Source organism: Pteropus medius, unplaced genomic scaffold, assembly GCF_902729225.1.
Source record: "Pteropus medius unplaced genomic scaffold, Ma_sr-lr_union100, whole genome shotgun sequence".
NCBI lineage: Eukaryota > Metazoa > Chordata > Mammalia > Chiroptera > Pteropodidae > Pteropus > Pteropus medius.
Window position 1 is genome coordinate 8,181,628 of NW_024355990.1, and position 144,179 is coordinate 8,325,806.

The following is a 144,179-nucleotide window of genomic DNA, read 5'->3' on the forward strand; positions in this document are numbered from 1 at the left end:
AGAATATGCATAGTATATATACTTTTTTGTACATAGACAAAACTAAAAGCATAGACTCTGAAACGTTCTGGACTAAACTACTCTGAAGTCTCCTCTTGCCAAAACTTTGAAATTCAACACATATATAAATATGTATGGTTATATACATGTGAAATTCAACATATATATTTGTCTTTAAGATATCATTGCTATTTTTATTCATAGATTAATTTTGAGACTCTAAAATTAGCCTATGCTAATGAGTGCTAATCCAACCGAATGAACAATTAAAAGTGCTTATGACTGAATTAAAATATATTTTTCTCTTATTGTTATTTCATGCTCAAAATATTCAATGCTTGGGTTTAGTTTTCTATAAATGGCACCCCAAAAAAAAGTCTTTATAGTAGATCCTAAAATGACTCTGTGGATTTCAAAGAATGTTTTCCAATGGAAAGAAAGTGTAAATCTTTTATGTAGCTGAGTGCTAAAACAGCTTATTGATCAATGTCAACAGGTGGAGCCAAGACAAATGGTCCTAATCGGTGTCTTTGTAAATACATTAACCACGAGGAGACAATTTTTCCAATGAGTCGAGAAAATCAATAATGAGTTTTTTATTCAACATTCAGAGTCCCAGCTTGTAAGCCAGCAAGCCTAAGGAGATATTCTATGGTATATTTGAAAAGTCTAGGTTATATATTTTGCCTGGAACTACTTATAGAGAACTATGATTGCCATTTTTAGAAAATAACTGTGGTTACTTGGGCCAGTGTCAAGGTAACACTTTCCAAAATACAATGACCACGAAGATTTGCACGTCTCAAAGATGTTTGAAGTTGATGGAGTGTGTGGTTACTTAAAGATCAGCTGCTCTTATTGGATTAAATAGAATTGGGTTATGATCTGGACACACTGATTGTGAATGTTCTGAATGCACTCATTTCTTTCACATGATCTAATACGTAATGATTTCTGACCTCTCCTCACCCCAGTCATTCTTCCTTGGGAAGTACGTTGTTTGGTCTTTTAAAACTGTCACCTTATTGCATATTATTCTCTGGATATTGATTAACAAGCACAAGATACAGTGATATTATTAATCTCTATTATTAATTGGATTGACAAGCACAGGATACAGTGATATTATTAATCTCTATTATTAATTGGATAATATATATACTTAATATGGACTACATCAAGCCCTTCTTAAGAGGTCAGTGAATGTTTGGGCCTTTATTATGACCATTATTATCACATGCTTCCCATTGCTTTTGTTTAGCTGTTGACTCATCCTTTAAACATAACGCTCATTTGTCAAACACAACCTCTACTTTAAGTTTTTAGTTTTATATTTGTTAGTTTGTTTTGTTTATTTGCTGGAGGGAGAGATTTTATCTTCTTGAGCTACTCTAAATTTATTTTTCTCTTAATCTTTATTTAAGCAATTGATTCTTTGTATACGAAATGTAGAATTTTCCATTTATCATTCCTAATTTGGAAAAACATAGACCAAGCAATCTGAAGTTTTTGAAGTTTACTATCTTGATTTATAAAGGACCACATAAGCTTTAAAGTAGAAATTCATGACATCTTCAAAATAAATAGGCATTTTTTGTGTATGTTTTCTTATGTATTCCTTCATAATATTTAGCAGAAATTTGAGAAAGTTATGTAGTATGTTTAAATGTTTACATGAGCACAGAAGTATTCGGTGGGATAGACAGAGATAGTGAAAAAATGAACCAAGAGAGTGAAGAGAATTCGCTACAATAAAGTCCTTTGGATAAGTAACAGATCGTCTGAATCCTGGATAACGTTTTGCTGAGCAGAGATTTACTGTGTAAGAAACTGAGATGGCCACATTTTAAAAACAGCTTTTTTTTTTCAAGATACAGGGAAAATTTTTCAGTTCTACTAAAATCAAAGTGAAAGTGTTCAAAACATTCCCCTGATTTCCCTATATGCTTCAAAATTCTTTTCTTCTTGCACTTTTTATATATTTATTATAGAATCCACTCTGTGGGTAAAGTGGATTATTAGGAGTTGTTTTCTCCCTATGACAGAGAGAATGGCTTGCAGTTAGAGCAAATATAAATGCTGATACTGACAAACAGAAAAATAACAAAACTTGTCATGGAGAGCATAGCAAGCCTTGTGCTATATATCAGAGATTACTTTCAGTTGATTGAAATGGGAAACTGAAAAACAGTAGCTTAAATAAAGCAGTTTAATTTTCTCTTGTGTACAAGACATCTAAAAGTAGGCTACCCAGGGCTAGAATGGCAAGCACATGTGCCATTAAAAACTGTCTCCTGGATTCAGCTGAACCTCTTCTTGTCCTTTCAAGTTTGCTTCTATATTCCCAAGAAGAAAAGGGCAAAAGGCAAAAGCAAAAAAAAAAAAAAAAAAAAGTTTGTCATCTGAGTCAGCCCTTTTACAGAGATTCTTAAGAAGCCCTCACGGAAAGGCCTGGCACTTAAATTTCGTTGACTGAAGCTCAATCACACGGTCACCTCCATCTTTAAGTGAGGTTGGTAAATATAGTTTTTAAGGTAGTCTATGATCACCTCCCACAAAATGAGGAAATGTTAACAAAAATGTCAGGGGAAAGTAGGAGAGAATGTGTCTCTCTTACATATTACCTTTCTTCAATATTTATATTAATCTGTCCCCTTATTTTTTCTGGAAACTGTAATTGTGCAAAATCATCACTTCTTGGAAATGACTTTTTCTCTTTCCTTCTCCCTTGAGTTAAACTTGTCTTGTACTCACTTCTTTTCTTTCCTTATCCTTCCACCTTTGTACATACTACATGACCACTCCCATCATCATTGAGGCCTTAGGACATCAGATTTTGTTGAGCATCAGACTCAGGAACAAAGCTTCAGATCTGTTGACCATGGAACAGGGTTTGGTCAAACTAAGGATAACATCTTGACCTCAGCTGTGTTTCAGCTCCAAACCCATGAAGGTGAAATGATCCTACTGGCCACATCCCCTCGAAACCAGACAGAACGATGCCATGACCGACATCAGGACTCGATGCAATGATCCACTGCCCCCTACCCTTACCTGGACCAGTCAGTAGAGCCCATGACCCCAACTCAGCTATCACAACTCATAAGATTTCCTCCGTATGACCTATCCCCTAGAGGCCATCAGGGAGCCAGGTTTGAGCACCTGTGTCTCCACGCTTGGCATCATTTTCTTAAATAAACCTTTACATTCTTTGCTGCAAATCCCTGTTTGCATCTCATTTGGCTTTGATGCACACCGGCAAATGAACTGTCTTTTATTTCGTAATGACTTCTGCAGAAACTGCCCTTTCCTAGAACATGACAGCTATAGGGAATCCGTTTTCCAAACTACTTAGCCCTATACCGCCCTAGAGGCTGACTCGCTGCTGAATCATGTCCTTTATAGGAGTGCCAAACATTCTGCTTTCACAAACTTACAATATAAAAAACACTCACAAGCACTATAAGGTTGTTCTATAATATATTGCTCACCTTTTCCAATCTCTTTCCTCCTGCTCTTGGTTACTCATTAAGATAGATAGATAGATAGATAGATAGATAGATAGATAGATAGATAGATAGATATCTGTGCCAACCAAACTTTTCTTTCATATATATATACACGCCATACACGATAGAATATTATTCATTCATAAAAAGAAGGAAATCCTGCCATTTGTGACAACATGGATGGACTCTGAGCACATTATGCTAAGTGAAATAAGTCAGACAAGGACAAATACTATATAATATCACTTATATGTGGAATCTTAAAAAACAAAATAAAAACAAATAAAAAATAAACTCATAGATACAGAGAACAGATTGGTGGTTCTCAGAGGCAGGTGAGAAGTTGGTAAAAAAACAAAATTACTTTCTCTGAGTGAGGGCTATAGCCTAAAATGTTTATATTGTTTATAAATAGTTTAAGGATTGTATATCCTACACAGAGTTTTAACTTCTTCTCTGCTAACCTTACACAAAACTAGAAGTCTTTGTTTTGTGGTAAAGTTTATTGAAATAACATTAAAAGTATTTCATTATCTGTCATAGCACAGGCCCAGACATATAGTGGAAAATAATAATTAAAAGTTCTGTTGAATATTTTCACTTAATAAAACACCTTCACATTTTCTCTTAATATTTCAGCCTTATCTACTTCATGACATTCATTATGTGTAAATTTCTCCCTTTATCTGAATTTTTAGATTTATAATGCTACTATATATGATGGAACTATGTCTCAAGAAAATAGAGAAATCAAAACAGTTTGACTTTCCTCATCCCCCATACCTCATTTCTATCAACGATGGAACGCAAGTCATAAACTGGGAAACAAGTTTATCTATGTATTTAAGTATATATTTGGGAAATATTTTTTGCACAGATGTTCAATACATTGTCCCTCCAGAGTCTCTGGATTATGTTTTTTTCCTGGGATACAGTGTCCTAACACTTTCCCCGATGGAACCCACCCTCTTTGCAATGAACTGCGGTCCGTTAATTTTCTAAAAAACGAACGGCTAGAACAGATGGTCCAGGCAAGGATGGAATCCAGCTGCCCAGCCCATAACAACCGCACCACTTTAAATGGTTAGGGGAATCTCAGTGGCCAGGAAACATTTATTGTTTTGGAAAGAGGGTGGGTTAGGATGGGATTTCACTTTCACTCTTTCCTAGAGGAAAATATTCATCCGACAGATTTTACGTGACATATCAGAACTGCAGTCGCCATTTGCCAGCTGTCAAGGCATTCGATGGTTAAGGCAACTGGGAAAGGTAGCAAGAAAATAAACTGACTCCCAGCCAAGCAAATGCCAATTATAGTTTGTTTTAAGTGTGCTAGAAAGGATGGCAGGAAGCCAGCAGCATGGTGGATGGACAGGGGTTGCATAAAGGGCACATAGCAAAGGCGATAGCCTGTGAAATTCCAAAGAGGCATGATTGGCATGGTGACACAGATGGAGCTGGGGGGCCAAGTTCTCTCAAAAATTACTTATATTCTGTGCCAACCAAACTTTCATTTATAGTTCAAAGTCTCTCTGTAGAATAGAAATTGAGTTACTCCCCAAAACGGCACAAGACAACACCTTAAAAATGGTCTCCAGCTAAAGACAAAGGATATCGGGTAGGAAAGAGCCAGGTTTTCAGACAAAGCACAGTAAACAGGGTTATTATGCAGATTTAAGTCTGTGCCTTCTCTCTTGATAAGAGTTTCTATAGATTTAGTCTCTTCCTCTTCCTGGTACAGAGAGGGAACACCCTTACAAGTAAATATTGCCCTTGTAAATATAAATTGCTCTTACAAAAGGGTAACATCTACTCACTTTTCAGAGTTTCTCTAGGGTCCGCTGTTCTTTAGAAAATAAACAGTCTAAAATAATTCTTATGCCAAAAAGGCATATTTGGGGTGACAAATTCTGCTACTCTTTGGTTAGTGTGCTGAAACTAAGTGGTTTAAATGGACTCATGGGTTTGCCTAGATGGACTCCATCAAGAAATTGTATTTCAATGAAAGATAGAATCCACTTACTTGAGGAGGCAGTTGCAATGTGGGCATGCTAGGTAGAGAATGCTGCGTTTATAAATATAAAATAGAAAAATTCTTTAAGTTGCTTTTTAAGTGAATTATTATATGGCCAATATTAGCAAGCTTTAAAAATGTAAGATTAGCATTAAAGTAGAGATCCAGTCATGGTAGCAGAAATGCACCTTATCAAGTACATTTTATCAAGTAAATGCTAATGAAATATCCTAGTATGTTTGTCCCCTAAAAAATGAATTTCACTTTCTGAAATACAGACATTCTTGAAAATTTGAATATATAATAATTTTTCTTATTAAGTCACTGCACATTAGTGCATTAGGAAAGTTTATCATTTAAAAGTGCACTACAATGCTTCCAAGAAAGCTGAAATCACAAGCATCAAGCTTGCTTAGAACAAAGCAGAACTTCACGTGGCATATACTTCAGATTTTATTTCTTTGGCTCAACAATGACATTCATGTCAATCCATGGATAAAACTGCTAAGTGATAGGACTACCTAGATGACTTTATATTAAATATTACTTTGTTCAGAAAATGCAATATTAATTACTTAATTTTGCCATTCAGGGCATAGATTAACTTTCTAGAGATGTGTGAGTTTTTACAAGAAAACAAGACGAAAGCAAACGATTATGACAAAGCCCGTTGTACAAAGGAAATTAAAAAGTTCCTTCCTTATTCCTTTCTGATGTTGTCAGAATGCTGTGGTTGTACAACAGAATGTCAGAGATGTAGGCGGTGGGTCTCTCAACTGTGACAAACATATCACAGAACAGACCAGTCGTTCTCATCCTTAGCCACTCAGAACAGATTGATGCCTGATGCCCATGTTCAGAGATTCTGACTTAATTGGTTTTAGGTGTGTCGTGAGCAGGGAGATTTTGTAAATTCTCTAAATGATTCCACTGTGCAATCACAGTTGAGAACCACTGGTCTAGATTGATCATGTGATTGATTCTTAATCGTCTCTGGTCATACAGGTCCCGAAGATGCTTATTAAAAATTATGTCTAATCAGGTATCCAGGTGATTTGCAGTTGGTCCTTGAGCTACATTCTGGGGGTGAGGGAGATAAAAAACAAAACTCTTGTCTTGACTCAGCTTATGTGTTTCAGCCCTGGGCTTGTCACTTGATGACACCAATTTCAGCTATGTGAAAGTTCACTCAGAGTACATAATTCTTAATTTTGGCAGTTCTCAACATTCATGGAAACAAAAACATTCACAGAAGCTTCTATACAATTGTGTTGCCACATGCAATGCCAAGGGCAATTCCAGATTCCCATAAGTCAGGCAAATCTCCAGCCAAGAAAAAAAATCTAAATAATGCAGGTTACACTCAGAAATAGACAACACTCAGGGAATCGAAGAAGAATATTTTCTTTTGTAGATTCTTTTTGCTTTCACATACATGGTTTAGTTAAATTTTTATTCTGTCTATTGCCAGCATTTCCACCCTCAGGTGTTGACCCTAGAAAAATGAAAACATGTATCCCCCCAAATCTTGTATAAGAATGTTGGCAGCAGTTTTATTCATAATAATCAAATGCTGAAAATAATCTGAATGTCTATCGGATGAATGGATAAATACGTTGAAGTAAATGCACACAGTGGAAGACCGCTCAGCCAAAAACTAAAATTAAAAAAAATGTACAAGCAACTGATAGATAAAACAACATGGATGAATCTCAAAAATGTGTTGAATGAGGGAAGCATACCTATTACATGAGTTTATATGAAATTCAGAAATAGATAAAATGATAGTGACAGAACTATGAGCAACAGTGCCTCAAGGTAGGAGGATTAACCAAAATGTGTGGCAAAAGGACAAGTTCTGGGAAGATGGGGACATTCTATATCTTGACGGGGGTGGTAACACACATATATAGAGTTGTCATGGAAACGCACTCAAAAAGCTACCGAAGTAACGTGATGTCTTTAAAACAGGTCTAACTTAAACCAAGTGTAACTTAACCCCAAAAGGTTGCAGTCAAGGTTTTCTTCATGAATGAGAAAGCAATGCATATCTCTTCCTGTAAGGAGTCAGTCGTGCTGAGAAAATAAAAGGGTCCCGTGACAACACATAAAACCACGTTGGCCTGAAGGACTTTCTCAGAATTTGGTTTTAGAGTTTCCTCATTTTCAAACCAGAAAATGGCAAGGCTTTTAAGTCACATTTCATATTTTAGAACATTAGTGTGATTCTACCAAGGTTCCACTAACTGTGTTTTAGAGAAGCAGTCGCCTGTATAGCGACCATTAAAATGAATACAATTCCTAGAATTTTCACGATGTAAATTTTCTTTTTAAAACATTTTGAAATACTTTTTAATTTGCTCTGAATCTGAATTTGGTCCAATTCGACAATAAGAAAAAAAATGAAAAACACAGGAGCATCATGTGGTTTGTCAGGAAGTTTTTTTTTCAGAAAAATCCAGGCACAAATTATAAGGCTTTTGGATTCTTCATTCTTTAACTCATTCATAAATATTTATTAAACATACATTACTTGTATTGTGTGGCTATAATATTATGTTATATCGAATTTACATATATGTATTGCTATATTTGATAAAATATTCTCGTAATATGATTGGAAGGTTTTCATTGAACAGATTCTTTGAAGACAAGGTTGGATATAAGAATTTTAATATTTTTTCCAAAAGAGAAATATGTTAGCCAATTTCTTCTCAGTACTATATCTTTGTTGGTTATATATATATATACACACAGATATACATTCTAATAAAAATTTATCTAAATGGAATTCTAATTCTATGGAATCTAAGTCCTTAAAATCTCTTGTTAAAAGAACATCTAATCTGAATTGAGTGTTCTTTTACTCCTAGACTCCTGGTCTTTATTTGCAGGTGTCAGTCACAACTATTTGCTCTTGACATAATTTAATGACAGTTTGCTATGATAATGGCCAGGCTCTTTTTCTCTCTCCCAGATACACCAAGAAGGAGAGAGAAATCCTGGCCAGGCATCATTGAATGCATTACTATCCTTTTAAAGTCATTGTGTAGTTTGGAGATTCTTTTACAAATTCCCCTCAAGTCACAAAAGGTTTCCTATCAAAATATTGAATGCAGCAGGACTTCACAGCCATCTCAAGTGAAGTCAGAATTTTAGGAATCTCTAAAATATCCTCATGATAGAAGCGTAGTGGAAAAGTTCCTAGAGAGCGCTGGAGAAAAACCGGGAGAAAGTAGACTTCCCAGAAATCGTTAAAACTCATGAGATGTTTTTCTTTCTCATTTAAGGGCTAACACTTTTAACCAAGGGTTAGGGCATCATGAATGTGACTCTGTCAGGTGATACTTTTGATCCCAGTTATTCCTGAATTTGGCATTCTGTGATTTCTTCGGTCCATTTTGTTACTTAAAATTGAAAAAAAAATACAACCACCAGAGGGCGGAAGGTATTACATTTCAAAGTGCTTAAAGTGATATTTCAGGCACTAATTAAATCTCCTCAAGCAAATTTGCAAGGTGGAAATGGGTGGTTATGCAATGTAGCCTTTTGATGTCCCCATGGCGCCCTTTTGTGTTGAACACAGTCCCTCTGTCATATCTCCTACCTTTCTAGAGCCTCCGAGCAGCAGTTTTTTGTTTTGTTTTGCTGCTTGCAAATAGATTACACCATTTTTTACCTTCTACTTCCATGGAATTAAATTATTCCTTATCCCTGGATTTGGGTCACTTGGAGTTCAAGAAATAGTAAATTAATCTGAAGATCATTAGGCCTTATCCCTATGCCTCAGGGCGTTTCTCTACCTAAAATGTAGGAGCAAACATTTAAAAAGACACTTGCATATTCTTCCTGGCTCACTGAATTTCTCTGTGCCTCCCTTTTCTGGCTCCTTTATTTACAAACATCTCCACTTTACTGTGATTTCATTCGCTCTTTTTCTTCTTTAGTTTTGCTTTGTTTTTGCTTTACATGGGCTCATTATTGCTGTATTAATCTTTAGACTTAGTGATCTAGTTCACGCTTACCAGCCCACAATGTGACCAGCTTGGAAATCCTTATCTAAGTTACCCTGCTGTTCATAAGTCCCTCTCAGCTCTCAGTTCCACATTACCTCCTCTAGAGCCTTAAACACCTGTGTCTAGGAGATCTATGTCTTATCTAACTCATGATGCCATCCTTAACTAAGTGCTGTACTCGCAACGAACTTGAATGTGGCATGCAGGGTGTCATTGGTGGACTAGCTAACTTGTAGCCCTTTGGGTCATGTACTTAGAGCAATTGTGCTTAAGCAAATGACAAGTCTGAGTGAACTAAAGGCGTTTTCCTGTCTTATTTTGAGGGTAATCTCCCTCTAAATGACATTTCTGATTTACTGTCACATGATCGTGATACTACGCAGATGGTAGTAGATATCACCCCATACATATCCTGTCATCATTATTAAGACTCACTGCTCTCATCCTCCCTCTCAAGACATGATGGCTTCTGCCTCTAATACTTCTATTTCTCAGCACATCAGTTCTTTGGAAGGAGATGGCAAATTGAGTATTTATGAGTTGTTGCTAAATGACACTTTACAGAGAGGTTGTTCTCAAATTTGAGTTGCATTACAATCACTTCGAGAGATTTGAAGATGTAGATACCTGAGCCTAATTCAATAATCCTGAGAATTTATTCAGGGCTTAGCATTTTCAGTAGACATCCAAAAGTTGTTCTGATTTGGTGTGCTAGACCAAACAGCTTCTACTGCTGTTACAACATCTGTACCTGCATTCTTCCCTGTTAACTGGTACTCAATTAATCTGTCAAGAACAAGGTAACACCTAGGACTCAAAAGAAAAAAAAGTTCCTGGTGCCTCCCACTTAGAGGATGATTGACCTGCATCAATGCATTAGTTGAGATAGAGCTAGCTTCTGTAACATATAGACACCCAAACCTTCATGAATTAACTAAATAAAAATTAATTTCTCGTTCGCATAGCAGCTGAAATAGGTGTTTTCTAGGCGATGTCCTATGTGGTAATTCATAGAGAGAACTTGCACTCTACCATCTTCCCTGGTCTTTGAGTACTTAGCTCCCATCCAGGAGAGACACACTCACACAGGTACACACAGAGTGAGAAATACAGAGGGAAAGTCAGAGAGAGATAGAGAAGGGACAGGGAGGAAAGGAACACTCTTTGCATTTCATCGTGGCAGAGACAAGATCAATAGTATGTACATTCTATTGCCAGGATCTAGTCACATGGCTCCACCTGGATTCAAGAGAGGCTTAGAAATATAGTCCTTATCTAGGAAACTCTTCCTCAGCAACCGTACTAGACTATGGAAGGAAAGCAAAATTCTTTGTTGGGCAGCTTTTCACCTTGGCTGTGACTGGTCACTGTACACTTATGCCCCATTTGCCAAGGATTAATTGATGGTAACAACTAGACAGTCCTGTCTAGTGAGATGTAAAAGGACATTTCTGGAATGGAATGCTTTTTTTTTCCTCTTACAGGGAACAGACTCAGTAAACATGACTTTTAACTTCTTCTTACTTCTTCTTTTCTCCTCTCGGGAAGGAAGACACAGTAATAGTGGCACAGAAGTCATCTAGTAACCATGAGGAAAATGGACAAGAGCCAACGTGCAAAGAATGTTTAGCAGGAAAAAGGGAAGAAACCAATCTTAAGCAGTCTTAAATGATTACCTCTAGACTTACTGTTCCTTGTGACACATAACTCTAATCTCTTCAAGTTTCTTTAGTTTTCTAGTCCTGGCAGACAGTGGTCTACAGATCATAATGGGAGAAACACCGGTCCAAAGCATGTCAAGCCACTCTGAGCCTCATTCTGGAGACACCATGTGAATAATGCTACCTGCCTGTTCTAATAAATACACAGCTCCTGTCTACGTATATTGCTTAAGTGACTTGAGTGATTTAAAAGACCATCATAGTGAGAATGGCTATAGATCTTACTTCCTCTTTTTGTGCTTTAACTTTCTCAACGAACCCGTCCTGTATGCCATCCTTTATTTCAGAAAACTACTCTGAAAATCTTAGATTGGGAAACTGAATACATTGTCAAGTAACTGCCAGACTCGTGGAAACAACATGAAGTACTTGGTTTGCTGGGAGGGATTCAGGCACAAAATGTTAGCAGTCATGGGAAAATATTTTCATCACAGAAGATGCTTGTCAGTGCTTCTGTCCACTGAGACAGCTCTGCCTGGGAGGAGAGCTCTGAGGGGAGAGATGATGCCCATCTGGTGTGATCACGTGTTCCAGTTTTCCCAGGATGGACCATATTTATACATATTCCTCAGCTTTGTTAATTGGACCCCTTTTCATTATCAAATTACATGCTCATCCTATTTATATCCTAGGATATGTCTTATGTGTGCAGGGAAGCCTCCATATATACTTATAGAAACATTATTCAAAGATTCCGCAATCACATGTTCCTTAGAACAGAGGATTCTTCCAGTTCCCTACTCTTTGGGTACTCACAGTTCCAGGTGCTCTAGACTAGGACTTCTCATAACATCATAGGGTACCAAGTAAATGACCCCAAGTTCACTGTACTCTTTACATCGAAGAAAGCAAATAAGATTGCACAGGTCCCTAGCTGCTCAAGCTCCATCCCAAAGGCTAAGTGAGCCAATATATCAGCCCCTCTGAAACCCAACACAATTAACCTTAGTACTAAGTGTACTGGATGGGAAGCCCTGCTGTAGGCTTTACACCTTGGCTCTCCTCCCTCTTCATAATTTCAGTTAGGCATCTTGTTCCTGACATCATTATTCCTAGTTAGGAACATCCTAGGATGGCATTATAGGATTATCTTACAGAGACTTCAGACTACTCAGAGTATCTTTTTATCTGTAACCCAAGGTGCCTCCAGCTGTGAAGATAAAATCTAAAAAGAAGGATTCACTCAATGATAGTTATTTCAGTTGCCTTAGGAAGTCTGGAAGTGTCTAACACCACTTACATGAAACTAATTAGAGATTTGTCTGTCTTCTTATCCACAGTGACAATTCTATAAACTCTCAGAAGGCCAGAATCCCATCGTTTAACTCGAAGGGGGCAAACTTTCCTGACCTTGTCTATTTTAGTAATCTCCAGGTCTCAGTTTCATCACCTATTGATTTCAGAATTGGAGTAAATGTTCCCCAAATTTGTGAGAGGAAGTAGAGTGAATTTGGACTGGAGGTCACCTTTGCCATTTAGTCAGACGCTATGTGACTGTGGACAGCCACTGAATTTATTTAAACCTCAATTTTCTCTCTTGTAAAATTGGGGTAATTCAAGGACTTATCCTGGAGTGTGTAAGGATTATGTAAGTTGAGTAAATTGACTGAACTCCATAGAACACGACGAAGAGCCTTTAACCCTGACCAGTGGATCTTTCTTATTTTTTTCTTTTATTTATTGTTACATTTATCTCTAATATATGTATATATATATATTATGTTTTCAGTTGGTAGAACTTTTCATCCAGTGTGAAAAAAATAACAAACAAGTAAACACATCAATAACTGCCCCTCCCCCAACACATACATACATACTGTCAGGCCTAGCCTGTGATTTGTAGTTATTAGGCAAAACTATAACCATTCTAAACCTATTTAACCTAGAGTGACATCATTTTTAGCTGTTTCACATATAAACTCCTAAGAAAGCTATCATTTTCATAAATGTTTCTACAGTTAGAAACATGTGGAATCTAAAGAATTATATAACATCATCATATAACACATCATCTAAGCTAGATACTTTTGAGAGTGATGAGAAGTAGTAGAAAAATTACAGTGAGACATTATTGTAACCTCAGACTGTCCCAGGCAAACTCAGAAGGTGGAATTCTGAGGCTTAAAAGGAGGCATTAGAATAACATTCAGCCACGAATGCTAGACACTCACCCGACATTGGCTTAAAAAAAAATAGAAGAAAATTTTGTTTGCTTCTTTTTATTAATTTTTAACACGCCCTCCCTTAACTTTTGCTGTCCATAGCTGATAATGTGCATACTTAATAGTAAGTTTCCAGGCAACTTCCTGGTCCAAAATGGTTGCTTATGTTCCAGCCATCATATCTATGTGAGAAAGGATAAAGCTCTTGTCCTCTCCCTTTAAAGATATGTCACAGGAATTGCACATAGTACTTCTGCTTACATCCCATTAGTCAGAACTAGTTATAATATCACATTAAGCTATAAGGGAGAGATTCTCTGGCTATAAAGGAAGAAAAGACAGTATCAGTGGAACCTAGCATTTTCTGCCATTGTGACATTTAGGTACATGAGTAGGCCAGATGTCTACTCAATATTACACACAAAAAAATTGTCAGGTAAGAAAGTTTAATTTGATTCTTTCATCACTTTTCAATTTGGGCTCCAACATTGTTTGCTGCTTTCATGTAGTGAGTACTCCTATTGAAATATGCTTTTCATCCAAGAAGCTTGAAATACTTGTGATGAGAGAAATTAGCACAAATGTGTAATGAAGGAGATATACACATACACATACGACACATACAGATTGTATCATGTATCCTAAATGCTCCACGGATAAGATTATATAATGCGTCCAAATGAGAAAAGCTTTTGGAAGCCTTTGGACTTTATTGGAGCTTCTACATGATATACTTTGGTTACAAGGAGAAGAAGGGGATAGGCGATTCAAAAAAGGGGAGATAACATGGGTAGAGGTAGAAGAGCAAAAGTGAGCCCAACGAGAGAACATAACCAATCCAAATCCAGAGCACAGGGTACTTGCTAAGGAGAAGTGGAGGTGGAGGGGAAAGGAATATGTGGAGGCAACAGACTTGGATTCGCCTACACGTACCTGTTGGCGGGGCTTTTGCATATATCTACATAAATCATGCATCCATTTGTGCTCGTTCTGGACGCCAAGATGAAGAAAACTAATTTATCAAACATCTAAATGCGTGAGAAGATCCCTAAAGTTTTTTTTTAACGGATGTAACTCTGTACCCATTATTATGCAAATGACCTTGTCTACGGTGATCTCGCACAAATTCTTCAAGTAAAACATTCCAACCTCCTATTTGGGGAGGCTTAAATGTCTTCAAAGAAGTGTTCTGAGGTGAAGGAAAAGGTCAACGGGGATTCCGAGATCAAATTCAGAATTTTCTGTATCTTTGCCAAGCAGTGTGTCAGATCAAACCCATTTTGTAAAGGAGAACTTCTCAAGTTGTGGTTGGAGCTACTGGTTTTGTAGAGGAAGCAGACAGGGATAACTCCCACATGGAATGATAAGAATAGTTACTTCAACCCTCTCAGTCCTCATCTTGCTCATCCTGCCAAAAGCAAGAAGCTCCACGAAATAAAGAAATTTTAAAAACACAAGTCTTTCTTTCTCTTTTTCTTCTCTCCCTCTTCTTTCTCTCTCTCTCTCTCTCTCTCTCTCTCTCTCTCTCTCTCTCTCTCTCCTCTTTACATTTGAACAGCAATTCCATCTTTTTCTTTACTAAGTATTTGAAATGTTATGCCCATACATGGATCAATTTAGCTTGATATTTTTGGTCACTAAAATTAGAAATAGGAGAACTGAACCCAAATTCTTACAAACTTTAAATACATGCTTTTGTCCTGAATGAATATTTATCTGTATTTGTTTTGTATTTCTTCAATCTACAAAAGGTGGTTAAGTCCCTTATCCAATGGTTCATATTTCTTTTCCCAGGAAAGACCTCCCAGTTATTACCACCAAGAAAGGCAATAGTGAAATTTCAATCTCAAGGAATCTCAAGTAAGAGGTTATATTTCTCTGCTGATCAAATGAAAATAGGTAATTTGACACATGGCATTCTATCTGCCATTTTGATAAGTATGAATTGTGGTTTATATCCTCTTCTTTCCCTGGTTTAATGAGAATTTTATTACGAGATATTACAATATTTTAATTTTTATTTACTTATTTTTTTATTCAAGAGAAAATCATAGCAATTTGCTTTTAAATGCAAAATAGGTAAAGGACGGACTAAGCACGTTATTTTAAAAACATTGTTTTGACTCTTCTTTACGAAGACAATTATTTTGCAATAAAGGTCCTTAATGTAGAGGGTTTTAGTGACAAAAATACTATGCACATAAAGGTAGTAAATCCTCAGAATTTTCTTTTATGTATTAGGTCAAGATATTTCACTTCCTCCTATTGAATTGTTACTTAAACCAGCGGTACAGTTTGTTTGTTAGTTAGTTAGTTTGTTTGTTTGTTTGTTTTAAAAACAAAAAAATACATGTTTTAAAAATATATTTAGATTCCATTTTCCATAAGGTATTCTGAGGCCTTTACTTTAAATAAGCAAAATGATATAAAAATAATTAACAAATATTAGTCTGCTTTCAAACACAATATATGTGAAATACTGGGATGTGATGACCTCCTGAATAGAGGTTGGTTAAATTCTCAAACTGGTAAGTTACAAGGTAGAGGTTCTTGAAAGGGCAACGCGCATCAGCTTTGCATATTATTTTGGCTCACCCCACCCCCCAACAAAGCAACTTCCACATCATTCTTTGGAGTAATTAAAATGCACTATTACAGCTGATATTTTCTATGAATTTTAAGGCACTTGCATTTTTGATTGAGAGACAGATAGAGAAAGTAGAGCTTTAAAAATAAAGAGATACAAGCAAGGGCAAGAAACAGGAATGGCAGCCTGTGTCTTCGGTCTCTAAATGAATATCCTTTACGCCTACTGAGAAGTTTGATTTGGAAAAGAGTTCTGCCAGCAAAAGAGAGAGGGGAAGCAGGGAGACATTGGTAGCCAAGCCCTCAAAAGAGGAAAATGTAGGTTGGGAGTGGCTTATGAACTTGACTTTTTTTTTTTTTTCCTTGAGTATAATTCCCAGAACACCTTCTTGACCATGGCAGTCTGCCAGTTCGACAGCTTTGTTTGCCATCTAGCATCTTTTGAATTTACCATAGTGTGTTCTGTCACAGCTAATACATAAGCTCATTTCCCCTCAATTCTCTTTTGTTTCACAGGAAACTACCATCAAATACAAATATACTTGGAGGATATTAAACATCGCTTTTATTTAGCTCAAGATTTCAGAGTCTTAGAGAAACATGGGAAAGGTTGTTTGACTCATTGATTCCAGTACAGTCAGAGAACCCTGTGATAAAGGGTTCAAAAACGATGCGTGTTGAGAATTCTGTTTTTACTTTTTTTCTCTAGCTGAGACTGTATCAATCTGCTGAGGCCAATATTTATTTGAGACGCGACTAGAAGCTACAAGCTGATTATGAAGCTGGGAGGAGGAGAACAGGAATACTTATTGGGCTAAGTACATTGGCGGCAACTCATTCCACAAGAGGAAGATAAAAAGGAGTGAAAATAAACAATTAGTAATGTGTGTCATTTAGCTCACAAATGCAATGTATATTTTCCTGAGCTGAAAATGAAACATTCTATAACTGACTATGCACGTAACAGCTCAGAAAGGCGATATAAGTTTTCTAGGGATGAATAGTATGAACACTAAAAATAATTGTAGAGCAGAAAAAAAAAGATCTTTCAAACATTCTTTGGGTAAAAGAACCTGCGATGTCTCCTAGGCATGAAATCCTATTCTTCTAAAAATGATGAGGCTGTTATCACTTTAGACATCTTTTAAAAAAATAACATTTCTTTCCATTGTTGGTGTGTTTTGTGGTTTACATTACTATAAGAGCCATTTAACGGAAGGTCCCAAAAGTGACATGGGACTCTGACTTTGCTGAAAGAAATGGATGGTGTCCTAAAGAAGGAGACAGAGGTGAAGAGTCAGCTGAGATGGACCTTATGTCTTTTGGGAAAATAGAAAGTCGTGAGTTTTCTGTACCTGGAAATGAAAATTGCTAGAAAAATTACTCTGTAAGAAATAACTTCTACCTTCCCTGGCATGTAGGTGTAGTAACCCTGATTATTACCCAGGAATAAGGTCTTCATCCAATTATGCAGGAAAGAAAAAAAATAGAGAAGCTAAAGCACTAGGCAGGATTTAGCAAAGCAGTGTTTACTTCAGAGCCTGTGATACCCAGTAGGAGAAAATATCTAACTCAGGGTACAGGGTACTTGTTAAGGAGAAGTGGAGGTGGAGGTGTAAAAAGTGGGTAGAGTCAGCAGGCTTTGATTCCACATGCAAAAAAATAAATTTAGACACAGACATTACACCCCTTACAAAATTTATCTTGAAGTGGGTCATAGACCTAAATGCGAAACAAAACATTATAAAACTCCTAGAAGGTAACAAAGGAGAAAAGCTAGATGACTTTGGGTAAGATGCCATTTTAGATACAACACGAAAGACACAATACACAAAAGAAATCATCGATAAGTTGGACTCCATTTAAACTAAAACATTCTGCTCTGTGAAAGACATTGTCAAAATAGTTGAAAGACAAGCCACAGAGGAAGTATTTGCAAAAGACGCATCTGGTAAAGGACCATTACTCAAAATATACAAAGAATGCTTAAAGCTCAACAATAGGAAAAAAAGAAAAAAAAAACTAATTACAAAATGGATGAGAAACCGGTTGAAATGCCATTCAAGGTAGAAGCTGTGCACGCCTCCTCTCGTGACCACACCAAAATTACAACGAAACTGTAGTGCAACCATCACTGGGAGTCACCTGAGGTCTAGCTGAACAGAAGACCATAGAGACAAACATAAGTGGTCACCTCCAACCTGTAAGAGGGGTGGACGCAAAATCATGCCTGGCGATCAAGAATCGGGAGGGCTATCTCAGCTGCTGAGCCACCTCTCGGACCTGAGGAATGAGGGGTCCCAGACCCACACTGGGCTCCCAGCCCAGGGTTCCAGCACTGGGAAGAGAAGTCCCCACAACTTCTGGCTGTGAAAACCAGCTGAGGTTGCAGCTGAGCAAGCGGAGGCTGTGGGAATCCCAGACATTCCTCTTAAAGAGCCCACGCGAATTTACCGCTGACAAACTCACTTGCTTTGAGCTCCAGTGCTGGGGCAGCTGCTCAATAGGCTCCATGGACAGATGAGGGGACACTGAGTTGTCGGGCTTTGCGGTGAAAGCCGGAGAGCTGGCTTTCTTCTGGACAGAAGTGCTGGCAGTATCCATTGTTCCTTTGTTGAGCCCTCCCCACTCTCAGCATGCAGACACAGGCACCACCATATCTGAGTCTCCACCAACTTGATAACGCACGTTGCTCCTCCCAGGTGATTCCAAGACCCCACCATCTCTCAACCTATGGGCCCACCCAAGCTTCTTCCAGTGGCTTTTCCATACAAATAGTCTGTCTTGACTCTTGCTTTGGACTTTCCTAAAATCTCTCAAAGGCTCACAAAACCCAGAGAAGCAGCATCTGGCCCCAGCATGCCTTCTATCTCTTGCTGAGCAGCCCCAAGCCCCTCACTAGCAGCAGCTGGCCTTGGTTCCTGGCTTGGCCTCTCAAAGCACCTATAAGCCCAGCACAGGCAGCAGCTACTTGTGGATTGATTGCACTCTAGTAAGACCAGGAGACTTAGGATCCCTACCTAATACACAGAAACAGACACAGGGCGGCAGCCAAAATGGGAGACAAAGAAACATGCCCCGCATAAAAGAACAGAACAAAGCCCAGGAAAAAGAATTAAACAAAGTGGAGACAAGCAATCTACCACTTGCAGAGTTCAAAACACTGGTTATAAGGAGCTCAGTGAACTTAGGGGAAGAGGAGATGTACTCAGGGGGAACTTTAACAAAGAGATAGAAAACAAAAATGGAGATGGAAAACATATAAGGCAACCTGTCAGAAATAGAGAATACAATATCTGAGCTGAAAAGCACATTAGAAGGAATCAACGGAGTGGGTGAAGTGGAAGATCGAATCAGTGAGGATGGGGTAGCAGAGGACACCCAATCAGAGCAACGGGAAAAAAAATACAAAAAAACAAATATCATTTAAGAAGCTTCTGGGACAACATCGAGTGTAACAACATTTGCATCATAGAGGTACCGGGAGGAGGAGAGAGAGAGCAAGGGATTGAAAAACCATTTGAAAAAATAATGAGAGAAAACTCCCCTAACCCGGTGAAGGAAATAGATAGACAATCTCAGGAAGTGCAGAGAGTCCCAAACAAGATGAACCCCAAGAGACCCACACTAACACATATCATAACTAAAATGCCAAAGGTTAAGAGAGACTCTTAAAAGCAACAAGAGAAAAGCAATTAGTTACGTGCAAAGGAACTTTCATAAGACTGTCAGCCAATTTCTCAACAGAAACTTTGCAGTCTGGAAGGGCCTGGCACAAAATATTCAAAGTGATGCAAAGCAAGGACCTACAACCAAGATTACTCTACCCAGCAAAGCTATCATTTAGAATCAAAGGGCAGCTAAAGAGCTTCCCAGACAAGAAAAAGCTAAAGGAGCTCATCACTGCCAAGCCAATATTACAGGATATGTTGGAGGGACTTCTCTAAGAAGAAGAAAAAAATGTATAAAAATATGAATAAAGGATGACAATAGCTACATATCTATCAATAACTAATTTAAATAAAAAAGAATTAAATGATCCAATCAAAAGATAGGGTAGCTAAATGGATAAAAAAACAAGACCCTCACAAAAACTGCCTACAAGAGACTCACTTCAGATTAAAAGACACACACAGATGGAAGGTAAAAGGATGGAAAAGATATTTCATGATGGACCTAGAGGGTAACGTGCTGAGTGAAGTAAGTCAGACAGAAAGACAAATGCCATATAATTTCACATACATGTGGAATCTAAAGAACAAAATACACAAAAACAGAAATAAACTGGTAGATACAGAGATCATTTTGAGGGTTACCAGATGGGAGAAGTGTTGAGCTGGGGGTGGGGGTGGTCAGTGAAAAGAGGAAAGGGTATAAGAAATACAAATTGAAAGTTACAAAATAGTCATGGAGATATAAGGTATAGCATAAGGAATATAGCCAATAATATTGTAATAACTATGTATGGTATCAGAGGAGTCCTAGATTTATTGGAGTCATCACTCCATGAGTTATATAGATGTCTAATCACTATGTTGTACACCTGAAACTAATATAATATTGTATGCCGACTATAACTGAAAAATAAAGAATATTTTTTTAAAAGACTAAAGGAATAGGAAAAACTGGGCAAAAGATCTGAAAAGACACCTCACCATAGAAGATATACAGATGGCAGTAAGCATATGAAAAGATGCTTCATATCATATGTTCTCAGGGAAATACTAATTAAAACGACAATGACATACCACACATACCTATTATAATGGTCAAAATCTGGAATACTGATAACATCAAAAATTCCTGTGGATGTGGAGGAACAAGAACTCTTATACATTGCTGACGGGAATGCAAAATGGTTCAAATACTTTAAAAACAGTTTATTGATTTCTTACGAAACCATCACGCTCTTACCATACGACCCAACAATCATGCCCCTTGGAATTTACCCCACGGAGCTAAAAACTAATATCTACACCAAAACCTACACATGGATGTTTATAGCAGCTATGTTTACAATTGCCAAATCTTGGAAGCAACCAAATAAAAAAAATAAAAAAAATAAAAAAATAAAAAAAACTGTGGTGCATTCAGACAATGAATGTACAATATTATTCATGCTAAAAAGAAAAGAGCTGTTAAGCCGTGAAAAGACATAGAGGAACTTTAAATACGTATTACGAGTGAAAGAAGACAATCTGAAAAGGCTATGTACATTATCATTTCAACTATACGACGTTCTGGAAAAAGCAAAGACTATGGAGACAATGAAAAGATTAGTGATTGTCACGGGTGGGGGTGGCATAGAAGGCAGAATAGGTGGAGCACAGAGAATTTTCAGGGCAGTGGAAATGCTCTGTATGATATTGTAATGATGGATAGATGTCATTATACATTTGTCCAAACCCATAGAAAGTACCAAGAGTAAACTCTAAGTTCAACTATGGACTTTGGGTGATTATTAAGTGTCAGTGTAGGTCATCCTTGGTTGCTTAAAAAAAAAAAAAAAAAAAAAAAGTGCCATTTTGGTAAATGATATTCATAGTGGAAGAAGCTATGTAAATATGTAAATGGCTGGGCAAGAAGTCTATGAGAAATGTGTGCCTTCCTCCTAATTTTGTTATAAACCTAAAACTACTCTAAAAAATAAAGTATTTTAAGAAACAAAGGAGAGCAAACATTTTCATTAGTTTTCATTTCAAATCTACAAAAATGATGACTATTCAAGATCTCCAACATAGCATATGTTTATACATCAATGTATAAATTAACTTCCTCACTTTCTGTCAGCTTAAAAATCTGGTTGAAAAAAAAAAGTCAACAAATTATGTTATAAGGATTCTAAACCGTAGATTACAAGTATTTTTCCTAATTGGGTGCCCTTTTCAAAAAACAAGTGATGAACTTTTATTTTCAGACAGGTTCCAAGGGAATAGTTCTGAGACGACTCTTGGGTTGGTTTATATTAAAATTCACTTTTTAAAACAATTCTTTCCTTACTGAGAAGGCAAGGAATAAATATAATCCCAGAGGCTTCCTTTTATTTCTTTTTTTCTGAATGGATTATATTTTTGTTGAACTTTTTAAACCCTCCAAGTTGACAAACCAATAATTGTACTTTTTTATTAAATAAATAACTTTAAAGAAATAGAATGGAATTAAAACTTATAAATATTCCATATCTATATATAATTTAACCCAAAATTATAATAACACTTTAGCTAATATTGGCACTTAAGTATCAATAGTGTTTCATAGAGATACCAAGCTCCTCCATATACAAATTTTCACCAAATAAAAACTTTCCTGAGTCCATTATCTTTTCTCCAATCAATTCACGAAGTCTGATATCTTAACTATTAAATATTTCAAGAAAAGCAATGGAAATGTATGAAGGGTAAAAGATATTTTGACCACCGTAGATCTTTCAGAAATCTTCATCTGCTATAATAGTCTGTCTCTCTAAATATAGTTATTTTATTCTGTTTTGCCAGCAATCTTTATCACATATACCTATTCTTTTTTGGTAATATCCTTTGCCATGTGAGTTTATTTCATATGTGGCAGCAGGTAACAAAAATATCAAGAATAACAACTCTTATAATAGCCTGTCTCTCTAAATGTATCTATTTTATTCTGTTTTACCGGTAATCCCTAACACATATACCTACTCTTTCCTGGGATCATCCTTTTCCATGTGAGTTAATTCTACATTTGGCAGCAGGAGAGAGAGAGAGAGAGAGAGAGAGAGAGAGAGAGAGAGAGAGAGAGAAGAGAGAGAGAAGAAAAAGAAAAGAAAGGAAAAGAAAATGTGTTTGCATTGTAGGTTTTATTTCCACTGTTTTATTTTTGAGGAAATTAAAGCTCAGAGTTTTAAAAAATGAAATGATTTTCCCAAGACTATGCAGCTAAAAAAGTGATGAAACCAAAATTCGAATCTACAGTTGTCAAAGTTTATTATTTTTCAGCCATATTAAACCATCTTTCACATTTGTAAAATAATTATAATAATGTTTCCCTTAGATAATTGTTAAGATCATTAATTAAGGTGTTTATAAAGTACTTCACTTGACACTGGAAGATGACAGCCATTCAACAAATGGTAGACAGACAGATTTGGTACCCAGAAGTGGGGTGTTCTGTACATAACAAATACCTAGAAATGCAGAACTGCCTTTCAAACTGGATAAGGGGCAGAGGCTGGAAAAATAAGGAAAAGCATGGTAAGCATATAAAAACCTGTATTAGCCTAGAAAATTCTGAGATCATCATAAATGGCCTATAGGTAAAAATATGGGGACTGAAGATACTGCTGGAGAAGACACCGAAGAAAATGAGCGCAACAGAGGAAAACGTATCATCTTACGCAATAAGCACATCATCACTAATAGAATTTTAGTAGAAATGTGAGTGTTAGATCACTGCTGTTAAGGGCTCAGAAGGAAGTGAGGGGAGCGTTATTGGAGGAAAGGAAACCCTTGTTATACAGCGACACAACCCTTAGTTGGATTTTGTCCTGAGGTGAAACAGAAAGCAAAATTCACACATGACGACTTTTGATATTTATCAGAAGAAATTTCCCAGCAGAGTGTGGAGGGTGCAACTCGATTCATTCTTGTTGCTTACAGTAAAATAAGAGAGAACATAGATAAAGTGTGGAAAGAACTGTGAAGCAGAAGAGAGCATGGACTTGATGATTTGGGAGATTCTCAACCTATCTAGATAGACTTCTCCAAAAACATGTTAAAATTAGGTGATTTGTGGTCAGAAAAGTGTGCTCTGGAGAGAAAACCAAGGATATGGCTGGACAACATTCTGCTCATGCCTCACAAGGACCAAACACTTAAAACGGTCGATCACATAATGGTTTGTTTGAAGAGATGAGACGGGTGACTTATGAGTCCCATCAGCCATCTCCATAGAAGGAGGAGTAGAAAATTGTTTTCCAGGGAAGATTGGTAAAGGAATCGAATGAAATGAATCCCCCCAGGCCCAAATGGGAGACTCACATAGCTTTTTTTTTTTAGGATATTATACAACAGAAACAGCTTGTACTGAAAGGGACAAAGAGAAGATAAAATGAAGGAAGGCAGACACCAAAACTCTATAGGAGGGAGAGTCTGATGAGAATATTTGACCTCGAATATATGCTAGCCTTCAAAAAAAAAAGTGGGGAGGGAAGGAAGCTCTGAGGGCAGAGCCACTGTGTCCAGAGGGTGGGTACAGAAGCCACAGAGGGTTATTTTTCTGGGCCTTGAACCCTAATGGTGTTTGCCCAGCCAGATTTTGGAAATTCCTTGGAACTGGTGACATTTTCTTCCATTTTATTCTTTTGAATCAAGAATATCTATAACCATTAACTGTTTTCCTATCCTTGCTCCACCATTGTATTTTGGGAGCAGATAACTTGTTTTCTAGTTTCACAGGCCCACAAATAGAGAATTTTGTCCCATAATGGATGATACCAAGAGCCTCGTCCATACCCAGTTTAGGTGATTTAGATGATGAGATTTGGGACTTTTGAGCTGATGAGATTTAGATGAGATTTTTGGATTTGAGACGACACTGTAGTGGGTTGAGACTTTGACAGATCTTGGGGTAAAATGAATATATTTTGCATATGAGATGGATATGAATGTTTGGGGGGCCAGAAGTTAAACTATGAAGTAGGCTGAATCATGACTCTTAAAGATGCCATATTCTAGTCCTAGAATCATTGAATATGTTATTTCACAAGGTAAAAAGGGCCTTTACAGCTGTGAAGTTAGAGTCTTGTGACAGGGAGTTTATTCCAGATCATCCAGGCGGCCCCAGTGTAAAAGGTCTAGGTTATGCAGTCAGCATGAGAGGAGGTGACATGATGACAGATGCAGAGGTTGGAGAGATTTGCTTGGACTACGGATCACAAACTAGTGACCTCAAGAAGTTGGAAGAGTTAAGGCAATGATTTTTTTCCCTTAGCGCCTCTAGAAAGAATGTAGCTCTGCAGATACCTTGATCTTAGCTCATAAAACCCATTTAGGACTTCTGACCTCCAGAAATATGAGATAATACATTTTAATTTTTAAAACATTAAGGTTTTGTTGATTTGTTATAGTAATAATAGGAAATTAATACAGTATCATAATAGTAACGGTTCTTATTGTGCCTTTTAATGTATACATTTAGCCATTGTGGTAGGTCTTTCTTATGTACAGAATTCAGATTATTTTTTTAAACAGAAAATATTGAGCAGAAGAGAGACATTTACTTCACCATGAAGAAGGGTCCTCATTTTGTTTATTGCTTGATGTTAGTATGTTACAGTGAAGTGAAATATATGTCAAATGGCCCCAATTGGACTATTTTAGAAAGCTGATGTTTGCTATTTATAACAGTTTTTTTTTAAATATCAATCTATATAAGTTCAAACTTCTAGATATTATCATTTTTCCTCTACAAGTCTCTTTTCCCTTTATAATTTACAACTCTAATCTAACAAGGATATAAATTTTTACAGTATTTTTACAAAAATTGTTCATTTTTCTAAACTGTGGAATGGTAATTGAATTTTGCAAGGAGATTTTTATTTGGCTTAACAAAATTGATAACAATGTCCTAAAAGTGAATTTTCGAAAGAAATTAGTGTATGGCTTTTTGGTTGGTCTGAATTTTGGGGCCATATGGCTTAATAGTTTAAGCATTCTTTCCCAAACATTTTAGATCACACATTCCTATCATTATATATTTTAAGCACAACCCACAGTATATGCAAATTTTTATATTTATAAACTACATGCACTTACTATATTATACATTTGTATATCATATACAAAAACAATTTTTAAAGAAAGAAGGACAAAAATTGAAATAAACCTCTTTCGTATTTTCTTCTCACATCCCAATAGGTCATATGACAGGTCATGTGCACAACCAGTTTGGAGACTGCTGATTTTAAAGCTTAAATGGTAATGGCAAGCAAACCTCGCTTGGAGCCTGGTTCTTCTCTACTAACCACTGTGATCTCTAACAAATCAGATTGGTTTGTTTGCAAATTAATTCACTTAAAGGACATCAAATACTCAGCACTGTTCCTGGAAATTACAAAGAGCTTAACCCACATTAAGATGGTTATTATTATAGTATTAGTCTAAAATACATATTAGACTTTTTTGCTTGTGTTTCTTTTGGGCTGCTCAGCCTCACTTAGGGAAAAAGAGTGACCTTTTGTTAAGTGAAGAGTCATCAGTCTTGAGAAATGAATATGTTTTTAAATTTCGCAGTCTCCACCTACAATGAAGAACAGAAAAAAAAAAAAACATTTTCTATTCTACATACCTTTACTCTCATTCCTTACACACAAACTAAAAAATAAATGCCTTCTTAACCGAATGTCTTATTATAAGAGCACTGGCTAAGTTGAGAAGATACCTTTGGTTCAGAGAGAAGCCCAGCTTCTCATTTCTGAGAAACGAGGCTTAAGTAAGGAAAAGGCATTTCTCAGTGCCTTTTTCTCCATCTCCCACAATTTCTAGGTTCTTCTCATGAAGCACGATAAATACGCTCACCCTTTATTTATTTATACATGTAATAGTTCTTTATTTTTGTTTAACTCACACTTCTATAATAGTTTCTAATTTATTAAGAGCTTTTCCATCTGTGGGAGGAGTTGCATAAGTCCACTTAATGGCAGCAGAATGATTGAATGGAGAGAGTGTTAGCTTCTTCCACTTAAGTCTGATTTTTAGTCCTTGGTATTTTGAAACTACCACTTCCTCCTTGAGCCCCCCACCCACTCACGTACATACACCCACTCAGGGCGGTCAGATGTAAAATTAGAAGAGAAAGAAACAACATAAGCATGGAAAATATGAGATAACAGTTCTAAAAATAATTCTCGTAACAGAAGCAATCCACTTTGAAACCAATAAGAGGGTGTTAAGTCCTCTCCAAACTGAATTTCTCAATTATTCTTCACGAGTGCTGCCGTTCATAGCACAGTAAGACCTCACATTTCTCAATAACTTTTCCATATCACTTACCTATGATTTTATGAGATTGCCCAACACGAGGCAAGCTTCTTTTTATATCTCAAATAAGTACATGTTCCCACTATACTTCCTTCATTGCTTATTTCTTCCTCTTACAGTCACTGTTTACTCCTGCCCACTGTATAGGGTCAGCCTTTGGTTAAGTTGTGAAATTTGTAGAATGTTCTTTAGGCTTCTCCAGTTTCTGGCCCCTCTCTGCAGCAAGCTGATGAGGTGTCATGTAGAAGAATTATTAAGCCCATCAAAACTAGGACAGGTTAGAGAGAAGTGATAAAAAAAAGAGGATTTAGATTAGAATGAGGAAACCTTTTTTAAAAACAAAAGGTGTCCTAGAATAAGAAGACTAGGGGAGGACACAACCCAGTTCCTACGTGACAACTTAAAAGTACGACTGGAGTCAGTTTATGCAGCACCCGTGAGTTAGAATCTAGGAAATTAAAAAAATATGTATATATGTATACATAGCATATACACATTATTATATATACATTACTCATATATATGACTATACTTATTACAAAAGTAATCCATTTGCACTGTAGTAAGTAAAACAAATCAGAGGTGTAGAAAGAAGAAAAATCATAAATTTCCTTTTTCTTGGCCTATAAAATACCGGTATAAAGAATTTAGTGCGTTTCATTCCATTTCCATTTTTTTTCTAGGTTCTTTTTCTTAGCTCTTTTGGGGCAGACTGTCATATTACAGCAGCCAGAGGGATTATATAAAAGGCAATTTACCACTTCTGTGTTTAGAAGCTTCCCATGAGTCCCCATTTCACACAGAGGAAAAGGCAGAGTTCAGGGATGAGGCGACCTCCCCACTCCAACCCCGACCTCTTCACTTCCTCTGCATTAGCCACAGTCTCCCATGACTTCCCTCAAACCCACAAAACTTCCTCCAGCCATGAGGACACCCGGATGGGTCTGCTCTCGCTGCCTATATCACCCTTTTCTCGGATATGCATATAACTAATTCCTTCATCTGCTTTATGCCCTTGCTCAGATATAGTTTTCTCAATATCTTTTTGGTTTTCCTACCTTTGCTGCTTCACCCATTTATATAAAGGGATTCAGGACGATTCAAAACCTACAGTACTGCTGTAGCATTCTTCCCAGAAATCAACCACGTTTGCTTTTAATTCATCACATGGGTAGGGGTTGTGCTAGTATGATTTATAATATCCTTTTAAACTTTGAGATTGTATCATTGTTTCTTTCACTTGAGAAATTGCCCCATCTCTCAGATGACCACTTTTTGCTGCCCAGCAGCCCCTAATGGTGTGCCTCTCCCTAGTCTGGCTTGTTCTGAATTTTATCTAACTGTACTCTCCTGCTTATCAAAAGGTTTGTGTGTGTGTGTGTGTGTGTGTGTGGGAACTTTTTCAAAAGGCAGATTCATTTGAAAAAAAAAATTTAAAGGCTGTAAAACTTAACGTATTTCCTTAATAATCCAAAGGAATGCATTTCCAATGGTGGGATTCAGACATCAAAAGTAAACATTTTGCTTGCTTCCCGTAAGATTTTTTTTTTTTTTTCTGTACCTTGCAGCCAAGGAATAGAGATCTAGTCATAGAGAATAATTTTTCTTTCATTACAGTCCAGGGAGAATCAAAAGAATTTGGAATCCACCATGATTTCTCAAGTAAAAATTTTTATCACTCGAAGTACATGTTGCATCTTGATATGAAAGGTCAACAAGAAAATGAGCTTTTCAAGTCCTACCTCTTTTAAAGCAGTTATTTTTTCATCCAGTTCCTGAAAGCAAGAGACCAGAGAATAAAAACAGTGTGTGCTCCTGACAGCTGCAATAGAGAGATAATCAGTTTTCCATTGAGAGCCATGCCATAAGAATTGGTACACTGATTGGAATTAAATGAGAAAATCCTGATACTGATGATATCTACCTAGAGTTACATATTGCTGGACTCATATTCTCTCTCACAGTTTTTAACTTTTAATTAATTTTGTTAATATTTCTTCTTTGCCCTTGCCAGCTCAAAAATAAAGACAGCGAATTTTTCTTTGGCTTCCGGCATCTTTTCACTATTCTTCCTGATAATGTTCATAGTTATGTTGGCCTCCCTCACACAAGTATAAATGGACAAATGAAAAAAAAAACGTCTACTAAGATTGGACGGTTATCAGTGGTGTTTCTAGGACAGGCAGAATTGTGGATGAGGATAGTTAGAGAACCTGGAATTTATAGATTTTTTAAATTCAGCCAGCAACATTTAAGATTCGCCCGCCGCCCCCCCCCCCCACAAACATAAAGCTAATACTCTGATTCCCCACAATCGACTCTCTATTTTTTATTTTAAAAATTCACCACCTGTCAAATAAAACTGCTAAATGTTCCTGGCGCGTTAGTTCAAAGTGAAGGCGCATTTGTTTCATTGTCACAGGATTCTCCAAACAGTCTCTCAGCATTTATTTCACTAATATAATGACGTCAGTACCTTTCCTCGCTTCCAACTTTATGCACTCCATGATGGTATCAAACGGTTTCCTGAATGAAAGAGAGAATCATAAATATTTTATTGTGGTCCAATCATTATGTCAAGTGCTTCCTGATCTTCTCTTTGAACTGGTTATTTTTTTGTTTTTTAATGGGACATGGTTTGGTCAGAGTGTGTGGAATGAATGACATTTTTGGATGTTGACATTAGCCATGCTGTTTTGGAATATTTAATCATGCTTTGCCCCATTTTTTTGTTTTTTTTTTTCCCCTTGCAGGTTGCGGTGGAGTACATGATTTCTAATACATAGCAAATATTTACTTGCATTTATACTTGTAAATTTCCATTTTACTCTATATTTATCCTAAAGTCTATGGAGCTGAAGATTATTTATTTTATAAGTATTGCATGCAAAGACCTTTGTAAATTTCCATTTTACTCTATATTTATCCTAAAGTCTATAGAGCTGAAGATTATTTATTTTATAAGTACTGCGTGTAAAGACCTGTGCTAGCTAGACTTCTAATTCCAGTTGCTTATCATTTAAACATGAAATCTCATTCTGAAAAATTGCAGATTTGGTTTTTAGGAGAAAAATGTCTTCCGACGTCTTGGACTCTTCTCAAGATATTGTTCAGTGTCATGAATATACTAACTTGAATTTTTTAAACATTAATTTGCAATGATTTATAGTGATACAGGATATACCACTTAAAATGCAAATATTAAGTACTAATTAGCATTTGTCCAAAATTCATGCTACCACTAGACATCGATATGAAAATCCAAGCAGACAAAGTGAATTAAAAATACTTGTCAAATATTCACGACAATATAGTTAAGAGCAAAAGTTTCAAATGGGTCATATTTATTTTGAACTAATATATTAAGCAAAATTGAGATCTTTAGTTGAAAAGTGGTATAATCTGGAGGTCATAGTAATGACTTCTATGGTAAACTTGTCCAAAAAATAAATCGGACTTCTGTGAATTTTCCAGTTATAACTTTATTGCTATAAACTTTCAAATCTGATAATTAAATTAACACATTGACGGAAACCCTAGCTGTTAGAAACTGTGTCTAAATTAGTGATGTCCCATTTGATAGGAAACTGGGTTTTTTACCATTCAAAAGCAAAACATAAGTACTTAGAAGTTCCCCTCCCAGGGATTCTGAGATACAAATAGAGTTGAAAGTCAGCTACGCTCGCTCCCATCCACAAAGCTCCAGGCCCCACAGAGAAACTTTAGAGGTTCTTTAAATAACAAGTGTTAAATCCTGCTTTTGAAATACTGGCAAGGATTGGAGTTCATAAAAAAATAAGTTGAATCTCTGGTGTGTTCGTCCATCAGGATTCTCTGGTTGTCCTTCCAGATTCATTCTCTGCCCACTTTCTACACAAGGAGTCTAACTATAAAAGCCTCTCGGGTCTTTCCCTTGGGCTTCTGGCTATGCTCCCAGTGAGTTATCTGCAGAAGACCAGAGAGTGATTATAGAGTCCCCTGCCATTTTCCTGCTGGGCTGCCATTCTTTAACCAAGCTTTTGCAGGGCGAGCTCTCCAACACTGACAATTCTCACTAGGTTCTATAACACAACTTTGTCCTCGCTCTTCTTCAGGCTTAGAGTGTTTATAGCTGAGCTCCCTACTGTCATGAGCCTCTGGGCACTTAACCATCCTTTTGTGATTCTGTTAATCCTTCCCTGGCATCAGCAAATATTCACTGAACTCTCTTCAATTAAACCTTTGAGTTAATGGCGCATGTTATATCTGTTCCCTGCCAGCACCTTGCCTGATACATTGGGCCTGGTCTCTCCCGTTGCTACCACTATAAAATTTGTCACCATTCCTTCTTATCTGTAGCATGTAACAACCATAACAACAGAAAATAATAATAGCTTACTACACGTGAATGCTTAATACACGCTAAAAAAATCTGTCAAGTATCTGTCTATATTATCACAATTACAGACTCAAAGCAATCTTATGAAGTAGCTACAATTATCATTTCCATTTTTCAGATGAAGTAGGTAACTTGCGAAATCTCTCAGTCAGCAAATTGCGAAACAAGCCTTCAATCCAGGAGCATTAATTGTGAAACTCGACTTTTAACTACTTGTTTTCTTCTCTAGGAAGCTGCCTAAATGGCAAGCTAGCATGGATGACATACAAGGAGCTTTTTATTTTAAACTATCTGGATCTAAACATTCCCTTTATCTTAGCCAAGTCTTAGTTTCCTACCTTGAAAATCTATATCTCAATCACTATAATAATATTACATATAAATACGAAAATTGAAGAAAGAAGCTCCCCTAACTATGCAAGAGGTATGTTACCTACAAGTAGTGCGTAACTTGGCAGCACGGAGTGACTGGTGTAAAGTCTGAAGGACAGACAGTATACCACAGAAAATGAGTATTTCTTACATAAACACTGGCAGCAGCAAGAACACTCAGACTTAGGGAATGTAGTTAAAGGCCCCCAGGCTCAGGTCATAGGAGACCAGCAGTAAAAGAGAAGCACCTAAGAGTCCTAGAAGAGACAACCAAAAAATCCACTACTTGGATTAGATTAGTATCATCTTTTTAAGGGGTGCCTTACAATTTTCTATGTTTCATGTACACTTTTTTAATTCACTTTTATTCTTTCAATTTTCATTTATTCTCCTATTTCTTTTCCTTCCTTAATTTACCATTCTCTCTTCCGTAAGATTTTCTTCCCCTGAACTTGATCTGGTATTGGCTTCAGGAATCAGCGCTGGTACCAGTTGAACTCTTCAGCTGTGACAGGAAGAGTCAGGCAGAGCATCTGGAAGTTCAAGGTGAGTAATGCTAGCCTTTATTGTACTCCCAACCTTTCATGGTCTCCTCTCTCATCAGAAAACAATGTCTCGCATTCAATTTTAAAAGTCAACAGATTAGAATGGAGTCACACAAAAGCAAAGCTGTGCAATTGTCTGATTCTAACTGAGCTTTTATGATGCCTTTGTGCCCCTTGGACAAGTGTGTATTTACAGTTTGGTGTATTTACAGTTTGTCTGTCCTAAAACAATTTCCATTAGAGGTAAACAAGGGTCGCTCCCTCAAACAGCACTGCCTTTAAAAATAAATAATCATAGCATAACACATTTGAGGATTTTTTTTTCTACTTTTACTATTAGAACAAAAAACAAATTGCTGCCAAGATAGTAAAAAACAAAACCAAAAACAGTGGGACATCTGTCCTTACCAGTTAAGCCATCTCTTCAATCGCTTGGAAAGAAAATCACTGATGATAATTTTCAAGACATGTTGTCAAAAGCATTCAGATGAATGAAAGTCTAGGAGTCTCCAGTGTTGAACAAAGTGCCGTGGGAGTGTAAACGAGAATGGGGAAATCTTAGGGAGACAATCTTGTCTTAGCATCACATTTTACCCTTGTGTTTCCACAAGTGTGTCACCCAAGGTGATTTTTGGTGGTTCGTAGATATAATCCTTTGATTTTAATAATTAGATGTTCATATTAATGAGTTTCAGAAAATATTTAAAAACGCATTAAACTTATGATTCCATTATTTTAAGGTTGCAATATATAACCATGAGACAAAGAAATGCATTTCTATTACATTAAAAGGTTCACTTTAGAGAAAATGTAATAAGATGTCATTAACCAGTAACAAAAGCAAACATTATTATATACACATGACTGAAATTTAGGAGTCATAGTTCTATCCTAAGCATTAAGTACTTTGTCACATAATTTTAAGCCAAAGCAAACTTACTATATTATGGGATCATATATTAAGATTCTCTCATTAAACACGTGCCTTAAAATCTGAAGCGCATTGTCTTACTTAGTGTTTACTTATACATGAATAGCGATTTATACACAAAAAGTGATTTACTCTAAGAGAAAACAGTGCTTTCTTTTACAAAATAAAACACAGGGTATAAACCAAGAGAAATTAAATAAGGATCTTGAAGAGACATCTGCACACCATGTTCACTGCTGCATTATTAACAATATCCAAGATATGGAAACAAGCTAAGTATCCATCAGTAGACAAATAAATGAATAAAGAAATTATGATATATATATATCATATATATGTCATAATATATGATATATATATCATAAAATATTATGATATATATGATATATATCATATATATGATATATCATAATATATCATATATATCATAATTTATATATATCATAATTTCTTTATGTGTGTATATATATATACATAAAAAAATATTATTCAGCCTTACGAAAAAAAGAATGTCACTTGAGACAACAGATGAACCCGAAGGACATTATGCTAAGTGGAATAAGCCAGACAGAAGTTTAGAGACCTAACATATATGATGATTATAGTGAATAATACTGTATTGAGAAAGTGGATTTCAGGTGCTCTCGACACCCGTGCACACACACACACACACGATAACTATTTGAGGAGATGGACATGCTAATTAGCTTGACAGTCATTATTTCATTATATATGTATATCAAAACACCATGTTATACACCTTAAACACATACATTTTTTTATTTTTAAAAAAACTAGGGTATCGAATCATTTTATTTTTTAAAAAATCAATGTAGTTTCATCAGTTGTAACAAATGTGGGTAACAATATTGCCGGTGGGCAATATCGATTGTGGGGAAAACTGTGCAGGTTTGCCATGAACTTAAAACTGCTCTAAAAGATAAAGTCTATTAAAAACAATTCTTGATGGAATGCCATACTTCTAGTCTTGCCATCACATTACCTTTGTGGAAGCAGCCTGCCCACCGTGCAAAGATGTGACCTGGTTTATTTCTAAAGCTCAGGCCTGATTTTTGAACACCAAAGTCTGTCCTTTTTCTCTTTCCACCAAAGCATTAGACTTCATTTTTCACTTGAATGAAATGAAAATAAATGTAGAGGAAACGCTGAAAGAGAGCATCTGTAAGTTGCTCTCACTTCATTCTTTGAAGAAACACAGACACCCTTTCACAATGGTCGATGAGGGCAAGGCAGGTGAAATACTAGGGTCCAGGTCACAGGGGATACTGGAAATTTTAGATGTTGATAAAATCCTGAGGGAAAGAAATAGTTGGCAGCTAATGAAGAGGAAAGGTAAAAGGAGATCCTGTCATTAGTCATTGTCCCAAATATTCCACTGGCCACCCTTTCCTCTCTCACCCTCATGTAGAAAAATGGAGGGGGAATGCAGACCAATGGGATGCTCATCTACGCTTCTTTGAGCTGGAAACCTATGGTGAAAATTTTATATAACAACATTTTACGATATTACCTGTCTTTTCATTTATTAAGGAGGCCAAACATTCTGCTAAATAGGCTTTTTTTGGAATCTTAGAGTTTAGAAAGTCATCCTAGAAGCAGGAAATGTGGAGACTGCTAAAAGAAAAAAAAAAATCTAAACAAACATTAACCAAACTTTGATTTTTACGTCTTACCCTAAAAGTTCCATTTTAGTTCCATTTTCATCCATTCTTTTCCAACTCTGAAGAGTTCTAAAAGATTTTTTATTATTGGTTGGCCCGAGGAAAGTCATTTTTATTGTCTATATTAGATGACATTAAAAAGAGTCCAAAGAAATAGAATGTGCTTACATTTATTTTTAAAAGGTACTTACACTTCCAGAATTACTTCAAAAAACATGTCAGGCTTTCCTCATTTTAGATTTTAAAAGATAGAATGTTATTTTATATATTCTAATTTGTGACCTGTTACTATCAGAGCCTTTTAAAAACAAACACAAGTCATGCCCTAGTTTTTATCAACATGTCTCTTCCGTTCAATAATCATTGATCCTTCTAACTTTAAAATTTTCCATAAAATACACACTCTCTGGCATGAATCATGTTACTACTGTGATTAAGGAAGTTTATTACAGGACTAGCTAAAGACATCCAATTTATAAAATGAAATGATCTGCTAGTTTAAACAATTGGAGTCAGGAAAAATGGACACAATAAATTTGTTTGTCATATGTAAACAGTAGTCTCAAAACATCAATGGCCAGTATTGGAGGAAAATAATCATTCTGAGAACTATAAAGATAGATAAGAGAACAAATCCTCTTTCCATCCATTGTTCAGACAAGCATTTTTCTAACTCCTTCAGAATATTAGATGTTGAATGCTGAGAGGAGTTTGGGGGCTTAATAGGAACCCATACATTGGATTTGGAAGTGATCTTAGACTTTTTTCACACTGAGTGTGTAAGTGTCCTGTGCTTTTAAAAAGAAGGGTGTGTGAAACTCAGCTACTAAAACCATGCCAGCTGCCAGGATTTCTTTTATATTCCCTGCTTATCTATCTAATTAACCCTCGCGAGCTTTTGTCTCCCTGATTCTCTCATTTCTACATCTTCTTCCACTTAAGATATTTTTACATCATGTCTCCATTTCATGAATTACTTATTGGTGTTCACCTTGCTACATCTGCCTTCAACTACAAGAGAGAGAGATGCAGCTACTACCTCTGCAGTATAAGCTTCCTTGGGGTCCTTAACTTGACATCTGTTTGGGGCAATGAATAAAAGAGGGGGTCATACTAGATCCTGAGATATAGCAACAGAGTATGGTTTGATGACCATGTGGCATGAGATTTCTAGCTGAGCACTCATCTCGAAAGGGTAGGGGGCACTACTGAGAGTATCTTTGTAAATGACACATTAGGAGAGCAACCTCCATTCCACCCTGAAGATTTCTGGGGAACACAGAGTGGGAAACTCATTTGGATTTTATTCTACAGATACAAAAAATGACTGTGACAAAAACCAAAGAATTACTACAAGAGTCTTTAATGGTTATAAGGATTAAATGCATGGTTTGCTAATTCCAACAATACTTTTCTATTTGTTTCTTCTCTGGTTTTATCACATTTCGCTGGGCTCTCAACCTCTGTACTCCACCATCAAGATTAGATGACCTCAGATAACGAACTTGAGAAGAATTAGACTACTGGTAAGTTTATATTCAAATACACTATCAGGGTCTTTGAGAATTTGAGTGTTGTAGGATCCTACTTCTATCTCATAAATATTTTGTAACTAATCAAATTTTTCACCAGTTGAGTACAGCAGGGACTGAATGGATTGTGGCATAAACAGACGGGAAACGATAACATTTTTTTCACAGGACCGCTCTCCCTTCTAACTTCTCAGACTCAGTGATCTTTTATCCATAAACAGTGAATATATCCAATGAAAGAATAACAGTAATATAGCAAACCTAGCTCCTCAGTGTGAATTTTAGGAAACATAGTTAGGTTCGATAGGTGGGACCATAAACTAATAGGTCCCTACTCTCTACTTTAAAGAACATCCTTCTCCATGGGTATTGTCTATTTTAACTCAATTTTGTTATTAACTAACTGGATGATTTGTATTACTATTACCTACCTACTATATGATTTGGTATTATTACTCTTAAAAAAGTATTAAAACTGGCAGAGAGCAGAATGCAAAGTAGAATATAGTCCCGATAGTTTGTGATAAATTTGGAAACATTGAGGAAATACATTGTCTTCATAAGTTAAGGCTGTTAGAACAAAAATACCATAGTCTGGGTGACTTAAACACCTGCCATTTATTTCTCACAGTTCTGGTGGCTAGGAAGCCCAAGGTCAAGGCACTGGCAGATTGAGTGTCCGATGAGAGCCCATTTCCTTGTTTATAGATGGCTATCTTTTTACTGTGTCCCACAAGGTGAAGGGAGAGAGTTCTCTGAGGTCTCTTTCATAAGGGCACAAATCTCATTCATGAGAGCTTTACCCTTGACTTAATCGCCTCTCAAAGACATCGCCTTGTCATACCATTACACTGGAGGTCGGGATTCAACGTATAAATTTTTTTTGGGGGGGCGGGGACACAAACATTCAGTCTATAAAAATAAAGCAGTGGCTCACAAGTGCCAATTCCTAGATCTATTTAAATCTATAACTTATCAAAAGGAACAATTCTGGCAGATTCTGACTCACAAGATCTAGAAATGTGTGGTCTAGGAATTTGTGTTATTTAGAAGCTTTCAGGTTTATTCTAATTACAGTCATGTTGAGGAACCACTGGCCTTGAGTAAAGGGCAATGCCCAGGTCCTACTTAGATAAAATACTAGTACATAAAATACCGGAAGTCCCAAAAAACTAACAAAATCAAGGAGAAGGTTGATATGACAAATGTCCTGTTTAAAATTTTCCTTTTGGCTGGTATCATTATTTTATATCAATTTCTTTGGTTTACATAATTTCACAGATAGAGGTGAATTTAAAGTTTAGCTAGTTAAACAACAATGCTATTCAATCCTTCTCACCAATCTGAGCACTTCATTTAAATTCAAACCGAACTATCAAATGATCCAATAAAATGGAATACGAGAAGAGGAGATTAGGACACAGGCACACACAGGGGAAAGGTCATGCGAAGATACAGGGAGAAGAAGACAGCCATCTACAAGCCAAGGAGAGAGAACTCGGGGGAAACAATCCTGACAACACCTTAACGTTGGCCTTCTGGCCCCCACAACTACGAAGAAATGAATTTATGTTGTTTAAGCCACCTAGCCTATGGCACTTTGTTCAGACAGAACTAGCAAACTGATATAGTTCTGTTTCTAAATCTAAGAATATTTGCTTTTCAATGTTACAGTCGTTTTCAAAACTGGACATTTAGTACCTTTTTGTTTATCATGGTCTTTTTTGAGATATAATTGACATATAATATTATATCAGTTTCAGATATAAAACATAATGATTAAATTTTAAAAATTACGTTGATGTACAATACTATATTAGTTTCAAGGGTACAACATAGTGTTTAGACAATCATATACCTTATGAAGTGATCGCCACAATAAGTCTAGTACTCATCTGTCACCATATATAGTTATTATGATATTGGTGACTATATACTCCCTGTGCTGTGTATTACGTACCCGTGACTTATTTTATAACTAGAAGTTTGTACTTCTTAATCCCCTTTACCTTTTTTAGAGTGACAGCAGTATGTTGTTTATGTTGCCAGAGCCCTGATATCATTCTCATAACAGTGCAATATCAAAAGAATGATTCACATGTTTATTTTCTCTGACACTCAAATACATATTTTATTATTCTTAGCTTATCGAAGAAAACAACATTCTGCGGACATTTGTATTGAGATTGCATTGAATCTATAGATCACACCAGGTAGTGTGAGCGTCATTAGGATACTGACATTTTCTTTCGATGAAGTTTTTTTGTTTGTTTGTTTAGGTCTATTTTAATATCTACTGATAAATTTTACAAATTTATCAAGATCTTTTGTAAGATCTATGCCCACATATTCGTTGCTTTGCTAATTTGTATTTTTTTGTTAAAATTACTATCTGTATATCTCTGGTGTTTAGAAAAATTGATTTCTCTATTTAATTTTATGTTCAATAAAACTGCTTAAGTCTCCTCTCATAATTTTCCTACACTTTCTTTTCTTTATGGGCAATGACAATGTGGCAGATTTACTTTACTCTTTCCATGTTTATACCATTTAGATCAGTTTTATTAGAGCCCCATCTGGAAAGTCACATAAAAATGGTAATGTTATATACATTCTTGTTTTGTTATATATTACAATGAAAATGATTAAAATATTTCATTAGTAAGTTTTTTAATCTTACAGATTTGTTATGGTCTTTAGCAAGTTTAAGACTCAACTTCTATTTCTAGTTTGAGACCATAGTTCAAAATATTTTTCTAATGGAAATCAGCCATTTATTATTGTGATAAACCCCACTTGGTTTTGATGTAGTATATTACATATACTAATTTTTTACTAATTTTTTAAATGTTGAACTTGTTTATATATGATTGACCTATCTGACATATATATGTATGTTTCTCTTTCTCTTTTCATTTTGTTCATTATACTATTTAATGCAAAAATAGTTTGTATTTCATGATTAAAATCTATTGATATATTTTTTTCATGGAATCTATTTTGACATAATGCTTAGAAAAGCCCTCAAATCCAAGATCGCATGTTCTAATACACTTCTTAAATACATTGATAGTAACATATTTCTTCTCATTATGTAACATATTTCTTACATTATGTCTGTAATTTAGTTTTTGATAAGATTATTGAATAGTCTCTCTATTCCCATCAAAGTACAATCCGTAAGATTATTTATTCCTTCATATAACTGGTTGCATTAGTTACCTACTTATAATATATTGCTTCCGAATACAGTGGCTTAAAACAACAATAAATCTTTGTTATTTGTTTCTATCATTAAGGAATTTGAGTGCAGATTAACTGAGTGGTGCTCTCTAATGAGGCCACCGTCAATATGTCACCAGAGCTACAGTCACCTGAAAGCTTGACCGAGGCCATGGGATGCACTTCTAAGATGGCTCACTAAGATGGTGGCAAGTTCTTCCAGACTCTTGCCAGGAAGGAAGCCTTAGTTCTTTGTCACAGGGACTTCTCTTGTACTGTTGCTATGCAGAAAAACTATTGCTTTTGCAATTGTTTTAGTGTTTGCCATAGTTTAACACTTAAACCTCTTGGGTTTTCAAGATAGACAACACTATCATCTGCAAATTATGATCATTTTATCACCATCATTTTATTTTTTAACCTTTGAGTAAAGGTTAAGTTCCAATAAATCGATCATCACTTTACAATGTATAAATGTTTACCATTAGCTTCTTCTTCGAGTTTTGTAATTAAGAGGGAATTACTATAGCAGCAAACATCAGGCACTTCCTTAAGTGCTTTACATATATTAACACATTATTCCTAATCCTAAATTTATGAGGTGAACACTCCCAATTTTATAATGAGAAAATGGAGACTCAGAGAAATGCGGTAAATTACTGAGGTCACAGAGCTAAAAGTAGCAGAAACAAGAATTCAAACCATAGTATTCTGATTTGTTACCTGATTTCCTTTAACTATTTAGCTATGTCACCTACCTAGGGCCTATATCTGTGGCACCAGAAATCTTAAGAAAGTCACACAATTCTGGGAGTAAAACTGAGTAGATGTGGTATAAAGAAATGAGAGCTCAACTGCTGCTTTTTTTACAAAGTTTATCTCTCTCTGTGAGATGATGTCTTAGATTAGAAACTAAAGTCAGAGGGAACCCAACCAGAGGAAGACTATCTAGTCCCACCCAGTAGGTCATAGTTGAAGAAAGGTAAGGAATCCATAGGAAAACTGTTTCTCTAAAGGTTATCCAAGGCGGAATTGTAACTCGTGTCTTTCTACTGATATGTAAATAAATTCCCTTCCCTTATTCACGGTGATAAATGACCAATGTGCATAGATGGCAGAAGTGGAAAAATCTGAATCTATGTTCCTTGAAAGATTAATGTTAGCCTGGGCAGCACAACACTCTTAAAAATCATGATATACTCTATTTGTGTAGAAAGGATTGGCTGTTTTCAAAGTCTGTCGATGTTTCTTTTTTGTAAGCAACATACAAAACAGAAACAAAACAAAAAACAAACATAAAACCTTAAATACGACTTAAAAAGGCCTGGATTTATTCAGATTTTTTAGATAGAACTAAGCCTGACATTCTAGTTTTCAATAAAGTTCATGACATTGATTGTTTTCTCTGCCTCTTTTCTTTTTTCTCTCCTTTTCTCTTCTTTTTTCTTTTCTTTTCTATTCTTTTCTTTCTGTCTTTCTTTCTTTCTTTCTTCTTTTTTCTTTCTTTTTCACTTTTTATCTTTTTTAAAATTGTTGTTTTGTTGTTTATGGGGCGGGGGGAAGTTTTGTCAGTCCTACTGGCCAGAACGTGTTCTTTCATATAAACACATGGAAATTCTTATTTTCACTAATTTCCTTTTTTTTTTCCATGAAGACTCTTTGGAAATACAACATCTCATTTGAAATGGCAGCAAGTGTTGAAAATTCATTTTTTAGCATTTTGTCCATCATTTCTGCAAGGCCAATATCATATTCTGGAAAGATGGCATTAGCCACATCCTCAACAAGCAGTTATCACTCCTTATGATGTTCTAGGTTACCAATCTCAAGTTACTATTTATTCTTACAAGGTAGAAAGGGTTAATGATTTGACGGTTTTCCTTGAGAGTCTTTCTAATTCAATTTCCAGGTGCCCAAAATCAGTCCTTAACAAATAAAATCCTGCACCAGCTACTAGTCTTCCATAATCTATTTTCTCTCTTTCCTCTAATTTGGATTATAAACTCAGTAAGAATCCTATCGCTAATCTCACTAGAAACAAACGGAAAATGGTCAAATGACGCAGTTTTGAACTCCTCGGTGCATAAATTAGATTGAGTGCGTCAATTGATTGGAATATTCTGACCTTTTCCCCTTTAAAAATATATTACGGAAAAATAGGTTTGGATGACATTCTATGTTTAAAATATTCTGCATTAACAATTTAGACAACTTCTTTGGTAAAGAGAATGGAAAGTTGGCATGGAGTGCCAACACATATACAGCAAACCATGGCAAAATATCCAAAGTCTATTTTACACATTGCTTACATATGGACGTGCAGTGTGTTACAGAGACAGTTTTATGAAATGCCCAACATTAGAGGAAGTGTGTGTTTTTTTAAGTGACAAGTAATAAGTCATTCTTTGCATATATTATAAGAAAGCACATTAGAAACTGGATACTGTTGTTCGTGTGTGTTTGTGAATGTCTGATTCGTATAGAACCGCAGTAAATATTCAGTACAGTTTTTAGTTAAAAAGTCACTCCCGATGAACAAAGTAAACCACAGAAAAAAATTAACTGGAAAATTTGAATCGTGTAGGCAGTTGATTCTGCCTTTTAAATGTAAATGTTTTCTATTGAATCACATTGTGTAGACTTTTTAAAAATATATGCGTAGTGTCTAGATGTGTGAGTAAAGTTTAACTAATATGTTCATATTTTCAGAAGAAGTAGAAACTTATATTTGGTTCAGAAAAAAATCTCTTAAACAACAAATAAAATTAGGCAATGTTTTCTCTTAAATTAATTAGTAATAGATGCACATGTCTGGCTGTGTGTTTGTATTTCTGTGTTTAATCCATTTGAAACTTAGTTTATTGGTGTATCAAATCCTTAGTAATAGTCACGTTGTTTTAACTACAGTCCACTAGTTATGAGTCAGTTATTATCTGAGTAAGAGAGCCTTTTTCTGTTTGTTTAATGCTCAGTTGAAGATATGATAAAGACTTCTTTTTTATAGACCAATGGTAGGCTCTTGGCATGAGGATTCCTTTTGCTAGACAGTGTGACAGAGCAAAACAAATACTTTTAGGATCTTATTCATATACATTTTTTTTTCATTTTTGAGTGAAATAATAATGATTCTATTATGTACTCATTAATATGCCTCACACGCAGGCCTGTAGCCATTATTCCTAGTTTGAAATAAAAAGTCTATTACACACCCTTGATGAAGTGAAAAGTACAAAAGAAATATGGAGGTATGTGAATGCAGGCATGATAAAAAACACTTCCCTTTCTCTATGCTCTGGAGAATGCATGGCAATAAAAAAGAATACTCTGTGTCCCTACTTTTGTAAACGTTGGCAGCAAGTAAAAGTGTGATCCTAATAAGTGGCACTATGTTTACACAGAATTGAAATGGAGGTATAGATTGATTACTAAAATTTGTATTGTCCATAAATAGAAAATCTTTTAACTTACTAACATCAATAAATCAGAAAATCAAGTAGTAAATTAAATATTCATTTTCTATACAATATTTTATTTTGAAGGTGTTTCACATATATCAGTCATTTTCTATCAGCCTTTTTAGATAAGTAAAATAGGTATTATCAACATCCCTGATTTGAGATACTGTAAGTGAATAAAAGCATAAAGTAAAGCAATATAACTATGGTTGCTGATTTTTCTAACAACATTGTGATATTGGCAGGATATGTATTATCTCTTGTCTGCAGAGAAGAAAATTGAGGTTGTGGACAGATTTAGATTGCATGACCATATGTGGCCGAGCTAGGACATAGTCTTCTAAGGACCAGCCTAATTTCCATTCTCCAAAAGCTTATGCAAATTCTATTCTATATTTCTCTAAATGTGTAGAATCTATGTTAATGAAAAATAAGCTGGATTTTTCCTGAGGATCTTTCAGATTCTCAATGTTCATAATACTTTCCAAGAGAAGTACTTATCATGAAGTGTTTTCCAAGTTTTTGGATCATGGAATCTTTCTTTTTTTCCTTTTTTTTTTTTTTATCATCCTATTAAAAGCTTCTAGAACTGCTATTTAGCAAAATATGGTTTGGGAAGCACAGCACTCTACCTTGTTAAGTATTTTGTTAAATTTTTGGAAAAATAGAACTGGATGTGCTGGAAGCAAAGAACAAAGACTTGAGGGTGCCATGTTCAATCTTCACAGCAGTTTCCTGAGATATTATAAGGGTCTTCTGGAAAAACTTTCAGCCTACCAGACCTCACTCTAGAGTCCAGAGCTGCTGTCTTCTGTAGAGTTGATAATGATGATACTGGTGACGATTCTCCTCCTGTTCCTCAGAGATGTCCTCACAAATCATCATAAACATGGCGTCTTAAAACAACAGAAAGGCATTCACTCATAGTTTCAGAGTCTAGAGGTCTGAAGTCAGGTCCTTGGTCCCTGTGGATGCTCCAGGGAAGCCTTCTGTCCTGCCTCTCCCTTGTTCCTGTAGCTCCTGGCCATGGTTGGTGTTCCTTGGCTTATAGTTACATCACTCCCTTCTCTGCCTCCATTTTCACTGGCCTTCTCTTCACATCTTCCTCTTCTAAGAAAACCAGTCACTGGATTTACGGCCCACTCTATTGTAGTATGAACTTTTCTTAACCTAATTACATCTGCAAAGATTTTATTTTCAAATAAAGTGTTGTTCTAAAGTTCCTAGCTGACATGAATTGGGGAGGGGAGGCCCTGTTTAACCCATGACAGTTTCCAAAAAGAGCTTTTTATTTAAAGTAAAGGTTTAGAAAGAGAAGTAGTGATAACTTCTTACATTATCCTGCAGCAAAATGAAAACAAGGAAGATTCGTTTAACAATATGAAAAAATGGAAGGGACATAGTTGAATATAATTTGTTGAATATAATGTTTTGCATAAAAGTATATAAAGAAATGTAAATGCTAATATTCACAGTATGCTCTAAAAAGATTCTCCACTGATGCCTTCAAATGACAAATTGACTGTGATTTTGCGTTTCTCCTGGTGCTTAAAAATTAATGGCTGTCTGTAGATATTAGTTGTGTTATTAGTCATCTCAATAAAAATAATTACTAATCCAAAACACTTATCAGGAGAGTATAATTTAATTCCAAATATATGTATAGATAATATACATATCTATAATATATTTACATGATATATAAAATTATATATTATATGGAAGAGGTTGTTGTGAAATGGTTATTTAGAATACAAAAAAAAATATCTAGATAAGCATTACAGAAATCTTAGTAGTAGGGGTTACCTGCATAGAAACAGAAAAGCATAACTCACAAATAAATGAAAATGTTATTGGCTAGAAACTATTATTTCTCTGTAAAAGGTCTCATGTAGAAAATAAGGAAGTGTAAATACATTATATGTCTTAGTCTTGATGAGTGGCTTTCAGTGAGTTTTGTTTATTATTTCCCTAGGGTGAGAGCTTTGTTTTCTCACCTTTTAGTCTGCCTCAGGTCTTAGTAAAATATCCGGCCCATACTACACGTACTCGGTAAATGTTTGCAAGTTGAATAGGTAGAGGAAAATGTAGATAAATGAACTACTAAACCAATAGGATATGAATAAATCTATTATTTATTGCCTGTGATATTTCCACCCTCTCTTTGATGGCTTGTTGGAGTTTCACCTGGTGAATGACAATAGCCTTGCTTATCATCCTAAAAATTACTCCAGGGTTAGAATCCAATCAATACCTTCTCTTTCTTTTTTTAATACTCCTCCTTCTCCTCCTTATTCTATTATTATCATTATTGTTGAATCGTTAATGTCTTGAGGGCTGGGACGATCTGGTACAATTCAGTATCTCTTTCAGTTCCTCACACGGTATTAGATTCTTGTAAGAAACTTAGTAAATTCAAGCTGAATAAAGTTGTTGCCAGTCTCCCTAGAAATTCATCGGAGGCAAGGAGCTTCACTGACATCGAGAAGGCAGGATCTGGAGAACATCCCAGGAGTTTGTGGTTGAATTAACCTATTCAGGCTACAGAACGGACCAACAAGTGGCCCATCAGTTCTATCGCCATTTTGAGTTTCCACGTTGTAAACAACAATAACTATAAACAACTAAATTCTTAGAAAAGACAAAGGAAGCAAGACAGGAAATCAATGCAGAAGTCAAAAAAGTTGGGACATACAGGCATTGAATGCAGACAAAAGCGAGCAGAAGATTCAAGAGTGTGTTCGCACTCTGCTGAAGGAGTAATGGGTAGAAGCAGATGTGTACAGAGTTGTACCGAATGAAAAAGAGAAAATGATGTTTTGGCTGTAGAAACATTTGTTCTGCAGGACTGATGCACTTTTGAGAGTCTTTGGTTATTATTAACAAATATACTTAAATGGCATAAAAACAAATGACACACTGTGATAAAGGCTGGCAGCAGTCTCACGTTCTGGTTTCTGGGCCCCTTCCTTGGGTTTGTAGTTTTTCTTTAAGAAAAAAGATAGAAAACAAAAGCAGGCAAGGTTTTGATTTTCTCAACAAAAGGTAGGATACCTCCTTTACTATTAATTGCAATATACTTTATTGCTTTTTTCTAGACAAGTGTTGGATTAGGAACTGAACAGCCTCATCAACCAAAGACAGAATGCTGGCTGCCATTTGGACCTCACAGGATATTTTTGGAAAAAAATCCTGGAAGGATGAATGGAAAAAGGACAATTTCAGAGCAAGGCCCACCATTGAAAAGCAATCCACATGCACGTTTGGTTCCGAAACCCCCTTGCAGGTCTATGAACTTGGAAAAATGTACTTTCTTTTTCTCTCATTCTGTGTCAATCATTTGTAAGACATCAGGAATTCATTGCCCTTTTTATTTTCAAATTTCTCTGAAATTATGAAAAGAGAACTGAGTAAAATAACAATAGTCCCGTGATCTGGCAGAGGATAAAACATGACTTGAAGAAACATAAGATCCTCAAAAAATGCCAACATTAAAACAATGCCTAGACGAGGACCAAGACACAACTGCGCGTAGATAAACAATTTCATAGATTTGAGCACCCTACCATTCATCATTTTCTTGGGTACTGCTTATAAAGTGATGACAAATATAGAATCATGGCAGCTTTGCAAGAAAAAATGATTTTTTTAGAAATAAGTTAAAAATATCATTGTTCAATGTTTTTGTACTTTACTTGGCATAAATGACGCCATGCGAGTCTTTTGAGTTTTACCTATTATTTTACATGTTTCGATATATTTATCATTGAGTACCTATTGGTTCTATTGTCATGTAATTGAAATAAATTTTTAAACATGTATTCCATCCAACCATCATAAGATTTCTTATCTATCAATGTGGATTCTAAAGGCTTTAATTGGTTTTGAATAAAAACGTCAAGTTTCAACATCATCAATATCAGGATTACAATTACTTTCTTTAAAAAGTTAGGAATAAGCCAACAGATAAGAACATCCATGAAATAATTCTGGGAAAGCCGTAGTCACTCCTATGTCCCACTTAGGATGTTTCTTCTTTAAGGTGGGGGCTCTAAAAGTATATTATTTGCTATGTTATTAATATGTTCACTTCATTTACATACACTTTAATAACCAGAGGGTCTGGTGACCTCTTCACCGACTCTTAAAATAGCATCTTTATATTGCTTTCAAAGTGAGAAGCAACAGGAATAATACAATGGGAAAAGGACGTGCTATGGTCAGACAGGTTCGAAGCCCAGTTCTGTCTTTTAATAGCTATGTAACCTCCCTGAAATCTGGATATTAAGATTGATCCAGTCTGTGATATTTCAAGCCTTTAAAATTGTGTAGGTAGGTCTTCAGGAAATATTAGCTACTATTAGGCAGCATCTGATTTGTTTTATCACAACGACTGGCTGATTAGGTAGAAACTACAGGCCCATATGTTTCTATCAAGATTAATTATGTCCACTCTAGGGCCCCCCAGAGAAAACAATATATGAGGTCATCAAACATTCTTTTCTTTCCCTGGAGAGTTTTGGATCTACTCCTCTTACACACTGGTCCCTTCAACTACTGGTAGAAGAAAGGTCAATCTCATTTTTTTAAAATAATATAATCTAGAAACAATTTCTGTTTTCCACATTTCATCATTCTCCAAGAAAGATGAAAACTGTCACCAAGCTGGTAGTATTTTTAACAAATCATGGCGGTGAAAGAAACTCAACACTCTGCAGAAGATATTTTCTAGACAGTGGAATTACTTTCATTGTTTTCAAAATGAAACAAAAGTTATGTGTTATTCTAGCACACATTTTTGGATAAAAATATTTAACTCATTTGTTAAATGGATAGTTTGCATGAGCTAACTGAAAAATGGTGTTGCATGCTCAATTTTCAAGTAGAAAGTCAGACAAAGGCAAAGAAACTATGTATATCTAAGATAATATAATTTAAAGCATTTTATAGCATATATTGCATGGGTCTTAAAAAAATATAAATATGGAAATTTGCCTAGCAACTATAAATACTTCTAGAATTATTACAAAGAAATATCAACTTCTTTTTCTCCAATCTGATAGATAATAAGAATTTCTCAGCATCAAATGTCACCTTCATTAAATATACTTACTTTGTCTTTCAATGCTTCATATGAGAATCAACTCTCATATACACTTGCTTCCTTAATTCATCCTTCTCTGAAGTTTTCATAGCCATGTATGTTGATGTTTTATAGCAATTAATTCATACCTAAGATACAGTTCTTGAGAGTTCTTAGAATTGATGTAGCCTATCAAAACCCCAAGAAACTAAGATTTTAGAGCTGGAGATGATAAGAAGCAGTCTAATTATAAGATGTCAGTGAATTATTTAAGTAAAATGTGTTCTCCCATAAACAAAAGAGGTGAATTATTTCATTGGGCAATGAAAATTTTCTCTGAAGCTCATGTTGCAAAAAAATAAAAAATAAAATAAAATAAATTGATTTATTTAGTCATCTTGCTTAACATACATGTTTTAAATGATGAGTAGTTTGACAGGCTGAAGCACACATTCTATTTAAGTACCTATCAAATGTGGGCCAGAAAAAGAGAAATCAAAGAATGATTGTACAACAGATAAATGAAAATTTATGCATAAGAGAATGGTAATGAAGGAGAAGAGTAAATTCGCTACAGTATAAAATTATTTAAACATGCCTTTTGGAGCTTATGAATTTATGAATGACATCTATGGGAAACGTTACCATCTGTAATATCCATTCTGGTTCTTGGTCTGAAGGGGTCTGTTCCTTATGGGATCCTTGCCACATATGCGGATTTAAAAGTTCGCTCTCATTAGGCCACATTGTGCTGTGTTTTATTATGACAAACATTCTTATCATATGCACAAGGTACAGAGGACAAAAATTCTAACCCCCATTTCGAACTTGTCTCTCTTATTGTCTTGGATTCAGCATTCAGGGGCTGTGACTTAACTCTCTCCTACGTTAACGTGGAAATAATTATCTATCCATAAGATCCAGGGACCACACAGAGAAAAGCTGATAACTTTCAATTCCAAAGACCAGGGCCATCACTGAGAAGGCAGTCTGCCCTCACTAATTTTAAAGATTTCTTTCTTTTATCCACTTATTTTTCCTTTCTAACGTTAGGATATGGTTCTCATTTTTCCCTATTGACATCGTTGTTTTATGATATTAAAAAAAAAGTCCCCTTCTAAATTTTGTACCGTTCCTTTCTTTCTACGAGATACAAATCACAATCCTTCTCCTTGACAACTGAGTCCTTGACAGATACAGACATTTCCCCCTAGATTCTTCATATAGACTGCACTCCACGATAATGCATTTTGGGCAATTGCATGGAAAAACTCTTCGATGTGCTATGAAAAGCAAATTCACCAGTAACAAAAAGCAAATTCACCAGTGACAGAAAAAAAAAATAAACTGCCAGAGACAAGATAAGTGGGTACGATAAATATAATATTGTATCTTAGAGGATGACAGAGTCACTTTATCCAATAGCTAGAGAATACAGTAAAGTCATAAAAATAACAAAATAAAATAATGTACTATTCCCAATAGCTACCCACCCAAACGACCACCACCAGATGAACAGACATTTCCATGATGTATGGACCACCAGTGAGACTCAGAGAGACCTATATAATGGTAGTTTTCTGATTTATCTTTTAAAAGCAGTTTACATAGGAATGTGATTGTGAAAGAAGTAGAAACTGATTTCAATTTTTAAAATAAACTTAAACTACACATAATTTATAAAGTCACATAAGAGGATATGTATACTAGTACGAAGACTCAAACTGGCTGTTTGGAATTATTGAGGAATTATTATGAAATGATTAAGGAATAATAATAAGGTTATTATTAAAGCTGTTATTAAGGAATAATACAATTCATGAGTCTTAAGGATAATTACCTTTTTTAAAGAAATTATAGTTTCCAAATATAATATGTATATATATATTTTTTTAAACTTTTAAAATTGTGAACCATAATAGATAAATAGCACATAAGACATAAAAGTGTCATATTCAGCTGAATGAATTGTGATAAAAAGAACACCAGTGTTACTTACACCCAAGTCAAGAAACAGAATGTCCCTACATCCCAGAAGCTCCCACCTGTATCCTACAACTCCCCAAGGAGCAAGCGCTTTACTGTTGATGAACAAATGCATTTTTGACAGTTTGGGATCATTACACGTAAAGGAGCATAAACCTGCTGTGAACACTTCTTTATATGTTTTTGTATGGACACATGCTTTCTCTTGGGAAAATACTGAGGCATAGAATGGTTTATTTTTAAATGTTTAAATACTGCCAAATGAATTTTCCAAAGTGGTAGTGTCTGTTTACATTCCCACCAGCAGTGTATGAGAGTTTCAGTAATTCCACATCTTTGTCAAAACCTCTTTGAATGTTAACGATTTCTATTAGATGTGGAGTCATAGCCCATTGTGTTTTTAAATTTCATTTTTCAAGTGGCTAATAATACTGAGCTAACTTCCATATGTTTATTTGCTATCTATTTATCTTCTTTGGTAAAGTGTTGAATGCATTCCTCATTTTAAAAAATCGATTGTTTGCTCTCTTATTTTTGAGTTTCAATCATTCTTCATATAGTATGGATACAATTCCTCAATCAAATATTTGACTTGCAAATATCTTCTGCTCATCTATGGTCATCTCATTTACTTAACAGTGTCTTATGAAGAACAGCTATTTTTAATGTTGATAAAGTAAAATTTATAAATTGTATTCTTTTTATGGTTCATGCTTTTAGTGTTGAGTCTAAGAAATTTGTACATAGACAAAAGTGACAAAGATTCTCTTCAAGGTATTCTGTAAGAAAAGTTATAGTTTATATTTCACATTTAGGCCTATGATCCATTTTCTGTTATTTTTTGTTAGGAGTAAGCATGGATGAAAGTTTCTCTTTTTTTCCCATATGGGCATCCGATTATTCCAACATCATTTGTGGGAATTTTAAATATCCCTCACTATATAATTTCTAAAACAAGTAGAGAGAAAAATCGATAAAATTCAGAGGATATGTAAATGACATATTTTGAATTGAAATAAAACAGTGTAATGTGATAGAGAATTGTTGTGTTTTTTAAACATTTTAGTAGTGAGGAATGAAGAGACTAGGAAACTTTATTCATTGCTTCCTTTCCAACAATTCTGGGCTCCATGGAAATCTCTCCAACTCCCTAGTGTAATACCTAGGAAATTATTCCATCTCAATATCCTCTGTATCCAATTGCCTATTATCAGCAAGATAATATGTATCCTTGGAAACAGTAAAATGTAATGTTTCACTGCGGAACTAACTTCTGGTGGGAGATTTCCATCAGATGGTGACAATATTTCTATCAATGCACTCAGAACATTTGAGGAAAATATAAAATTTTTCTCCCAATCAATAAAAGCAATTCTTTAACCACTTTAAACTAAACAGTTATTTTATTTTCCCCAGTTTGAAAATCACATGCTGTTTCATAACAGAAAACTATAGATTTATATCCGGTAACTTAGCTTTGCTGAGATATAAAACTGAAGCCAGTTGTCAAATACACATACACACGCACGCATGCACACACATATGCACACAGACAGACACGAACACAAGCTTACAGAAACCGATTATAACATAAACACTTTGAAGAGGTAAATCCCTGAGTTGTATCTTGTTCATTATGTAGGATATGCTTGCAAGACATTCACCTTGAAAACGGTAAGAATAAACACTGTAGTCTGTGTTGGATATTCTTTCCTATCTAACTAATACTTGCTCCATATCTTGTTAACATGAAAGCTTCATAGCTAATTCACAAAATGTACCCTTGGGACAACTTGATTTTAAAAGATTATTGTTAACTCCTGTGAAATACAACCCACTATTTGGGCCCTACCGATGTTCGTCTACAATTCACCTCAAATATAAATGGCTTGAATTTACCTAATCGGGGAAAATCAAAGTGCTTTCTCATACTTTTACCATTTATGATTGACTGTAAAAAATATCATCCACTAATAGACTCATTTCCTAAAAGCAAAAAAAGTAAAAGTTTTTCTCCAACACAGCCACCACTTAAATATTGTATTATTTGTTTGCGTGCATTGGCTTAAATATTTTATGATAATGAATAATACTCCACAAGAAAATATTTATAGAAATAATTAAATGTAGAGAAATTGCACCTTTCTAAACACAATATCAATGAGTAACAGTCAACTGTGATCTATTCTGCTTCAAAAAGACTGAAATAGAATATTAATCATTAAAAGAACTAGAGTTAGGATAAGAGGCTCATTGTTGAATGAGATGTTATTCTCAGTGCTCTGACCAAGATCCCAATTCCTCACTTTGGGGCCCAGCATTTTATTCCTGTCTGCTGACAAAGCTTAGTTCCTCCCCAGGATTGTCTTTGGCTGAAGAAAGTTTGTACCTCCTTCCTGGGGACAGCCCCTGTCCAGTCACTCGTCTATGCATTGAGTCTGACTGTCTTGCCTTGACTTGGGGCATCTTTGAAGTACCATTCCAGTTGCAGTTTCCCATGGGATTTTGACTGGCGCCCTTGTAGCCCTGTACCTCCATCCAAACTCTCCCTCTAGTCTTGCTCTCCTTGGTCTTTACAGATGATGGTCCCAAGAGCTCTCCCCCGGAAGTCTTTTGGACAGAGCTCTCCACCAAGGAGTCTGTGTCTTGGGCTGCCTGACCTTACAATATATGGGTTACAGAAAACAGATGGCACTTGTTTATGAATGAATTGACTCACTTTCCACTCCAAGGTTACCAAAAGCATTTTTGTCACTCATTTGTCTTAATTAGTACGTGAAAATTCTACTTGCAATTATTTTCCACATTACATTTTCATTCGATTCTGAGAATCATGAGGAGTTTCATGGTTACAAGAGAAACCAGGAGATTATTAGATCGCTATGAATATAGACAAATGAGAAGGTGGAAATATTAGAACTGACTGTTCCTAGTTAGGTTGCTTTGGTGTTTGTCTAGTCATAGAAGAATCGCTTCATAGTTAAGACACCTTCAAACCGCTTACTCTGACTTTTCATCTGTTTTCTAATCTTGTGATGTGGAAAGGCTACCAATTTCATGAGAGTAAAATTCTCTCTCTCATGATTTTCTAGAGATTTAAAAAAAGTATAAATTGATATACTTGAGTTAGTGAAACCATCAAGAAAAAAATGAAGCAAATTTTAATTTTCAAAGTTCAATTTAGTTGGTTTCCATTAGCACTACCACCAATAAATGTAACAACATTAAATCATCAGAGAATCCTGGTATTATTTTTCACAAAATCAATGCTATTTTAAACATTTCGACCCCATCTCTCCCTGCAAAAAAGTATTTCATCCACTGGTACAAATTTATGGAAAGTCATCCACATATACTCATGTTTAAATTAAAGTATTTGAGATTTGTAGGACCTGTAACATGAGATATACTAGTTAAATACAGTTTTTTACTAGAAGTGACTTGCACTGGCTCATGAGAACCAACAGAACATCTCATCTTCCATTCACCGATATTTTAAATTGACAGCTTAAAATTGACCATTGCGGCAGTATTTACACCAAGAAAATCTGTAAACACTATGAATCCAGTGCGAAATTCTTACCAGAACACCACAATCTATATCAGATGATGGGATCGAAATCCAAATATAAATATAAGAACAGAAAATTTTTCACATGATTTATAAATATGAATTAAAGTAAAAAGTGAGAGAGCAGGAACTTTTCCAATGACTTCTTATTTTATTTTTATATTCTGAGAAAAAGACAGAACAATATAGGCATTTAATTATTTCACACTCTATATATTTTTACAATACATGCTACAAATTATAATTAAAATATAATTAAGGACATTTTTGATTACCTAACTTAATTCTTCAAAGATATTTTTTTCTAGGTGCAAACATTATGAGTTTTTCTAAAGATGAAAAATAGGGAATAGAAATATGAGGTTTTGTAAGGATGTAAACAAAAAAGAAAGTTTTTTCCTTTCTGTTTTTATTTGTAATTAGCCTATCTTCCAGCAGTTTTGCGTTAGTGGAGGCAAATTTGAACAAGTTATAATAAATTTGACATATGATATCACAAATGATAGCATTTTACAAATACCTTTTATAGGAATATTTTGCAAAATCTCCCTTTCTTTATTCTAAGATTTCCTTCAGTCCTTGATTATCAGAGATTAAAAATTATAATTTGGTTGTGTGTTTGACATGTAAAAATTATATGGTTTTGAAAATATCTTTGATTTAGATCTCCGTTATGACATAAAATGAAAATGACTTAAATTTTAAGTTGGCATTGATTCCCTAATCAGGAAATAATAACAGAAGAAAAACATTTATTTTCTGCCCTTACAATAAGTCATAATACCCAGCAAGCAAATGATAAAAAAATAACTGAGCATCAAAAGGACATCTGAAAAACTCTATTTTAATCTAACTCTAGTTATTGAGGAGAAGATTATCAAGTTACAGCATAGATCACATTGCTAACTTTAATGAATTTACTACACTTAATTAATTAATTTACACATTCTTCTTATCAGTAGAGACCCTAGCCTTATGTCAAGTGATGGGATATGAAGATGAAGCATCCACCTGATTTTCATTCTCTACCTCACTGAGCCATCTGCCCCAATGACCTTTTTTATATAGAAATTCAGGTACTCCAGAGAATTTTTGTTTTAATGTTTTGAAATTTCCTTCCTATTTTTTTCCCCCTGTCCTTTTTGTAACTCTCTTTCTTGATGTTGAATCTCCTAGATTGAATCTGATTTGGGGTTTTTAAAATCATTTTATCCTCATTTTTTTTTTGAACTTTTGTTTATTTTATAGAGATCCTCATCTTTCAACTCTTCCTTTAACTGAATATCCTGTTTTTAATATCTCATTTTTAATTTCTAAGAGTGATTTCTTGTCATTGCATTTTCAAGGAACTCTATATTGATTTAAGGATCTGGTAATTTTTTTTTTCTTTTTATCTTCTTTTATTTGTCTCCTATTGGAATTACCTCATTTTTCTCTGAATACCTTTAATTTGTTTGCCTTGATGTCTTTTTCAGACTATAAATTCTCCTTCAAAATTCTGGTGATCCTCAAATGGCTGTTCTTATTTAAAAATGAACCTCCAGAAAAAGTCAGGAGCTCTGTAACATACGTGTTATGTACAAGATGCAGGCATGCTAGTTAACGTGTGCAGTTTGCATGTGGGGTGATAAGGCTGTGCCTGGCCTCTTGTTTCGAGGACCCTCAGTGCAAGTAAGTCACATGTTTCAGTTTTCACAGAGAAAAAGCATTTCATTGGCTGTTTGCTGAGATGGGGTTATATGATTGGTTGCTAATATTTGGGGAGGAAGCTATGGGAAGGAGTTTGGGAGACTGTATTACTTTTTAATGCTGCAGAGCAAATTACCACAAATTCAGGGGCTTAAAGCGACTCAATTTATCATTCTCTCTCAATTTCTGTAAATTAGAAGTGCTGGCATGGCCTATCAGGGTTTTCTGCTCCAGGTTCTGTTCACAGGCTTATCAAAGGCTCCCCAGGGGTAGAGCTGCTTCCAGGATCTCCCAGACAATTGGAAGAATTTACTTCCTCATATTTTCAGAACTGAGGCTTCCGCTTCTTTCTAGAGACTGCCTTCTCTGCATAGGGAGGAGCAGAAGGCACAAGGGCTTCTCCAAGGTAGCTAGTTCCTTTACAACAGCTTGCTTCTTCAAGCCCAGCAAGGCGCAGTCTCTGTGGCTCCAATCTGCTAAGACCGGATCTTCTGTAATGCGAGAATCACGTGAGTAACATCCCATCACGTTGCCATATTCCAGAAGCGACTCAGAGGTCCCTACACTAACACCGCTGGGGGAGACCCCTTATGGTCTGTTCACCACAGAGATCATGCTTAACTATGTACTGATTTTCTACTTCTGAATTGAAGCGCCCCCTCTGTATCTCTAGGGCCTCTCAGATGTAATTTTTTCAAATAAAAAACTTCACTCCCTTCGTTAGAGGTGAGAAAGGAAAAGATAAGAGACAGTCCCTTCATTTTGCAGGCTCTACTTGTCTAAATGCTTTGTATTCAGTTCAGCCACTTTCTTTATATTTTCAGCACTGACCCTCCCCGCCACCCCTGGGGACTGCCTCTTGGCTCTAGGGCCTAACGCTCAGGTGATTTTTATGGTCAGCTGGCACACTTTATCCAATTCCCATCAGCATCTTAGGTTGCAAATTCTTACTATCCGCTGAGTCAGTTCCTCTCCTGTGTCTGCAGTTTTCTCAAAGTCTGTTGAAATCTTTGAATTGCATTTGACTGCTCTCCAATTCTTTTTGTCTTCATGGGTTTTTCCTTTTTTATTCTGCTTTATTGTTATTTGAATGAGGCACGGTGAGGGAAAAGAAATAAAGGTGTCTGGGCCGTCGGCCAAATTTAACTGGCCATTTCTCCTTAAAATGTTACATTTCGCCTTTCCTCATGTAGCTCCTGCTTTCCCTGTACTCGTATTATGCCCTGGAGGGACGTGGTCAGGGCAGTTTCTCTATTTCCCCATATCACAGGAAGCATCTTTTAAGATTTTTTTGCCTTATCAAATATAGAAAGAAAACAAAGGCAAAGCTTAACTAATAACTCTGATTAGATATAACTTTTAAGGCCAGGGAAAGTTATGGCCAGAGCAGGTACCATCCTCAGAAGAAATCTGATGGGGACCCTCAAAGCCTGCAATGCCCACGTCCCTCCCAAGAAACCCTCCTTTCAGCCACAGAGGTAGCCTTGCCCCTGCCTCCTATGTAGCTCACTCATTATTTAGTACATATGAGGAAATATCTTGGCATATGTCAACAAGGATAGGCTACACAAAAATTACATCATTTTAAACATAACCCAGGGGCCAGCAACCATGTGGAGCTATGACAATGTGAGTCCCATTCTTTCCTAAGCCTGCCACCATGTATGAGAGAAAAACAGGACCACATCCCTTTTCATCATGTCCTAGCATCTCTGCTCCGAATCACCAATGACCAATAGCGTTAGCTCACACTCACACGGCTTCCTTATGAACAGCAATATAATGCCAGAAAGGAAATGCAAAATCAAACGAGAGCAAAAAAGTTTGTACAGACTTAGTTTGGATAAATGCAACCGACTTAAAGTACTAAAGAGTCTGCATCGGGTGTTCTGAACAGACTCCCTAATCCCAAATCAACCAGCAGGTACTGGATATGAATTTGCGTAACTAAAATCTTATTGAGATGATTTTTCCACTGTAAAGAAGTAAGCTACCCCCAAGGAGTTCAAGTTCCCATTCCTTGGGATGGAGATAATGCTTACCGTTTTAATATGGTACCATTTTCTAGTTTCTAGCATTAAGAATTTTCTAGTATATTGGGGCCCATTCTCATTTTTTGTCTTAAGAGTTATTCTAATAGATGTAACATATGGAAGAATGCCTATAAGTACATGTGTATGTGTGTCTGTGCTCAGGGAAAGTTTTTTAAATATTATTTTAAAATATATCTTAATTATTATTACTGATTTTATTACTCACAACAATTACCCACTATTTCAGATGAGAACAAATGAAAGAACTCACATTCCCGACTATCCCAAATAGTCTGACATTCATTAAAAGACAGCGCTAAAAAGAACACTGTTCTTTTATAATTAACATAGAGTCATCAGAACCATATATTTTTCTCTTAACAGTCAAGAGAGTAAATGGTATTAGGCCTTTCCATCTCACCCTCTTTATAGACCCTTTTCATAGATCTGTGGCAGAAGCTCAATCTGAAATGAGCCATTAAGACCCCAGAGTCTCTTCTCTCTTCTCTGTTGATAATGTTCTATTTTCTATTTTCTATAAGCCACATCTCAGAACTTAGGAACATATTTAAACAAAGCAAAACAAAACAAAACAAAACAAAACAAAAAAAAACCTTTCCATGTTTTTATTCAACAATTTAGAAACCCGTAAATTATTTTTTTTTCTATAGAGAGATATCAGCTTCCAACAGTGACTGCTAATCTTAGTTTTAGAAGAAAAATGCAAATCTTAGCATTTCTTTAATCTGTTATGTCTTTTAAGGGTAAGCTGTTGAAACTTAGAAAGGAAAAAAAAATTAAGGCCTGCACCCAGCGATTATTTGGAAAAAAGAATGACCTCAAATATTTGAACTTAAATGCATGAAAGGAAATACATCATATATTTTTTTTTCCTATGGGTGATGACAGGACTTAAAATGCAAAATGCTACGCTTGCCTGGAAAAGCTACCTATTTAAAAAAAAAAATTAGATTTTAAATGATCTCCTGGGTACTACTAGGTTACTCAGGACTGTCGACACAGAGAAATGAAGCATTCCAGTTACTGAAATGTTGAGAAATGGCCCGAGCAGTGCCAAATGCATGTCCCCTACCGTGAGCCATTTCTCCTTTCCCCTATGTTGGCCCGATTATGGAGCAATAGTCATTCTCATGCCAAGGATTGGGAGTCTAGATGCCAGGCCAGAAATGTCCCTCGATGTTTTCCTCTGCACTCTTTCAAGGCAACGAACATATAATTGTGAACCATGATAAGATAATACTTCAGTCACTCTTGTAAAAGCATCTAAAAAAGTCTTCAGATTTTCCAGCAACATTTTGGATAGTGATATGTAGTATATGGTCTGTGCCAAACTCAGAGTTACAAAGCCTTATTCTTGGCAATGACTACAAACAATTTCCATTTTACGATGAAAACTAAAAGAACATACAAATTTGCAGTCTTTTTCTCTGGGGTATTTTCGGTGCAAAATACAATGTTTTATCCTGGAGTAAATATGTCCTTCTATGAATTATTTTTATTTCAGAATCATAAATAATATTTTAAAAAGTTTAAATTATTATTTTAGAACAGGAAACCCCCATAAAAGAGAATATTAAAATATTCATTATTTTGACTGATTATGAAGAATCATTTAGTATGGATAATTGAGAAAGTAAAGTAAAAATATAGTAAAATGTCACCTGTAGTCCCTCTATCCAGAATTAGAAGTAATGTCATCATTTCTGCGCATTTATTTTCAGATATGTATGTACGTATGTACACATATTCTCTGTGTCTTTGCGTCTTTGCTTTTGTGTGTTTAACTCACCATGAATTTGTGATGATGTTGTGTAAATTAATATTTAGTTTTTCACTTATAATGAATATTTTTGAGATATCAAATGTCATAGGTACAGATAAGTTTTACAAAATGCTTTGGTCAGAAAATAGTTATGATCACAAGTAATGGCTAACCACAAGCAGTATCATTATAGAATAGCATCTGGAGTGGTTTTAAAAAAAATCTTTATATCTTAAAACAATTTTCTCCAGAGGAGAATATTTGATTTAATCTATAGAAGTTCTGACCTTCATTTATCTGCTTTAGTAAGAGAAATTCAGTAAGCTCAGGCTATCATATTTTTTTTCTTACTGTGTGGATGGTTTAATCTTGTTCCACTTTACGATTTACCTTTCCTTTTAAAAGAAGTGGAAACTTATTTTCTTACTATCTTTTATAAGCATTTCTTGATTAACTTTATATATATATTTTTGCATAATTTGTGTTCCTTATTTAGGACTGTTTTACACAGATTAAGCATTTCGATTAAAAAGCACTCTACAAACACACACACACACACACACACGAATAATCTAATTAAAATAATGGGCAGAAAACATGAGCAGGTATTTCTGCAAAAAGGAAATATAGATGGCCAACAGACATATGAAAAGATGCTCAAGGTCACTAATCATCAGAGAAATGCAAATTAAAACCACAGTGATGGCTATCACACCTGTCAGAATGGCTATCACCAATAAATCAAAGAACAGAAAGTATTGGTGAGGATGTGGAGAACAGGGAATCCTCAAATTCTGTTGGTGGGATTGCAAATTGGTACAGCTATCCTGGAAAAGAGTCTGGAGGTTTCTCAAAAAATTAAAAATGGATATATCTTTTGACCCAGAAATTGCACTTCTGGATATTTATCCAAAGAAAACCAAAACCATAATTCATAAAGATCTATGCACCCCTATGTTCATGGCAGCACAATTTACAATAGCCAAAATATGGAAGCAACCTAAATGCCATTAAAAGATGATTGGATAAAGAAATTATCCAAATTATCATATAAACAATGGAATATTACTCGGTCATTAAAAAAGTTAAATCCTACCATTTGCAATGACATAGATTGACCTAGAGGTTATTATGCTTAGTGAAATAAATCAGAGAAAGATAAATACCATCCGATTTCATTTACATGCAGAATCTAAGGAACAAAAAGAATAAACTAATCAAAAGCGGACTCAGAAATATAGAAGACAATCGGGTGACGGCTAGAGGGGAGGAGGGTTGAGGGGCTGGGAGATAGGGGTGAAGGGTTACAGAAGTACAAATTAGTAGTTGATAGATGGTCACGGGGATGGGGAGCATGGCATAAGGAATGCAGTCAGCATTAATATGATGGCTAGGTGGAGCACCAAAGGAGAGAAAGAGCAATTAGGGGATTGTTTCATAAACTATATAAATGTCTACGAGTACACAATGTACTGTATACTTGAAACTAATAATAAAGTAAAATTTTTAAGAAAGCACTCTACACTGCGTATTCGTTTATATTTTCCTGTTGGTTTTATTTTTTAAATTAATTTTAAGTTCACTAATTAGTCAGGTGTCACTGTAGACGTAGATGTCTTTTTCCAAAGCCTGGCTGGCCATCACCTTCGCTATACTAGAAACGTAATCCTTTTCTGGGCTACATAGCTTCCATTTGTTCCTCCAACTCTTTGGGGGTTCAGACATTGGGAAGCCTCTGTAAGAGATCAGGAAGTGGGGCGAAGGTGAGGCCAGGTTCCTCGTCCCAAGTTCTCTCCCTATGAGGGTCTCCCTATGAGGGCCTCTTTCCTCCACTTCAGGCCTTTTGCGAACCTCACTTTGTCTCTTTCCTTTGTCCCTTTTGGGGAGCAGACTTCCGGTTGCAATAGTTAGCATAAAAGGGGTTTGCTGGGGGAAGTATATAAACACTAAAATATTTATAACCTCTATTTGTTATTGATCCCCAAATCCAGTTTAACTGGGCACCTTATCTGACAGGTAGGAGAGATGTAACAGCTTTGCAGCTCTCTCCTGTGGTTTCTCTTTGTGCTTTCCCTACAATACCCACGTTATAATTGGATCCTTTACAAATAACCCTCCTCAAATTTTCGTTGATTATGCCATTCCTTTCCTATGAGGATCCTCGCTAGTACAATATCTCGTCATTCTTTTCAGCAACAAACTAAGTTCAAAATAAATCGCCTTTAAGTGTCTTGATTTATACCCATATTAAAGAGAAAAAATGTCTGGACTACCTCAATGCGAAACAAACAGCTTTTTTGGGCTACAGGATGCAACACATTGTGTCCAGAATGACAGGCACCTATAGGGACTGTATGTCATATACCCTGTGCCAGTTTAGATCTGGAGCACATGTGATCCAGTTTAATTATTCATAGCACTCTCTTTCTGTCTAGGTTAGATAATGTATTATAGGATCACCCTGAGCATCATGGGGAAAGCTAAAAAAAAAAGTACACATTTTATTCTCAGCATATTTATTTTATCAATGTGTGTCCTTTAGCAGAGTAGCTAGTCTCCAAAACCCATAGTTTATTTGTGAATACTATAATCTAATAGAGGGAACTCCTTGGATTTTTTGCAAAATTTACTATATGTTAACTTTCAGGATCTTTGATGTTCAGGTTTTTTAAAGCAAAGATAATTATAGTACCTGTGACTCGGTATGGATAGAACACACGGAGGAAGTACTAGCTGTTAGTAGCTATTATCCATATAAAATAATGTTTCTCACTTGCCATATCTGAAAGAGAGACGCTCTTTCTTCTGGATTAAGGGGTAAAATAGCATGTATCATCCAAATCAGGCAATTTAAATTTTTTTCTTTATTATCATATAACTTTTGTACACCAAATGCACCCATTGTATGTATAGGTCAAATGAGTTTTGACAAATTTGTCTACTCATGCAATTATCACCCCTAGTAAGATATAGAATATCCGCATCATCCCCAATAGCTCCCTTATGCATCTTTGTAGTCAGATTCTACCCACAATAAGCCAAGGCAATTCTGGGCAGCTTTCTGTTATTGTAGATTAGTCATGCAGAGGACTTGTAAAATAGAGTTTATTTTATAAATAGTCCCAGATGGACCTCTAGTCAAAAAAACAAAAAAATTCAGTTACACCAAGAGGTCACTACTGGAATCAAATAATAACTGTAAAAAGGAACATGATATTTCTTATTGTTCTTCTCACTATCAGGTATTCACCATTACTGAAAAATACTGTTTTATGAATAATAAGCAAAAATATAAGGATATTTTATTATTTTAGTCGTATTTTATTTTAGACTCATTGAACACAGGTGACACAATACATTACTACAATGCTCTACAGAGAACATATAATCTTTGCTTCTTCTCAATAAGTTGGATTTTGAAACTCAATCCAGTAATTTCAATTATTACATTAGGTAATGATGGGAAGATATATTTTGTCTCTGGTTTATCCAAGTCTAAAGAATGTATTTACTGTTACATTTCAGACATCACATATACTTCATGGATATACACACACACACACACACACACACACACACCAAAAACACCCACTAGATGTCAGCAGTGACCCCCATCCAGTCATGATAATCAAAAACTCTCCAGGCACTGACAAAAGTCCCCTGAGAGACAACATCACCCCTTGAGAGAATCACTTCTGTAATGGGATGTGTAGCATGTATTATTCTCTCATTAAGATAGCCATAAGCTAGCAGTTGGCTTATAGGATGTTCCTGCAGCTTAATTTCTTTTGCATGATTATTCATACACATTAAACTTATACATTGACATTCTCTGCATACTAATATACTAATATCATGCTTATTGATATGAAGTCAATCTGCGCTTTGGGATGACAGGTAAAGCAGGAATCGTGGGATTTATTATTTATTTATTTTCTAATTAGAGGGGGGTACAATGAATGGCCAGATTTACTCTTCTCTTCAAACTAATTAGGGAAATCTTCCAAGGAAAGGAAGCCTTTTTTTTTTCTTTCAAAGCAATAACATGCAATAAAACCATCATAGGTTATATTACATTTTTGATGTGTATGTGAACCAGCTAGTCTGCCTGAAACATGCAAATCATGAAATCACTGTGGTTCTGCTTCCTCAGGGAGGAGCGGTCAGAGCAAATTCCCTTTGAATCGGCCCAGTTTTTGCGAAGGTTACGGAACCAAGAGAGGCAGGGCAAAGCCTCTGGAGAAATGAACAAATGAGCAAGACGGTAACACTTTTAGGCTACAGAAAGCCCTCTTTTCCATCCCAAAAGCAAGTATCAGCAGTTTACATTTAGCAAATGGTGCAGAACACTACCCGCGGCTTCGTATCAGTACAAATCACAGATAACCTTTCACTACAATGAGCTATGAGATTGTCACGCTCCCTGAAACACTTAGCGCAACTAAGATAAATTTCCAGTTTAAATTCCCTTAATTCATCTCTGTTTCTCCACCGGACTCTCCGAATCCAGGTTATTTTAGCCTGAGAGGAAGTACTTCAGGACCACTTTCACTTTCGTGTTTGATAACTAAGGTGTCAGGAGACACCACAGTGGGAAGCTTAACTGTGATTTACCAACTGAGTGAACAGGGCGGCTGAGAGAAGTGCTTGACCCTTTTACTCAAATGATGACACGTGTTTGCCCTCAGCTCTTTGCAAATTAGAATTTACTCATCTTGCAACTTATGCTGTTGCCATGGTTGCCATCTCTAGGTACCAAGGAGCAGAGATATCCACACCATTGATTTAATGGAGTAGCCTATTGAGTTCTTTTCAGTTTGTATCTTCATCGTCTTTCAGATTAAGTCTTCATCGCCTTCTTAACTTGCCATTTGGGAACGAGTTAAGTCTTTGGACTTTATTTTTCTTTAAATGCCTGATGATATTCTATTTATGAAAATAATTTTAAGAGTATTTCAAATTTTTACCTCCAGACACACACACACACACGCACACAGAGTTCAATCACCTGTTTTTTCCTGCTTAATGTTTTTTCTTGCTTATACTACTTTTCAAAATTAAATTCAAAGGATAAGAGGTACGCTTTAACAGATCTATTCATTGTTCACTCCTTCATGAGGAGTTAAGAGCATTGGTTTTGCTCCTAAAAGCACATGTAGTCTTACATAGAATGCACGTATACCAAATATTATGAGCCGAATTTTCCAATGACTACTAACTCACTTTTGCATTATCTCAGTTTATAAACTGTCATGGTTGAGAGATATATTTTTCTTAAGATATGGAATTTTGTAGTAACTTTTTTTTAGGCTATGATGGTTTCCATTTGTAGATTGACACAAGGGACCCAAACTTGCAGCTGGGAGCAGACTGTCCCTCTAGAGAAACATCTAAAATTTTAATACGTTCAGATGGGAAAAAATATCTATATTTTAAGTGATCATTCCTTATTCACGACTTCCTTGAACAGACCTACAAAGCGGGTTTTGCTGTAGCCTAGAAAAACTATTTATCACTAGAATTATGAGAATTTTAATGCCTAATTTTAATCCTGGATATATAGACAAACGTAAATGTTTTTAAAAGCCTAATTGGGGGATAGCAGGGGAAAGAAAATGTTGTTATCGAAATATCAGTATGTTGAGGAAGCATTTTATTATTATACCAGATTAGATAATCCAGAGCCGAACTGGAAATTACAATAGATTAAAAATATCTACCGTATCTATTTGTCTATCAATAGATACCTAGGTTGCTTCCACAGGTTGGCTATTGTAAATAATGCTGCAATGAACATAGGGGTGCGTATATCTTTTCAAATTAGTGTTTTGGATGTCTTCATTAAGTAATCGGAGTGGAATTGCTGGGTCATATGGTAGTTCTATTTTTAATTTTGTGAGGAACCTTCATGCTGTTTTCCATAATGGCTGAACCAATTTACCTTTCTACCAACAGTGCATGAAGGTTCCCTTATCTCCACAGCCTCGCCAACACTTGTTTGTTGATTTATTTTATGATAGCCATTCTGACAGTTGTGAAGTGATATTTCATTGTGAAGTTGAACATCTTTTCATATGTCTGTTGGCCATCTGTATGTCCTCTTTGAAGAAATGTTTATTCAGGCCCTCTGCTCATTTGTTAATTGGACTTATAGATTTTGGATTTTAAAACTTTTATCAAAATGTATCATTGGTGAATATCTTCTTCCATTCAGTAGGTTGTCTTTTTGTTTTGTTGATGGTTTCTTTCCCTATGCAAAATTTTTTAGTTCGCTGTAGTCCCATTTGCTTATTTTTTTTCTTTTATTTCCCTTGCCTAAGGAGACATATCTAAAAATATATTGCTAAGAGCAATGTCAAAGAGTTCACTGTCTATGTTTTCTTCTAGGAGTTTTATAGTTTCAGGTTTTACATTTAAGCTTTTAATCCATTTCGAGCTTATTTTTGCCTGTGGTGTAAGAAAGTGATCTAGTTTCTTTTCTTTTCCTTCTTTTTTTTTTTTGCATATATCTGTCCAGTTTTCCCAATGTCATTTATTGAAGAGATGAATGGATAAAGAAAATGTGGTACATATATATAATAGAATATTTGCCATAAAAAAAGAATGAAATCTTACCACTCGTGACAACATGAATGAACCTAGAGAGTATTATGCTAAGTAAAATAAATCAGACAGAGGAAGACAAATACCACGCAACTCCACTTATATGTGGAATCTAAAAACCAAAATAAATGAGAAAACAAAACAGAAACAAACTCATAGATACAGAGAATAAATTGATGGTCGCCAGATGGGAAAGGGGTTGAAGAGATGGGTGAAAAAGGTGAAAGGGATTAAGAAGTAAAAATTGCCAATTATAAAAATAGTCACAGGAATGTAAAGTACATTATAGGAAATATAACCAATAATATTGTAATAACTATCTATGGCATCAGATGGGTACTATAGACTTAATGAGGCAATCACTTCATAAGGTATATAAATGTCTAATCACTATGTTGTACACTAGAAACTGATATAATATTGTAAATCAACTGTAATTGAAAAATAAAATAAAATGTTAAATACCTACCATATAGAGACCATTAGTTAGTAAACTTTTCTTTCTCCTAGTACCTATAAATGAAAAGCATGGATTCTACTATGGTAAATCAGGTATGGGGAGACATAGTTGTCGGCTTCAATTTTTAAGGAAAATTTCACGGAGGCCTCATATGGTCCTTGGTGGATCATAGGGATTGCACATCATAGAAAAAAAAAAGTGACAGGAAAGTCTTGGAAAGTGGTAGGCAAGAAGGCGAGAAGAGAATAAAACGGCAAAGAAATTTATAGGAATTCTAAGAAAACTTTGTTCTATTTAAGAAGATATTAAACTAGAATTTAGTACTTGGCTTATGTCATTACCTGTTCACGATAAGAGGAAATCTTTTTAAAATTAAATCTTCTAAGCTTAGGCCTTACAGATGTGGAAAAAATGTAACAGGAAGATATTTTCAGTTCCCTCTTGGCCAAACTTACATACTTGTAGCCAATATTAAAAAAAAAAAAAGTAAGAAACCTTATTGTATTATGACTTAGGGTAAAAGGTTTACCAGTGTTCTCTCTCCCAACAAGTGGTTCCTCCTGGTATAACACATTCTGGCAGGACTACGATGCATGCATAAAATGAAAAAGGAAGTCTGTGGCTTAGTGACTAATGTTTATACAAATCCAGATTTTATGATACCACATGAGTTACTGTAAAAATGGCAATAGCATTCCACCCATGTAAAGACCTTCCACTCCAGTCCTCTGAAGCAAAAGTTTGTCCCAATTAAATGGACTTACTTAGCTATGTATTAAGACATAGCATCTTTGAATTGGATGTTATCATTAATAACTAGAAAACTAATACAAAATAACATTACTTTTGAAGTAGAAAAAGATTTTTAAAGGACCTATATTAACTTCCACCACGTATTATCATCTGAAAACAGTGGAAAATAGGTTATGGACTTGAATTTAAATTAACTCTTTTTATATGCAAGTAGCTAGTTAAGAGAGCATGCCAAGAGTTAAAACAAGGGAAATTATTCTTCTGGAAAATTTAACACCTGGGAAATAGATCCTATTAAATAAATGATATTTTACAGAAGAAATAAAGGCCTAACCATATTATGGTGATTCCAGTTGGAGAGAAGAATAATATATTATCTTTCTACAAATTCTGAGAGCAGGAAATTTCAGGGAATATTGATTGAGAGGAAAAGAACTCAAAATTCTTTACACTAATTAGACATAAACCAGATTAATATTAAAGTAATATTTCCCCCAATTTGTGGTTTTACATACTAATTAAATTGTAACTCTCTCAAGATATCATATGCACATGCATTATTTAAAATGTTTACTCTAAAATGGGTTAATAGGATTCAAGACTTACTTAGTAATCACTAACTGTACAATATGTTCAGAAAAATCAAGTTTTTAGAACTTTTATTTCCAAAAATTGCTACCACATCCTTACATTTCATTTTCCTTTATAAACTCAGATTTAGTTAGGTTAAGACTGTCATTACAGTCTACGATGATCTGTGTTAGGCAGGAATTTTGAGGCATGAGTATTCAAATCAACTTTAATTAGTTTAGGTAGAAGAGGAGGAATTTATACCTAAATCCTTAAGTCACAGCAGTGACTCGGGGAATCAGGGCTTAAGTGTAGGCAACGATGGAACCAAGAAATGGAAACCTTAAGGAACCTGGGTCGAAGTGTTTGTAATCTCTCTGGATATGTCTTCCATTTGGCCTTTCCACAGACTGGCATGCTTCTCTGATCGTGAATTGGGTCGAGATGGTCATGTCAATTGTGGAAACCTTCCATCTCTCTTCCAGAGCACGGCGCAGGCTGACGAGAACCTCTGAGCTACAACCTCAAGCTTCAAAGAAAGAGGATTTGACTGGTTCCACTTCTCACAAGTGCTAATCCTTATTCATTCAACTGTGTTCAAATTCGGCGGCTGGGGACACATTCCAATGGGTGATGTGGGCAGAAAAAAGAAAGTCATTTTGCACTAAACAAACGTCATCAATATTGCTTCTCAACATCACAAGTTTGTTTTTTTTGTTTTTGTTTTCTTTTTAACCACTCAAGCATTTATATGATTAAGACCCCACACTTGGCAGTAGACTTCATTTTAATCTATGTTCTTTGTAGTATACCTTCAACTTCAAGCTCTCTCTCTATGAAGGAAAAAATATATATACAGGATTGTGCTTGACCTTAGACCAATTATTCCTCTTGCTCTCTTTTGTCCAAAGGGTTGATATTTTAATATTGTACAAATCAACTTATTATGTGAGAAAGTTTTAGCTCTTTTTCCCTCCCTTTCTCACTCCTTTGTGTGCATATGTATGTGTTATGTGACTGGAAAGGAGGGGTATGGCTATACTGACAGAGATTTATCATTGAAATAATGTTTGTCATGGTATTATTAGCCAGTGACCAGATAGGAGTGTTCTTATTACCACCTTGTAATTCAATTTCCTTTGGATTTTAATATAAATCTGGACTGCGTATTCTCAAAATGTTTTTTTTTTTTAAAACATAAATTTGGATAGCTCGCTACTTATAAAAAAAAATTTTGGCAGAAAATTTAAATTTCCAAATACTGAAAATGCAATCCTGAAGCTTCCTACTGAAGACAAGATTTTCAGAAGGATTTTAGAGTATTTGGTAAATCCTCTTTGCTTTCTAAAATGAAGCACGATTCCATTTTTCTTGCAGAAATTCTGCTTCTTTGTACACTGAAGTTTTAAGAATGAAAACATAGAAATGGAGAATGAGTATAGTTTTAAAATATCCAGATCATGAAATAACATTGAGAAGGATTATTCTGTCAATTAGCAAGTACTTATGAAATGACATACAGGAGACAGGAGATAATTCATTTGAAAAGTCATCCATTCACCCCTTTCCCTGAGGTCACAGGTGTTTAAATAATTTTGTGGAGGAAGTAGGAAACAGCTGTGGCAAAACTGTGGATTTTATATTTCACTCTTGGGTGTGTAGCTGCCAAAATTAAACCATTAATAATATTGAGACTATGTGGGGCTAACGTGTGCAAACCTGAGCTTCTTTGGATGAGGCCTGTAATATGCTGCTTTTCTGTGTCATTGTCCCTACAGAATAGTGAGGGTAAATGAGCTCAGGATTTGAATTTTTAGCTTAACTCTTGGCTGGAATCATAATTGAACTAAGCAAATAGAAGAATCCAGTAGAGGGTCTGGCCAGTAGCTTATTTTCCCTATGCCTATTCTGCTCATCAGATGTAGATTAAATACATTTAAGACAATCTCAATGTCTTTAGATAGATGGAGTACAACAATTTAGTTCACTGAGAGGAGAAACTGTTCTAAATAAAGCAATAAACCTTGAGATGCTCTAGGTTTTAAGAACAGGATCAGAGGATCGATCTATCTATCTATCTATCTCATAAACATTTTATACATAATATATATATCAGAGGAGAGAGATATATACACATATACATATATATCTTAAAGATATAGATTATAGATATAGATCTATCTACCTCTATACAAATAATGTGCACACATATTCATTTGGAAAGTCACCTTTTCACCATTGCATATACATATAATGGATCAATGGAGAAGTTTACGCCACTATAAAATGATTATTAATGTAAGACTATAAACAACTGAGGTCCCAATCTCAATGAGACAAGTTTAGCTGCCTAGAATGTTAAATCATATTTCTGAAAACAATATCCAGTACCCATTGGAGCAAATATACCTCACAACCCTCAGTATAATTAGGTAGACAGAAAATGACAATATTTAATTTATAAGGTAGTTAAAGAAGACATGAGCAAAATTCAGACTGATATAAGATGACTGCAGAATCATAGCACTCTAGCAGCAATAGAAAATTTAGCCATTAAACCATGTCATCATTGAAAATAAAGGAATCAAAATTTGGAGTTGATTTCGTTAAACAAGGTCACACAGCTGGTGAAGAACAGAGCAAAATTTGTATTCTGTTTCCACGCCAATTTCAGTGATGTTTCTATAAAACTAGGTTAATCTTTTGATGTCTAGTACTTTTTCCTACAGGAGAGATGATATTTCAAGGAGAAAAAAATTCATGTTCTTACTATTCAAATTTCATAGGCATAGGGAAAGCTGATTCAGTTCTCAAACTTAAAGTGTAAGTTCTCAAACGTACCAGTATTTGGGCGTGTATACAAAACAAAATACATAGTAGCAAGATTAAGAAAAATGAATATCTTATCTGAGTTAGATTATTATCTTTTTTACATTACTTTGCTCTACCTTCTAGTCATGATCAATACTTAGATTGAAATACTCATCTAGTAATTAGTTATATTGAATGAGTTAATTCAAAGAAGAAATCTCAAGAGTACTATAATGATATTCCATGCAGATAACTGATCAAAAGAAAAATGGAAAAAAAACAAATTTCTACTAGAAAAAGTTGGTTTGGAATTTATCCCACAAAAACTAACATGCATTTTAGCCTCTTCATTCCTTCTTCCTTGTAACACTTAGAAAATACAGCAAAAATATATATACAATAGTTATCTAAAGAAAGACACTGGGAACACAGCCTAAGAAAACTACCAAAAGTACATTTGCAAACATAAATCAGCATAAGACTTGTAAAAACACAAGAATAGGGCTGCATTCTTGGGCATCAAACCAGAGGGGTGTTGCTTTAGAAACCATTTCTCCATTGTGTCTCTTGAATTACCAATAACCCACCCTTACTTAATATGCACTTTTAAACACCAGTAACTAATGCACATCAAAAATGAAATCAGGCAGTTGCACATAGAACATGCTTATGGAAAGCAAAGAAGGGAGGTGGTATAATAAAGAAAAATCACATCCATTAGTACATATCATGCCCAGGCATTTCATCTTTACAAAACTCAGCTTTGATTTCTTTTTATAGAGGAGCCTCAAAGAGTTTTTTCCAGAGCTCATATAGTGGGAGGTTATAATGCTAAGATTCAAATCTAGGTTCATTTGAGTCCAAAGGGCAAGATCTTTCACCACATTCTGCTCTGAAGCTATACATTTTCTGGATCACTGCTCTCTCTGTCTCTCTGTCTCTCTGTCTCTGTCTATCTTTCTTTTTCAGACTTGAAATGCTGAGAAAATATTTTGAAAAAGAATTTATTTTATGTACCCTCAATTTATAGTTAATAAGACTTCCTTTCCAGCATGATGGGATTAGGAAACCAATTAATCTTCTCTGTGACAAAATGCAACCATAAAACTGGGCAAAACTGTCAAAAAGAGAATCACTTCAGAGAAATCAATGTTGCACATCAATGTGAGAAGCATTTATTCATGCGTACTACTAAACTTGGAGTAAAAAGAGTATGCGTTTGTGGTGTCCCTGCCCAGGACTGTTCCCGTACCCAAGTGGCTCTGTCCACACTAATACAACCAGGGAGGGACAGGCTGTGAATACAAGCAGTTTTGCTGTGACTGCCAGTAAGGAAGGGCACATGAAATTACTAGTAAAGAGGTGTGATGGTTAATTTTATGTATCAACGGGACGTATTTATGCGTTAAAGGATGCCCAGATATTTGGGGAAACATTTCTGGGTGTGTCTCTGAGCGTGCTTCAAGAAGATATTAGCATTGGAATCCATAGACTGAGTAAAGCAGATGGCCTCTCCCCTCCTCCAAGTAGGTAGTAGGCATCTTCCAACAAAAGACTGCCTGATTTCATTTTGTTCGAACGAAAAGGCTGAGAAGGGAGAATTCTATGTCAGAGTGCTTAAGCCAGACGTTGACCTTCTCTTGCCCTCAGACTGGGATTTACACTATTGGCACTTCTGGTTCTCAGGTATTTGGACTCAGGTTGGAACTAACCAAAGGCTTTCTGGGGCTCAAACGCCTTGCCGATGGCAGATTGCGGGACTTCTCAGCCTCCGTAATTATGTGAGCCAGGTACGTAAATTGATTACATCATATTTTACAAAGTATATAAAACCACTTAATTTAAATGTCTATAGATGATATGTATAAATAATTGGATTTCCCACCCCCCACCCCCATGTGGATAGCTGATTTTCTTCAGAAACTATCAACAGGGTTCATTTGAGGTGTGGGAGAAAGGAATAAATAGTCTAATTACTTAGTAGTTACTTGGGTTTAAGAGTTTATTTTTTACGCTACTTGAGGCCAAGGATTCATAGGATTATTGAATATCGATATTCTTTAAATATGTAGATTTTTCCCACTTTGTGGATGTTTGGCTGATGTTTTTATTTAAGACACAGATCCTTTTACTCAGGGGAAATGCTAGAGACACTGTCCGTGGAGGGAGGACCAGCTGGGACAGTGACCATGGGGAGCCATTTTCAATGTGCTGTCTGCAAAAGACAACCTTTCCCCCAGTTTCCTGTGATGAAGGGGTTGGGATAGCCCCGATAACGTTTACCGTTAAATTTCGTATCACCTACTAAAGGCGAGAGTAAATTTTATTTGGATCCTTTTTTTATTCAAGTGTGGCAGTGGCCAGTTCAACTTGGTGTATACAGGGCCATAGGAATTGCTGAGCACCCTTAGATACCAGCATCTAATTCCAATCCACAGACTGGGAGTGACGTAATTGGGAAATTACATGCAGAAATAGACTTGTCTCTCAGAAGTCACTCCTGACCTGAAGAATACCCGTAAATGATGATGAAATTAAAATTTAAGGAAAAAGAATGACGCATAAAGCTTTGACATCTCCAGACAGATTCACAGTGGTCTGCATACTGATCTAGAAAGAACTAAAGTGAAAACAGACTTGCTAGGGTTTGCTAAAGAGAGAAGTTTCTCTGATAGTCTTGGCAATAGCTATTTTATGTGGACACTACTATACATTCAAAATACTTCAGTATAAACAGTGATATGTGTATGTATCCAAGTTAACTCCGTACTTTAGAGGCTTTAATTAGCGCTTGAAGGATACTAATTGTAATATACACTGTGTAATTTAAGTGATTTTCAAGGGGAATATTTATCATACTGGATTTAATTTTACATGATAATTTGAGAATTCTCCTCCAACTCACATATAAAAACCAAATGCACTGTATTTTCATATACTATCATTATATAGTACATTTCAATATATTTATATCATAAAATATGACATAATCTATTTCATATAATATATACATGCAATATGACTCTGTTGCCTCAAACTTTTGAATATGTATATATTTATTTAACTATAGGTTACATCCTTAAACAGCGAATACCACACAGTTTTCTCAGAAATAACCATACAAGGACATGACGTATTTCTTTATCTTTTATCTGATCCAGAGCTAATAGTCCCAAGCACACAAAGTCTTAAAAAGTGCCGAGAAAACAAAATAAGTGTTCGACAAAAATTGGTTGAGTGATCGGTATACAATTATTGTAAATATCTTTCAGAAGAATCTAATGAATCTTGGGATTCCAAACTCTTAAGCAGATTTCGCGATGGGTCTGTCATCGGTACAAGAGAGACCAAGGTCAAGGGAAAATGATGAAGCAACGTGCGGCACAAAGGTCTGCATGCTGGGGATAATCCACAGGAGCAGTGCAGGTCACAGATAAGCTTCTAGAGCCCGATCGTATTGATTATTCTTCAGAAAGTAAACATTTCGACAGTTTCCAAGTAAACAATTCAGAGGTTTCACGGTTGTCCTGTTCTTATAAACAGCGAGGAAAATTAATCTGGATATTTGGTGCTCTTAGGATATATTCTTTGCCATCAAAGTTGAAACATAGTGCAGAATTCCAAATACAATTATTTCAATTGTTTAGTTCACTCTGCCAAGATATTAAAAGAACAATCTTAAGTGGCGGGGGGTGGGAGAAGTGTGAATACTCAGACACAAATTGCTTTCAATAATTTTCTGCTTTCATCCTCTCTGTTCTTTAATCTTTTGAGAGGTGGTAAAAGATCTCAGTGCTTTGCCCAAGAAAATCTTTCTCATCTCTGATGTCCTTTTGACAGTGACATTATGTAAGGTTTGCCTGTAAGGGAGAGTTATTAGGCTGTCCTTCATTGTCTAGAGTTACTGTCTCACTTATCTGAAGGCTTAGAATGGGCTTGGACAGAGCTCACAGAACACCTTGTTCTTTCTGAAAAGCCTTCAATTAAATGTTGGAGATATAAAAGCACTCACCTGGCCCCCTGCAGCATGGCAGTTAAGGTTATGTGATTGGGACAGCCATTCTCTGAACATAAAGCTATACTTGGAAAATTACCATGTTCAGGGTTCTAAGGACTGATTTCATACCAGAGTGCTCCTATGCATCTGTCTTAAAACAAACACCTCCAATTTTCTGATATTTCCAAGGAGATACTGCAGTTAGTCTTCATAGGGGGAGACAATTACATTTGGCATGGGTCCTTAGGCACATGTCTTTCTCATATAAAATTGGGAGGTGGATAGAAAGGGTTTGGACTCTACTAGGCTGACCGACTTCCAGTTTTCCAAGGATTGAGTGTCCTAGAAAAGTTTTGAGCCAACCAGGGCAAGTTGGTCACTCCATGTGTGGTCACTCCATCTGTTGGTCCCTCCATTTGCTGGTCAACACTCTGTTAGGCAAATCAACTCACCTCTTTGAGTAGCAACTATTCTCTTATTTGGAGATGGAATATACTTTGTTTTTCTCTAGGGTGATTTTGAGGCTTTTATGAGAGCAAATATTTATTTATTAAGTGCTATGTGTCATATGCTATGATACGTATTTTATGTACTTAAATTTTATTTAATCTTTAGAGTTTAATAGAGTGGCTGAGAGCATCTCAATTATCTGTGCCCAAGTGTGAATTCTGTCTCTGCCACTCACTAGCTATATGACCCTGGGCATATCCTTTAAACTCTGACACGTTTTTCTCAATAATTTCAACTTCACAGAGTCACTGATGGGACAGTGTCAAGAACAAGGTAAGCAGACATGGCCTCTATTTTTATGGAGCTTGCTTTCTCATGAGAGAATTAAGCCAAAAAAAAAAAAAAGGAAATAGATGATTTTGGAATGTGACAAGCACCTTGAAAATATAGTGTTTTGTTATAGAAGTTGATTTCTACTGATGAGGTTGTGGGGTACTTTATAGTTATGTAGAGTAGGAGCCCCCAACTCCAAAGGCATGGACCAGTACTGGTCTGTGGCCAGTTAAGAACCAGGCCGCACAGCAGGAGGTGAGCGGCAGGCAAGCAAGTGAAGCTTCTGTGTCTGCAGCCGCTCCCCAGCACCAGCATCACTGCCTCAGCCCCACCTCAGATCACCAGGCATTAGATTCTCATAGGAGCACCGGTCCCTGGGGCCAAAAAGATCAGACTGCTGATGAGAGAGCCTGTCTGAAGACATCATATTTGTGCTGGCCTTGAAGATCATTAAAGAAGCAGCATGGGAAGAGCTAGCAGATCATTCTCAGCGGAAGAAATGGCAAATGCAAAGGCCCGAGGCAAGAATAATTTTGCTGGAGCAGAGGAATGGAAAGGAAATTGGCAAAGTTAGAGTGTCGACTCAAGAAACGGTGTCATGGCGGCTGGGGTTTCGCAATCAACAGAAACACCAGTATTTAATGACATAAACCATAAGCTCTGTCATAGGTCAGGTTCTCTTTTGATCTCTCCGAGACAGTAAGATGACTTTCATGAAAGCTGTGTAGCCAGGTGTCAGCAAAATCTACTAGAAAAATGATTCAGAACATGTCTGAAGTGTTGACGTAACGTAGAAAACTGCCACATTCAGCATCTCTCGAGCATTTGGGGAGGACGGAAGTGGATGAACTGAGTGGTGGGTTATTGCTGTTGTTTGTTTGTTTGTTTTACCAGGCAAAATAAGCACTGGCTACTTTTGAAGGAACAAAAATAAATTGATTTTTTGTTGTTGTTTTACTTTCTTAGAAATTTTTGTTTCTGATTTTATAAACCACAAATTTAATGCTCCAGGATTCAGTTTTCCTTAAGAAAATACCATTCTATTGCTGTTCTACCTTGCCGGAAAAATATATATATATTTTCAATGATAAGAGAGCAATGTGGACTTTTTTATTATGTTTATATGTGCTCTTGGGGCTAATCTGAAATAATTATCTCTCCCCTTAGAAATCTGCATCAACTGCTTATGATGGCAGCCTGCTATCAGCAATTAATTGCCTTAAGCTAACACCAGATTCTCTATGGAAAGGCACATAATATTAGGGTAGCACCCTAAATTCTATTTTCAGTTTTTATTTCAGTGAGCAAGTCTCTGATGACAATATAACAAGTGATAATAAGTTTTAAAGAAGTTGCAAGCAGAATAAGAAGCTTCCTTAGGAGCTGGTTTAGATGAAGAGTTGCATGAAACACATTTCAGGAAATGAACCTAGAGAGAGAAGTCAGATGATGTTTAACACGAGGGCAATGTATGGGAGATTAGAGGACATCGGTGGCAAATTGTTACTGTTTAATTATTCCTGCGAAATTTATATTGGCCAGACTTTTCCAAGATCTCCACCAAATTTAAAGTCTCTAATACTGTGATCCTGTGAATTATGCAAATATATTTCCAAAACTCCTCCCTAGATTTTACCGGAAGGTATTCCTGTCCTTCATCAAAGAAATACTAGTAGCAATGGTAAGATATGATCTGGCCATATGCAAATCACAGCCAAAATTATAGACAATATAAAATATATATATATATCATTTATATATATATATATATCCTGAATATTCAACATTCTAACACCTGCTTTGACTCCCATGTTCTTAAAGTTTTTATCTAAATTTTGAATAACAATTTTTTAGTTAGCCATATGTCTGAGAAATCATAATATAGATTTATTTTTTTAACTTTTGATTTTGATCTAAGGTTAGACTTATAGAAATGTAATACAAAGAATTCCTGTCACACTTCACTCAGCATCCTCTAATGTTAGCATCTTGTATAACATATTAAAATGATCAAAACTAGGAGTTGATATTGGCATAATACTATTAAGTAAGCCATTAATTAAGCAAACTTTATTTGAATTTTACCCATCCTTCTTCTACGTCCTATTTGTATTCCAAAATCTAATTGAGAATCTTGCATCATATTTAGTTTTTATGTCTCCTTGGTTGCATCCAATCCATAATAATTCTTTAGTCTTTTCTGGTGCGTGCATGCACACATATGCATGCATGTGTGTTGTTTGTGTGTGTGTGTGTGTGTGTGTGTGTGTGTGTATGATTGTGTACTGATACTGTGGTTTTAATCTAACACCACTAGGTTCTTATCAGCCTTCCCTTTTCATTATTTGTAACTTTCATATTCTATAACAGTGAGAGAACTGGCTCTCTTTACATTCTAAAAAAGTTTCCCTTTATTCATATACATATAATGTTGTTACCGAATAAGTAACCCACACTTTTATGAGACATAAATTTACTAATTGGAGTTAGTATTTGTACATAATTTTTTTGATCTTCATACTTACAGAATCCGGTCAACAAACATTCTTTTCCAAAGTTATTTATGTTAGCTATGTTTAATACATCCTTCAATGTGGTTTTATAATTTGTTTGTACTACAGTTAGGTTCATTTGATATTGTTTTATTACATTTTGGGGTTCTCTCCCATACATTCTGGTTGATTTTAATAATTGATTAACTTGGAGAAGAAGTCAATCACATGGTTCTATGAATCTCACCCTTACTAACCATTTCCCATGCCCTTTTTTCTACCCCTTTCGACCATCCCCTTTAGTTACCAATCTTTTTAGTTTCTGGTTTGTCTTCTCTATAGTCCATTTGTACAAATGAGAAGATACTTGTGTCATTTTGTATATCCCCTTCTTTGTTACGTGAAGGATAACATCATCTAGGTAATCTCCTGTATATATTTTTTCTTATCAGTATATCCTGAATATTATTTCCTATCATTCTGCAGAGGTCTTACAAATTTTTTACAATTGTACAGCATGCTGTTGGGTGACTATACCATAATTTGTTTAACCATTTTCTTAAGTATGGACATTTAGGCTTTTGCAGTATTTTGCAATTACAAAAAATGCTCCAAGAAATGACCTTGGGTGTGCGTATTTTCGTATTCTTGTGCATGTATCTTCAAGTAGATCCCTGGAAGTAGAGTTGCTGGGTCAAAATATGTAGTTTTGCTAAATGACATTAAAATTTTTTTTCAGAACGATCGTGCAGATTGCATTCCTACCAGTAGAACCCTCTCCAACAGTATACACTGTGATTTTTATTTTAAAGTTAGCTAATCAAATAGGAAAAAAAATGGCATCTCAACCTTTTAATTTGCATTTATCTAGTTATGTGTGTTTCAATATTTTTTCAAATGTTAAATGCTATTTTATCTTATTTTATGAATTATCTGTTCCTATCTTTTTCTTGTTTTTATCAAGTCATTTTCCCCAAAAATATTTGTTCCTCAAGTTTTAAGAATTTTGCTAATAAAGATAGCAGCCATCTGTCTTTATATATATCTATATATATATTGCTGTTTTGTGAATTGTCTTTTGACTTTGTTTATGGTACTTTTTGTCATGTAATTTTTTTATTTTTATGTAGTCAAATTTATTAATTTTTTGTTTTATTATCTTTGGGTTTTGAATCATAGTAAGCATTCTCTTATATCAAGGCCACAAAGGAACTCATCCATGTTTTCTTCTTCTTGCTTAGTTTCTTTTCTCTACATTTGTATCTCTGGTTCAGATGAGTTTTGTTCTTGTGTGTGGTGTGAAATATAAATATAGTTTTATTGACTTTATCCAAATGGTTACCTGATTGTCCAGTACCATTTATTAAAGAGATCATCTTCCCCACATAGCTTTGAAATGCTACCTTTATCACGCTCTAAATTTCCATATATATTTGAGTATCTTTTTGACTTTTCTATTCTATTCTACTGGTCTACTTATTGGTTCATGTACCAATATCGCAACTTTTAATTATGAAATTTTATTGTATATCTGATTATAGCTATTTTGCGTGGTCATTTTTTTTCTGTTTTGTGTGTATTTTCCTAGATACTTTTGCATGTTTGTTTATCTAAATAAACTTTATTATCAGCCTGCCTAATTCCATAAACCGTTCATTTAATATTTTCATTGCAACTACATAAAATTTGTAAATTAATTTAGGGAGTTCTGACATCCTCGTAATGTTCAATCTTCCTATCTAAGAACAAGAAATGAATACTTTTCCATTTATTTAAGTCAACTTTTGTGTCTTTCAGTAGTGCTTAAAATTTTTCCTCATAAAAGTACCTCATACAGATCTTACACGTGTTCCGTTTCACTTAAATGTATGGACACTTCCCATATTGTTACAGTTGTACATAACAATCATTTCAGTGGTTCTGCTTTATTTCTCTGAAATTATGACGTTCTAATGGAAAGAATTTCACTTCCTCCTCTGACTACTCCTATTACATATCATGCCGCATTAAGCCACTTCATACAGTTCTTTATTACATTCAGATGATATCCCAGAAATTGGTTATGTCTTTAAATGCATTTCAAAATGTATTTCTTAAATGGTTGAATCGATTTATAGTGCCACTAGCATTAAATGACTTTGCTAGCTTTATTGCATCCATTTTTTTTAGCATTAGTCAGGAGTAAATTTTTTAAATTGGCTAAATTGAGAGAAGCAAAACGTCATTTTCTTTTCATTTGAAATAGTTTTAATATCTCAAATTGCTTATCATATTTATAAATTTTACCTATTCTGGTTTGAATTATTTTTTATTAGCTGTCTAGTTTTCCTAAATGTTTTATTGCACTCAGAATAATTTGAAAATTCACAAATGTGTTCAATTTACCTAATATGTTTGTGCTAAGAATTTGATATTCTTCCAGAGATATAAAGGCAGTGCCTTCATTTAAAATATGTGTTCTTAGATACATGATTTACATTTATATTTTAAATATGTTATTCTAGTTTCAAACTAAAATATCAACTCCATTCTTAACTCTTATCAACTTGTCTTTGGGTAACCTCTACTCTTACTGGAATATTGTTAATATAAATAACATGGAGAACTTATTGACGTGAATTATTTCAGTTTATTCTGAATTTAGGTTCTCTCTTCGACCAAATATGCATTAGAGATAAACAGTGTTCAGTCATTTATCATCCTGTGTGAAATCTAAACAATAGCTAAAGTATAAAGACCTTAAATGTGCTCTTTATTATACACTTGACTATTCAATGTAATCATGGTAAGTTTTGAAATGTCCTATATCTTCTTTATTGCTGAGTACGTCATACTAATTGTTTGCCACTCTGCCTGTTCCTTAGACCAGTGGTCCTCAAACCTATTAAATAAACTGTATCTATCTTAAAAATAGAGTTAATGTAGTTTTATCTATATGCCTCAACTAAACTTTGCCTAAGACTGTCTCTAATATACACTCATATGAGGAAAAATGATCTCATTTTGAAAATCATTGCATTTCTGAACTGAACAATATGTACTTTTCATCAGAAGAGAGATTGACAGTTGTATGTATTTGTTGCAATGTGTGTGTATGTTGCAGAGAGAGAGAGAGAAGAGAGAGAGAGAAAAAGAGAGAGAGAGAGAGAGAGAGAGAGAGAAATGGGAAACACTCGCTCCCAAGAAAACACTCTTCAATTCACACAGAAGGAACAATAGTTGGAAATGTTTATAAACACAATAACTTGTGTAGTCGCCAACCAATGTCCTTAAAGAACATGTTCCCACGCATTTTACCAATGAAGGCTAAGAATTTTAAGCTATGGACAAAGTAAATAAATACAATTATCAAAGTATCTCTCTGAGACTTATTACTGTAGTCTATGAATTATCACTAATGTGTCACCAGATGGCTTGCACTATTAAAGCTACACTGTCTGTTTGTGCAGGTCTTTTCAGTCTAGTAATGAATTTCACATAATTTACTTTAGTTCATCTTAATAAAACTACCCAGTTCCTCTATAAACTTGATTATTTAAGGAAAACTATTTATTTATTCATTCATTTTTATATCCATGGAAGAAGCATTTGTCCATTTAATCATGACAAAATTCATTTATTCATATTTTGGTTAATTCGTTTTTTAAAAATGTATATCATGCCTTGTTAACAATTGATTTAAGATGGCTAGAAATATGGATTATTTAGAATAGTATCTCTCAAACTTTAATTTGCATATGAATAACTGGAGGAATCTTGCTAAATATAAATTACGTTTAAATAGTTCTGGATGCAGCCTGAGATTTGTTGGTACTCCTAACAGGTTCCCAGGCGCTGCCAATGCTGCTGACCCCCTGACAGCACTTCCCGTAGCCAGGCCTAGATGCCTTCGCTCTTCTTGAGATTTTGATAAGGAGATACAACACAGAGTGAACAGTACGTAAGAGTAGCTTCCCAAGCTCCCATTTGTATGTGAAGGAGGGATGCTGGAGAAGAAGCATATGTACATGTGACAAGGGGCATGTAATGTTTCTGTGTAATAAGGATTTTATAATTCAACTCTACTTTCAAGAAGAAAGTGGCTTTTCCCAGCTAAAGATGCTACACTTATCCAACTCATCTTGAGGGTATAGATAAGCAAAGATCCACAAGAGAGATCACAGTCCTGTGACGAATGTTTGCTGCAGTGATGTCAGAGATAAATATGCAAAGATTAAGAATTGTTTTAGTCATTGATGAGAACGATCCTGAGGCCAGAAACTGTGCTCCTTAAAGCATGTGGGGCACACAACTTGAATGTCCCAGAGCGATTCTCCTTGTCACCCAGCTTCAGGTTCTGCTCTATCTGCTTTAAGAAGGGAACGGATTCTAAAGTCGACTCAAAGTTCCTGTCATTTGTTTTCAGTCAGTGTGGGCAAGCCTCATTACAGAGAATGGTTTCAGTGAATTTCTTACAATCTATTATTTTATCTTTTTGAAAATGTGTATATTCCCAAATATATATTCATATGTATATTTGGAGAGTCATACCTATCTCAGTATAAGCATCAAATTTAGCAGCCAGGAAACTACAGACTACCTTGCAAATCTTACCTGCAACTTGTTTTTGTAAATAAAATTTTGTTGCAACTCAGACACACCCATTCATTTATGAGTTGTCTATTGCTACTTTCACTCTACAATGGCATAACTGAGCAGTTGAGACAGAGATCATGTAGACTGAAAAGCTCCAAGTATTTACTATCTAGCCTTTACAGGAAAAGTTTGCTGACCCTGGTCAAGACAGTAAAAATCTAGATTAAACAACCTCCTTTATAAAATGCCATGTGACCAGGAATATTACTGCATATATTAACAATGTGTATACATACACACACACACACCCAAAGGTGGGAAGAGGAGAGTAGGGAGAGGCACACATTTCTAGTAAATAAGAATGTTATGAATATTTCCCTCCTTGTATAAATAGCAGATCTACTTTCAAGGAATCATCCAAAGCATAAAAGATGGGACACTATATAAAAGGAAGTCCTTTGACACTGAAAACAGTAAATGAGTTATTATGGTAAAAATAGCATTGCCTGAATAGAGATTATGCATATGGATTCAGCAATTAAATACACAAATAAAGGCACAGATGATACAGGTGTAAAGCTTCAGTCTTGGGATTTGCGTTTAATCAATTTAATACAAGAAATAAGGGGAAATTTTCTGTGTCCTCTTACTGACTCTCATTTTTCCCACCTTTCCATTACCTAAAAAGTGATCTTGACTCATGCTTGTAAGGTGTCTGGGAACAAATACAGGAAGGGCAATAACAACAAACAACAGGAGAATAAGAAACATAATCGAGATACATTTACCCTAATGGGAACACGAATGAGGATTGTGTCGTTTCTGTTATGTGATTGTTCGTGTCCTTCAGAGTATCCTGAAAACATAACCAGGAAAAATCCTTGCCAAAGTGGGCAGAGAATCCCATGGGATCAGAAAAAGCAGCATTGCTTTGCAGAGGGTGAGAAGTAAAACAAGACTGAGAAATGATGAATATAATATGGTCAAGAAATAGGAATTTCATAGGTCTCTGGTTCTTGTCAAATCCTAGTTGGTTGTGTACTTGGTGCAACATCAATCTTCTGCTTTAGTGTTGTTATTTGTGCTATTTCATCTCAGACTAGAGTTGATCTGTGATGTTATAATAACTCAAAATAATTAGTTGATTAAATTGAGTTTCTCGGCTCTACAGTTCACTAAGCTTTCTTTTTTTCTCTCTTTTCCGAATATCAATATTTTTTTACTTTGCTGTTGCTTTTTAAATCTGATAACAATTTTTATGTGTGGGGTTTTAGAACATCTTTCAAGGCATCTTTTGATCTGCTTGACTATAAAAGCATTCAACTATGAAGTCCAGTACATACTGGTTTTCTTCGTCCAGTGGTCCTCAAACCTATTATTTGCCCAATTTCAAAGTTATAGCAAAAAAAGACATCAAACACCCCAGAGCATCACCTGAGCAGACTGTCATTCCGCTGACTAGAGTCAGCGTACCTGGCCACTACCTGGTCTTCATTTGATCGTAAGGGACCCCTGTGAGCCCACAGACTCCTCACAACCTGCTGGCTCAGGCCAGGAGATGAATATTCTCCCCTGATTCTCCTGAAATTATTCAATCTCCATTGTGACTATAGCAATGCTGTGGTCTCAAGCTTGCCTGCCACCCGCTCCGAAGGTGGTCCTGCTGGATTATCACTTCTCTTAGTTCCTACTTGACTAGTTAGGCTATCACATCATGCTGACAACTTGTTCTATGTTCCCAGAGTCCCCTGACTTATGTCAGGCTGTACTTCAGACAGAAAGAGAAAATGAGATTTTTTTTTTTCCTGAAGTGAAGAATATTACCCCGAAGGCTCTCTATTAGTGAAGATTCTTAGTTACAAGCCACAGACCCCGACTATGACTCACTTAAGATGAAAATTGTCTATGGCCATGCCACTCTGAACAAGCCCGATCCCAACTGATCTCGGAAGCTAAGCAGGGTCGGGCCTGGTTAGTACTTAGATGGGAGACCACCTAGGAAGATCAGGTGCTATAGGCATAAAAAAATAAAAAATAAGGGGTTGTAAGCTGACAAGGTCTTTGCAATCTGTGAGGTCAGCCAAGGGTCGCCTCGCCTAATAAATAAATAAACAAACAAACAGATGAAAATTAATGAATTATAGGGAGACAGGGTAGCTCATAGTCTAGAGAACCTGGTGCAAAAATAGTTACTAACCAATGTAGGAAATACAGATGAGCATTACTCGAGGTGGAAGGAAGCATGGGCGAGAGCACACTGCAAGAACGTTCTCACTGGGTGACTACTCTTAGTACCACACCTGTTACCGCCACCGTCAAATGCTCAACCATAGCGCATCTGAATTCCTGGTGTTACTGCCTTCACCACACCCCCGAAAATTCTCTCTGCCACTACTGCCATTGCCACGATGAGTAATGTTTAACTCTCCCTCAATAACTGAAGTGGTCTGCCAAGATCCAAAGTCCAGGGTGGGTACACCTAGTTGGTCTGTGCTCTAGCTGTCAAGAATGGGAGATGGTGTTTTCGCAATGGGAATCGAGGTCCTGTCTTTTACCTAGATGCAGGTACTGGCGGCTTACTTAAAGAAAATGGTCTTCAAATAGGTAACTCTACTCATTGCTCCTCCAAAACAAATATCACAGTTGGAGTTGTGGTAGACAGAATAATGACCCTCAAAGATGCCCATGTCTTAATCAGCAGAGCCTGTGAGTACGTTAAATATGTTACGTCACACGGCAAATGGAAATTAAAGTTGCAAAGAGAATAAAGGTAGATAATCCACTGATCTTAAAAGAGGAATATTATCCCGGATTCTCTGGCCAGCATAATGTAATCATGAGTGTCCTTCAAGTGGAGGAAGAAGGCGGTAGGATAGGACGGAGCGGTGCCACGTCAGAAGGACTTCTCCAGTTGGATTTCAAGATGGAAGAAGGGGCCCATGACTCAAGGAATACAGGCACCCTCTAGAAGCTGGGAAAGGCAAGGAAACAGATTCTTCCTTAGAGCCTCCAGATGGAATCGTGGCCCTGCCAACACCTTGATTTTAGCTCGAAAGTTCTGCGTCAGACTTCTGACCTAAAGAACTGTAAGGTAATAAATTTTGTATTTTTTAAGCCACTAAGTTTGTGGTAATTCATCAGAGCAACAATAGGAAGCTATTGCAGGAGGCCGTGACTTGATGTTTGGGAGCTAATTACAATTTTTACCCCAGGTGACTTTTTTTTTTTCTTCTTCTAAACACTGTTAACTTACATCTAATTAACGGACAAGGACGTTGGCGATTTCACTGCCAAGGAATTTTTTCTCATAACTGTGGAAAGAGTTTCAAGTTTTAATACCTTCTCAAAAATTATATTCCTTCAAATAAAATATAACCAATGTATGGAAAGAACACTTGCTCTAAAAGCAAAGAGGAGTTTCAGATAACAGTGTTACTGACAGGCAGCCAAAAGATTATTCCAAATACTTGGTACTTATAGGCCTGTCTAGTTCTCACTTTATATGCTTTCCAAAAAAGAGAGCTGTGTTTGACCTCATAAAGCCTCACAATTTCTCGATTCTGTTACAAATTACTGATTTTTGGAGGGTGGAAGCGGGGACAGGTAATGATTCCTCCTAGAAACCAGTGAAGTCAGTAGTGCCTTTGGATGCAGATGAGCAGTTTTAAGAAGTTGTTCACCTTAGGGTTAGGAAAAGAAATAGAAATTTCTAATAGATTCGCTGCAATGGTTTTTTTTTGTTTTGTTTTGTTTTGTTTTAACTCAGTGATTAGCAAACTTATACTGTAAAGGGCCGGATAATATCTTCAGCTTTGTAGGACAGAAGGTCTGTGACTACTGTTCCATTCTGCTCGTTGGAGCATGAAGACAGCTATATTCACATGCAAACAAATGTGTGTGGTCACGTTCCATTAAAACAGGATTTGGTCCACAGGTTAGTTTGCTGAATGTTGTTCTAGGTTATAACGCATGCTTGGAAGGGAGCTTAGGACAAAAGTAAGCTGGAAGATCCAGCACTGTCCACTCGTTAGATTCAGTGGTTGGTAGAACCAAGCAAAATCTGAGATGTGAAGAGCACTCCTAGAATAGTTCAGGTAGGTTTCAAAAAACATAACAGTGCAAGCCATGTGTGGAGCCAGTACAAAGGAGACAGAAAACAGTGATCGTTGGAAAGCAAGGTGGTCATTTTGATTTGTTCTATCCAGAGACCCCTATTCCTGTATTTATTTGAGTGCCACATTCTCTCAGGAGGCACATAAATTTTAAAAAACGTTGTTTAGTCCATTTAGGCTGCTGATTCTTTTACTATTACTGAAATGTGTAAAACTGTCATTAAGCTCATCCATCTAGATAGGAGCAATAAAGTCAGTAATAGGTGAAGAATATGCTAACAAGGTTGTTAATGATACAAGGGGGGAAATCAGGCAGAGGAGCATTTCTTTAGGGTACCAATGAATAAACTATGAAGAATAGGAAATATGAAAAGAAAGGAAGGAGGGAGAGAGATTGAGAGAGACAGAGAGACAGATACACACCCAGGGGAGGGAGACATTTACTATTAACTCGACATTGCTACTAAATCATGTACCTTAAGTTCTATAATAATTTAAGTCCCTTTGATTACATATCTTTGAATATTACCTTTGAAAATAAAGAGGCAATTGCTGCAGTGGGATGATTATGTAGTGGAATATACAATGAGGAAAATAGTCTCTTTAATAAATGGTGTTGGGAAAACTGGATAGCTACATGCAAAAAATGAAACTGGACCCCTATCTTACACTATACTAAAAAAAATCAACTCAAATGTATTAAAGACTTGAACATAAGACCTAAAACTATAAAACTTCTAGAAAAAAAAAAAAACATAGGTTAAGCTCTTCGACATTGGTCTTGGCAGTGATTTTTTTTTATTTATGCCTATAGCACCTTGGTCTTCCTAGGTGGTCTCCCATCCAAGTACTAATCAGGCCCGATCCTGCTTAGCTTCTGAGATCAGACATCAGGCTTGTTTAGGGTGGCATGGCCATAGACCATGGACTGTGGCTCTACTGGGGCACGAACCCAGGACCTTCTATGTGTAAAGCAGACATGCTCACCGCTACACTATAGAACCACATCTGGCAGTGATTTTTTTTTTTTTAATTTGACAAACAAAGGCAAAAATAACCAAGTGGGACTACATCCAACTACAAAGCTCCTACACAGCAAAGAAAACCATTGACAAAGTAAAAAAACCAACCTATGGGACGGGAGAAAATATTTTCAAGCCACGTATCTGATAAAAGGGTTAATATCCAAAATATACAAGGAACTTACACAACTTGATAGCAAAAGAACAAATAACCCAGTTAAAAAAATGGGCAGAGGACCAAAGTAGACATTAATCTAAGTGTCTATCAAAGGATGAACAGATAGAGAAAATGTCACACACACAAATGTAACATGGAAAGAAGGGGAAGAGAGAGAATATGGAATGATATTCAGCCTTAAATAGAATGAAATCATGTCCTTTGCAACAGCCTGTATGACTCTGGGGAGTATTATGCTAAATGAAATAAATTAGACAGAGAAAGATAAATATCGCATGGTATCATTTAAATGTGGACTCTAAAATCAATCAATCTCATGGAAACAGAATAGAAAAGTGGTTGCCAGGGGGCAGGGAGGTGGAGAAGAAAGGAGAGGTTGGGTAAGGGTATGCAATTTAGTTATAAGATGAAGAGGGTCTGAGAATCTAATGGATGACATAGTGACTATAGTTGATAACATTGTATTGTATACGAGAAATTTGCTAAAGGAGTAGAATTTAAATGTTATCACCAAAAAAAAAGTACGTGAGGTGAAAAATAAAAATAAAGAGGTAATGTAGTGGAATGACATCAGATCAAAAACGGGTTTTCTTTTCACTAGTTTTTTTTATCATGATTCTTTTGAGGAGTAATCATTCTATTCTTTTATTTATTGGAAATGATCCTTGGATTTAAAGCCTTGAGATCTGAAATTCAAGTCCAATTCTGAACAATTGTATATTTTATCTGCAGGTATTAGATTACGTATCTGTGAAAGAGGTGAGCAGACCTAGTGTTCCCTGAGCCCTTTTGGACTCCGTTTTCAGGACTCTACAATTGTATCCACATAATTTGCAAAGCAGTGAGAGAACTGCCATCGATGGTTTCTGGTGAAAGCCTTCCTTGCCTTTTTCCATCATGCCGAGGAAGAGGAACTTGAGTTTAAAAAGTAGCCAGCGCCTGACTTCCACATGAGAAACATACAGCAAGAAACAGAGGAGAGGAAAGAGTTGGTGTATCTTCACACTTCTCTTCCCTCTAAACTTCTGTCTCTTACTCTTCATCCTTCTCTCTCCCATTAACTGAAATTTCAGGGCAATTCGGGTTCATCATCTCTCTCTCCATGGAGTGAAATAGCCAATACTGATGTTCAGTCTCGTCCCCAGAGATTCTGTGTTAATTGGTCTAGGGTGCACCCTAGACATTACAATTTTTAATAATTCCTCATGTGAGTCTAACTTGAATCCAGGGCTGAAAAATCCTACCTTAAAAAATGGTCCCTAAGCCTGAATGGACTATCATCATTACCTAGATAAGTACAAGTACAGAAAGAAAAGATACAGGTTCCTAGAAGCTCTTGTGATACCTACTGGTTCGGAATTTCTGACGGTTTTGTCAGGCAACATGTACCATATTTAAATGCTCTATAGGGAAATTTAATGGTATACCATATTTAAAACACTGTCTTAAAGGAAATGAAATATGTTCCACTAATTGCTCCTCTTTGCCCTTTCTACTTATCTTCTGCATTAAATAATCCCTTGCTTCAGGCATTGATGGATATAGCAAAAACAATTTGGAAAAGTTGGCTTAATACTTTAAAAATCTTAAGTTCCATCCTCTGGGTTTTGAAAGAATATCAGGCACTTACCTGGACAGACTATTATTTCCATGAAGTAAAGAAGAGTAAGCTGATCTTTATTTTGATGTAGCATTGAGGGCTATGACACAGTATCTGACAACTGATAATGGGCAGAGAAAAAGATAAAGAAGGGTTCTTTGGAATATATGGTCCAATATGCCAGGAGAAGACTAAGGCAAAAATTACCCTGTTGTGTAAATTATCTTAAAACATTGGTCTTTTACTGTGTGGACTCTAAGAAAGAAGATACTTTCCTACCAAGAAGGGCTCCTGGTAGCTAAATGGGCTCAAATTTAAAGACAGAGCCTAGCAGCTGGTTATAAACAGGAGATTCTCATGCAAACCACACTTCAGGGAGCAGCTGACACTGAGTTCCCTGCCTCCTGCACTGAATTGTCTGCCTGCATTGCGTTCCTACTACCTATGCCAGCCCTTTTACAAAGGAGTACCTGGACTGGTATGTTGACCAACTGGACTGAGACTTTCTCCATTCAGTTGGAGCTACGTGGCTATATCGCCATCAGTATCTTTGCTGACCAATCAGAGCAGCTCCATTCTGACCAATCAAACTGAGAAGATTTGGACTCCTCATTTGCATAAAGACAGACCAATCAGGGACCTGGGCAGGGACTTCTGTCTATATAAGTCAGCTCTCCCCTGGCGACAACTCTCTCTTTCCACCAAAGACTGAGGACTGTGTTTCCCCAGCTGGAGCTGAAACACTGAAGATGAAACCCCAAAGACATTTGACTGGACCACAGCAGAGATGAGTAGGTGGAGCAGAGCTATCTAGCAGGAGAGGGGCTTCACCCCAGGACCACCTCACAGCCTTGCTGTCTCCTAATTGAGCTGTAACACTATTAAGCTATTCTCACAGTCCTGTTGTTTGCCCTGAATAAAATTTCCTCTTTCACTGCACTCCAAATTGGGGATTCCTGTTGGCAATGAATAGAGGCCAACGACCATCAGTGGGCAACTATGTTAACAATAACAAGCTTTGTATAACAAACATTTTTCAAATGTAGTCATCGGGCATAATTCTATTCACAAAAGGAGACTACATGGGAGGAGAAGGCAAATGACTCTCCATTTGTGTCCCCTTCCTCATTACCAAATTCCCCTTAACTCAAACTATGTCACCACCAAGCAGAGAGCAAAGCAACTCGAGATAAGCACTATGTTTTTGCATTTATAAAGACCTCAGACAAGGTCTTATTCATTTCTGAACGCTAAGCACCAAGAAAAGTTCCTGGAACATAGTAGACATAATACGAGTATTTAATGAATAAAGATAGGGAGGAAGAGATTTCATGTAGGGGACAAGATGCATATTTAAAAGGCCAAAATACTGTAAGAGCTTTGGGCACTGAGTCACGATTACTCCTTTGTCCAAAAGTGCGGGTTTCCAAACAAATTCCAGACATGTGTCGCAATGTCCTTTGAGGAACATTACCTTAATTCAGATTACATAGATACAGTTATATTGTCCTATAGCTAGCATTCCTTGGAGATCCCATATAAATAATCTCCATCTCCTCCTCCCCATATCTTCGGAAATAAAAACATCAATTCAAGAATTAGCATTAAGAATTTTTCAGAACACTTGATTGAGTAATACAGAGTTCGTAATCATTTTTGTTAGGGTTTCTAAAAGTGAGTAGTTAGAGCTTTCTTACCTTCATACTGGAACAGTCGCTCATTCCTATTTGGGTCTTGAATCTCAGTGAAGAAACTGGCCAATTCTCAGAATTTCAGTGCCTTAGTTATTTATGGCTGCCCATAAACCCATTCTTCTTCCACCTCCCTGGACAGCAATCACGAGGCTCAGATGCCAAGCCGGGAAATATAATGTATTTTTCCAGGAGCAGCTGGCTTCTTGGCGAGCACTTCTGGCAATGATGTGCTCCCCTTTGAAGTCATCTACTGCTCTGACTTATGTTTTTAAGATACATGATGAACTGTTTGGGCTGCTGTGCTATTGTACATGCTATTTTCATTTTGACTCACCTTTTAAATAATGAGGAATTTATATCCACTTAATCCACATGGAAAAAAGCTACTGAGTATGATTAAAAAAAAAAAAGCCCATATATGGAATTTCCACAAAGTTATGTCTTAATGCTGGAAGAGACGTGAGAGGCCACCTAGTCCAACTTCCTACCCAATGCTGGAATTTCCTCCATAATGATCTTAAGCAGAAATAAGTCAACATCTGCTTAAAAGCTTTTGGCGATAGGGCCATTACTACTTCTTAAACTAGGCCACTGTATCACTGGATTGCTGTGATTGTTTAAAAGTCCTTCCTAATACTAAGATGAAATCTACCTTCTCACAGTTTTTAAAAATGCAGGTCACCGCCAGGCCTTTGGAGCAGCACAGAATAATTAACCTTATCCCTCTGCAACACGGTAGCCTGTCAAATGTTTCTCACTCTTTAGTTTTCCATTTTCCAATGTTAACTTCTCCCGTTACTTCAACCATTCCTATCCTCTAGTCAGAAAAGTCCGTCAGTGTACATCTTAAAAGATGTCATCTTTCAGAAGAGTTCACCGGGGTTTACGACACCTCGTTATTGGAACATTATTATTCCATCAGTGTAGACTCCTATCACTTAAGCTTTTTTATCAGCTTCACCACATTGTTGGCTCATAGTTAATCAGGAACTGTGTTAATCTCTGGGTATTCTTGACTATCTAATAGCTTTTAAATATCCTCAAGACAGGTACTATTACAGTTCTCAATTAAATTTGAGAAAACTGAAGTTCAGTGAGATTAAGAAATTTGCTTGATGCCACACAGCTAATTCTTGCCGACTGCAAAGCCCTTTTTGTAATTAATGAACTACATTGTCTCACTTCAAATAAATGTCAACTAAAACTGAGTTGTTGTTTTTTTTAAAATAAATTGCTATCGAACCAAGATTTCTTCTTCTTATTTTTTGTTCCTTTTCATTTTTTGATATAATGACAATCATACAATATATAATTCTATCACTATTTGATAGGAGACAGGCTGAATAAATTATGGTATTCCATATCATGCAATGCTAAATGTTGTTTAGCTGTAAAAAGGTATAAACACTTCTCTTGCATAATCTCCAGGCTATAAACTTAAATGACAAAAAGCAAGGTGAAATAAAGTGTGCATTGTATATTTTGATTTATCTATGAAAGGGAGGATATGAGCCTATCTACATATTTCTAATGCAAAATCATAGTAAAAAGATAAATTGTGTTTTTTTTAAGTTATCAAAAGGGGAAGAGAGTAAACATGGTGGAGAAAACGAGAATAAAAGTTAGAACTTCCTAAATCATTTTGTCTTGTAGATCTGCTTTTGGAAATCGTATAATTAGTTTATGGAACTATAAAACAAAATTATAATTAAATTCAATTTATAAAAACTTTTTAAAAAATGAAACAAACTTTTATTTTCAGTTGGAGGCACAAATATTCAGTGAGGAATTATTTCAAGTGACTTAAAACACAATATCCTGAATGGATATCCTTAGTGGAAGAGAAAAAAATCTGAATATAAGTATTTTCTGCAATCTCACTTTTTAAAATGGCATTCATATTTTAAACAACAACGTTAATATATGCCATTAGAAAGTGTTATAATGGTTAGTATACTGTTATAAATTAATAAAATACATAATTATATTAACTTTATTAGGAAGCAAAATTTTGGTATCTGATAAAATATCTAAAAATCTAAAATTATGGAATATAAGTAAAAAACCTGTGCCTCAATTTGGCAATTTCTTTTTTGTTAGGATATCATTCTTTAAGTTTTAAATCTTCTTTAAGATTTTCACTTGCTACCATAGAGTGGCATGTAATATTCTTTAATTTCTTTCATTTCTGTGATTATATACTGTGAAAAGACACAGTCCATCCAATTCCTGCTACTCCACAACTATACCAAGCACATTCTTGCATGAGGAATGGAAAGCTTATATAAAAATGGATACTTTCTCCAAAGCAGAAACCAAATTGTTTGTTTTGTTTTGTTTTTTATGTGAGAGGAAAATGCAATGTATGGAGAATAAATCCAAGTGGCCCGACCTAATAGTAATAGAAAATTCAGAAATGGAATAGTGAGAGTGGAAAGAAGGAAATTATCAAACCCATAATTTATAGGAACTTAAAGATTAGAATTTTCAGGAGGAAAAGTCCCTTTGTGTACCCATCATTATTTGAGAGAATGAAGACTAAAGAGAAGGCCTTCAAACCTTCCACAGAGAGAAGAGAGAAAAAAGTCACCTACGAAAAATTAATATCAAATTTCTTGCTAGAAAACAAGATCGCTGCCTATATACATTTCGATGATAGTTCTTTATTATAAATTTTAATTCCCATCTAAATAACCAAGCAATAATAAGGACAGAGTAAAGTCACTCTCAGTCACCTAAGAACTCAGAAAGCGCAATTTTTATACTCATCCAGGATGCAGTAATTTCAACTCTGGAAAGTAATTATGGAAATTTCCTGAAGTTCAATAAGCCAACGGTGCCATCTATCTATATTAAAATTGATCAGCTGTTATTATTGTGTCCTCCTCTCAGATGTGTGAATTCCTCTCTGTACCTTCTATTTTATTTTATTTGAGCAGGATTATTGAGGATTCTTCGGGAGCAGGGGGTGGGGTGGGAGGGTGGGGGAGTGGGGATGGGGAATTCATGACATAGAGAAATGTGGGTTATGGCACACCCCATCAGAAAAACTTGAGATAAACTCAGAGAGTGCCAAAGGGAAATCAGACAATCAAAACAGTATGAAGCTTATACAGTACATAAGAGAATTCAATATGAAATTACAAGGATAATATATTGATGATGAAATCCAACCAATCAAGTGATTATTAACATAAAGAATTCAGGAATAATAAAGAACTGTTAATGAGTATTACAGTAATTTAACACACACACACACAGACATACCAACTGGGAGAATCATTATTATAGAATACGGATGCATAAAACTTGAAAATATAAGATTAAAAGATACAATTTCAAAGTTTCCTACATTTTTTAACCTTTAGGAGATCTTTAAAAAAAAAAATTAGTAACTCTTGTACTGAAGAAATATTTATCTGAAATTACCAAACCTTTCAGTTTTATATCTATTTTTGTTTCTCATATTAAATTTCAGAAAACTCAATTTAATGCTTACTGTTAAAAATAGGAAGTACAGCTTGTTGGGGCCCCTTTTCCTTCTGCCTTGCTGCAGATTTCTCATCTCGACAGGGCACTTTCTTCCGGGGGTCCTAGGCAACTTCCCCTTTCTTTGGTTTGATATAAGCCAATAAGGACGGTCTCATCTTCCTTATCGAGTACCGAGAAAGACCCAATTCGAACCGGTCTGCTGGGGAACCTCTGAGAAACTGTTCTTCACATTTAAATGAACTAAAGGTGGGGAATTCTATTTTCTGCTTCTAGAATGAGTAGCCCGATACTAGCTCATCTCTGACACTCTCCCACTCTGCAATCTTGGGTAGGTCGAGGTGGCTTAACTTCTCTGTACTTTAATTTTCTTATGTATAAGCTGGAGGTGTTAATGGGTAAAACCTACCTCATGGGGTTATTATGAGGATTAATAACGTGAAGTACTTAGAACAAGGCCTTGCAGATCTCAAGCCCAATGCGTTTGCTACTATTACTATTACCATTATTATTTGAGGTGTAGGAAATGACTTGAATTAAAAGCGATCAGCTATTGTTACTATGTGCTCCTCTCTTGAAATTCTTCTCTGAACCTCCCATTTTAATTATTTTTCCCTTTGCTAAAATGCCATAAACAGCATCCAAGTTAAGCTGCTCTGCCTTCCTCTGTTACCTGTGAGGTTGACATTGGCTTTTTCAAACTGCGCGCCTTTCCCTACCTTGTTCTGATTCTAGTCAATGCTTTTAAAGTCCTATTACTCTCGTCAAGAATCTTTTGTCGACCTCTGCCCTTTCAACTTTATCTTTTTTTTTTTTTTTCCTCCATGAGATCGGTCTGTGCTTGGCATATCGTCTGAAAGAATTCTTTCTCACTGGAATTATTTGTGATTTCAAAATCAGTATGATATCTTTTTTTTTTTTTTTAAAGAATCTCTCTGACATGGGATCATACTTATTTTTTTCTCCATGAATAGTTTGAAATCTGCTTTCCCAAAGCCAAGGTCATATCCAAATCTGCCCAGTAAATATAATTATAAAGATTATAGGAAAAGCAGATGTCTGGGAAAATAGAAACAGTTTCAGGGACCTATCAGTTTGCCTACTAAGCGGGCAAGGGAGGGATGTTCCTGCCAGTTTAATACTGCTGGCAGATAGAAGTTAGAAAATAAAGGAGTATTGATCTACTAACCTATTTGGCTTTAAGAAAGAATCTTGAGAGGTGAGACACTCTAGTTAGTCTTTGGTGTACAAAGTCCTTTAGTGACCAAACTTGGGAGGTATGATACAATAAGAATAAAAGGATTCTCTGTATTCAAAAATATTCTACAAAGAAGAATCACCGCTTGCTGTGTCCAAACGATATGTCAAGCCCCATACTAAGTGCTTTATATCAATAATTCATTCAAACCATTTTACAGGTGACAATGAAGGAAGTTGAGAAGTAGGTTCAAGAGCAAATGGCTAGTAAGTTTGGGGCCATGGGGCTTGAACTCAAGACTGCTTAATCAAAACGTCTGTGTTCTTTGCATGCATCATATGTTATATAATATCTTCATCTTAGGCACACTTGCAAAATAAAATATTTTCTCGGATTGATAGAAGGGCCTCAGGTTTTGTATACCTTATGTTGCCAAATTTTCGGTTTGTTTCTGACATCAAGTTTGAACCTTCCAGCATTGCTTGGTCCAATTGTGAGCACTCTGTAGACAATATTTTCCACTCACTAAATTCACATAACACAAAATGGGATCTCGCCAGCCTGCAACCACCAATTAACAAGAAAACTCTGTAATATTTCCATTTATATCTCTTGATTTCCTGACTTTGGAATCAGAATTTTGCCTGCATATCTTAGGAGTAAATTGACTTTATCTGCATACATTATTTGCTTCATCCTCCTGATTGCAAGGGGGATCATTAAACTACCACAGAGCAGACATCCACATGTTTTCATTTCTTAAGGGCTATACAGCAAGTCAAAGATAAAACATCCAGTTAATGAACACTGTATAAACAAATCACTTACCTTTGAAAAATTATAATCATTAAAATTATATGAAAGGCTCGTGAATTTTGGTTGTGGTGTATAGGTTATCATATCCTCATGTAAAAGTATCTATAATCATTTTAAATTAATGTAAGAAAAAAAGCTATCTTTAATAAACTTTTAAAATACTTCTGTTCATTTTCTACCTTGGACATCCAGGGCCAGAAAGGTAAGTCTCACTAGAATTACTGTTACTGGTTTAGTGTTTAGATGCCTATTGTAAAGTGAAAGTAAGAAATGCATTAGTGGCAGGAACAGATTCGATATTCTTATATTAAGAATGAAGTTTTGTTTTTCCTGTATCTAGGCTTATTTATATTTACAAGAGGATAATTACTCTAGCCAAATCATTGTTGCATAGCAAACTATACCCTAGCTTGATGATGCATGTATGTGCATGTCAAAGAGAGAAAGAAATAGGAGGGCAGAGAATGAAAATAACGTAGTTAACTATGAAACAGTGCTAACACTCGTGAGCAGACCAAACCATCTATTATTCTACTAGTCTTGAAATCTGGATTTAACTGAATGAATGGCATTCATTTAATTTATTCAAGTATTTCTAACCTGGCTTCCTCTGAATACTGTAGTAAGTCATGAATAACTGATAAATTGCCTCACCCTTGGGATGATCATGGAATGTATCATCTAAAGTGGGACACTTTTGAGTATAAACAAGGGGGCGCCACTGTAAACTGGATCAGGGCAACTGCTTAAACTGAAACAGTCCCAGAAAATCGAGCCCACTGGCTCACCCTCCTCATTGTAGACTTTAGTTTTGTTACAGTCCTTTTGAAAACACGAAGGAAAGTGAAAGAACTATTTCATATTCTTCCTCATGTCTGCTCATATACATGTGTTTCGGTGTGTCTGGTGGGGGGCTGTCTTTTTATATGTTTATAATGAACTGATGTTATATATCCACAGCGTATAAAAATAGATTAACAGCCACATAAAAATACAATGCATAGGTAATTTTTTCCTAAGCCTTAATTTAGCTAGTGGGCTGGAAAATGTCAGCATGCAGGGGGTTAAAGGACAGCTGATGCCTCATGGAAACTTTGTAAAACATTCTATTTATAAATAATTCTATTTGGATATCACGTTTTCTATAATGCTATTGGCTTGTTTTATTTTTATACCTTAGAAAGTTTCCATGAAAGAGGATGGGCAAGGGGATCACTTCCTTTTAAAGTTTATACCTATTTCTGCTCGAGTCTGAACTCAGGTTTATCTAATTTAATTGCTCTAAAGACTTAAATATGAATTCTGCAAGATAGAAATAAATTCGTAACGATGAATACCGATGATTCTGTTTAGTTCCTGTACCATGTTATTGTTTGACAAAGGTATATCACAGGAGGGACATTTGAAATCTTTGGAATGTGGCATTAGATATGCATAAATGATGGCTTCTAACTAAGCTTTAAACAAAAAGTATACTTCATATCTTTGTGAAGAAGTCAGCACTGTAAGAACAGAGTGAGGTAAAAAGTAATCTATTGATTGGAGAAATAAGGCTAAAGTCTCAGAAAACTGTTACAGCCTTGCTTTTTTCTAAGGCTTTGGATGCATGCTGTCATCTCTTAGAAATGCATGTTATCAACATTCCTTAAAAGGGCCTTTTGAAGTTTGACAACCTGTGACTGGAAGGTCATCTCAATATGATTATAACGATCCAGTCCCTGAACGGATCCTAGGTTGTAACATGTATATTAGGAAGCTGGTATTTTGTTGTTTTGAGGAACCTGGAGGGTAGAATCACCCAGTTTTTGATCCTGCTTCATTTCTTTCTGCCATATGGACTACCAGCAGAGTCTATTCTAAGTTTAAATCTGCGGTTTCATTTTCCACTGCTCCTTGTGTTAAAGGTGCATATTACATTATCTTCAAAATTTTGGGCCAAATCTTTCTCATCTTATTTGTTTCACTTCACATTATACACCTGACATCCTAGGTAAAATTGAGCTTACCTTAATTCCCCAACAGATGCGATTTTATCTCTCTGTCTTTGCTCGACCAGTCTTTCTGCCTGAAAATCTTTATCTCTTCATCCCCTACTTTTATCTTTATGTCAAGATGTCTGGAATTAGTTCTGTCCCTCCTTCATGAAGCTGTTTGTGATCATAGCAGTTGTGCTTTCTCTAGATTAATCTTCACCGTAGATGAGTTGTTAAGGAACCAGGAGGAAATTAAAGGGAGCTGAGAGAATTATGGAAGTGATACAGACAATATTATTGAAAGCAATAAAGATCAGAATCAACTCTAAAAATGTAAGTCATGTGGAAGATAGGTTCAACCGATTCCACTTGAAACTAGAGAAAACGACTCTGAGAAATGCATGGTAAACACGGAGAGCCGAGAAGATAGATCCAACATACAGATAACCATCTTTCCTCCATGAAAAGGTAGAAAGAAATGGAAAAGAATTGACCTGAATATATAAAGAAACATTTCCTAAATTTAAAAACCAGAAATAATACAAAAGACTTTCCATGTTGAAAGAGAACAATAGTCTTTTTCTCTCTCTATCACACACACACACAGAGATGGGGGTAGGCAGGGGGTTTTGGGGAGAGGATGTGAATGTTTCAGAGTATATATACCAAAATGTAAATGTATTAAAGGAAACTAAATACTAGTGATGCAGCTTGGGAACTTCCTGTCTTTCTGTATATCTGTATTTGGTCCTTTTTAATCCTCCTATCTTTACTTTTTTAATAGCTAAAATTCAAAGGCTGCTTCTGATCGTCCAGGCAGTCCATCAGTCAGCATTTACTGTAAAGATACAACATTCAAAGTCTGGTTTCCCATTCCGTGCTTCTCTTTGTCAAAGCTTCTAAAATCCAAATAAATATTCCGAGACTTTGCTTTTTCTTTCATTAGTGTGTGGTCACGTTTGCAAAGAAGTCTTCTGGTTCAAACTCAGATCCCTTTCTTGGGGAGTGTTAGCTGTTAACACTTTTTCTATAGTTTCTTTGACACAGGCTGATTTTTATTCTTTAACAAGAAATAATCCTTTGCATATAAAGTTCGTACGAGGTGACTTTTCTTGCCAACAATGTCATTCCTTATTTTTTATGACTATGGTTTTCTCCCTTGAGAGAACCTCATTGTTTGACACATTGTTCCTTTTGTTTCAGGTAGATTTCCCTTTGCCGAGATCCAAAGAGCTTAGAGTTTATAGTGATTGAATGAAAATTATTTGCCAAATACATAAAAGAAAATACACAAAAAATAAATGTGTTACTTCCTGCCATAAAAACTGTTGGTGCCTTCATACACACAGAATTTACCTTTATTCATCAAAGGCCTGTAAATATCTTTGCCTGAGTTTTATTTCTGGCCCAAGAAACATGATCCGCCTGCACGCAAGGCAAGCTGGACGTTTTCAGAAGCAGCCCTTTATCGGTGATGCACAAGGAATTGATTTACTATATGCCAGCTCTTTGCCCTAGTTGGGCTAACTTTTAGGTATGCTTTGTATAGTTTTTAAATGTTCTCAGCAGGAATGACCTCCACTTGCCCACAGTGGGCTTGATAACACACTGTTCACTGTCTTTCTTCCCTTCCCATTTCCATTTCTCACTTTACCACCCTGGATCCTGGGATGAACTATCAAATCAAAATACTTGTATCATAATCTTTGTCTCAGGGCTAGATTCTTGGAAAACCCAAATCAAAGCAGTTGGTATTAAAAATCGCCCTAGGAAGTAGCCCGTCAGGTTAGGATTCTGGAACCAGATCACTCATTAGGGCGTAAGCTATGTGAATGGCCTGGAAGTAAGTTTGTTTTCCCTGGGACGTTTCAATAAGAGAGTCGTCAGGAAAACCCAGAGTTGTGCTGGTAAACTGGAACTCTGGGAAAAAAAAAGTCCTCTCTGTCACATTTGACAGTGTGCATGGCATCAAACACTCCTGCCATGGCCAATTTCAAGCTGTCATTTTGACATCAGTGAAAGCGAAGTTGGGAAGAGTTGCAGACAATCAGCTCTTCTGAGCAGGTACCAGCTGACCGCCCCCTCTCCCCACACCACACACCATCGGGAAGACCCCTAGATTTCTGCAGCAAGTCCACGCCATCTTCACTGTCTAAGAAGCCATCCAATAGCTTTTATAGGGCCCTGTCAAAACTGAGCACCTAACTGAAACAAACATCAAATGACTATGATGTGAGAACTGCCCATCCAGGTGTGAGCAGTAAGCCATCAGGTTATTTAGACACGACCGGAATATATTCTAAGACGAAGAGGCACACTCAGGAGTGATGCTGGGCTGATCCAGAAGGCACACATAGGTTACGTGAACAAGTTGCTGAGAACCTCTTGTCATCTAAAAATGCCACCCTGATACCTTACTCCTATGACCTTGTTGATGAGGAAGAACGCAGGTCTGACTTGACAGATTGGTATGAGAGAAAAGCAACCTGGGTGCTCCTGAAACACAGTGGCGAAGGTGCTGTGTTTCTAAGTAGCATGGTGCTGAGCGCTGTACCTGACACATGGTGGGCACTCATATATGTCTCTTAAATTGAACAGTGGAATTGAAGATCATGAGATCAAGCTTCACACAAGGTCAAGGGCTTAGACCCAGATCTGGACAATGCAGTGTAAAGCCCATGGGAAACTGTCAAAGCCCACACTTTATGCTATGGCATAAAGATTCTTTCTACAAAGCACGCCCTATTGTACATGATGTATATGTTATAGTCAATGTTATAATTATTAATAACATTGTTTAATTATTTTGTTTTCTCTTTCACTGACTGCTTTAATTCATTCCAAATAAGCCTGAGAAATCTTAGGGGTTTTGTTTTTGTTTTTGTTTTTGTTTTTACTTAAAAAAAAAAAAAAACCCAAACTCCTATTAATCATAGTGTTAATCTTAGGGGTTAAAATAGAGCATTTTGAAATAATTTTTTCTAACCAGAGGGAAGGACGCAGGAGCCAGAAAGCTTCGGGTTTCCAAACACAGAGTATAAATAAAATCAAACATTATCTCAGCATCAAATGTCCATAAATCCTTTCTCAAATCATGCTACTGCATTTCCTTTACTCTTCCATTTTTTCCCATTTCCTCTCGAACGGTGCCTATAATTTGCCTCAGTTACTAACTTCAACTTTTTTTTTTCATACAAAGAAAATTCTATGTGTCTGGATTCTCCCATCTTATGACTTATCTCCTTGTCACGTTTCCCGCCTGCCTTGCTGACATCTGTAAGCTCTCTTTATATTTAAATCAAACCTTCCTCAATTGTGGCCTCTCGTTGTACCTCAGGCTCTCACATGTGAAATCAGTTGGAAAAAGAACGCTCTCTCAACTTCCACTGCTTATGCCATTTTTCGAAACCGTATGTGGACACTACCTTAAAAGATTGAGTTACCACAACACTGAAAGTTTGGAAATCTCACGTAGGCTGTTTAATACCGACAGTGTTTAAACTCTGTATCTCCGGGGAGTGTAGAGGTTCGTGACTGAAGGATGAGGGATTCTGTTATCCTTTGCATTCCTATTGATTGCGGTTTCAACCCACCGAGGCCACAAAGAAAGAACAGTATCTTCTGAATCGCCCTTTCTTTATTCTGCCGCCTTATTGTTCATTGATGCGTCTTCTGTAACTATTGGGAAATAGATAGTTCTCCCCTCCAAATATTATGCCCTTCATACCATGGACTTCCCAGGTGAGTGGGTGAAGGGGGTTTACATTGTAAAACCCACAAACTGGGTTGAGCAGACCAATAAAATCCCTCAGAACAAAAACAGATGAACATGTCTCCAGCCTTTCTAGTGAAAGTTCTCTGGTGTTAATATAGAACAAAGCACTCCAAATCCTAAAAAGATAATCCAAAATATAAGTAAATATTATCAATGAGGAATTTCAATGAATCAGTTCTGCGGATCCTGTACTTTTCAGAAATGTCATTTGATCTAGTTTATATCTTAACACCCATCAAGGGATGGATAGTGTTCCCACCAAACCTTCAAAACAGCACTTTTTGCTTCATAGATTCTATATTCAAAAACCGCAGCCATCCAGGAGTTTAAATAAATTAATGTCCTTAAATGGGCTGTGTCCAAACTATGATTATAGGACTATCTCTCAAATGATCATCTTGTAACTTTTATGTCTAGTTTTGCTCAATTCTGGTGGGAACCGTGAGACAGTTTAATGGATGCTAAGTAGATTAGATTGAAAATATCTATTTGGCCATCTACTTATACTTTAGGAAAATACTGAGAAAAGATCATTTCTGTGAATGTGATAATTATGTTCTTTTTAGCCCCCTTCCTTCCCCTGTAACCCCAAGGAACAACACCTTCGTTATCCCTAACCCTTCATCACCTTTCATGGGATTCAACACCACCGGTAGCTCTCATTTAAACAAACACTTCTCTCTAGGGGACATACAAATGGTCAACAAATATATGAAAAGATGCTCAATGTCACTAGTTATTAGGGAAAGTCAAATCAAAACCACAATGAGATACCATATCACACCAGTTAGAATAGCTGTTATCAACAGGACAAGTAATAACAAATGTTGGAGAGGATGCAGAGGGAAAAGAACCCTCATGCACTTCTGGTGAGATTGCAAATTGATACAGCCATTATGGCAAACAGTATGGAAGTTCCTCAAAAAACTAAGAATTAATCTACTGTATGATCCAGCAATCCCTCTACTGGGTTTTTACCCCAAAGACTTGAAAACCCATATCCAAAAAGATATTTATTTCCACATCGATGTTCATAGCAGCATTATTCACAGTGGCCAGGACATGGAAGCAACCAAAGTGTCCTACAATAGATGATTGGCTAAAGAAGCTGTGGTACATATATACAATGGAATATTACTCAGCCATAAGAAGAAATGAAATACTGCCATTTGCGACAACATGCATGGACCTATAGATAATCATGCTAAGCGAAATAAGCCTGACAGAAAAAATTGAAAATCGCATTATATTGCTTACATGTGGGATTTAAACCTAAAAGCAACAAATGAACAGGACAAACAAACAGAGACTCATGGACATGGACTATAGACTAGCGGTTACCAGAGGGTAGGGGATGGGGGCATGGAGAGGTATACGGGGTAAAGGGGGTCAAATATGTGGTGACAGAAAAAAATATAACTGTGGGAGGTGAACACACAGTATAAATAAATAAATAAATATATATATATATATATATATATATATATATATATATATATATACATACATGCCCACTATCATTAAAGTGTATAGCTGAAACTTAATGGATTTCATTAACCAATGTCACCATAAAAAAAGAAAAAATTAAAAATAAATAAATAAATAAAACTTCTTTCTGAGCTACCAACATATTAAGAATTTGTGTCGTCTGTGTACAGACGTCTGAATATCGGCAGCCCTGCTTACCTTTCAGAGCACCTACCTACCTTTCTTCCTTTGATTTACAGTTTTTTATGCTGACCTCTTCAATCCGACCTCAGATGTCCCTGAATCCTTTTACGGCATATCAACAATTGGAACTCTCTCTCTCCCTTCTCTGGTTTCGTATTGCCTTTATTGTTTGGCCTTTTGGAAAGATAATTCTGCAAACTTCGTAGCGTGTTAGGAATAGTCAAGTGCACAGAGAAGCAACTGAATTTGAGAAAACTTGACTAAGATAGAAGGCAGTGCACCACAGTGATCAAGAAAATGAGATGGATGTTTACATTGCCTTAGTTCAGGTGTGGCTATGCCTCCTCTTAGCTATGTGATTTTGAGCATGTTATTCTCTCTAGTATTTAGCTACTTTTTTGCATAAAACTAGGATAGTCATAGTAACTATCTTCTAGGCTAATAGATACAGAAAATCCATTTAGAAGAATTCAGTACACTTTCGGGCACATAATAAATACACCCTTACTGCATTTATTAATAATGCTAGTATTCGAAATACATGGAAATATTGGAAAATGGTAAATTTATCTTTACCAACATCCTCAGCTTAAAGTCTATGAAGTATCTCTATATACGAATTACTTGTATAAAGAAAATATGTAAATTTGGCCCATGTTTTTGCCGTAGTAGAAGTTTTCTTGCAACAGAACATAAATTGATAATTCAAGATATCTTTTTTATGTCACAAAAAAGTCAGAGCAAGAACACATAGAATATGTTTAAATATTATATTGATTCACAAACAAGTTCGTAACCTGACCTCCTCAGGGATTGTGAAATTTCAACAAATGCAACAGGGGAAAATAATAAGTTGATATTTTAAAAAGTGTTTATGCTTGCTAATTTTCAGTAATGTTATTGAACCACGTTGTTTCTCCCACATCACCTGCAGTAACCAAATCCAATCTATACTCATAGTTAGGTTATTTAAATGATATGCAAAATAACCACTGCCAAGTTAATGCTTAAGAGTTGGAAAGGGTATGTCACTATCTGTTCCACTTTAGTTGGAACAGAACGAATACCCTGTCATAAGGCTGGTAGTGCTTTATTGGGGATAAAATTATTAACATGGAATAATACATATTACTGATATTTGAATGGCTATTTTAATATATAATCATATAATCACCAATAGTAGTGCTGACTCAGGCTTTTCTATGCCTAAATAGTATATATTTTTAATATATACTCATCCCCAAAATAATACAAAACATATTCTATATGTTTATCTAGATGTGCTATGACCAAAAAAAAAGTTAAAAGGAAATAAAGCTAAATTTTCTTTTAGTTAAACCAGAGGTTTTATAATAATCATATTTTAGGTTGTAGAGAATTGAAATATTAAAAGAGTGCTGATCTACATTAAACGATGGAAAAATATTATTTGTTCTCTTGAATCAGCTTGGAATCCTTATCTGTTTTTCATGGAGCTATTTACACACATGTAAGTATTACCAAAATACTAGGAAGATGGTATCAATTTATGGGTGGGCATTACTTTCTACATCTTTTGAAAATGTGTTTTTGACACATTTGTGACATATTACCTCTGTCTACATCCATCTCGATGTAATGGGAATTTTTACATGCCATTATTCATCAGTTTATATTTCAAGTTTACTCCAGATATTTAATCTCTAATTTATGATCCTCAACTATTAGTTGCCTATTTTTAAAGACTCCTGGAACTGGATCGTTAAAATTTCTAGCAAATATCTCTATTTGTCAAGTTAATAATATGACGACAATTTTATGATTGTCATCTTTAATATAGAAAAAATAAGTCATTTGTCCTTGTGACATATAGAACTTAAAATGACCCTCACATCCATTCCCAAAGAAAACCTCATGCTAATTGAGGAGGCCTCTGAGTGAAGATTGTGAGGTCACAGACTTGTTGCTTCCTGTTTGTAAATACACAGAATAGACTCTAATTAGACCCAAGAGGAACTGCTGCCCAGGGAATCTATTTGGAATACATGGAGCTGCTTAAACAATTCAAGGTTGTGTAGAAAAGGGCTGGTATTGTTGTGTTACGGATGTGCCTGTTTTTATTTCCTTCCATAGCTTTACTGAATAAATGAAACTCTAATAAAGAATATAGACGGCAGGGTGATTCAGTTACATGTCTCAGGTATGTGTGAGATGAATTGTTCTAGTGTAGCACACGTGCTTCATTATGCATGATAAACAAAAACTATTGAGTGTTACTAAGTTGCATTCACTTTAATTGTACTTGAGTGAATATGATCAGTGTGGTATTCGCCTTTGTATAAAATTTTCTCCTGGTCATGATACTGAACCATTTTGGCATATAACATTTTGGGGGATGTTAAATGACCACACTGAAGTTTGACAGTAATACCCGAGCAAAGACCAGAAAATTGTCTTTGGGTTACTTTTTTCACCCTGCTAATTAAAGAGAATTATAATAATCTTCTGCTATAATACATAAAACCCACTAAAGTTGAGTGAGTTAAACTTCTCCTGTAATTATATGGACTTCAAAGACTAATGCCTCCCTGGTAATAAGCGGTTTTGTGACTCCAGGATACATGCTTCATGGTACGGAAAAGGAATGAATAAATTTTCATTCCATGTGAAACTATTAACTCTTGGATTAAAAAAAAAATAGAATGGCCATTAAATTTCACTGTACAGACGCAAATGGCGATGCTCTAACAACTCCTGTTTGCCAGCTAAAACATAGCACACTGCTTTACCACATGTATGACATATAAATACAGTAGCGCAGAAAACCACTTAAGTATTTTTTTAAAAGTCTACTTAGTACCTATCATTAAAGCTCAACATTTGTTTGCTTCTTCAGTTACCCAGAGAGTGTTAAATTCTATAGGTAATTTGTCTGACATATTTTGATCTCTCCAAAGCATTAATAGCAAAATTATAAATTAAATCTCATTTATTTGGATCATGCTAATGAAGAAATTATAAAAATTCAGAAGTGCTAGGTTAAAATTTACGTGTGTGTTATATGTGGAGAGGATATTTTTAAATGGAAGATAGGACAAGGATGGTAGAGAGATGTTTGATCTTCATCACAAAGACTTCTTAGCTTTTAAAGTTTGTGTTAATATTTATTGACAGTCCAACAGTGAATAGAGTCTTTAAATTATTATCTAAAGCAGGTCTAGTAGATAACACTTTTAGCAATGACTGTCTATATTTAATATTATAAAGTTAGAAATTACTGCATATTTTTGAAATGACAGAAATATAAAAACATAATTTAAAACATACATGTGAACAATTCAAGCAGGATTTACATTCCAAATCTTATTTTAAATTAATTATTAGAAGTCTACTTTAATTATGCATTGCAGTCTAATCTGTCTTTATCCAAGAATGTGGAAGGATCAGGAGCGTGGCCTCCAGACAAAATTAGATGAGCTGAGTTCAAACTCTAGTTCTGACAGGAGCTAGCAATTTAACACTAAAAAATGTTAATTCGTTTGTCTGGACCTCACTTTCCTAATCTATAAAGATAATGATAATACTTCAGAACTTTACGATAAGGATCACATGAATTAATATATGGACAGCCCTAGGATAATTCCTGAAACATAGTAATACATCAGTGTTTGCTATTGTTTTTAACTATTAGCAGTAACTATGAGGGGAAAAGAGAAAATGAGCGTAAGATGGCTGGATGATGGGAAGAAGGAAGAGGCAGTAAGAGAAAACAGCATTACTTTGGGTCATGTTATTAGTGAAAGCCTACAAGAAGGCTCACATGGTTTATTGGTGCCAGGATCAATACGTTTTGTTGGAATTAGTCTCAATTTTCCATTTCATTTTGGTTTTAAAGCATATGCCCAGATTTCCATAAGATGTTTTTAAAAATCCAAGGATATTAATTAAAAGGGTCTGCTGGATTCTGTTTTTAATGGAGTGTGTTTATAAAATCAGAGCAATGGTATATAGCATATACGAATAGTGCTGTCATATATAAATGAATTATAACTCTGATCACCTATCATATATGTCTTATTTATGTGAGTGTGTGTGCATGCATGAGTGTGTGTGTGTTGTTCCAGCTACACTCTGTCTCTTGGATCCTCTCTTAGGAAATAAAGGCTGGATCTGAGAGCCACCCAGCAGGGGTGAAGGATAAGCCTCTGACCAAGGATAGAACAAAATTGGGGGCATATATTTATCTTGAATCTGTACCATGATACTCGGTGAATGTTCTACTCAACTACATGATAGGCCAAAAAAATAGTAACTTGACTTGCTATAATTTATTTTATATCTCTGCTATTAAACTACATCAACCAAAACCATTGAACAATAGCTCATTTTGAAATACAAAGCGAAGTCTGTAATAATACACTTTCCTCCTTATTCATCCTCCCAACAGAATTTAGATCACATGGCATACGTATAGTAAATAAAATCTTATTAAAATGATATAAGCAATTGCTTAATATGGGGCTACTCTACTGAATGGCCATAGAGAAGCAGCCATCCATAAAAAATGGACGGAAGAGCCTGGAACACAAACACGGTTTGTTCTGCTCATTTTACATAGAAATCATATCCAGTGGTGGACGTTTAAATCTTAAAGCATCCGGATTAGAATGAGTATAGGGCTTCTTTTAGTCTTAATACTTATATAGAAGCTTCCAGTGGAGTGGCATATTCTTTATGCTTCTTTATTAACCAGAAACTACTTATAAAGAAAATTCATAAGTATATAAAAAGATAAAGAAAAATTAAATAGTTAATGAGGATTGTCCCTTTTTTCTCTGATTTCTTTATTTAAATGTTTTTCTTTCTATCTACCATGTTTTATGTATATATTTTTTTGATTTTCAACCTCCTATGTGGATAAATGACCCTCAACAAATTTTATAGCTTATAACTTTATGTAATCACTTCTTGGATAATTAAAATATATGGATATTATGCATATAATATATTTTGTCTCATTATTATCCTCCACCCAATTATAGGAAAACACAGGTGTGATACAGAATCCTTCCTGAACATCATGAGGCATTTAGATCTGTGGATAAGAAGAAAAACTACATACCTAGCAATATTATTTATAACTGAAAGAATGCTCATTATCAACCTGATACTTAATTTTTATTATGGGCAAACAAACAAATAAGCAAACAACAAACTTGTCCTTACCTCTTCTAGGTTATTTTTATTTTTCTTCTTCTCTGCCAATATACAATCATCAAGGACTTAATATTTTGGAGTATGTAAAAATGGCTCAAAACTCATCTATCCAAGAATAGGTTTATGTATGCCCATCAAGTGTTCCTTTAACCTAGGCTTGTCTAAGTTTCTGATACTATGAATAGCTCTGCAGAAAAAAATAGGCAAAGGCAACACACCATTCTAATTAAGAATATTTAAAAATTTTAGTAGGCATTCTTTATCTAGTCTCTGTAAACCTCCATATCTGAGGTAATTTGAAGGATGAAAACAGTCACTCGGCCAAGAAAAGAAGTCAGATCACTGTTCCATTAACACTACTTTATAAAAACTGCATAAAATCTGTTGCCTGAATAAACTCCTAGGCTAGGGATTAGATTCATTATGGTCTAAATATTCCGTAAATTTTGCATAGCCATAATAGAGCTACATAGATACAATTTAGGTCTTAATTATATTTTTTCCCAAATTTATTCTTGGAAATATAAGGAAGCACAAAAATTGATTTTTTAAAAACTCGGCTTAGAATTCAAGAAGAAAGAGTTTAAGATAGATAGAAAAGATGAGAGTAATTCTAAATACCAATGAATCCTAGAGTAGCAGCCTTCAGGGAAAATGCATGACATGGTTGACAAGAACATTAATGAAGCACCCATTCCAAAAGATACAGGTCATAACTAGCAGATTAATTCTGCTCTGTGCTGCTGGTAGAGAGTATTGGTTGCTTACTGCTCCAAATTACCTCTGTGTTGTTATTATCAAGCTCTCTAAGGAATGAATAATAGCTCTTTATCTAATGCTGTCCCTCTGGGGTAATGGGGAGTTTAGATCCAATCCATGGATCATGCTGGATAACGGTTTTCTTAGATATCGGGCTACATTTTGCATAACTGGGTAACAAGCTACTTCTCAAAGCATTAAATCAACTCATTCTCTGTTTTACTTGTAGCCTGAGTCACCATTCACCCTATTGACTCATCTTTCATCAAGGATTCTGCTTTAAGAAATGGCTGGTGGCCAAATGAACACTTTTTTTTTTTTTTTTTTCTGGAAAAGAATGGTATCTGTGGTTTGCAAAGGATCAGGGCAGATCACGTGACTCTTTTTAAAATCTATTGACTTCAGAGGCAATAGCTATGATTTTTTTTTTAACAGATTTTTAAAGGACTGGGTTCAATTTGGGGTTTTACCCATTGGGCCCTGAATAAACGAGAGCACTGTTTTGTAAAGTTACCCAGAGCACACCATGAATAAATAATACTTCCTAAAAGAAGCCACTGCTTAGAGGTTTATTAAGCTATCCTGTCACCACTGAGCACATATGACATGAGCTGATAGGTGCACATGCAAACCATCAAGCTCAAAACAGAAACAAAATAAAACAAAACAGCTAATGAGGGGGGAGTTCTAGGTTTGTGACAGGGCATTTAGCTCCTGATTTCTGAGGACAGGTTTCCTGGAAATGATATCGAATGTACTTGGAACCAGGAAGGCAATTTTTCCATTCAAATGAGGTGGAATTAACACAGTGTTATGCAACATTGTCTACACACTGGCAGTACCTAAAAAAGTATTATGTAAATCTAACACCTGAGTCTCACCTCCAAAGATTCTAATACGATTGGTCTAGAGTGCATGTAATGTGGGAATCAGGATTTTAAAAATATCCCCCACTTGATTCTAATATGCAGCCAAGGATGAGAACTATTGAATGACACTACGGTGGGAATGGATATAGCATGGCAAGTAGAGAAAAAAAAAAATACATTGCAAAACTCATATATTTAAGGGGAAAAAAATTAGTAATAAGAAAAGCAAATCAAATTGGAAACAAACTTCAGATCCTCTGATAGCAAGTGTATTAACTAACTATTATAGTCATACCATGCCCTGTTATTCAGACGTGAAAAAAAAGAATGAACTCCAACTATGGAAGTTTACATCAGTGAATCTTACAAACATAACGTTAAATGGAACAAAACAAACTGCAGGAGAAAATATTTAACATTATGTCATGTATATACAATTCAAAATGTACAGCACTTATTTTAGGGAAACCTACATTTATTTTCCACCTAAAAAGAAACGTAAAGGACTGATGAATACAAAATCCAGGGCAGTGGTTACCTTTCAGAGAAGGATACTTAGGTGTGTCAAACCTCTTGGTAATATTCCATTTCTTCTGCTGGGTGGTAGGTATAATTTTTAAAAAGGTAATTCATCTATAAAACTTGCTATAACTCCTTTGTGATCACTTTTATTTGTTTCACTTTAAGAGACTGTGACTCACTAAGAATATGAATTAACAGAACAGAGTGTGTTAATACAGTTTGCAGGTCTGACTATAGACAAAGGGGAGAAAACCAAGCTGTTATATAATGAGGGAATAGAAATTAAAAAGTGATTCTCAGGTATTCTTAGAGTACGTTCCTCTTAAATTATTGGGGGGTGGACAGAGATAGAAATACAGAGACAGAGAAAAAGAGAGAGAGAAGGAAGGAAAGAGATTGATTTTTCCCTCATTTTGGTTGAAAATGAAAATACATATTTCAGCTCTTGAGTGACAGAATGTTGTCTTTGGGTTTTGTAGGTAGGAATTAGAAAGCCAGTTGCGTAGACTTAATCTCTCTATGTCTTAGGTCATTTTGTATATAGTTTGGAATAATAATGGTAGAAAATGCAATGCAGTAAATGTGACTGACATAGATAAATGCTCAATAAACGTCAGTTACTATTTTTGTTTTTGTCATTCGGCTGTTATTTGCTCCTTAGCTTCCTGCCCTTGTATCCTTGGTTTCTCCCAAGACTTCCTGGACGCAAAACTGAGAACCTCTTAGTTTTGCTGTGAATTTATTGAACATACTTTATGAATGATGGAGGAAGATTTTCTTGCTTACTTCAAAGCAACAGCTAAAACATTCTTGGTAACCTGTTTTGCCCTATTGAACTTCTTTACTTATTCTGCAATGGTGAGCCTTGCCCAAATTACTCTGATTTAGTACACGGATTAGGTCCTTTGTAACACAGGAGAATTCACTCTATTCCAACATCTACCCCAAAATGTGCAGAGAAGACTAAGTCAATGTTTTTTCCAGGAAGTCGTCCTTGGGCTAGCAGCATTAGCGTCACTTTTTAGAAATAAAAACTTAGGTCCATCACAGCCGTACTGAATCAGAATGTACATTTTAACGAACACTCGGGTGTTTCCTACACGCTGTAAAGTTTGAGAAGCATGACTATGCCTCACAGAACAAGGAGGCCATGCAGACAGAGGGAGGGCCATTACTCTCCTTTGAATATTTCTCAGCTGTTTTTTTTTTTTTACTTTAATATGCAATTTCAGGCTTAGTCACAGCTCTAGACAATTTGTCAAAACATATTTTCTAAACAAACATAATATTCTTCCCAAGAGGAATTCTGAAAAATAGATTTCTGTCTGATATTTATTGTGATTATTCAATAAGCTTGCAGTAGACCCTTAAATACTGAATAAAGGAAGACTTGGCCATTAATTTCTCTGATTCCTTTATGTTGCTCATTGACCCAGTGTTATAATCCTAATGAAGCAAGAAAGTCATTTTTTAGATATTCAAGCAGTCCAGAGAAGTAAGTCTGTTTTGTCCCCTGATTAGAGCAATGAAGCAACCTAGCTTGATGGTCCTAGTTGAAGTGACTTGAAATTTAATCTGTGTATAAATATAAAAATATTACTGGTTGAGAAAGAATATAAAAATTATATTTCTCATATTCTTAGGGTGGAGAATTCTGTTCAGACTGGTTTTAAATCAACTCTTATTTCAAGAACAAATACTGATTTTGAAGATTCTAAGTACAGATAGAGAGAGAGAGATAATCACTGTATCCAATCTGATGACGTTTTATCTCTGACTAACCTTATTGTTTGGCTGTCTGTTATCTCTCCACGTGTTTTTTTGTTTTGTTTTGTTTTGTTTTTTAAGCAATAATAAATGTTATTTGTGCCTAACCAAGAATCAGTAAGCATTTATCATTGCACTATCTCAGATACTGAGTGAAAAAGAATTTTAAAGTTAATTGAAGACGACCATAAGAACTGTTCACATCTGTAAAAAAGATATCGGCATTCCTTCTATTTATCCAAGTTAATGATGCTTTATTTCCTTTCCAGTGATTCTTAAAATTATAGTGTTTACTAAAGTTTTCTAGGTAGATTCCAATTCTCTAACTACAAGTTTGTTCCTTTGTTGCCTATGTTACTTTTGTGGTGATTGACAACTACTGCATCAAGCTTGGATTTTGTTGTTATACATTGAATTCTTATGTAACATTCTTTCTAGGAGAGATCATTCAATATGCCGGTCCACCACTTCTTACACAGGGGCAGTGTTACCATTAGGTCCCAGAACATGATCTTAACTTTTGCAAAATGACTGGGCTCTTTCCTCCTAGTCATACAAAATAAGGGGTTTGTTAATTGTTTTCTTTTTTTTTTCTTTTTCATTTATTCCAAAACACAGAAGCTTATTGAGCATCCTCCATCAAGCCTATATATGTTGACTACAGCAGTAAATGTTTCCACCTCTCCTACCCAATTTGATCTATCTCTGGCTGACACTTCTCAACAAGAAGGAGAGAGGGCACGTGTGGCTTGAAGGTTCGCACCTTGCACTAGAGCTATTTTCATCTCTGGATGTTCTTTTTTCCACTGAGCTCCATGGCGACGGGCAGGAGGGAGGCATGCAAAGAGGAAGATGAGAAAGGTATGTTGGCAGCTTGCAAAGCCCTCAGTAGCCCTGGACTTAACATCTCCTAAATAAAGTGGGCTTTCAGCTCAAGCCTTATTTAAAAAGAAAAAAAAAAATTCTTCTGCAGATGAAGCAGATGTCAGATGGAAACTACTCCACTGACTTTCTCCAAACAGGCCTGCAGCTGTTCCTTCTTCTATAACTTTTTCCAGTGAAATTTTTAGGCTTCACCTGTTGGTGAATATGACGGGATTTTTCTTCCCTTCCCCACCCCGGTCTCATCCCGCCCTGATGTCCCCTGAAAAGATCGGCCTGAACTCTTAGAAAGCACAGCTCAGGTGACATCTCCGAACATGTCATCATTTCATCTATTATAGAAGGAGAAAGGGACACTGCCTGTGAGGCTGAAAAACGGACACCGCCTGTGCCCCCGCCCCCCTGCTGGCTGTTTCTCTGTCTTGCTTTGTAAAAACTACTTTTCAAAACTCAGCTGAGGCTTGCCCAGGAGCTGGGTAATAACCACCTTTATGTGTAACAAAAATAGATATGGGACCTCAGGTTAGAATAAACCAGTGAAACACAAAGTTTTGAATCATATCCCAACCGTAAAAGGCAGAGTCTCTTCAAGTGAAATTGATTTTAAGAGAGAAAGAAGGGAAAGGGAATTTATTCAGCAAGATACAAGACTACTTTCTCTCCAGATGGCTGTAGCCACCAGCTAATGTCACTTTGTATGCTTGCTTTTTTTTCTAAGATAATTAGTTCTATTGACACATAGAATTTGATATTCAAAAATGATTTCCTAATAGATCTCCCAGCATCTGCTATCAAGAAAACATACTGACAGCATCGAAAGATGAAGAATTGATAGATAATACATTGAAAACTGGCAATAATAGAGTTAATTAAAACTCAATCCAATATTCAGTACAAGTTGCATAACATGTCACATCCGCACGCAACCTACAATTCTCTTATCTTTTTTTTTTATGATAAATTCTCCGGTTTCTCCGGTTGACTCACTTTTTGAGTTGAAATAATATTTTTTTGAACTTTGCGATGTTCCCTGGGTGGACGATCTCAACTGCTAGTTTACAAAGCAGAAGCCACAAGATGGAAAACTTCTCATCTTCCCTCCATCTACTACATCACTCCACATACAGGTGGATCGGCCCTACGCAAGCCCCATTCCCATGATCCCCTCCAACAAGAGGAAGAGCTGAGTTCGCTTATGCCTGATGCACTGTTCTCACCTTTCTGGGAACCTTACTTTACCAGTTTTTTCTTCTCTCGGTTATGTGATCATCCTCTCTGTGAAAATGGATTCATTCCCTTTTGCTTTTATGTATTATCGTTTTTTCTGTTATTAAAATGGTAACAAAAACTTTCAACCTAGCATCACCTTCCAGCTACTCATGTCATCTCTCTTGGGCATTTAGGATTGAGCATCTTAACTAATCTCCTTCTCTCTCTCTCTCTCTCTCTCTCTCTCCTTTTTGAGAGACTTGTATATTAAATATCTTGGCTGCTCTATTTCTTACTAAGAGCTCCCTAAAGATGAAAGAATGAGTTTAGAAGAAGGAATCCTACATGTTAACATTCTCGGCTCATCACTAAATAGGAGAACATTAACCACCTCCATAAAGGAAAAAACACAGCAGGAAGAAATGCTTTCAAGGCCCAAAATATTTCAAAGGTGAGGACAGCCAGTGTTTTAGAATGCACGTGCCAGAAATATTGGTCCCCAACAGGCGCTGGGGATGAAAGCTGCAGATACACTCACAGCTGCCTGAGTTCAGGAATCTGTGAGGGTAATTGTTCTCCAGCCAAACAAGACTGTGGCAACGAGAGAGAATTTTTGCTCCTATTTGCTCTGAGGTATGTTTCATGGGCTTGAGTATGAAAAAATGTGGAATACCAGATATGGAGGCACAGATCTAAAAAATGCCTGCTCCTGGGAGGAAACAATTTCTGTGTCCCCAGAGAGACAAATGTAGTGCAGCTCCAGGGCACCAGAAAGATGACTTTGATGGGGAGTGGAAAAAGATAACCTCGTTTAAAACCTGTCACCTGGAAAAGTTAAAACTGCCAACCAGCTTCGTAGGCTTGGGTGTCTGTCTTAACTCATCTGCAGTTCAGTTTTCATATTCATAAAATAGGCTTGATAATAATGGTACCACTGTGATGATTGATTTTATGTGTCCACTAGACTAAAGGATGTCCAACTAGCTAGAAAACATTATTTCTGGGTGTGTCAGTGAGAGTATTTCCAGAAGATATTAGCATTTGAATTAGTGAATTGAATAAAGCAGAAGGCCTTCTCCAATGCCGGTGGCATCATCTGATCCCTTCAGGGCCTGAATACAATAAAAAGTTGAAGAAATGGTGAAATCTTACTGACTTCTTGAGCTGGAACACCCATCTCTCCTGTCCTTGGACATAGAACATTGGAATCTCTGGTTCTTGGGCCTTCAGACTCCAGAACCTGAACTTACACCAGCACCTCACCCCTAAAGCCCAACCCCCACCCTTGCCCCTCTGTTCTCAGGCCTTTGGACTAAATTATATCACTGCTTCTCTTGGTTCACTAGCTCATAGATGGTATACCTTGGTTCTTCTCAGCCTCCATAATTGCATGAGCCAATTCCCATGATATATCTTTTAAAATATATTTTTATATATTATTTTGGTTCTATTGCTCTGGAGAACCGTGACTAATACAATCACCTTCCTTATAGGGTCATTAGTGAACACACAGAAGGCACACCAGAATGTGAAAAGCTAAAACAACTTTTAAAAAAGACTCTGAATACGAACTATTGGCCAGGATGTAGAGCATTTGGTGGGAGTCATATACTGCTCCTGAGCAAAGGAATTGGTAAAATCACTTTGAAAAGCTGGGTGGTAGCACCCACTAAAGCTAAACATAAGTGTCCCATGTGACTTGGCAATTTCAGCCCTAGCTAGATAAAAACACAGATACAAGCTCGTGTTTACTAGAGGACATGCACAAGAATCTTCATGACCACACTATTTGTAATAGCTCCAAACTAGAAACAACACAACCAACAAGGCTTTTGTTGTTGTTGCTATGACCAAGGCAGGATCATCAAAGGAGCTAAGAAAGTGGCTTTAACTTTAAAACCCTCAGGGCAATTCCAATGAGCCTCTCAACAGTCTCGGAAAGAAAGGATAAGCAGAGATGTGAAACTCCTGCCCTGATGAATAATCACACCACCAATGAAGTAGTCTTGCCCAGATCATAAACCAGAATCTGACCAAGACCATAAACCCAACCACCATTGCCCAGGAAATACAGAGGGTCAGGTTAAACTTCTCCACGAGAACACAGTCAACAAATCAGAACCAGAGAGAATAATAACGGTCAAAGATCCGATTTCTTCAACAAACACATTGTAAGTTAATAAAGGAAAGAGAAGCTTTGTCATTTACTAATTCATTAAGCTACATAATCACTCTCTGTCAGTGTTAACTTGCAGAGTAAAAACTTTCTTAAGTGTCTATCACTGCCCTAGTGTCTGGGAATGCACATATAAATATGCCAAGATCCTTTTCCTTAAAGGGGATAGGAAAACATAATCCCTGAATTATGCCACATAGTGTTGTAGGTTCTGTAAAAGACGTAGTTCAAGACCCAGGAGCGATGGTTCAGGTATTTAGGGGCACTGACAGCACATAGGGTCATCATTATCAGTTGTCGCCTCTGATCTTCGTCGGCTGGAACCACCATCACATAAACAACACAGATTTACTCTCTCACAGTTCTAGAGGCTAGAAAGCCTGAGATCAGGGTGGCTGCAGGGTCAGGTTCTGCTGAGAGCTCTCTTCCTGGCTTGCACACTGCTGCCTTCTTATTGTGGCCTCACTCACGTGGATGAGAGAGATCTGGTGTCTTTTCCTCTTTATATAAGGGCACTTTGTAATCCCATTGTAAGTCCCCCACCCATGACTTCATCTAATCCTAATTAAGTCCCTAAGCTCTCATGTCCAAATAATATCTCATTGTAGGTTAGGGGTTCGACATACAAGTACGGGTGGGGTGAGCATAAGTCAGCCCATAGTACCTGGTTACGGAACTCTGGGGGAAATTGAGAAACACATATAAACATATGGTTCCAGTTCCTTGGCACATCAATGACATGTACCCTTCATCCATCTCCTCGGATTCCATAAGTAAAGACCTCCCTCTGTAGAAAGAACTGATATACCTCCCAAATTCTATCATGCTTAGGAGAAATAAAATTCATCTGTTTCCTATCTCAACTGCAGTTACCATCTAACTGTGCACAGTAGGCTTGTGTCTAGCGACTCCCTTCCTCCCTTTTGCTTTTCTTAACTGCTTACTTTTAAATTTCTGCGGGTTTATTACAAGGACTTTATGACCTCTCTTTCGATATCTTTTTTTGTTCTCTTTCTCAGCAATTTTGGTGAAGTGACATTTAGGTCAGTAAGCTCTTTTACTCCATTTTAAATGCCAGTGTTCCTGCTGCCACATTCTTGTGAGTCATTTAAGACTTTGCAGTTACCTTGAGATGTATCTTCAATTAGTGCCATGTCAGAATTAGGAATGAATGGAATGAAACTTTAAAGATTGAGTTCGAAAGAGATTGTTTTCCTCTTTATGGTTTGAGGAAGATTTTACCTACTGACTAAACTCTCCAAAAGGTCATGATGAAGAGAGTCAGTCAAAGATATATATATATATATTCAAGGAGACTCAATAATTTGCCAATAATGAGGTAAGGAAACTACCAAAGTCTCATTGCTGTTTATGTTTTTTCACTTAGTAAATATCTTAGACTTGAGTGTGACCCATATTTAAATCTCTGGCACTATCTAAATCCTAGCAATATAATAGTAAAAACAAACTTGCAAACACACATCCACACATACAGAGGCTCTGCTCTCAAAAAAAACGTGCCATCAGGGACTGAAAAGTATAGCATAAAGAAGAAAGCCAATAATATTGTAATAACTATGGATGGTGTCAAATGGGGACTAGATTTGTTGGGGTGATCACTATGTAGGTTATAAAATGTCTAATCAACTACGTCGTACACTTAAAACTAATATAATATTGTATGTCAACTATAATTGAAAATTTTTTAAATTATTTTTTAAAAAATAAATAAAAATAAAATTAATTAAAAAAAAACCATGCCATCAAATGAGCATTGCAGAGTAGTAAATGGACAATTACAATACAGCATAATATGAACTAGCATAGAATAAATTGTGTGTTATGAAAACACATTCGCAATAGCACCTTTGGGCAAGGTTCGTAAAGCATAGTACACTTAGGACTATAGAAAGCAGGACAAGATCCTTTCCATCCAGAAGCTTAAGAGCATGGGAGATAAGACGAAGTCAGGAAGCAGTATATAGCAGGTCAGGAAAGTACAAGATTAAGTGCAAAATGAGTAGCCAGACCCTTTAAATGTAATGAGAATTAACAGAAAGGAAAGCCCTAGCCCACTGTTAAAATTTATAAAGGGAAGTAGGACTTAAGAAATTTAGGATTGAGTCAGTGGGTAACAGATGAGGACAATAAGGCCAATGGCTATGTATAGAATTATGAGGTCTCAGTTCCTGGCCACTGGGACCAAATGAGTTTTTAAATTTATAATTATTTTGATTTCATGCTATTAAAACCATAAATAGCATTCTGGCTTGCCTAACTAACATGAAGTATGTTCTAGGTATCAGTTAATGGACACAATACTTGCAAAGACAGAACTTTACAAATCATCCAAACTACAGAGATGGCATGCCATGTGTACATAACAGCCTTAATATGTTTAGGAAAATATTATTGGATTAAAAACCAGACATTTTTAATTTAATAGAGCTACATACAAAGAATCATAAATGACTCATTCAATTGCCTCTTTATGTTTCAATGTTAACACCAATATAAAAATAGTAAAAATATCATGCATAGAATTTAACTAAGTGATTTACAGATGACCATTAGAACCAGTTTTAAAGATGATATGGGGAGACATCAACAGACGGATTACATAAACACTTCGGAGAAAATCAAAGTAGGACAAGAGACAGAAATTATGATTGAAATGTAAGCAATTAAATAGTGCAGTACCCAACTGGGCATATGGGCTTCACTATGCTGCAGGTCTCTCTCCATCTGGATTTTAATAAGCTTTGAGTTATTGCCAATAAAATACCAAGGCGGCCTCTTCCGGCACTCATGGGCATCTGCCCGCATGGTTCAAACAGGCAGCTGATGGGTTACAGTTGCTGTTGAGGGCATGATCAAGGAGGCCAGCATTTCGAAGTGGCTGAGGTTTCACAAGTTATGTCCAGCTAGAGCTCTTAGCTGGACTCTAGCCTCAACTGAAACTATTTGCTCAAATACCCTTTAAAATGCTTTCAAAGAACTATGAGTTCTCTCTCACATTTTTAAGTAGACATGTTGATATTTTTAAGTTTTCATCTAAAGTTTAAGTAGTGGTATATAAAATATATTTTTAGAGTATTGTAAATGTCAATATTTTAACTTACACCCTAACTCCACTCTTTTAATTTTATCTACAGAATCTAAATTCCAAAGTGATTTGATAAGCATCATTCTCTATTTAAGTACGTACATGAACCAGCTTTTCAATACCCAGGAATGTGATAGGACAAATTCTACTTATGTCCATAGTCCTATTCCACTTCCCCAAAGGGAAAGATAGATAGATAGATAGATAGATAGATAGATAGATAGATAGATAGATAGACAGACAGAGATAGATAGATGATAGATGATAGATAGATGACAGATAGGATAATAAATGATAGCTAGCTTGTCTTTTTTTCTTTCATTTCAGCTATCCAAAATGGTATGCATAGTGGAATCAAATGGTGATTTTTCTTTGAATTTCCATAATGACTAGGTTTATTTTTAAATTTGATGATTTATCAATATTTTAATTATTAAAATCATTTTGACATATTTTATAAAAGTCACAGACATGGCATTTTGATGGAACACTTTATATTGACTCTATTTTTACATCTTACTCCCAATAAGACCTTTACCATTTAAGACTTTTATGTAGATATGTATACGTATGGACAATACAATAGAAATTTATAAATTAGATTTTTAAACCATTTCCTAACCCTATTCTATTCCTCATCTCTGATATTCAACGATGACCCCCCAGGTGAATATCAAAGATAGAATAAAGATCTTAGTTTCAAATATAATTACTTGTTAACAAAAGAAAGTCTAAATCATATTTTGGAGGGTTATGAAAACAGATGTGAAAATTTAAAAGACTCAACATCAAATGGCATGTTTTGTCATAATGTCCTTTGAAGTCTATGTAAAGTAGACATATTGTCTGAATATAGTTTATTAAATCTGATATATCAGCTCTCTTGAATTAAACAATGATTCAAAGGCTTAGGTTTAGATTCTAGTTTTGTCACTAACTTGTTTGTATTTGAGGTTTATTCATCTGTAAAATGAAGTATGGAAGGTGCTGGCATTACTGATAAGCAGATATCAGTTCTGCTCACATATCATGAAGGTGAAGGTCATATGTACTAACTTTAGCCTGCTCTAAGGCTCCCTTTTCGCCTATCATTCCAATCAACACTTAACAGTTGTGAATTAAACCACATCTGCAATATTTTATTTTATGAATGCATTGTAGGCTCTATTACATTTTTAAAATATAGTATTTATAATAACTCCACTTATTTGTCAACAGGACTTTTTTCTGGATTAATGCATAATGTTTATGGAACCCACAATATATAAACATACTAAAGTAGTTCTAAAAGAGTCCAGTTGGACTATAAATTACCTTGGAGGATATGAAAACAACTAGAAATGCCTTAAATAAAAGATAAAGTAACAAAGGCATAAAGGTATCTTCAAATATTTGATGGGTTAACATGTACAGAAGAGAGTAAAATGGGTATAGAAGTAAAGGCATATGGGAAATTCAATTCCTGTCATGCAAACAGGGCCTAAAAGTGTTCCATGCAAGGTTTATAGTATATACATATATTTAGCAGGAAAACTAGGATTGCCATAAAATCAGTATCCTGGGCCTAAATTCCCCACTGGCTTATCTACACAGCCTGCAATACATCCACTATTACTGTAGTGATACAGCTCAACTGCTAGTATGAATCCAGGTTCTAGATTAGTGCAGTACAAATAATTTAGAACTCTTGTAGAGATGACGTAAAATAATAACCGTAAACACTTTAAAAAATAATATATAGGCATAAATGAAACAAAGAGAGTTATATATAAAAAATGTAAAAACTGAAATCATTAAACAAAAAACTCAATAGGTGGTGTACTCTGAAATAGACAGTTTCAAAGAGAATCTGAAAATTGAGGAATAGTGCAGATAAATTCACCCACAATTCAAGACAGATATAAATAAATAATTTTTAAAAAATAACCAGTCAAGATATTAAGTAGAGAATCAGAGATAAATAGATGTTAGATAGATGATGATGATAGATAGACGACGACGATGGTGATGATGATGATGATGATGATAGATGATAGATAGATAGGTAGATAGATAGATGATAGATAGATATAGATAATAAGCTTTCATAAAAAGAGAAAGAGGAAATGGTAGAGAAATAAAACTCAAAGATAATTGCTAGAAATTTTCTGAGATTGGCATTATAAAATAAGGCATTGTGGGGACTGTGGCATTATCTTAGGCACTTATATTCATTATGATTTTTTTAAGTTCAGTAAGCCAAACAAAATAGAAATATTGAAGAAATGGCCAGTAAATAACCAGTTTTCAAAACTTGTAGTAAATATCACGTCTAAAGAATTAAATTGTAAAAGATGTCCTACAGGAATAGCTCCTAAATTCAAACTTGATTTATTCTCAATGTTAGTGTCTTATTGGAATCACATGTATGCCCAGCCGCTGATAGAAAGCCTTGTTATTTGTTGTAAAGTACCACCTAGGTCGTTTTGAAATACTAGGAATCCTTTTCAGCCATCACAGAATTTGTGTTATTGGTAGCAAAGCACTATATAGATCAGAAATGCCCAGGACTCTAGGACAGTTGATTCATCAGCAAGAAAACACACTAAAGACTTTTTCCCCTCTCTGTTTTTCCTTTCTACCCCACTTCTGTTACATAAGAACTTTAAACAGCTACTGGTCATGAACTCTATGTAGTAAAATAACTCTTGAACTTTTGTTCCAACTGTCCTCATTCATGAGTGTAATTTATGTTTTGTGCCACCACCATCAAAATGATTTTGAGATTTATAAATTGCAATTTAAATCATATTGTTTTTATTTTCCTTTAGTTTAACTTTTCTCATAGACAGGAGTAAAATCAGAGAAAGGGTAGTGTTTTAATAGGAAGTTTGGGTCAACTTCAAATCTCTAAATGACCTTCTAAATCAAAAGTATATTTTTCAACTACTCAAGTACAGGATTTCAGATCAAGTGAATTTCACAGCTAAGGAACTGATTGTTTGGTTGATATATTTTATATTTCATAATTTTTTACATTTTTTTTTATAATCAGCCCACATTATTTTCCATAGTCCTATAGAAAAAATGAAGGATTATAGTTTTACTTCAAGTTCACAAAATTACCAAATCTTTCTTTAAGAATAGGAGACTTTCATTCAAACCAAAATATTTGTGATTATAACCTACAATTTTAAAGATTGAAACATATACACCTGAGCTCATTTATTTTTAGATAATTTAGAATATTTCTCTCTGAGAGGAATACAGAGGAATGGGATGCCCATGCCAACTTTTGTAGCTTTTTCCTAAAAAACAAAAACAGGAAAGTCATCTGGCTTAAAGTAAACTTATCTGAACACTATGAGACACTGACTTTTAGCTGTAACTCTAACCATGGGTATTTTGAGTAAGAATGCAATTTTAGTTACAAAGAAAGCATTACAATGGCAAAATCTTCCCATTAGTGTTTGATGAATCCATTTTCCTTCTCAAATAGGATCACTTGTAACTTCATAACTAGAACAGCTTTAGACTCTGGGCAATTACCAGTTGAGTATTACTAGTTGAACTGACTCAGGAGCATGCTTGAAATGAAAACTCATTGTATAGTTACCATCTTTCTAATACTGCAGGAATTACCTAATGGGATTCATATCTGGAGAGTTAAACATATTTGTCAAATAAATCTGCATTTACATGCTAATAAAAAATCATGAACACCTCACTAGAGGCATACTAGGGATAAGAGAAAACATAGATTAACATGAATATGAACTTATGTATTTGTATGCACATCTTATCGTCCTAAATTTTTTTTTTTTTTGCTCTGTAAGGGTCAAGTAGAATCACCCTTAGTTCTGGGCAGGAGCGGCCCATGCTTGAGCCTCCTACTTCAAATGGCTCTGCGTGGTACAAAGACACAGGATGTATTCATTCTAGAATACATGGGTACCTCACTCAGAAGCTACCACTCCACAGACACAGCAGTCTCTAGAATCTCAAACATTTATACTCATAGTGGACACCTATCAGGCCCATCAAAACATCTTCACATCTTTTGCATTTTATTCTTCTATCAAAAGTCCACTGAGTCCACATGTATTGATCTATTGGTTTGGGCCATGGTCGACCTAGTAGACAGATGCTGCTTCAGAGTAGAGAGAGAGCTTGAACAGCAAATGCTTCACAATGGAAAAAGACAAATTAATTAACCCATTAAATCTCCCTTTTGAGATAGCATGAGAACAATAAATTATTAGTTAAAGTGCCTTTTTCTCAGTAATGCTGAGATTCAATTTTTTTTGCTTCTCATGTTCAAATTCATGATCTTGGAGATATTCATAATAGTTACATAATTTAAAAAGTTATTAATACTTTGAACATCCTAATAGCTACATCTTAGACATAATTATTAATCTTGAAAACTCATTCTTTACATTATCAAGTAAATAGACATTGAAAACTTAATTCCTAATAGTTTTATTTTATAATAAATTAACAATTTAAATTTTTGAAATATAAATTTCAATTTCATCTCTGTTTAAATAATTCTGTTTTACATTGTGACATTTCCTAATTATAAATTCTTTTACCTTTTAATTTTAATAGATCCTTTTGAATATGTTATGAGAAAAATAACCTGAAAATCTGTAAAAACATTCATTTTATTTACAATATATTTTGGATTACAGTCATAGAAAGCTTTATTACTCAAATAATTATTAAATAGTTAAAATAATTTATATTAAAATAAATCTCATGTACTTTAACTATATTTATATTTAATTTTTAAGACTTCAAATCATATCAACAGTATACCAGTTCAGTGAAAATATTGATTATACAAAAATAATAACTCGTTCTACTAGAAAGAAGGCAATAAAAATAAATGGTATTAAAATACATAATTATTTATGGACTGTGTATATCTTTAGTTTGTTACTGATCCGAAGATTGCTGGCTTATGCCTGGGACACCAGGCATGCACAGTAATCAGTAAATTAACTCATCTTTGGTATTTTGCCAACTTTCGGTCATATAAAAGCTAAATCTTTGAACATACCTTTCAATTTTATAATTATAAAGATAGATTTGCCAAGAACAGAGAGTAGAACAGATTTTATTTAACAGTTTGTTAGCTTGATATGTAACTTTTAAATATTTGACATATGGTATGTGGGCCTCCCTTTTTACTCTCGTTCCAAGCCCTGCAAATGTTCGAAATAAGCCTGGTATCAAAGTCATAGTCTAGAGAGTATGTCCAAGAACCAACATGTAGAAAAGTATAAGCCAGTTCTATAACTGTGGCCAGTTCTATAACTGTGGCCAAGCAACAGGAGGACATGGCAAACTTTCCAAGGAATCATTAAACATCAATATGTCACATAATTTAGTTTATGCTGATTTAGTTTTTGCCAAATTAGAAAAATTCTTATAGGACATTCCAGAATACACCAGTAGTAGGCGGTTCCACATTTTAGGAAAAACATAAAATCCCAATAATTCTTTCTGTTTCGGATATAAATACTATTTGCTGCTTTATATCTAGGCTTTGTCCAACTTGCTGTATGTGCAAGGAGGCAGACTAAGAGAGAAAAAAATTCTCTCTTGGTTAAACATGCAATTTAAACTCTCTTCCACTTAGTTCTCTTCGGGGAGCATGTCTAGCATTGAACACAGTGTCTGTTCATTATAGGCACTTCAATAGTTATTGAATGAACGATGTTGAATCAATAGTAAAGGACAAGATGTGACATCTCAGAGCCAAGAGTAGAAGTGTCCTGTTTTCCTGAGTTGGTTTCTTTCACACATCTGAGTGTCTTTATGTCACGTTCTTTACTTACCTGGACATGAGCGGTTACAGTGTATGGAAGGAAAAGAAACTAGCGAAAGGAAGATGAAATTATTTGAAAGGGATTTCAGAAGTTCTTCCAATGTGTACCCTCAAATACTGGTGAAGATCTCTTTGAGAGGCTAGGATTTGAATATTATCTGACTTCCATACCATAGGATTTTTTAATAGCCTAAAAGTTATACATTCTCTGGTCTTAACGCTATTACCCTATAAATTAAGCTGATTCCAGTTCCTTTAGAATTTTTATTTTCTAAAAATTTCTGATATCTGCTGCCCTTTCCTCTATTGATTTATTCCCATTGCTTTTTTAATTTTTGTATTTAATATTACTTAAGATCTTTAATGAGATAAGTGTATACTTTATGTTATATAACTTACATTTTCCTAGGCAATCACATCTTCCAATAGTTATACTTGTCCTTTATACTTCTTAAAAATATTTTTTTACAAGTAGTTTATCACCATTCTTGTTCCTAAAATTTATATTTTTTTGGTATACTGCAAGTGAAATAAATGAGATTTCCTTAGCAAGTCCACTTTTTATATTACCTTAACCATTAATTTCTGATTATATGTTTATGAACTGCTTCTTTATATACCCTTCACTTTTTTATTCTTATTTCCTTTCAGGTATCTTCAGATAAAGATTATTGATTTATTTTCATTTTCTGATTAATAATAGTGGAAGTAGCTTAATGTTATGAATATTAACCTTGGCTGCAGCTCACAGTATTTTAACTTCTGCTAATCACTAACTAGACTGTAATTGCAACTTTAATATTCTCAGTAATCTGAGAGTTATTTACAAGTATTTTCTAATTTCTAAAAGCTTGGGAAGATATTTCCTATTAATTTCTAGGTTTATTACATTTAATTGGAGAGCAGTAGTTACTTGTTTGCTTTATAAAATGCATTAATATTTTTTTAGAGCTTTAAAGTGTTCAATTGACAAAATCCTATGTACAAAATAAAGCTAATATATGTGTAATTGAGTGATTAAAAATATATTATTCAGATTCATCTTTTCTCTCCATGAAAAATATGTTTTCTCTCCCTGAAACACATGTGCATATATATGAATGTGCATATATTTGTGTATAGATAGATAGATAGATAGATAGATACATATATATATACACACATATGTGTGACTATCATCTGTTTGTTCACATATTTTGTCTATTCCTTGTGGCTATAGAACCAAGATCCCACTTTCTTGATGTCTATAAACTGAGGGCCATTCCCAGCTTCTAAAAATGGCTCTATTCCTTGACTTATCTCTCCTTCCCTCCATTGTCAAAAGCATCAACATGATTTGATGGGTCAAGTCAGACCAGGTCACACCCGTCCCATGTCACACCTCTCTGACCCTTCCTCCATCATCACATCTCTCCCTGACCACAGATGGAAATGTTCTCCACCTGAAGGACTCTTGCGATGAAATCGGATCCACTCGAATAATCCAGGATAATCTCTTCATCCGAAGGTTCATAACTTGAAACACATCTACAGTCTCTCTTTTCAGAGTGCGAATGTCTCCAGCAAGTCATCGTTCACTGTGTACCACAGTGGCTTGGTGTGAAGTATGCTTTGAGAGTGAAGCGTTAGGTTATGCAGGAATGAATGGATTTAAATATCATGAAAATAATTTTGTCTTCGGGGCTGACCGTGATTTTTTTTTTTTTTTAATCCGAGACTTCATTATGAGGGTAACAGAACTGTAAGGAGACTGGAAGCGCAGACTCAACAAGGCGTCTATGCAAAGGTCTGATCCCTGTAAGGAAAAAAGTGGGACTCTGAAACCTCGGATCAGGATGTTTGGGAATTAGAGAATCATGAAGCCCCAGATTCCTCTGAACTCTCTTAGACAGAAAAAGCAGCTCCCTGTACTCTTTTATAGAAGAGAGCCACCTTCCCTTGACAGAGACAATGCGAAGATCTCACCTGAAATGGGTCCTTATAAGTTATGCTTGCCTCTCATGCAGCCTTTTCCCACATTCATTCATTGCCTCCAGCCATCAGAGTTGGGTCTTGGCACAGCCCAAGGAGGGAAAACAGTCCCTGCTCTAGGAGGAAATGTAACAAAAGAATCACAGGACCTTGCTAACATGTATTCACATGATCCAGGAGTACATATGTGAGAGCATATCTTGAGGATGTTGGATTGAGATATAGGCAGAATATAAGACTGGATGAGAGATAGGTTATTAACATAAAAATATTCTCCTGAGAATTCCACGTTAACATTCTGACAGATAGACTTGGAGGCAGTACTAACTAGCTGCTAGAATGTCTCCTTGAACCTAGGACATTAGAAGGATGAAAGGTAAATGAGATGAAGATGCCACTGTGGCTTTGGGAAAAGAAGGGTTCTAAAAGTGTGTATGTTAAAATATCTTCACTAGGTGAAACAAGAGAATCCATTACCTGACCATGTCCTCTGAGAAAGCCCAAAGGACATTCTTTTTTTTTGAGGCACCGGAGAATACACTTTTGAGAAATCCCTGGTATCTTTAAGAAGCTTGGTGAGATGGCTCCTTTCCAGAGCTGGAAGTAGGAGATGCTAAAGTTGCAGCCTCCTATCAAGGGGGAGGCACTTACTAGTAGAATTGAGGTAGATATAGTCAGTGCAATGTGCAGTGAGGGCAGAGGGTGAATCGGGGTACTTTACCCACAGGTATCTGCGGTGATGACTAATAGATCCTAGTGTTTCGTGATGAGATAGACAGACAGCCAACTATATTTCTTGACTTATATAACTAGAAAAAATCAAAAACTGATAAAGAGATAAATAGAAGTTTTCTATAATAATTCTAGATCTCACTCAGTTCATGGACACTGAATCCATTGATTGGTCCTTTAGAAGAAGGAAAATTTTAGATTTCTTGAAGCATGTTGGATGCAAAGCTTAAAATGACCTTAGTGGTAGGAGACCCAAAATCCCATCACGGTCTTTTGTTAGAGTGAAGGCTTATGGAGGCAGAAGAAATTCTGCCCTTCATCCACCTGACAGGAATCAAGTGGGTCAGGAGACTCATCCTTTGATTACTCCCCTCCTCAAGTGCACACTAGGATGGGTCTCCTTTGGTGCTGATAGAACCCTTAACCTATAGAATAAGAACTATTATGGTAGGAAGTATCAAATGGAAGTCCTTGAAACTATTTCCTCCTCTTTAGCCAGGAAATTAAATTGGAAGCAGTATTAGCACCACTTCCAAGGATTTAAATAAAATAAGATCCATGATCCCTATTATGTCCCGATTCATTTCAGTAGTATAACCCTTGTGGAAATCAAATAAATCGTGTAGGATTATAATGGACCAACATGAAGTTAACCAAATGGAAGAGTCTGTCATACTTATGGGGTTGAGATGAGTTAGCTTCACTGGAACAGAAAAACACTTGGCATCCAACTCCCAATACAGTGAGCGTGTGTTTTTCAATACATATAGTGATTCTATTCTCTGTGATATCCTCAGTGATCTTGGTTATCTTAACATTTTGCAGAAAATCACACTCGTTGATTGTATTGTTAATGGCATACCCACTGGGCCTGGTTAGTATGAAGTTTTAAGGGGCCCTGGTAAAACACATGTGCCAATAGCTAGAAGGTAAACCTACAAATATTCAAGGAACTTCCCCATCAGGCCAATTGTCTGAGTCATGCCAGGATATTTCTTCTCTCTCTTTCATGTAAATAATAAGTTGTTACACCTTGTACCCCTGCCACTAAAAGAAAGAGGTATGCATGTGTGTGTGCACACACACATACATGTACATGATAACAGTATTGAAGAACAGGCATTAAACTTATAATGGCGATTGTTTGGCTCTGACAGGATTATTACCTTTCTTTGGCAAATGTATTGAATATTTATTCTGTTTGAAATATGGAAACGGATTTTGGTAGGAGACATTAAAAGAAGAAGAAAAGATTAAAATTTAGGTTATTCTACTCCCTCGAATATTTTTATTCTTCATTAAATGTAAAATTATTTAGTTTTTTTTGTTTAAAATTTATTTTAAAATTTGAATGATCAATGTCCTTTATTCCCTCAGCTTTTTCCATCCATACCCCTGCATTTAAATACACAAATGGCTCCTTATTTGTAACTTTACTTGTTCTTATGAGAAATATGCTTTTTAGAAAATGGGCAATCTCGTGTATGGAACTATCATTCTTGCATACCTGCCACATTTTGTTAGGGTAGAATATAAATCTTTCACTGGATGGATCGTAAATTTATATTTCACATTCTGTTGAAAATCACTCAGTGAGGGTCTGTTACAAACCTCTGTGTTTTTAAAGATGATCTGAATGATCTAAATGACCGAAGTAGTCCTTTAATAAGTCTGATAAACTTTATTTGCTAAAACTATATCCAACCTGGTGAGAATTCTGTCAGAGGTTTCCCAGGACACAAAAATTGGTTCCAGAACTCCGGTTAATGAGGTGCAAGCTTTTCATGTACAGAGAGCATTGTTGTTTCGCTCTTTATCCTGTTTTAAGTCACACTTAGAAAACTCAGCCCCTAATTTCCTCCCTTCAAAAGATATTGTTGTTGTTGTTTCAATTTTTAGCTAGTTTCCTTTATTTATACTGCTTTTGTCATGAGTCGATAATGTTGACCAACTTCAGATATTTACAGATTCGAAACAGCTGCAAACATATAATTAGATCTTATCAACTTTGGCCATATGTTTGTGAACAAAACTCTCTTCCCCTCTGCCACCAAAGAGCTAAAAACACTTAGGAATTTGGCAAGTTTACAAACTTCCCTATGCTTACTCTTCCTACTAGGATCCTAGATCTTAATGAGCTTCCTAAAACCTAATCACTGTGAAATTTGAGTCTCTGAACGGTCTTTCCAGAACTGTGCTACCCAGTTTAGGTAAAGGTTAGAATTGCCCATCTGGTGGTTTCTGCCACATTAAACATGCTACCTAATACTACCGTATTGTAACAGTGAGGATTACCTAATAGGAATTTATAATAAAATCTCCCATAGTCGCTCATGACTCGTTTCAGAGAAGAGGCTCCTTTCTGAAAACTAAATGAATATATGTGAGATTTCTTCTCTCCAATCTTGTCTGTCTTATTAGGTTTGGGAAATGTAGCTTTGATTTTCTTTAGTTAGAATATCATTGGGTACTTTCCCTTTAACTACATGGATGCTGAGAGCACACCTCAGGAAAAACAGATCCATAAGAGTTAGCTCCTTAATAAATTCTATCTTTTTAAGGAAACTGCCGTCTTCCTACCTACACCTCCTACTAGTAGGTAACTGCTTTGATTTTGATCATCTCTCTCTCTGCTGGGTAAAAATCTGTACTAACCAGGGTGAGTCATTACCTTGTTGAGAGTCGATTCCTTTTTTTCCTACTTAGCAATCATTCTTTTAGCAAAACTGAGTCAGTGATGAGCTGCATTTGGAAACGGGGTAAAGGCATTTCATCCTTGGTTACTCTAACTAAAAAATCAGTGGCAAATGAAACTGAGGAAGGAATGGAAATCAAGGGAAAGATTACAGAAAGAAGCACAGGGAAGCAATTTCAGAAGCAAAGAGTTCAATCTAAATTTAAGTTAATTAACATTTTTCTAGGTCAAAAATCTGCAGGGAAATTATCCAGAATAAATGCCTCGGACTATCTAAGCTGAAACTGCTGTTTTCATTTTAAAAAATGGCATGTGATTTTGACCTGCGTACTATGTTTTGCAAGACGGTGACACATGTTAAATTTAATGAAGTGTTTGTTGGAAAGAACTAGGAAAGAAGGAGTCGAAGAAAAGCATGGGGGATATCTTAGAAACATTATCTATAGAATACAGAAATGACAATGTTTGCATCCAAGCTTGCCTGATTTAGGACAGATCACAGAGCCATGGGTATTGGAGAGTTTTAATAAGTGGTAGGCTTAAGTTCAACCCTAATTATTAGTCGGTAGCAACGTCAAGGAAGTAAGCAAAGATTTCAAAACTCATTTTATCTTTAAGCATGAATAAATTCATATTGTCTTCCTTTTTCCTGGGGGTGTGGGTGGGCAGAGGATGGAAAGCCAACGAGAGACACTAGGTGGAGGCACATTTGAACAAAGCTGAATTTAGCTTATATTTTAATTCACTTGTGTGGGTGATCTTCCAAGAAGACAGAATCCAAATGATCTCCTGGGAAAAATTTAGCCAGAATGCAAGCAAAGCAAGTTCTAGAACCACAAGAGTAGTTAAGCACTTGAATTGCTCATTTTCAAATCACATATCCTCATGTAAAACGGTTGATCTAATAGTTTTTGTTTTCTGCACTTTTCTCCTTTCCTTCATGATCCCTAAGTCAGCTGTTTTTTTATTAGATCCTCCACCTCCTTCAGGGTTTAGCCCGATGAAGAGTTCTTTAAAGAAACCCTTGAAGGTTGACGTAGTTTTCTCTGACATTTTCTTTGCAAATGATATCATGGCACTTGCATTTTCCCAAGCAATTTCATTACTTACGACAGAAAGCTCACTTGGCAAATTTAGAAAAGAATGCAAATTAATGAAGCAAACAATGAACTTAATAAAAGTCTGCAGCAAAGGAAGATCATTGGCTATGGTTTTTACACCGAGAGCTTGTGCATCTTAAGTTGCCTATTAGTGAAAAAAATGAAGGATAGCGCGTGCATGATTCTGGTGAGATTGCTGGTGCTCAGACATTTCCGGTTCCTCTTACTGTTGTTATTACCTGGGTGGAGCTATAGGACTAGTTCTGCCCAATGAACTGTGAGAACAAGAGAACTCTGCTCCCTCCAGGCTGAGGCAGGGACCCTGCCTTCCCTGATGTCCCAATCCTGGAAGTCACAGGTTCCAGATACCAGACACGCAAGTTGAGAACAGACTTTGTTCCAGCCCCACTTGGAAGAAAGTGCCCAAGAGAGCTGTCAGATCGAAAATGGCTTTACACCATTGTGAAATAAATGTTTATGTGTTAAGGCACTGATATTTTGGGATCTGTCCATTATCACAGCATGACCCAATCCCTCATGACTTATTCAGGACACAGATATAAAATTATAAAATTTCACAAATTCAGAAATCAAATTAGTAAATGATTATTCAATAGGATCTGTTAAAAATAGATGTGCAAATTAAAAAAGACATTGTAATTTATTATGTAATGCCTTCTTCTAAAAATTATAATACCCATATCTAACTAGGTATAATAATATAGATATTCATACATTGCTGCCAAAAAACACAAATCAAATATTTTTTTAAAGTTTTCATTAAATGCATTTATAAGTCAATCCAATATATACACTTTCGATGATCAAGACCAAAAAAATAAAAACACAGTAAAAACTACAGAGAAAGCTTTGTACAAAATATTCAGTGTCGATTCTTGTAGTGGAAAAAGGAAACCATCTTTAATGTGGGGTAATAAAATATTTAAATAAACTATAGTAAATCAAGGTGATTAATCAACCATTGAAATATGTTTGCCTTCCCAACTATTCTCCATTTAATATCTTATTCCTCAAATATTCCAACTTCAAATCTAAGATGATCTCATTTAACCTTTGCCTTTAAAAGGTTTATAGCCCACTTATTTTCAAAAGCGATTTTAAATGACAGGCAATAAAACATATTTAAAGCCAGACACTTGAAAAACAGTTATTGGTTGAGCTCAGAAACAATCAACAAATGGGTGAATATAAAGACCTGTGTGTCTTCCCAGGCCACTCCAAATCTTCTTTCTTGTGCTAATGTCCCATTTTCATGAGAGGTGACCCCTTAGCGATGGTGCTTTATCATGTTACTTGGCCATAACTGAGTAGATCCTATGCAATTTCTTGACCCAGATTGGGTCAGTTCATTTCTCTCTGCATCGAATTTGGAATTGGGACATAGAGATGTCCACTTAGTTGGAATTATCACAAGTAGAGAGCAAGAAGAGAAAGGTAAACGGGGAGGTAGGGGGATGGAAAAGGGGTAAGGGGACAGACAGACAGACAGACAGACTCAGGGAAAGAAGCAGTTTTCAGAAACAGAACCTTGGGACATTCCCAGGAGATGTCCTTTGGTGAGACTCATCATTATCTCTAATTCTGAGTTATTTGATAAACCCTTTTATTTATTTTTGTTTAAGCTGAGTCAAGTTGTTTTACATTAATTGCAGCAAAAATTCCTAAACTGGGGCTGAGGGTGGAGGACATTTGTATAAGAAACTAGAGAGAAAACAAGTTCTAATCTGATGCCAACTTGCTGACTTAACTGGTAACCTTTACTAAAGAGAGAAAATAGACCTCAAAGTACTTGTCACCTCACACAAGGTGACATACAAATTAAATTTAGTATAAAAATATTAAGCCATAGAATAAATGTATGGTTTGTTATCATTGTATTTATTAGCTAAACTTTCATAAATGAAATACTGGGTTTCAATAATCATTTAACTATACATGCATCAAAATGAACCGAAAAATCTTCAGCGATATTCAGCTGGTATTTTATCAGCTTGTTTCTGGCTTTTATACCATATAAATAGATTGCTTTGCTTATAACAATGAGAATGCAAACTAATTTTCGTGATGCACTAAATGTTTTTTTTTTTCAAAAATCAAGAATAGTTTTAATTATGTTTATTATGTTAGAATTATTGAGGTAAGATCATTTGTAAATAACTTAAAATATGTTCACAGGAAGGAAGCAGAACTGTTTCTTCTTAGTTCCTGTTAAAAGAAAGTTTCATTTCCTTGGGCATTTTGATTTTATGATATCTTGTTTCAAGGACACTGATATTTTATCAGAATACTTCTTTTCTTATGGGAAATTGGATAAAATGTGTTTTATGTTATAATAGATGACTAAAAAGAGAAGAAATAAGAGATTATGTCAAATTAAATCTGGAAACATTTCTGTTTCCTTTAGTCCCATCAGTCAGAGAGAATATGTTTCAGAAGTAGAGAATTTAAGAGGGAATTTTTTTAAAAGAGCAAGAATGTGAAAATGCCACACAACTTAGATTTTAATCCTGGGATAGTTCAAAGCGTTCACTTTGAAAATTGCATACACTGCAAACAATGTTTCAGCTGAGAGATGCCTTCTCTCCAGAAGCACTTGGCACTTGAGTGACTTTTTTAGCTTATTCATTCTAATGCATTATTACATTTTCCTATTTATACAGGGTGTTGGACACTGTTTCCATTTGTCTTATAAATTTAGACTTGTTCCTTTCTAATTCTTTCAGGCCACCCTTTGCTGGCCCTCGTCCTTTAATTTTCTGTCTTGGTTTTAGAGTTATTCTCTCCCCCTGTATGAAGTCCTCCACAAATCATAATGGATTTGGAATAAAACTTGGATTTAAAGTCTTTGCTCCTAACAATTTGGTTATTTTTGTACAGAGGGTTTAACTTGTCTCTGTGTATTCGAAAGGCAAATGCGGAGACTAATCAACTTTTTCATTCACTGTTATGGTGTGAGATGAGATAGTACATAAACAGCAACGTTCAGGGGAAAATAATACATACATATGAAACTGCATTTGCTTAATTAGTACTAGCTGTTATCAGGAGTATGTTATTATCAGGAATAGCTGATATGATTTATTATCAATATGGAATGGATCGATTAGGGACAAGGCTGAAAACAAATAGAGAAATTGAGGAAAGTTTTATAAAGGGAGTATGTAGAAAGATATTGGAGGGTAAGAGAAACCACAGAGACGGTGAAACACCCCGGGGCTAACTATGGCAGAAAGCTGTTACCAGCCCAGGCTTACCTGAGCAAGGTAAGGGAGTGGTTACAGAAAATCAGACTGAGCTATAGAACAGGGCTAACTGCCCAGCTAAGGCCTTTAGAGAAAGGAAACCGGCTACTCTCTATCCACAGCTCGGCAGGGAGACGACCCAGGAAAGTAATAGCGGACCTCACTCTCCCTGTACCCCCTGAGCACCAGCTGAAGCGCCCAGGGCAGAACCCAGCTGGAAGACAGAAGACTAAGGAGACTTGGGGATGACAACTACAAAAGCCATCCTCTCAAGGCACAGAGGGGGGTGTGCCATGGGGGAGAATGGCTCTCAAGGTGCCGGAAGGAAGCCATCCAGCTCATCTACCTGATTAGCTCTCAAGCATTCACCCTCGTCATCCCCCGGTGAAAAACACGTGGCTCCTGACAAAAGGAGCTCATGAAACTCATCATGGGTGTCGTCATGGCTGGTGGTACCCTGGGGAGGATGTCAAGCAAAACCTAAACTGTAGTCACCACCGAACCACCAGCTTTAATCACATAAAGTGCTGGGGATAAAAGAGGGAAAAGAAACAATTAACAAATTTCCCTGCTACCGGTCTCACCTGGACAGCTGGTTCTAGGAGCTACGCTGGTCACTCTATCAAGTGTCCCCACCTGCTCTGCTTCCCTAGTTTCAGCCTGTGAGTTTCCCATTTCATTCAAAACATTTTTTTTTCAAATATGATCAATTTATGATAATAGGCTTTTATGACTGCCATACAATAATTAAATCCTAAGAATTGCTATCTATAGCTATTCATATATGTTAAGTATACACATATAAGATGCTTACTACATCAATATTAACATTCTTCACAAATGTGCCTCTTAGCCTTGTATCACCAGAGACATTGTGTGAACCAGAAGAAATAAGTTTTGGGAGTGGGGATTTTTAGTGCCATATAAGTAAAAATGAAAGCTATTTAAGGACAAAGATGGCCTCTGACGCTTCCCAAATTAGATGTTAGGTAGCCAGCTGTGCTTTCAGTTTAAGAGGAGCTATTGAGACATTCTCAATGATTCTGGGTTCTAATTTTATACTGGAAAGACAATACATTTAGTGTTGTCTTTATAAGGTATTTGTCATCATATAGCCCCATTGTGAAATGATGAATGTGCTACAATGAAGGTTGCAAACGTCTTAAAAGTATTTTTTTCTATTATGTTCACAGCTATAACCTCCATCCTGACAATGGTGCCTGAAACACAGGAGGCCCTCAATAGATAGATGTTGAAAATAGGGGCTGGACAAGTAAACAAAAAGTGACTAAAGATAAAACAGTATATAATATGAAGTAATCGTGGTGACATCCAAATGAATACTGCGTACGCTGACTCAAAGTGTTACATTAAGTACAGAATGCATCCCAGGACCAAATCTTTAGTTTACAGAAATGTGACTCTGCTGTAAAGGAACCAACACTCTCGTGTGGAGTGACCACGGGCAAGCTGCGTAACGATTCCAGCTTCAATCCTCCCAACTCTAAAATCGAAAAGAAAAATGGTGTCTATATTATAGGCACACCTCGTTTTACTTCCCTTCACTTTATTGCCCTTCGCTAATATTGCGCTTATGTACAAATTGAAGGTTTGTGGCAACACTGTATCGAGCAAGTTTACTGGTGCCACGCTTCCAGTGGCATTTACTCACTTCGTGTCTCGGTGCCACCTGTTGGCAAGTCTCGCAATACTTCAAACTTTTTCATTAGTATTATGTTATGTTGTGCTGATCTGTGATCAGCGATCATGGATGTTACTACTGTAATTGTTTGGGGGTGCCATGAACCACACCCTTACAACAAACTTGATCGATCAGTGTGTAGCGTTCTGACGGCTCCACCAGCTGGCCATCTGCCCCACTATTCCCTTCTCTCCTCAGACCTCCCTATTTCCCAAGATACAACAATATTGAACTCTAAGAGTTCAAGTTAAAGGAAGAGTCTTATTCTAAGAAACTGCCACAGCCATCCCAACCTTAAGCAACCACCATCCTGATCATTTCCATTAGCCATCAACATCCCGCAGAAAGGTTACGAATTGCTGAAGGCTCAGATGATGGTTCATATTTTTTAGCAATAAAGTATTTTTGCAATTACTGTATGTACATTTTTTAGACATTATGCTATCACATATGTAATAGACTACAGTATAGTATAAACAAAACTTTTATAAGCACTGGGAAACCAGAAAAACTCCTGTGACTTTATTTATTTTGATGTTCGCTTCGCTGCAGTGGTCTAGAACTGAACTTACAAATATCGCCAAGGTATGCCCATAGAGGGTTGTTGAAGGGGTAAATAAGATTTAACATAACTCCTGGCATATAATTAGTGTTCAATAATGGCAACAATACTAAAACTACCACTACTAATGATAGCTACTATTTATTGAGTATTCTCTAAGTTCCCATCACTGTTCTATAAGACGTATATCAATTTATTTAAATTGAACAAACTGGATGTGGTCCCAGGTTTAGAACTCAGACTCCTTACCGCTACACTAAATAAATAAACATAATGGTTGGACTAGAACCTCTTCTTCTAAACCATTCTGGGATGTTCTGCTCTCATAGAGGATCTCTCTAGCTGGGCTATGGGGAAGCCCCTCCTGGATTTTACCTGAAAATCCTCTTGATTTGGAAAATATACTTAATAGAGATTGTTATTTGTGGCAGCAACTTGTGAGAATTTATTGACCTCCACTGGCCTTCTAGCCAGCCACAAAAAATTTAAGTATAATAGAAAGGAAGAGAAGGGAATGGAAAGGAAAAGAACAGTGAGAAAAAATCAGGTCCTCTGATGAGGTAGAGTCTCCCCAGAGACTGATGCAGGCTGCTAGAAGCTTCCTCTTCATGTCCCTGGGACTGACTGCCGAGCCAGACAGTTTCCTTCATTCTACATATGAGGGATTCTGACATTGTGGTTGCTTTTGTTTTTCTGATAAGGACACTTGAGTATTTGGAGATTTTTGATGTGAGATGAGAGGTTAGAACACCATTAGCTAGACGGAGGAGCAAAGTCCTTTCTTGGCAGAAGTGTAGGCTGCAGAAGATGTTTATTGCCAGCCCTCTGCCTCTGTAATGAGAGGCTTCAGGCCACTTTCTCCTGCAATTTAGATGGAGTGTTCCAGAAGCCCTCTGGGGAGCAAACAACTGCAGACTTTCACACAAGTGATGAATTGGAGTTCTCAGATGTAAACAGAAATGGAAGATTGATTATAATGTTTTGAAGGGAATCTTTATCATGATATTAGTTTTCAAAGCAAAAATGTATATTAGTTGTACATTAGTCTTAGGAATTTTAAATCCATTTGTGGCAAAAATAATTAAATAAAAATATCAAGCTATCTCATGTTTCGGAAGTTCCCTTTAAGGATAATCCAATGCTTTTCATAGTATCTACATTATGAAATAATTTGGAGCAGTGTGTGAAATTTGTGTACCAATTTTAAAATCAATGAGAGCTCAAGAAATCTAACCACAGGTTCTTAATCATATATGTTATAACAATACTAGAAACTCCCATAGAACTGCTATGAGGCTGTAGTGAGCCAATCCAAATGCCTAGTGAACATTTATGAAGCATGCTCTGTGTCGGGCCCTGTTTTAAATACATGGGACACGCCCGTGAACGAATGTATTTCCTGCTCTCGATGAACTTACCTTCTGGTGAGGGCTGGAAGGCCATTACAAAAGAAAAATTAATAAATAAATTATTTAGCACATTAAGGGGTGATAAGTAAAGATTGCACAGTTTAAAAGGAAATGGGGAATGTTTCCTGGGAGGTCAAAGAGGAAAAGATGACATTTGAGCAGAACAGATTTAAGAAGGTCAGGGAGTTAGCAATGATGACATCTGGGGGAAGAGCATTCCAGGCGAAAGAAAGAAGTGTTGAGGATCTAAGCTGGAAACATGCTCTGGCTGTTTGAGCATGGAGGCCAAGGCATTTGGGGGCAAGGGAGAAAGAGAGAAGCAGGAGATAGAATCAAAGAATGAATGAAGGGTCAGGTCAGATAGACGTCAAAGGCCATTGAAAGGACTTTCATTTTACTCTGAGTGAAATAGGAAACAATCACGAGGTTTTAGCAGAGCAAAGGCATGATCTCATTTATAGTTTAAAAGGATTTCTCTGACTGTTGTGTCGAGAAAGAACTATAGTGGAATAGGCTGGGCGGAGGCAGGGAATGAGGTAACATCTAGCACAGTAAGTCAGGCAAGAAATGATGGCAGTCCAGTCTTAAGTGGTGATGTACAGACAGAGTTGACATACACATTCCATAAGGATTAGCTCTTATTTACTATCATTTTAAAGAAGTGGGTGATAAAATGACATCTCCCATTAGTTGTCTTTTGCAGCAAGGTTGATACAGTTCGTGAATAATGGGAAGACATTTAATGGACCACAAAATTCCTCTTCCTCTCTGAGATTTAGTTCGGCTCAATCCTGAATGTAATCAAAGTAAATGGTGTTTGGATGTTTTTTTTTTTCCTCTAATGACTTCACGATCACTAGTTTTTATGACTCTCTCATAAATTGGCCAATCTGGGTTTTGTTTTACATGGTATTTTGGCTCTATACCATTGAAAATAATGGTTTAGCTCTCTTCCATATTTTTGTCATCAACCACATTTTTCTATATCTGTTTACACTAATTTATTACTGTTTCCATCCCTTCCTATACACAATTTGCTTTTTTATCATCCTTTTCTCAACCACTCTAAACTATTTTAATTCATTCATCACTCAGTATCTTTTCTTTACCTTAAAATGTTTTTTTTTTAAATATATGGGATAGATGCGATCTATAAACTCATTTTAGCCATAACTTTAGGCATAGATAAGGTGACTTGCAAGCATTTTGTACCAGCTAACACATGCTAAAGTGTGACTTCAAGGAAGAGTTTAAAAATTGAAATGCACTTACCATATTTTATACAAATATGTTTAACAGCTGTATGAAACCAAGCTAATTATTAAAATTTCCATGCCAGGAAAAGTTATTTGTGGCCAACTTTAAAAAGCAAGGACTTTGTTCTAGGCAGGTATTGGCATTTTGTAAATGTGAATAAATTACATACACATCTCTGAACTTAATGCATTTTTCAGGGGGTGGGCAAAAAGATGTACTGTCACCCTAAATTCAAGCTAATTCATTTATTAATTCAACAACTATTATTTAGTGAATGTGTGTTATGTTGCAGGTGCTCTGGCAGGACCACCAAGAAAATGTCGAATGGGCACGGGAATAACTGGTTCTTTCACAGAGCTTACGGTCTAGTGGGGGTGCCCCAGGTAGACATTAGCCAGAGAATTGCGCCAAGGCACACGCCATTACGAGTGTAGGGAACATACTTTTAAATGGTGAGGATGAGGAGGAAGGGAGAAACGTCATTCTATAAGAATAAATGCCATAGAAAATAATAGGAAGCAAATCTCTGTGTCTACTTTTATCAAACGGGACTTGGTTAGTAAGGTTAACTTACAAATATTTAAGAAAATGGCGACTGCATTAAAAACTCGCAACCTGTAGATGGTCATTCGGGATATCATTTCTCGATTAGGAGACTCGCTCAAATGTATTGATAATATTTTTTCTAGTAAGAAAGTATCTGAGAGAAGAGCTAAGTAAGTTTGAGTTAACATATATTCTATTTGTAGGTTTCCATATCGTTTTGTCCATTTCTATGACAAAACCTATGAGAATCACTCGGATTTCCGTTAAATTTTCTCAAATAGACAAAATATGCAAGGAAATTAAAATGTGCTTACTTCCGCCCAAAATGTCCTTGGCAAATCAAATGTCCTAGTATTTGCCTACAATGTTATATGATGGGCAATGTGCTAAAGATTGAGGGTATGCATTAATAAAGTTGAGAAATTGGTGGCTCAGAGAAATAAAGTGACTTCCCTAAAAACTTCTAACTAGTAAAAAGCATATCAGAAGTTCAAAATCAAGTTTTTCTGACTTTAAAGCTCATGTCTATTTCATATTCAGCCTGACAGCTTTGTAACAAACCATACAATTCTTTTCTTCTCCAATTTTAAGTTTCTGGAAAGTAACAGCTACTCTACTATGATTAAAAAACAAACAAATCAATCTAATAGGACACATACGATATATATTCCAAAGAGCAAATCTCTTTTAACCTAAAAAACGAAGTGCTGATAAATCCCAGAACCTCGTTCCATGGTACACTGTGGAACACAGAAGTAAAAAGACAGTTTGACTCAAGAAGATCTTGAACAAGACTTAGAAAGCTACTCATATCCAAATACCTGTGATATTATCACTACAATCAAGGTAATAGACATATCCAACACCTATTAGAGTTTCCTCATGTCCCTTAATGTGTGTGTGTGTGTGTGTGTGTTGTGTGTGTGTGTAGCAACAACTTAACATGAGATGTATCATCTTTAAATTTTTTTAAATTTTATTCTGTTAGTTTCAAGTATATAGTACATTGGTTAGACATTTATATAGTTTATAAAGTGATCCCCCAATTGCTCCTTCTCTCCCCTGGCTCTCCTCCTAGCCATTATGTTAATGCTAACTGCACCCCCTATGCTGTGCTCCTCATCCCCATGACCATCTTTCAACTACTAATTTGTACTTCTTTTACCGTCTTAAAGTTTGAAGTGTGCGATCCCGTATTCTTAACTCTAAGCACAACGTTGTGACTTTGGCCATGACATTAACCTCTGTATATCACCCCTCCTACATACATCAAATAGGGAGATCGTTATTATAGAACTGAATGAATGATTATAGCAGTTCTCAAAGTCTGGTTTGCAGACTCCTGGGCATCTTGAGACCTCCCCAGGAGCTCCAAGAGATGAAAACATCCTTATGATAATGCTAAGATGTTAAGATTTGTCTTTCACCAATGGTGAAAAAGCCACGGTGGGTAAAGCGTGAGCTAAGGCAGAGATACTAAATTGCTCTTGGGGCCTTTGCATTGTCATAATCATGTGTGCATAAGCAGTTTGTAAAAATGATGATTTTACTTAGAAACATCTTTGAAGAAGTAGTAAGATTTATTAACTTTATTACATTTGCGCGTTTTGGTACACATATTTGTAATTATTTTGTGTAAGGAAATAGGAAACATTCCTAAAACCCTTATGCTGCCTACTGAAGTACAGTGTTTGTCTTATGCTTATGCAATTGTTTGAGTGATGAGCTGAAGTAGCTCTTTTTTTCAGGGAACACTATTTTTACTGAAAGAACAATTGACAGACAACTGTGGTTATTCAGACTTCGGTATTTGGCAGAAATTTTTTTGAAAATGAACAAAGTGAGCCTGTCAGTTCAAGGAATTAAACTGACAGTATTTGCTGCCAGTGATGAAATTTGAGCTTTCATAAGAAAACTGGAATTTTAGAAACCTTTGTTGGCCACTGTGAACTTGCAGCTTAACAATAGTTAAGATGCTTGTTGATTTTTGATGGCAATACTAATATATATAGTATTTTTACATTATGGAATGAAATGTGTCAATATTTGAAAGATCTGCATAACTCAGTGAACCAATATTTTCCAAATAATCAACGCACAAAGGAACAAAATTATGCAAAAGAAAAAGACACATTCAAAGTGCTGGGTAGACCAAGGGATGTTAATATAACAGAGCACAAAACATTCATTGATGGAATTTCAGAGTCTATGTTGCAAATAACTTTTAAGAAATTACCACTTGTTGAGTATTGGTGCAACATCAGAGAATATTCACAATCGTCTCAAAATTATCTCAAAAACGAAAAAGAAGAAAAGCAATGCCTCTCTTCTCACTCATTTTTTTCATTTGGAAAATGAAAGATATTTTTTTAAATAAAAATATTTTATAGTCACATGAAATGAGTTTTTATTGCACTGGCTTGTGCAATATTTTGATCATTTAGGAGGTGGGGGTAGGGCAAATCATTACAGGGACTGTGAAATTTGTTGGATGTCGCTAAATCCTAATGATGCGCTGAAGAGAAAAAACTGTCAAGCTCGGTTCAGCCAATTACCAATTGATGGCATGGTATTAAAGTCAAAAAAGTCCTCCATATCCTTATTTAAAGAGACTCTACTTTCTGGAGCTGAGAAGCAGACTCAGCTGAAGACCACGTCAAGGAATTCAGTGTAAGAGAGGGAGAACTTCAAAGAGACTCCAGCCAATCTAACCAGGTCTCTTGAGCCAGAATCAGGACCCTGAAAGGAAGAAACAAGACCCTGCCATTTGGAATGGGCATGCAAGCACAT

At 35.8% G+C, this 144,179-nt stretch overlaps 1 long non-coding RNA gene, 1 other non-coding gene and 1 pseudogene across 4 annotated transcripts; 1 reads left to right on the plus strand and 2 right to left on the minus strand.

Annotated features, from left to right (window-relative positions):
* Positions 1-25,791: 25,791 nt before the first annotated feature.
* LOC120600103 (uncharacterized) lies at positions 25,792-91,115 on the minus strand. Of its 3 annotated transcripts, XR_005652099.1 has the most exons (5): positions 90,933-91,112; positions 29,494-29,543; positions 28,760-28,792; positions 27,030-27,285; positions 25,792-26,277 (listed from the first exon to the last, which is right to left on the minus strand). It is a non-coding gene; the product is annotated as an uncharacterized LOC120600103 (long non-coding RNA). The 3 variants fall into 3 exon arrangements; XR_005652098.1 differs by lacking the exon at positions 25,792-26,277 and having other exon boundaries at positions 26,352-27,285; positions 90,933-91,115; XR_005652100.1 differs by lacking the exon at positions 25,792-26,277 and having other exon boundaries at positions 26,352-27,285; positions 28,760-28,839; positions 90,933-91,115.
* Positions 84,225-84,343, plus strand: LOC120600458 (5S ribosomal RNA). Its single transcript, XR_005652193.1, has one exon. It is a non-coding gene; the product is annotated as a 5S ribosomal RNA (ribosomal RNA).
* Positions 87,241-87,357, minus strand: LOC120600472 (uncharacterized; annotated as a pseudogene).
* Positions 91,116-144,179: the final 53,064 nt, after the last annotated feature.